Source organism: Cygnus olor, chromosome 3, assembly GCF_009769625.2.
Source record: "Cygnus olor isolate bCygOlo1 chromosome 3, bCygOlo1.pri.v2, whole genome shotgun sequence".
Lineage (NCBI taxonomy): Eukaryota > Metazoa > Chordata > Aves > Anseriformes > Anatidae > Cygnus > Cygnus olor.
Genome location: NC_049171.1, coordinates 59597288 through 59736160, shown reverse-complemented (window position 1 = coordinate 59736160; position 138873 = coordinate 59597288). Strand labels below are relative to the sequence as shown.

The 138873-nt window shown below is 39.9% G+C and overlaps 4 protein-coding genes across 8 annotated transcripts; all 4 read left to right on the top strand.

Annotated features, from left to right (window-relative positions):
- The first annotated feature begins 8545 nt into the window (after positions 1 to 8545).
- On the top strand, positions 8546 to 9583 carry TAAR2 (trace amine associated receptor 2). Its single transcript, XM_040551108.1, has one exon. It carries the CDS (start codon positions 8546 to 8548, stop codon positions 9581 to 9583), a length of 1038 nt encoding a protein of 345 aa, XP_040407042.1.
- Positions 9584 to 22253: 12670 nt separating this feature from the next.
- Positions 22254 to 23381, top strand: TAAR5 (trace amine associated receptor 5). Its single transcript, XM_040552727.1, has one exon. It carries the CDS (start codon positions 22298 to 22300, stop codon positions 23324 to 23326), a length of 1029 nt encoding a protein of 342 aa, XP_040408661.1. The 5' UTR covers positions 22254 to 22297; the 3' UTR covers positions 23327 to 23381.
- Positions 23382 to 30530: 7149 nt separating this feature from the next.
- STX7 (syntaxin 7) lies at positions 30531 to 62401 on the top strand. 4 transcript variants are annotated; one of them, XM_040551586.1, is made up of 10 exons: positions 30531 to 30683; positions 37813 to 37958; positions 50561 to 50630; positions 52459 to 52549; positions 54243 to 54380; positions 55087 to 55139; positions 55888 to 55978; positions 57290 to 57362; positions 58318 to 58400; positions 60981 to 62401. In XM_040551586.1, the coding sequence occupies exons 2-10, from the start codon at positions 37877 to 37879 to the stop codon at positions 61071 to 61073; spliced, it is 774 nt and encodes a 257-aa protein (XP_040407520.1). In that variant the 5' UTR covers positions 30531 to 30683; positions 37813 to 37876; the 3' UTR covers positions 61074 to 62401. The 4 variants fall into 4 exon arrangements, with proteins under 4 accessions (XP_040407520.1, XP_040407523.1, XP_040407521.1 ...); XM_040551589.1 differs by lacking the exon at positions 30531 to 30683 and adding an exon at positions 31481 to 31498; XM_040551587.1 differs by lacking the exon at positions 30531 to 30683 and adding an exon at positions 32065 to 36236.
- Positions 62402 to 82383: 19982 nt separating this feature from the next.
- MOXD1 (monooxygenase DBH like 1) lies at positions 82384 to 137038 on the top strand. Of its 2 annotated transcripts, XM_040551585.1 has the most exons (13): positions 82384 to 82553; positions 82638 to 82811; positions 94928 to 95074; positions 96549 to 96716; positions 96837 to 96920; positions 115805 to 115984; positions 118217 to 118319; positions 121984 to 122150; positions 124389 to 124580; positions 127360 to 127419; positions 130632 to 130774; positions 134158 to 134326; positions 136550 to 137038. In XM_040551585.1, exons 3-13 carry the CDS (start codon positions 94997 to 94999, stop codon positions 136715 to 136717), a joined length of 1512 nt encoding a protein of 503 aa, XP_040407519.1. In that variant the 5' UTR covers positions 82384 to 82553; positions 82638 to 82811; positions 94928 to 94996; the 3' UTR covers positions 136718 to 137038. The 2 variants fall into 2 exon arrangements, with proteins under 2 accessions (XP_040407519.1, XP_040407518.1); XM_040551584.1 differs by lacking the exons at positions 82384 to 82553; positions 82638 to 82811 and adding an exon at positions 83070 to 83421.
- The last annotated feature ends 1835 nt before the right edge of the window (positions 137039 to 138873 follow it).

The window sequence follows — 138873 nt, the reverse complement described above, 5'->3', positions numbered from 1 at the left end:
CCATGCAGAGGAAAGCAAAACCTAGGTTAAAAAAACCCACAGCAGCTTATTAACTGCTTTTAACCATTAAGAAGTAATTCTGATACAACAGATCATATTTTTAAAAATATATATTTCTGTTTATTTGCTGTCCTCTAACAAGATCAGAAAGGCCTTTCATTTTGAATATACAGACATCTTTGAGTAAAAACCCAAAGCTTTTAAGTTTTGTCCCTCCCCTTCAGTATGTGTGCAGAAGTCAAAACAGGCCAATGTACAGTTATGCCAGTATGCTGCACGGGGGGAAGATGGGAAAAAGAGAAGTCATGCTGCTCCTTCTCTTTCCATTTCAACTAGTGCTTGTCGTTTTTGTCATTTAAAGGCTTTCCTGATTAATGAGGTCAAAAGCATTTTTAATGAGATCAAAGATATTGTGGAAAACACAATAAAAGGAATAAAAAGCAGTAGTGAAAAGCAACACTGAATCTGACAATGCCAGAAAATTATACTTTTTTTAATTAAAATTTTGATGTAAAATATCCACACATTTGCACCCTTCAGAACTTTATATAGCTTGGATATATTGATATTTTGGCTTACAGCAGTGCTGTGACAGCCAGTGAGGAATCTATATAAAGAATTGTTATAGAAATGCTATGGCTTGCCTGATTGTAGGGTGAGTGGGGCAAGATGGACATGGAAGCACCAGGAGGAGTGTCAGAAAAAGGATTATAGGAAAGGCTTGGTGTCACGGCACCTGAGTGAGCAGGCTGTCAGATTATGTCTGTGTACAGCTTTTCTGGACACCCAGATTGGGACACAAAGGACAGTTGAGGAAGTCAAAAGCTAGCCCATGGTTACCAACTGAAGAAGGCCCACAGGCTGTCATTTTTTATCTATGAACTAGCTTTGCTAGAATTAACATATCACGAAACAGATGGAAATAATACCTCTGGCCTGGTCCTATGACTTCTGGTTGGAGTATGAAGGACCAGTTCTGGGAATGGACAGTAAAATGTTGGTACCCAAGAAGAGGCTATGGTGAAGCTGATGACTTGGTATTGAAGGAAGACCTATGTTCAGTGGTAAATGATGTCATCCATTCATGTTGCTGGGATATGTGCACACTGTACATGTATCTTGTCTTTCTTTTCTGGGTTCTGTAGAGCATAAAAGTTCAATGGTGCTACATTTCAGCAGAGCAAAATGTATTAGGATCTGAAATTTCTCCTTTACACTGTCATCTTGTAAGTTTGCACTCTAAAATTATATAAAAAATGAACAATGACTGAAATATGCAACACGTCAGCTTTTGTACTGTGGAAGATAATCCTTGGAAGTGACAATATGACCACTTTAATTCTTTATCGCAGAGCAATAAAGTAAGTTAAGATTTAAAAAAAAAAAAAAACAACTCTACCTTTCCAATAAATTTTCCAATAAATTAATGGATAGAAACCATAGAAAGATAATCCTATGTCATTGCACTTTTAAGATCTGTTATGGTTGAACATAAACTTTCTTGGGTGTAAACGATGAGCAGTCAGATTCAGCTGTATTTTGTACTCTGCTGAGAATATTTCCACTGCCTGGAATGTATCTTCAAGCTATTCCTCAAATACTTTTGCCCCTTGATCATGAAATGAATGCGCTTTAATAAGAAAATTTTGGTTATGTTGAAGGAGTTTGAACTCAAAAGCAAAGTAGTCTTTTCCAAAACGTTACAACTATTAACCTTTTCAATCTAGTATTTGCAACTCTTGCAAATGCAACCACATTTTGCACCTTTCCCCAGCTTTTCCTTTATACCATGTTATAATCTTAAATATCCTCCTCTGCCTGAGACAGCAGAAACGTTACCCCTCAGAACCTGTAACTGTCAAAAATGTGATCCCATCTGATTATCCTGCCTTTCCTTAGTAATCATTTTCTTCTTCTTTCTACATGATTGTCGCACACTCCTGAAGACTGATAGTCATCTAACCTAAATGTAGGCATCTAAGAAGCACTACATCTGCTTTAGTAATTTGTATCTCTCTTTGTACTCGTTGTAGAAAAATAGTCACCTTCAGAGATTGTTTATCTCAACAGCTTATTCATTTTAGTTGAGATGAATTGTTATTGTAGATGCTCTTGCTCTTGCTACCAAGAAGAACTTCTAATCACTAGCATAAGGTTTTACATTATTTTAGATGCAATTTTTAGGTACCTGAGATGAGAATTACTCAGCATAGATGAATCCCACAATATGGAGAAATGGTATGATCTTTGGACTCCAAAGAACTTGCATCAAATGACAGTTTTCTGGAACTAGCAGTTAGACAACTTCTAAGGACCAAATCTTGACTAACAAGAGCCCTGAAATGAGATTGTGGATCTAGGCAATGGTCCATGGAGCTGCTACTGAAGGCTTGCCTGAAAAGCTGCAGCTGGGAGAGTGCAGTGGGACAAGTAGATCGTGGAGTCCCAGAGGCACACATGCAGTTCCATGAGGTCCTGCCCTGGAGCACATCAGAAGGGAAACAGGTCAGAAACTGCGAGCAGCTATTAGGTTATCCTGTGGAGGTGACTTACCAGGGAAGCTTTGGCTTAGAGTAACCTCAGCTATGCCACTGACACTGCAGAAGCGTTAAGGTCATCCCAACATCATGGCTGCACAAGATCACCACAGTCTAGTTAGTGTAAATGAAAATATTAGAAGAATTTTTCAGTACATAGACCAATAGTTCTACTGAAGGATAATCTAGCCAAGATATAATCAATGTTTATTCACTGCAAAAGTAACAAGCAGCTTCCACACACAGGCTACTGGTGAACTTCATCCACACCTAGAAGGCAATTTTCCTTGTTCTTAACCTATAAATCAGTTTTGTGCACAGCTCAGCTCAGAAAGTTTCAGAAATTATTTTTTCCTCTGGTGTCCTGTTACCTGGAGGTGGCATTTTCCCAAAGAGCTTCCTTGCCTTCTGTTTACAGAGTGTCTTCTCTGGCAGAGCAACTTTAATGAAGTCCCAGGTTACATTCTCTCATTAGCTCTAATCATAGGCAACACAAGTTATTTCTCACTGTGAAGGGGACATACAAATGAGAGGTGTCAATGAGACCATGGGGTCTCTATTCGAACCTGAGATTTTGATAAATTAGGAGAGCAGAAGAAAAATGCCTCTTGCCATTGTCCAATCAGATCATGGGTTAGATCTAGTGATGTAGAATGTACCTAACTGCAATCTCAAAGAGTCATCACATAAATGAAGTGCAAAGGGTATTGTTAACTTCCTTATCAACACATTTAATTAGTGACCTTATTAAACACTTCCCAGATGGCTACCTTTTTCAAAACAAATGAATCTCCAGTGGGTGATTTCATATGTTTCAACTTCCCTGAAAACTTCTGCAAAGCAATTATTCCAACATTATGAAAGGATCTGTCTTGTTGGTAAAACTCTATCTATTCATTTTGTAACCAATAAATACATCAGGTTTACAACATCACCTCCTCTCATGCTTCAAACAAAACTGGCAGGTTTCTTGCGGCTAGTTTAGGACTCACAGATGGCCACCTGTCCCCTCTACCTTGGTGCCTGTATCTCGTGTTTTGGTGGTTTTGACACATTGGTGCAGCCTGTGGGTTGTAGCCTGCTATGGCCTCATACATACGGCCTCCAGCTGAGCCTCACGGCTTCCCCCTTGGTCACCAGATTCAGTAGCACAGGGCAAGAAGATGAGCACTGACTGTCTAGGCAGAACCCTTCCAGAAACCTCACAAGGCAACCGTTGCTCCAAAATGGAGTATTTTAAACAGCTAGATAAAAAAGTACATTAGTGCAGTGTTCAAACAGAAAGAATGAGCTCTCAAACTGTGTAAATATTGCAAAGTGTGTGGCTTTTCTAGATCATTAACTTCTCTAGGCTGTACAGACTGTACTCCCTCTCCTCCTGTACATTACATTAATACTCATTTCGACAAAGAAGAGAGGAGCAGAAAATGCTAGGTAGTCAAACACAAGATAATTATTATTCTATGGAAGGCTTTTATTTACATATTTTTTCTGGTCATCTTAGTTATCTACAGACTTCAGTGTAACTGCATCATCTAAAGATCTAATTCAGAAAAATACTATGCCTCTCTCTTAGCACTTTTGGACTAGTTGTTTCCATTAGACATAGCCTAAATTTGATAACCTTCTATGATGGAGTGACTAGCCTGGTAGATGAGGGAAGAGCACTAGATATTGGCTACCTTGATTTCAGTAAGGTTTTTGACACGGTCTCTCATTAGTTCCTCATAGACAAGCTGCAGAGGTATGGACTGGAGGAGCAGATTGAGTTGACTGAAAGATCAGATTGAAAACTGGGTAAATGGCTGAGCCCAAAGGGTGATGATCAGTGGTGCTAAGGCTACACCTGGGATCAATATTGGGCCCAGTCCTGTTCCACATCTTCATTAATGATCTGGGTGATGGGCTAGGGGTGTACCCTCATCAAGTTTGCAGATGACACAAAACTGTGAGGAGCTGTTGATAGAAGAAGGATCATGCTGGCATCCAGAGGGACCTTCACAGTCTGGAGAAATGGACTGACAGGAACCTCATAAAGTTCAACAAGGAAGAAGTGCAAAGTCCTGCACCTGAGGAGGAACAACCCCAGGCACCAGCACATGTTAGGAGACACCCAGCTGAAAAGGAACCTGACAGAAAAGGATCTGGGGATCTTGGTGGACACCAAGTTGAATATGAGCTAGAAGCATGCTCTTGACACAAAGAAGGCCAATGGTATGCTGGACTGCATTAGGCAAAATATTGCCAGCAGGTGGTGGGTGGTGATCCTTCCCTTGTACTGGGCACTGGTGAAGACACACCTGGGTCCAGTTCAGGAATCCTCTGTAAAAGACAGACATGGGCATACTGGAGAAAGTCCAATGAAAGGCCATGAAAATGACTAAGGGACTGGAGCATGAGGCAATAGACACAAACTGAAACACAGGAGGTTCCATCTGAACATCAGGAAACACTTTTTAACTGTGAGGGTGACTAGGCAGTGGCACAGATTTCACAGAGAGGTAGGGGAGAATATTGCAAATTCATCCTTGGAGATATTCAAAGTCCGTCTGAACATAGTCCTGATCAACAGGCTATAGGTGGCACTGCTAGAGCAGGGCAGTTGGACAAGACGACCTTCAGAGATCCCTTCCAATGCTACCATTCTGCAGTCCTGCGATTCTATTAAGTTGAATTCTTATAATATTTACTAAGTTTTGCTTAGTGTTATTTAGTCTTGCATAACTAGATTTTTCCAACAAAAATAAATTTCCTTCTTCGTAGTTATTTTTTTTTTTAAGATCTTTCACCTTAATGCTGCCATGTTAAATGCAGCATAGCATATAGGTAACTGAAAATATTTCTGTGATGTCCATGCAATAGCCTCTGTAAAACAAATTCATTTCCTAAGACACACAATCCACAGTTAAGTGGGAACTCCACAACCGACTCCTAGATGTCCAGTCTTCTTATTTCCCATAGTTATAGGGAAAGTTAGTCTCCCTAACATTACAATCACAGCATACTGACCGAAAGATATCTATCTGTTAGTTAAAAAGAGATCACTGAATACAGGGTGTTGTGTGACTTATACTCTTTGGACTTCCTCTGTTACCAACAGGAGAAAACAATTCTTTGAGAAAATTTGAACATCCTTTATGCTTCATTGCTGTGATTTCTGCTTTACTGAAGCCACTTCAGGGGAATAAAAGAGGTTCATCTTCACAATGCATTATTGGAGCCATATTTCATGTTAGTAATCAAATAGTTCTTTCCAACCAATACTTAAGAACAACATGGAAATAACAAAGCACAACACGAAGTAAACACATGGGCTATAATGAAACCAACCTATTAACAAGCAAAACACAGCTTTCTCACCACACTGCCCATACAGCAGTACCTGGTGTAACTAATTCTCAAAGACAATTTCTAAGGTCCTTTCAGCAGCCTTCCCTTAACCCAGTTATAGATCTTTTCTCGTAAAGATTTCAGTTCCTGTAAATCTGTTAGCTGTTAAACATTTCATTTCTGAAAGGTGTCAAGCTGCTCATCACTGTGTGCTGCACCATGCTGAAAAGAGGACCAATTGTGAGTTGCATGGGACGCTGCTGTCTGAAGGTAGTGCTCTTTGACATGTAGCCTCTTTCAACAGCTATTTGTTTGAAATCTAATACAATTTGGTCTGCACAGATTTCTGCACAGGTTTATATTTTAGTCACTTCTTTCAATTAAGGATCATCTGTGTGAAGCTTGCATATCTTTCACTTGGTTAGTTAAAAAAAAAAAAAAGGTTTCTAGGCATGCTTGTCACAAAAATGCTGACAGATCTCAAAGATATTTCTGTGGTACACTGTGACAGTTTTACTATTTTTTTGAGTCAATAAATTATTCTGCTGTAGATAATCCCAGAGATTTGTATTTTATTTCCAGTAGAAAGTTCCCTCATTTGCCTTTAAAATGACTACCATAAAGGTAGACTCCATTAAATGTTTTTACATTTCCCTTATTTAATTTTAAAAACAATTATTATCTTCTGCAGTGTTTTCATGGCATACTGTATTTCTCATTCAATAAGAATCCATCCTCTGCTATGCTGAATAGCAAACATTTATATTTGGACTTGTAATGCATCTCCTTATATATGCACAAGGTTCAGCATTAATATCTGAATATCCACCTCTGATCTCAGAGGACTCAATTTATTCACATCAATAGTGAGTTAATTTTGTCTTTTCTTGTAAGAAAATATATATTGCCTTTCATGTGGTTTGTTTATTTATTTATTTATTTAGAAATAATAGATTGTCCAATAACAGGTGATAGATTGCTCTAAAAATCACACTTCTTTTTATCCATCTTTATTGTTCACTAAAGTATAGGGAAAGGTTTTTTTTACATCATACAAAGCTGTGGCTACAACCAGCATGAGAGAAAGTGCTGTTGTGTCCCATTAAATTAAAAGATGGTAATCGTATGTTTATTAAATATTTCATTTCAAAATTTTATTAAAAGTTGTAATTATTCAAAACTGTGCAAGTTAGAATGCATCATCTGCTACAATAAAGAAAAAAGTTAGCATCTTCCCTTCACCTCTACCTTTAGCCTCTCTTTTCAAAGACTGTTTTTGATATGACTTATAGCTATCTTAAGTCACCAAAATAGCTAAATTATACATGAGGGTAAAGGAATTAATAGAGAAAACAAAAATAATGGTCTTGGGAATACAGATACTTTGTTTATCTCCTGTCTGTGTAAATCCCTAAATTATACTTTTTTTTTTTTTCCTTAAAAACTACTGGGAATTAAGTGTAATGTCATAAAAGAAAAATATTTTTCCACATTTCATTAATCCAAGCCAAGTTTTAAAGAGGGTATGCCTTTTAAAGATACTGCAATATTGCTGGACAATAACAAAACAGGAAAATGTCTACTTAAAAAAAATCTATTGATGATACTACTACAACAGATGCAGGTAGGATTAGCCTATAAAACTGACTGACAAGCATTATTTTTAATATTTTGATGCTCTGTTTCTGTATTTTCTTCATTTGAGGATGATACCTGTTGGAAAATTCAGTGGACTAAGATGCTTCCTAAGTTCTTTCTGAATTGATTCCTTCCGAGTCCAAAATAGGAATAGATGTGGAAGAAATGGGTCTGGTTCTCTGCAGACAAATTAAGGGAATTTTTACTCTAAAATAATCACTAGTGCATTCACTTATAGCTACTGCAGCTTGACCACAGTCTACTATAGGAGACAAGATTTAAACCCTTTCAGCTAGTGGAATGATAATTATGCAAAACGTGTTACAACTGATTTCCACCAGATATGTTCATTGCTAGTATGTTATGGTCCACAAAAGGTGAATTTAGCATCATAAATAATTTGGAAAAGGGGGTTTGGGCAGCTGATTAGTGACTCAAAAGATGAGCATTTAGGTATATAGCTCACTAACTGAAACCTCCAGGAAAGCTGAGATATGTGAGCTGGCAAAACATTTCTCTTTTAGAAAACATCAGTGTTCTAGGACTGAAGAGACAAATAATTCCTGTATGGTGTTTGCAGACTGAAGTGAACTTGTGGGGTGTCTTTGTCTGTGTATCTTTTCCTTCTAATACTCTAAAATGATGGATATTAACATCTATATATAATGCAATCACAATATTTTACAAAATACTCTAGATACAACAGAATGCATTAAATAAAATTGATGTTATCATGTAGTTTATTTAATTTAAAATGTAATTAAATTTACTTTCAACTGCCTTGTTTTAAATGTTATTTGCAATGAATTTTTAATAGATGTACTATTTCAGAAGAATAACGGGCTGCAGTTCATCTCTATTTAAGCCAAGAGAAAGTTTGTCTCTGAATTACTGCATTTTCCTCAGTAATTTAATTCATGCTCTTGACTAACTTTGTCTTGTCTTCCAGTTTAGGACTTGGAATCTTCTGGAAACTCATGAAAATTATATCTACATATATGTCTGCATATCCAACAGAAAAATCTGATCAAGGATTGATTATGCTTTCCGTGAATACCTCGACAGATTTGACTGATTGTTCTGAGTTTGGAAACAGGTCCTGTCCTGACAGCTCCAGGTCACCCGGAGCACGAGGGGTATTGTATCTCTTCATGACTGCAGCCTTCCTTCTCACCATCTCAGGGAATCTGGCCATAATTGTTTCCATCTCCTATTTCAAGCAGCTTCAGTCCCCGACCAATTTTCTCATCCTATCCATGGCAGCCACGGATTTCCTACTGGGCTTTGCCATTATGCCCTACAGCATGGTGAGATCTGTGGAGAACTGCTGGTATTTTGGGATGACGTTCTGCAAAGTTCATTACAGTTTCGACCTGATGCTCTGCTTAGTTTCCATTTTCCACCTTTGTTCTATTGCTGTGGATCGCTTTTACGCAATTTGCCACCCTCTGCATTATGCCTATCTGATGACCATGAATGCCATAAAACAAATAATAGCAGTGTGCTGGTCAGCACCAGCGGCTTTTGCTTTTGGTATTGTTTTCTCAGAAGCTTATGCTTCTGGAATTGAGGGCTATGAAAATTTGGTCAAATGCTCGAGCTTGTGCCCTGTTGTGTTCAACAAAGTGTGGGGGGCTGTTTTCTTTACAGTTGGTCTATTTGCTCCTGCTTGTATTATGATAGGAATCTATGTTAAAATTTTTGTAGTCTCCCAAAAGCACATATGTGAGTTGAGCCAAGCACACAAGCACACAAAAAGTGATATGGAAAATGAGCTTTCTAAGAGTAAAGACAGGAAAGCTGCCAAGACTTTGAGTGTAGTTATGCTGGGTTTCTTAATATGCTGGTTTCCTTGCTTTTTTGCAATCTTAATTGATCCATTTTTAAAATTCTCTACTCCTGTACCTTTGTTTGATGCTCTAACCTGGCTTGGTTATTTAAATTCTCTCTGCAATCCATTAATATACGGCTTTTTCTATCCATGGTTTCGGAAAGCATTTAAATATATTGTAACAGGTAAAATATTCAACTCACACTTCCGAACAACAAAACTTGTATCTGAGGATCAGTCACACTAGTAGATTCTACAGCTGACAGCAGATCTAAAGGTGAAGAAGAAACAGTGGATTACTGGATATTCACATTTCAGTAACCAGTCTGAAACATACAATTTGAATTTTGCAGGACAGTACTGTAAAATTATCTCAATGACTATTTCCTTAATAAAATCAGACTCTTTATATTTTGATATTTAATTACCACCTGTGCTGACTCTTACTGCCTTAGTAGTGTTTGCTAAGTTAAGTTGTTCTAGAATCTCCTCATGCATGGTTTTGTTATTTCAGGAAGTATGCAGTCCATAAACTCAATACAACACCTAATTATGTTTGAATACAGCAAATCTTTCTTGAGGTTCATCATCAATAATCTCATAAACTGAATACATTCCACGTTAGCATGGTGATAGTATTTGCCATCCTTTTGTGACTGGGGTGTTAATATATAGATAGAGTCTGCTGTTATTCCCAAGCAGATATAATTTCAGTATAATTTTGGCTTAAAGTTGCTCTTTTCCCCTGAAATCAGTAGAATCAGGTTTGCAGCCCTTATCCTCAATATGTGGATACCCAGGAATGAGAGTGCTACTCACACTTGTATGTACATGCTTGTGCTTTCTTAGTTTTGATGTCAGGCTCCAGACGCTATAAAATATTCTTTCTTATAGCTCACCCCGGATCCCCTCCAGCAAACCTGAGCACTGAACTGGAGCCTCTAGTGAGGTCTTTGCCATGCTAAGCTCCCTCTGAAGTCAGTAAGGAGTCACTGCCAGAGTTCACATCAAACACATGCTGGGAGCAAGGTAGGCTGAGTTGTCATTATTGAACACAGCTACTGCAGTCCCTTTACTGTGCACATTTCCTCCGTCTTACCTTTCACAATATGCATACAGTGCATACCGTACTTTTATTAAAGTTGGACTACCAAAAAGCCACTCCGGTATTTAATCACTTGTTGGTTTATCATAGCTGTATTGGTATGGCATAGCAGCAATGGCTGTTCATTTTCTTTGCTGAAGACATTCTGTTTTGGATCTGGAAAACCCCAGTTTCACTCCCACCACAAAACATTGGAGACAGCAAGGAGATGGAAGGTCACAGTCTTGTCTGGGGTGGTGTGTAAGGCTCTCACTTTCCCTAATAACAAACGTAGCCCCCAAGGCTTACAGAAAATACAAATGCTCTCTGTGCACTAGCTGAACAGTTAGAGCTGGGAACAGAGTAGGACTTAATGCCAGAAAGAACTGAGGCACCTAGAAGCTGGATAAGACACTGCCCCATGTCATTGCTTTACAGGTGTCCAGGTGGCAATGCAGACCTCTGGATGAAACAGTGAGGCACTGTGAGTGGTACCCAGGGAGAACAAGAATGCTGAGCCCCAGGTTGCTTATGATCAATGGCTCTGGAAAGCTAGATCTCTTTAACATAGCCCAGTGCTGACATTCAGGCTTGTCTAGACTCATCTTAATCTTATTTTGCTCCTGCAGTGATTTTCTGAGGGCCAGCTCTGGGACAGCTCTGGTGAAGCGTAGAGCAAACATTTTACAAGATAACTTACTGGCCAGGGTACCATCTAGGATGCTATCAGAAGATGCAGGAGCTTACTGCTGAGCCCCATGAAATACACAGAGTTTGGAAACAATACAGAAAGTCCTCAGCGTGCTGATGTCAGCAGGGAGAAGGAGCTCCATGCCAGGCAACGGGGGACACTACAGGGCTGGTGTCACAGCCACATGTTCCAGGTCATGCCCGCATGTGGCTCAGTGTGGCTTCTTTAGACAAACTTCTGTGCCATCAGACCAGCCTTTGTGTAAAAATAGGAGTGCATGCCTGCACATAGCGCAGGTGGAAGTCCATGAGAGGTTCATAGTGAAGGCTAGCAAATGCTGAAGGTCCCTGATGTCCTTCCAGCAGTGAAGTCATGATTCAGATACAGAATCATAAAATAGAATAGAATAGAATAGAATAGAATAGAATAGAATAGAATAGAATAGAATAGAATAGGAGTCATAAGGTTGGAAAAGACCTCCGAGGTCGTCAGGTCCAACCATCCCCCCTACCACCAATGTCACCCACTAAACCACGTCCCTAAGCACCACATCCAACCTTTCCTTAAACACCCCCAGGGACGGTGACTCCACCACCTCCCTGAATTAATATGAATGAATGTGAGTCATGCCACAAAACACGTGATGTAACACTAGACTTGAAAGCAACTACTTATCCTTTTTAAGCGTCTTCACAATGTTTGCTGCCAGCAGTGATCACCACTGAACTCAACTATTTGGCAGAGTGAGTTTGAATCCCTCCTGCTACTTCAACAGAAATGTGTTAGGTTTAAGTTAGGTGTCTAATTAAGTCTTTAGGTCCACATTAAAACATTTCTGAAAATTCTCCTACGTATTAGATGCCTAGCTGGTGACACGATGCAGTCAGAGACATTGTAAGTAATGATTAAATGACTTCATCAACATATAGTATAAATCATTCATAGTCAGCCCATTACATTACATCTCCTACAAAGACAGCATTTCTTCCAGACTGCAAATCCTCAGAGAATGACTTGCAGTTATCTGGGAGGCTTCAGTGTGTCATATCCTTGTATCATCCAGTGTGTGCCCTTGGATGTTAAAGGAGTATCTGCTTAGTCAGCCTTCCTACACAACTGTCAGGCTGCAGCTGGACCTGACCTACCGGAGTCGTTTTTTCTGGCCAAAGTGTCTTGCAGATCTGTCATAGGGTTGGGCTTAGTTCCTGGATGACTTTGCAGGATGCCATGCTGTTCCACCTCCTCCTAAACTTTACAGAAGTCCTAAACCTGGTGCTAAACAAAGCACTGTTTTGCATGAAACCTAGGGCAGCAGAGTAACAAGTGGTTTTTGCAGACCATGCCTACTGGCACACAGAATTAGTGTCTGTGGTTTTTGCTATAATATTCACCACAGTCAGTTCAATGAGGTACACATTTATATTCAGATGCAAAAACTGCAGATCTCTTCAACTTTTCTCTTTAAATATCATGGTAAGCTTTTTTTTATGAAACACATGGTCACCCATTAATTTATTTTTTCATGTTTTAGCATGAATTGTGGTCTATATCAAATCCAGGCTGTGTTCTTCCCCTCAGGGCAGCAACCACAAGCTTTAGGACTTCTTGTATCTTTTTTATTGTGAGTTATTCCAGCAAGAGTTAACACTGCCTTGGAGGATATATTTGCAGTCTGTCATTCAGGAGGGAGTTCAAGCTCCTACATCCAGGTGGGGACCCTGGTCTGAGAGCACCCCAGTGGTCCTCTCCCTCTCTGGAACATCCCAGTGAACATGCAGGGCATCTTAAGAGCATCCTGGCCAGCTAATCCAGACTCTGCCTCCCTCTTGTTCAGCATCTAACAGCAACATTCAGAGACATCTTCAAATTCGGTGATTTTTACTGAAATAATTGCTGTATTTCTATACTTAAATAGTTTGCAACTCATCAACTGGCAATTGTTAGCTTCAGTGCATGACTGTGGTCAGAATAGTTCATTTCACTGGCTTTTGTTCGTTTCTTTTGGGTTTGTTTTTTTTTTGTTGTTGTTGTTGTTGTTCGCTTGTTTGTTTGGTTTGATCTTTTGTGTCACAGCCTAAATTGTGTGAAAGGGTTTTCTACCCCCTTGTGGAGTCTACACGCAAGAGCAGCTCTAAAAAAAATGACAACATACGACATCTGTTTTGTTATTTATGCAGTGTTAAGTAATAAATAAATAAATACTTGGGTTGCAAAAACATGAGCTGAAAAATTTCTGATAAATAGATTGATTTATTTTTCAAGGTCTGCCCTTTTTTCTGTTAAAGGTTCTGTTCAGGTTTCTGTTTGTTTTGTTTTTTTTTTTTTTTTTTTGTTTGTTTTTTCCTGTTAAAGGTTTCTGTTAAGGTTTTCTGTTGTACCTTAGTACTGCAGAACACTTAGCAAGTCTTTAGCATTGGGTCGCAGATATAACTGTGGTTCTGGAGGCAGGTGTGTTCTGGAGGTGAAGAAAGTGAGCAACAACGTAAGACATACAAATGGCAATTCCCCAAAGACACTGCTGTTACATTTCCAAAGTAAAATCTTCGAGATTTAATTTAAAGGTTTTGGTTTATAGACATTAATTTTTGTATGAAAAATGAAAATATGCCAAAGAAGTCATATAGTTTCAGGTAAATTAATGCTCAATAGTCAGTGTCCAAGTTATAGTGTTTTTTACACACACACACACACACGAAAACCAACCCCTAAATGCTTTAATCAGCTTTATAAAAATGAAAAAGTAAAATAAGTAAATGAAAAAAATAAAGTAACTGGTCCATGAAACTCCTGACAAAGGGGCATGTACGGATGTGAACAGAATATATTAAAATAATTTATTTATTCTTCCTTTTGCATAACCAAATCAAATCATCTTTGATGGTTCAGCAGGACCAGGGAGGTGATTGTTCCCCTGTACTCAGCTCTGGTGAGGCTGCACCTCGAGTGCTGTGTTCAGTTTTGGGTCCCTCACTACAAGAAGGACATCGAGGCCCTGGAGCATGTCCAGAGAAGGGCTACGAAGCTGGTGAAGGGCCTGGAACACAAGTCCTGTGAGGAGCGGCTGAGGGAACTGGGGTTGTTTAGTCTGGAGAAGAGGAGGCTCAGGGGAAACCTTATCGCTCTCTACAACTGCCTGAAAGGAAGGTGTGGGGAGCTGGGGGTCGGCCTCTTCTCACAGATAACTAGTGATAGGACTACAGGGAATGGCCTCAAGTTGCACCAGGGGAGGTTTAGGTTGGAAACTAGGAGACATTTCTTCTCAGAAAGAGCAGTCAGGCATTGGAATGGGTTGCTCAGGGAGGTGGTGGTGTCACCATGCCTGGGGGTGTTCAAGGAAAGGTTGGACGTGGTGCTTAGGGACGTGGTTTAGTGGGTGCCATTGGTGGTAGGCGGATGGTTGGACCAGGTGAACTTGGAGGTCTTTTCCAACCTTAGTGATTCTATGATTCTATGATCTTCCCAGTGGATTGGTTGTGTGTCCGTCTTCATGGCTGCAAGCAGCAACAAAGCATTGATGAGGCATTAGACTGACATAACAAAAGATGTGTAAGTTCTCAAGAGACAACCATGAGTCTTTTTGGCTATATATAAATTGAGAACATTCCAGTTATTCTTGTGAGAAAGGAGTGTTTTCAGTTGTGTTTTAATTGCATGTTTCCTCCAAAATACAATAATTAGAAAAAGAGCACCAAAGAAGCATTGGATTTTAATTACAGAACAGATATTTAAACACATTTTGCTGTCTCGCTCTGAGTCAGGATATTTTTCTAACTGAAACTACACTGGCGTAAAGAAAAAAAGAAAGCTTGAAGTGCTGCGGAGAACATAAAGCATAGACAGGTTAGATGGAATACTTTGTCTCTAGTTGTATGGAAGCAACTAAAGCCCTGTAGGAAAAAAAAAAAAAAAAAAAAAAAAAAAAAAAAAAAGACAGGACTCTGAAATAATAACTACTGTAAAATTAGTTTCATTCTACAATTAAGAGCTATGTAGACCACTAAGCTGGCACTCTTTTTCCTTTGTTATTGATATCTTGGAGTGCTCTGGGGCATAGTCTGGAGAGGGAAGGTGAAGCCTGCAGGTGCAGGTGTACCTTCAGGTACACTGCAGGTACTTGATGCTGGCGGAGCTAAGAGACAGATTTTGTTCCTATGTCCACCAATTCAGATGCCGAGTGACAGAATGTGCCTGCCTGCATTTGTGTCTGTCACATTTGTCTCTACACCTGGTCCTAAAATACTTCTGAAGATACACAGATATATTTAAAATAAATCAAGAAAGGCAAGATTTGATCCAAAGACAGGATCATGTGCTCAGAAACATTTTTTCACCCCAAATTTCCCCAACAGATCATGTTCTTCAATGTTTAAGCAATTTTGTTTTATCTGTTTTTCTTCCCCAGGACTGGCTGTGTTGCACTACTTCAGCAAATTCTCCATACTCCCGGATCATGACTTCATCCATCTGGAGCTCACAGACTGGGTGACACTGCTTTGACATTGTTAAGATTTTAGGGCCTAGAAAGAGAAAATACAATTAACAATTTAGGGCCTAGAAATGCAAGGTGTGGGCTTTGCCCCTGTGCTACAGCATACATGCACGTGTGTTGATCTGTCCTGTACACATTCGGGGAAATACGTCTGTGGCTGCTTCCAGCCATCATTTCCAGCAACCCACACTCCCACTAATTTCTAAGTTTCTGGTCTGCTTTGTGGCCATACCCGCCTTTTTCTGACAGTCACATTATGCCCAGCCAGGTACAGCCAGGTCTACCAAATCATGCTGGTACTTTCACGGTCTCTTCTGCAACATCTTGTGGTGCAACTGTGTGTAGCACCTCTCCTTTCTGTCCAATTTCTCTCTCTTGACCATAATTATACCTTGCTCGACCCGTTCCATTACATCACCAGAATGACCATGCCTATCATGGAAGTAATTTTCTTAGATAGCTAGTTAGTTCTATTCTTGTTTGGCTTTAGCATGGTTTTCTGAGTTAAATACTGACATTATTGGAGAATATATGGCATCCATTGCCTGCAGTAGCTTCTGTGTTTCTCTCATACTTGACAAATTCTGCAGAATGCTGGCTTCTCCCCTTGCTTAATCTTTTCCAGGCATAATGATGATAGAAGTATAAACCCATATTTTCTGCAGCAAGAAAACATTCCAGAAAAATTACAAAAATTCTCCACGAATCATAATCATATCATAATCAAATGCAAGAAACACGTTTCCTCTGACAAACAGAACAAAGTAAGAGAAACATTACCTGTACTCACAGGATACTTGTCTTTTTTGTTAGCTGCCTTTCTTACAGTAGTCCATCTTTTTATTAACTTCTCAGCACCTAAGTATTTGCGCAATGCCGCCTCCTGGCTGCACTATTTCAGTTTTGCCTACATCATTTATGTGTGTTTTTTTTTCTCCTTTTTTTTTTTTTTCAACAAATCTTCAAAAATTGTCATGGCAGGTTAATTGTCAATATTCAGACTCATGTGTTCACAGTTTTCTCTCTGCTGCCTCATCGTAAAAACTTGGTTACCAGGTCACACCCTTTATAGATGAATTAGCAACTCCTGGGATTACTTTCAGAAAACCTTGAAAATATTTAAATGGGTTCTTTTATCTTTACAATACTTGCATATATTGTCAGATAAAATATCAAGTATCCTGCGGGTGGACTTATAGTCAGCAAGATAGTACAATATCCTAGGAAATGTGTCTGGATGCTAGGAAATGACCCAGCATACTGACAAAAAGACAGGATACATTAAGCAGATTCTCTGCTGTGTGCACAGAGACACAAGCTATGTGGCATGACACTGAGGAACCATTGTGCCCACGGACCAGTGTGAACTCTCAAGTTTAAGCTGCATGAGGTAATTATTTAGATATCACTGCCTGAAAATTAGCAACCAAGTCATGCTGATCTCTTAGTCAAACTTTCCGAATGAGCAAGGGGCACAGAGTGGAGCCAAAACACTTTTTCCAGATGAAAATAATCCACAGTCCTTATCTAGTCACAGGACTGCAGACATTGTATTACAAGCACTAGTAAAATAACCTCAGCCTTTTTTTTTTTTTTTTTTTTTTTTTTTTTATAAATGCAATTTTTCAATCTGTAACTGAAAAATATTGTAAATCGGGGTTGATTTAGGGTATGATGTTCTAGTATCTGAACAATTGCCTCTCTCCATGTGCATTCCTTCACTAATAAAAATAGCTATTCATCAAATTCTTTATCTATGAAGGTGGGTACATTTACCCAGAGGAAATACAGGTTAAACTTAAAACAAAGGAAGTACTTAAAAAAAAAGGAAGTAAATCTACTACTACTACTACTACTACTACTACTACTACTACTACTACTAATAATAATAATAATAATAATAATAATAATAATAATCTCCTTGTGATGGGGTCATATTTGTCAAAGGTTTCATAGGCAAAACTTCAATTCTGTCTTCCCACTGTGCCTGTTACCCACAGCTGGGACACCAAAGTGATGGTGAGGTGTCTGTCATGCAGCTGCTCTGTTGGGTAGGTATCAAAAGAGCATGCTCCTATTTGGGGAAGCAAGACCCCAACAATCCAGCACACCTGGCATTTCTATTGTTATTGTGGGCAGAAAAGTGTTGAGTTTTTTTTTTTTTCCTCATTGTGACAATTTATGAGGAAACAATATCTCATTCAAGTAAAACTACCAACATTGTGGCCTTACCAGGTCAGACACGAAGAAAACGTGTGTTTCTGAAGGGTATGAAAGTGATGCTTGATGCCCAGGGAGCAGTACGTGACCAGAACATCCCCATAGCCTTGCACAATGCACTAACAAGGAAGAAATCGTGTGTAATTATATTGGCCACTTCTGCTTCCTTTGGTGGAAATTGCAGGAAGCGAGCGATATCGGCCCGGTCTGGGATCAGCTGTCTGGCTGCAGGCCAGAGCTGTGCAGAGGCACTGAACCAAGGGCAGACAGGAGACGGGGAAGTTTTCTTCAACCTGCCACGTGCTCTCCTGCTCCTTGCTCGACCCAGTGCTGTAGGAGCTGCCCATGCCCACAGGAGTTTGGTCACCTCTGCTGACTTTGTGCCACTAAAAAATTGTCCAACAAAAAGGCAGCTTTGCATGGGCCACATCCACAAACTTGAAAGCCATTTGATGCTTTTCACAGGCTGGACTCTTGATGCCTTGTATCTCAGTATTAATTCTTCATTCATGTCAGTATTAATTCTTCATTTTGTTCTGCTGGTACTTTGCAGTACAGTACCTCATTTCCCTTCTCTCTTCCATTTTTGACAGCTTCAGATATCTAAAGTTTCTAGTTTTTCTTCTAAAATGTGAATTAACAGGCTCTATTAGCATATTAGAGGTTTTGGTTAGATTATTCCCAACTGAAATGTGTTTTGTTCACTGCAAACTACAGCAAAGGGAATTAGGAGCTCTGGGGAAGAGCTATAACAGTCATACCTGCGGTCCTCTTTTGCAGTCCTGGGACTACCTTTAAGACCTGTTATTAATGAATTCTTCAGAGAACTATTCAACTAGAGTATGTCACATACAACTTTTTTCAGTTGGTCAAGTGAGTATTTTGACTTTTTTTTTTTTTTCACAGAATCACAGAATCAGGATGGTTTGGACTGGAAGGGACCTTAAAGCCCGTCCAGTTCCAACCCCCCTGCCATGGGTTGGGACACCTCCCACCAGACCAGGTAGCTCAATGCCCCATCCAGCCTGGCCTTGATGTTGTTCTGTCATATCTTTTGCACTTCCTCTCTCCATTGCAAAATACAAAGTTCACTAAAATTGTGCTTTGGCATCACATTCAGCAAAAATGCTTGGGCAGAAAAAAATGATGAGAGGAAGTATTTGAAGATGATGAACTTTTTAATGGACTTTTAAAAATTTATTATGATGTTTTTTCACTTCAAATTTGGCACAAAGAGAAAAGGAGACAATAAAAGAATAACAAGATCAATAAACTGAAAGAAAACAATATATTTTGGGTTAAGACGATCCACGAATAAAACAAATATATGAGTTGTTCATTTCAAAGAAAACAGATAAAATATTAAAAGATATTCACTTTTTGTTTATTAACTTCCTCAACTAAAATAACTTTTATTATTATTATTCATTCTCTAATCCAAAATCTCTTTGGGTTTAACCCTTTTACAGACTAATTTGGACAAAGATGTTACAGATGCCAGTGACTTCTTCTCCCTCTATCTTCACTTCCACATGTAATACATTTGAAGATGTCACAGTTAAATCACAGAGGTACCATTTCTGAAACTGCTGGTGTGTTCTACATGAGCACTTGAATGGACAGAACATGGGCCAGTATAACCAAGAGCAAAACAGCATAAAAGCAAAAATAACATAAAACCGTATGCAGCAGGTGGAACAATTTCTTGTCAGGGCTGTGGACAAGAATTTTCCATTGTTACAAAACTGAAGACCAAATGCTGCTATTTGTATAAGAAAAATGAAGAAAAAGTACATGCAGTACCCAGTGGAGACCCCTGTCTGCAGGGAATGGCACCTTAGCAGGATTTTAAACTGGACTGGGTGAGTATTTACACTAAATACATTCCTACACTTACCAAAAATCTGCAGTAATGGTAAAACACTCATATATGATATGCTGACTTCTTCAGGGATGACCACTGCTCACCATGATGAAGGAGAGATGTTATAGCTAGAAGACTGGAGTTTAGGTTCACTAGGTCAATGGAGGCCATTGTAGTAAGCCCATCGCCTTCTCGTTGTATTATATTCTATTTAAGGATCACAGACTGACTCTTTCTGAAGCTGTGAGCAAAAATATTTACGGCAACGGGGAATTGATGAAGGCTATCCTAGAAAGTCTGTAAACCTTCGAAACTGCCTTGTCCTATTTTAAGGAGTGCAGACTTCGAGGTTACCTGAAGGAACTGAGATCTTACAGGTTACGCACAGCAATTTCAGTAAAAAAGATAGTTGTCTATGCATGTCTTCACTGCAGGAGATTGAATCATATCAAACAGTACTCTTTTCCTTTCATATTTTTTTGTGTTTTCCTGCTGATTACTAAGTTGCGTAGTACGTTCAATAAGAATTCAGTTTGAGGTTATATCCAGAAATTTTGTCTGAAAGAGGAAGGGGAAAGGACATCTTGAGAATGATTGCTGTTTTTCATTTTATGATAGCATTCTTTCAGAGTTGATACAGGTTAAAAAGCTCTTCCTGTTCCAAGCTGTGAAGACCTACATTTTCACCATCTGAGCCTTCTCTTAATCATGAACTCGTCTCTTTTCACATGACCACATGAAAAGAGAGGGGGAAAATGCAAAGCAATTCAAATGAAAACACAAAGCAATTCAAACAAATAATGTGTGCAGGAACGGCAAGCTGAGATTCTTTCGTTACATGCTCATCTCTTTCAGGGTGATGATCATCACTTCAGAAGCATCATGATGGTTAGCTAGCTAGAGGGAGTAAGTATTTTGACAAGGTCACAATTGTACTTCAAATTCGAATGACAAAATGTTTGAGTGAGAATTATATTCTATTACATATATAATACAGGAAGAATGAAAACTAATGAGGATGTCAGAGCACCCAGGACAAAAAAGCTATTGTTAGTATCAAAAGCTATCCAAAAGCCTCTGACGGTCTTATCATAAATGCTCATTTATTAAAACAGGCAAATAGAAAAAGGAGAAACACATCTCTTCAAAGTTAAATGGCCAGTCTCCAACTAAGCACAGTGCTATTTTGAACTATGCCCAATTTACACCTTTTTGCACTGGGATTTTTAATGTCCAGGCTAGCCAGGGAGGTTTCCATGGGGCGAAGGTGAGCGATGCCCCAGGGTATACTGGTGTTAGCCGCATCTTCTTGCAGGGACATCCTAAGAAAGAAAATTCACAGACAAACCTTGAGATAAATAGTCAGAGATTCAGCAGCAGCTGAGCATGCATTTGAACTGCTTTTTAGAAAACAGCAATTTTTGCCAAATACACAAGTCTCTCTGCCCCTGAGGTATATTAGTCATCTATAGAGACACTCTCCCCATCTGCTTTATATAAGGTGTTGACTGATCTCACGCTTTCCACTCAGACAATAGACGTGTACTTAGAGGAGGATTTGAGTACACTGCAGCACAGCACCTATACCACAAAAAGAGATTTTGTACTGTAAGTATTCCTGATTAAAAAGCTTTGTTGCTGCTAGGAAGGATGGGAAGAGTGAGGATAATATGCAGCTATTATATCAGTCATTTCAAGGAAAAAAAATACATACTGAAAAATGTAATGTATTTAACTGCAGCTGTCTTACTGTTAAAAATCATACCTTTCAGTTATCTGATTTATTAAAAGACTACCGGAATAATCCATTATAATCCACTAATGTCTTATATTTCTTACAGCTCTATTTAAAACTTACATAACTTAAACATAAAACTTAAATAGCAATGTCATAAGTAAAAAGCAATGGCAATCTTTAAGGCATATAACAATATTTCTCTTTGTCTTGCTGAATATTTTTTGTCACCTCAGTGGATATACCCATAGCTAAGACACTATAACACGAGCAACTTGCTCTGAGAGCTTTTTCCTTTGCAATCAAATATTGCTTATTTTGTAATAACCACTTCACAACTTTGACTTAATAAAAAGATTTGTAACTAAATTGGAACTTAATTTCCGGGAAAATTCACAAGAATCAGTGTGCTATTATATTAAATTTAGCTTCAAAATGCCTCATGAGCTTTGGTTTGCAATGCCTGTTATTCCGCAGTATTTTTCCTTCTAAGGCAGAACTTCTCTTTACTTGTTGATTACTCACACACCTCTGGATTTGCTGCATTGCCTGCACTACTACTATTGGATGGAAGAAAATCAAGCCAAAAATACAGAAAAATGATGCCGCCAAAATTGAACACACTGATCTGAAGCTTCAACAGAGATACAAAACAGATAAAACAAGCTATATTTTTTTTTTTATTTTTTATTTTTTCTCAAAATATGGAAATGGTCCAGTAGCTTTAATAAAAGGATTTGATTAAAAGGCATCTCTCCCTCTAACCTGCATTTTTATCTTTTTTTTTTTTTTTTTGCAGGTAGTCATTTGGCACCTCTGCTGGAAGCCAACTGCTTTTCCAGGCCTGTGGCAAAGCTGGGGAAGGCACCGGGAGTGCCATGAGCTCAGCCCAGGGCCCTGGTGCTGAGGAGGGGTTGCTCATCGCCTTGTGCTATGAGGTGAACGGCTCCTGCTACAAGACCTTGCATCCCTTTGGGGTCCAGCTGGCCATTTATCTGACCTGTGCCTTGGGCACGCTGATCACAGTGCTTGGGAACCTACTTGTCATCATCGTAGTTTCCCATTTCAAAGTCTTGCATACCCCCACCAACTTCTTGCTCCTGTCCCTCGCCCTTGCCGACCTGCTTCTGGGGCTGACAGTGCTGCCCTTCAGCACTATCCGGTCCGTAGACAGTTGCTGGTATTTTGGAGATGACTTCTGTAGGCTGCACACATTTCTAGACACGCTCTTCTGCCTCACCTCCATATTTCACCTCTGTTTCATTTCCATTGATCGGCATTGTGCAATCTGTGACCCTTTGCTCTACCCCACCAAGTTCACCGTAAGAGTGGCCTGCATGTACATTGGGGTGGGGTGGGCAGTCCCTATGGTCTACACCTCTGTCTTCCTGTACACTAAAGCCATTGCAGAAGGGCTGGGCCATTTTTTGCAAGATAAGCCCTGTGTTGGTAGCTGCCAGCTGCTGTTCAACAAGCTCTGGGGGTGGCTGAACTTCCCAGTATTCTTCTTCCCTTGCTTCGTAATGATAGTTTTGTACGTAAAAATATTTACTGTTGCTAACAAGCAAGCCAGGTTGATAAGCAACATGAAGAAAGGTTTTGAGTCTCAGCTACACATAGGAGCATCCAAGAGTGAAAGGAAAGCAGCGAAGACTCTTGGGGTAGCTGTAGGAATCTACCTGCTGTGCTGGCTGCCCTTTACTATTGACACCATGGTAGACAGTCTTCTGGATTTCATTACTCCCCCGGTTCTGTTTGACATCCTAATTTGGTTTGCTTACTTTAATTCTGCCTGCAATCCCTTGATCTACATGTTTTCCTACCGTTGGTTCAGGAAAGCCATGAAACTAGTCTTAACTCATGGGATCCTTTGTTCCAGGACATCCAAAGTAGACTTGTACCAATAATGACGAGGGTTTTTGCACACACTGTAGAAAATATTGTAGGCTATATCATAGTATTTTTCATGAATATTATTTAACATCCAGATAGCTAGTATTTTTCATATTTTCTATTTTTTTTAAAAAATATCTGGCTTGGGCAGATCCCAGATTTAAATAGACACGCTGTTCTGTGAATGACCTTCCCTTGTTAAGGTCTTGTGCTTGCTATGTGATGCTGACAAGTGCTTGAAACTTGGTTGCAATCAGCTGCAAAAAAAGACTGTCCTTTTTCCATACTGTTCCTGCCTGTTTCTGAAGATATTTTCACAGGCAATTCAGGCTTTTTTTTTTTTTTTTAGCAAAGCAGATAGTGCTGATTTAGCAAATTACATAGGGTGTATGCCAGTTTTTAAGTACAAAGACCATAAGGATGCAACTACAGGTGAGATCAAATGCCTACCTAAGGTAGTGGCCAATAACAGAAGACAAAACAAAATTAGTCTGATATTTTTTACATTATTTTCCTAGCCCACAGTGATATGCTCCCGAGCCGAAGGCTACAAATGGGACATACACCCTAAATTCTTTGGTGGTATCTATTCAATCCTATGGAAACTTCACCTGTTTCATCAGTGTGTGCAAGGTGACTGCTCCATACCTTTGAACACGCTTTTTGCCCTTCTCTGTATCATTTTCAATCCTACTGCATAAAGGGAATAGAAGAAGGGGGGAGAGGAGGACAGGAACTGCACAGGGTACTAAAACTCTAGATAATAATCATTATGACTTTATTTTTGTTGCTCTTTGAATTTATTTTCCCTGATAATCCTAAGATTCCACATGCTTTTTTGTTTGTTTGTTTGTTTCCAAAGTGAGTGGGTCTGCTTATGGACATAACATCTGCTTATGCTCTTGTGCTGAGCATAAAATGTCAGCGTAGATTCTCAGTTTTCTTCAGCTATGTTTATGTGATTCCATAAGGCCAATTTTAAAACTGTAGACATCTGATAAGTTGAGATCTTTGTTCAACACTAAGTTGCATGGTAAAATTTTGTACTATACATAATTGAGTTCTTTTCCACCTCACTGTTATGAATATTTTATCAGAAAAAAAATGTAGCAAGCAGCAGTAACTTTTCTATTAAAAAAAAAAAAAAAAGAAGAATAGGCATATAAATAGCATCTGTAAAGATTTTATCTTTTTATTCTGCTAATGGTATGCAAAACTATTATTAGTTTTTAATATTTTTCAAATTACAGTGAAACAGCCTTCTAAAAAAAGTCATTCTTATAGTCATCTTATATTCAGTTGCATATTTTCTGAGTGACAAACACTAAGAGAAGAAACAGATATTAGAATCTATTATTAGAATTAGATTAGAATTAGAATCTATGATTCTAAACACTAAAAGAAGAAACAGCTACAGAAAGGATGTAACTAATAGTAAGAGACCAGCATAGACCCAACAGCCTGCTGAAAAGCATAATTAATTTTTTACTAAATTCAGTAGGCAGTTGAATCAGGCCTACGTGTAGAAGAACAAAAGAGAGGGGTTGCACAACAGATATTCTGTAGGAAATCAGGGCAATAAAGTGATTATTTTAAAGCGATTTAAGTGATTTCAGCTGCATATTTTAACGTATGTATGTAATAAAGTAAACTAAATAGTAAAGCCCTTTTCACTCTTTTTATCATATTGCTAAGCTTTTTTCATGGCAAGAAGGATTTCCTCTATCAGTTAAAAATGAGCTATGTATGTTGTAATCTGTTCTGACATCTGATTCTTTCAAATCTTTTTATGGTTTGTCTATACCCTTAAGACCTCAGCCAGGAAAAAAAATATATATTCAAAATATTTAAAGCTCAAGCATATATCTGGAGGAACGAAAGAGAAAGAGCACTTAAGTGTTATTTTCAGGAATGTCCTGAATGGAGACCGACCATAAATTGTCTGTATTTTTAAACTGAGACATTTATGTAGCCTTATGTCTGTAGTTAGAGTGGTTTTCAATCTCACTCCATTCTCTCAGTGTCTGATATTCCCTCCATTTGCTATATTAATCTTCACTGTTTCTTAGGACAGAAACCAAAGAAAGACGCTTCTCTTTTCTACTCATGCTGTAGCAGAAGGTAAAAACCTCAACCCTATTGCATACATCTGTAGACTTTCTATGGTAAGGGTCCCAAATCCAAGCTAAAGAGAGAGAAGCAGAATCAGACTATTAGAGAAATCCAGGTGCTAAATTACCATAGAAATAAATACAAAATCTGAAGTACATCTTTAATTTACCATTGTGGAATAACATAATGAACATTGTGAGACGAGTTTTGAGATTAAGACTCTTCAATTTAATGCGCAGAGGTAGGTGTCTATAATTACAGTAAATGTCTAAACTGATTATAGTTATAGCCAGAATGGCTATTTAAGCTCTGACTGTAGTCAATGGACATCTAAGGATATGAATCAATTGCCTAGTGGCACTTAAGATGCTTTAGTGAACCTGAGATGACTACACAGGACTGGCATTCAGTATGGATAAGTAGCAACAGGGAGCTAGGTGGAATACATATGAGCATCTAAAATGGCACCAGACATCCATGTTTGGGGTATCTAGCTTAAGCAAGGCATGTTATAGAAGTTTAGACATTTAGCTATATAGAAATGCAAGCCTTAAACTGAATCATGTCATAGGGGTATCTTAAAAACATCTTTCATTGACACCTTTTTCTTTTGAACTCAATGCAGCCAAAGCAATAGAGAAAGGGAACTTCCACTGAGTTCACTGAAGGTTTTTTTTTGTTTGTTTGTTGGTTGGTTGGTCAGTTTTTGTTTGTTTGTTTGTTTTTGAGATGTTTTCTACCAGTCTTCAACAGATTACTCTCATAAATGTATTCAATTGGCGACTTCTTTTTGGAGTCCCATGGCATAATCTGTCTTTATAGTTTTCTTTTCTGTATGAAAGTGGATGAGCCTCATTCCCTTGATGGGTTACCACTGCCTATGTTGCAGTAGGAGGTTTATCACATTACGAGGAGATGATTACTAGATCTCCTTTTTGGCTAAAGAACAGGTTGGGACAATGGAGAGAGGGAGAAGTAGAACCGAGCCTATTGGTAGCTACAGTGGCAAGGCAAACAGGTGAGGCAGATCTGGAAGGAGCCATGATCGCTGTCCTCTTCTGTCACTGCATTTTGAAGCAGTGACATTTTTATAATCACACCTCTTGCTCCTTGCCTTTGATGTTTACATAGCCCGGTTTTGTCACAATCCCTCTGTGTATTTGTTTTTCTCCATGGTTTTGAAAAGCAATGAAGGCAATTATAAATTGTAAAATGACAATGATGATGAGCTGTAAAATGATGGAGATTGGTTGCTCAATAATGACCTCATTTTCAAAATGCAAACCTATCAGATTGTATCAGAGCCAGTTGCTAACCTCAAAGTCCATAGATTTTATTTTTTAGTATCTTTTCTTTTGTAGATTTGTATTGTTTTATCTAAACAAAATATTGCCATTTCATTTTATGCCTTGTATAACTCTTTATCATTTTAGAACGATCTGGCTGAAGAGAGAAAGACTATTTATTTCCAAGAACTTCTTAATTAAAGACTAGGCTTTGCAATAATAATGTCAGCTCATTTCACTAGCACAGATACAAGCATATTGTGACCTTTGAGAATTAAACAGCAAGGCAAAGAAAGATTTGAAAATAAGTTGCTAGTAAACTTTTTTTTTTTTTTTTTCTTTTAGGAAGCATTATCAATGCTGGGAACAATTTTTTTCTCTGGTTATTTAAAATATGCACTATATGTTAATTGCTGTTGCTAGAGAGTGAGTACCAGTCTAATTAACATGCAAATGGTCAATTGAGTTTTTTAAGCAAATTTATAGGCTGTTCTGCGACGTAATTAGCCCAGCCCATAAGCTTGCTCAGGCTGGAAACAGTCATCTGCCAAAATTTGGAACAGCATCTGGTGTAACAGGAACCTAATCTCATTTCAGGTTTTGAAGCTGATAGTGTAATTAAATCAGCAAATGTAGACAACAACAACAACAGGAATTCTTCGTGCTGATGGAATGCATTAACAACAACCGTCTGAGAAGGCCTGATAGACAATTTGCCATAGGTAGCAAATATGGGTAGCATGGCTCTCTATATCTAATGTCAGAGGCACACGAATGAAATGTGATAGCAGAGAATGAGATTTGCCCGTAAGGTAAATTATGCACCACATACACGCCACTCACACCTGAGAGAGAGGACACTCATTAGGAATACAAGGACAGGGTTGGGTTTCCTCCCCGTTGCGTTGTCATGCGTCACGCAGGCATGAAGAGCTGCTAAGTCCCTGTGTCACAGGCAGCTCTGACGCCTGTGCCACCCCGTGCTCCGTCACCCTCCACCCAGGGACAACACCTTGTAGGAGCAAGAGGACTCCAGGACGGAGGCAGGAAGGTGGAGCAGACCATGGACTCAGACACTGGGTGAGCAGGAAGGGGTGTCATTTCCAAATCACACTACATTGGTCTTGGTCTAATTTCAAACACTTTCAAATACCATATACCATGATGAATACGAGTAGCGTGTTTTTGAAATGACACCCCATTAGTTCAGTTTTATATAAAATAACAGGAATATAAAATGGCATATACTTTGATCTTCAGAGTCAGTGAATACCCAGAGCATCCTCCATGGTATCTGCTGAATATTCAGAATACCCTCCATGCTGCGTCTGTGCATACCATGGTCTCAACGTTTTTCCCCTTCTTTCTCCAGACCTTTCCCAATTTCATATAATCAATTGATCATGCTCCAAAAGAAGTAGGAAATGTAGTCTGTAAGTAGGTGAACATGTGGTTCTGAACTCAATACCCAGATAACACTGAGGTGGGAGCTGTGGGAAATATGCCAATGGTGTGAGTTTATAAATAAAATTGTGTAGCAGCACTCCTTTCCTGCATCACTGAATATAACACTTAGAGATGGCCTCTTCACAATTCCTGCCCATATGTTACACACCAGTGAAAACACTCATATTTGCTAGCAAAAGAAATTATGCAAAAACTGAACTAATAATGCCGTTTTAGCTAAAAGGGTAAATCAGTAAAACAGAACACATTTTCCCAGTGTTGTTTTAAGGACCCAATCAATACCAGTACTCAATCAATAAATAGGACTTTCTGGCCGGTCTCTTAACTGTATCTTATTTTATATGATTCTGTTATAGAGGCCATTTAAATATTTTCATAGTAAGGACAGTGTTGTTATGGAAAGGTTGTTTTATAATCCAACTTCCCTCCCAATCTGTAATATCTTTGCAGCAACTGGTTACATTAAAGAATAACATCACAAACATTTTTAGTTATTAAACAATAAAAGGTGGATACTAAGTGATCTAAGACCATGTGAGAACCAGCATTTTGTCCATAAAACATCCAGTGTCTCTAGGAAAGCATTTCCATAGAGAATGAACATTGATCTATGACTGTGTATTACCTCCAAACTACAGAAAGAGGTATCAAAATGGTGATCTGCAGATAAAGCATTGTTACTGATAAAGGAACACTGCTCCATTTATTATTATTATTTTATTATTATCATTGGAAGTACATATTTGAAATGAGATAGTAAAAGGTGTATTGTTTTCTGGGGAAAACTGACAGCCCAGCTGAGGCTTCACAAAGCAGGAGTGGTCTGGCTTGGTCAATAGAGTTTTTATGACTGCAACTTGGAGATAATAATCAAGGCAAGGCCTTAATTCAGAAGGGAAGTGCATTACACTCTGATTAGTGCACCATCTAGTGGGATAATCCTGGATAATCTCCAGTGTTTCAGCAAAGTGGGGGTAAATTTTCCAGTGCAGCACTAAGATCATTGCTAATCAAAATGGAATATTAAAACTAGAGTGAATTTGTATACATTCCTGCATCAAATGAGAAGACAGGCACATCAGAAAGTTTTTTGGACATTTCCAAGCATCTATTAACTTAAATATATGTAGACTTACTAGTCTTGGAATCTACGTTGTCTCTCATTTTAGTATCCTTTGAGAAACATTAAAAACCACCTACGTAAAGGGTACTTTTTCAGACTTTTTACTTCACTGCATTGTGTTTGCATTTTATTGGACTTTATTAGTGTTTCTTGGTCACAATGTTATTAAGGTTTTCACTGCTCTAGTTATTTCTGAATATTAGCAGTGACTGAGATCTATGATGTAGCAGAAGTAAACTCCCGTGCCTGTGGTGCAGCTCCAGGGGAGGAGGAGGAGGAGTGCACTTTCCAACTTCCTCAGGCCAGGCTGGGTGTTGCAGAGGAGATGGCATTGCCTGACACCAGTACTGTGTGGTTTGCTCTGCAGCATTTAATGTGTGAGAGCATCTCATAGATTAAGCAGCCGAGCCTGCGGGGCTCCGGGAAACATTCGATCCTGTAATTTTCCCTTTGAAAAACGGAGCAGGATCCAGAAGCATTCCTAGCTGCCGTGCAGGCCTAGAGGCTCATCTGTCGCTTGTTCTCAGGTAACTGGGTCAGCCCCAGGTCCCAGCTTCTGGCTCTGCCTCCCATTGCTTCAGCTTTTTTAGGCATCTTTAAACACATTTATAATTTCCCGCTCACCTTCAGTTTACTTGTAAGTGCCCACTTCCATACAGACATGGTGATCGGCACTAAAGGTCACACATGATACTAACATAACGACAGTGCGTGCTTGTTTCCCTGTGCACACTTTCTCCCTAACTCCTGACGCATCTTTTCCTGACCTTATGCTCTCACATCCCCCTTCTTTTCCACTCATGCCAGACTGTGGTTTACAGAGAAGCTGGCAAGGTGCACGAGTGCGTTTCCTCTGTGGAGCGTCCTTCACAAGCCTGAGACTGCGTGAGGTGCAAGTACCACGAGGCCTGCCTGCTGGACATCCCTTCCCACTCGGTTAGATCGAACACTCTCTACGAGCCTACAATCAGACATATATATATATATTTTATTTATTTTTGATGTTAAAAAGTGGAAACCTTGGTCTTCACAGCACACACATTGTGGGGCTGACGTTGTGTGAAGGGCAACACGCAGGCTGCCCCCACCGCCCCACGCCGAGCCCTTCACCCGGGCGTAGGCGGCCACACGGCAGCGCCCCCTGCCCGCAGCCTTCCTCTTCATCCCCTTCTTCTTCCTCCTCCTCCTTCCTCCTCTTCTTTCTCGGCCGGGCCCGGCCCTGCCCAGCCCCGCGGCCGCTCCTCCCCACGCCGCCGCCGTCATGGCGGGCCCCCGCCCAGCGCTAGGACGGGGCGGCGCAGGGCGGACCGTCCCCGTCCTCCCCGCCCGTCCTCTCGCCGTCGCCTCAGCCGTGCCCAGGGGGACCAGGCTCGCCGGGGCCGGGTAAGGGCAGCGGGAGCGGGGCCGGCTCCGTGCCCCCTTCCCCGGGGAGCGCCGGGCGGGGGCCGCGGGCGGGCCGAAAGCAGGGCTGGGTGCTCGGCGGGGCGCCCGGCGGGCGGCCGGGGCCCGGAGCTCGCCGCTTGCCGGCTGGCAGCAGGAGCCGAGCGGGGGACGGGCACCTGCCCTGGGTCGACATGCGCCTCGTGGGGCTGTCGAGGGGCTGAGGGGAGCAGAGCCGGGCAGCGGCGGGGAGGGAGGCAGGAAACGGGGAGCCACGGCCTGGCGGTCAGGCCTCCGGGCCGGCGTTGGCACCGCTGAGCCGCTGGTGCTGCGCGGGGGAGCAGGGGGGGTTTTGCTCTGCCTGGCACAGAGCGAGGGATGCTGCCTCCTGACCGAGGCTGGGTGGTGGCATCTGGGGGTGCTCGGTGCCCGCCGAGATGTCCTGCCCCTGGTGGGCAGGTGGAGTGGGCGCTGCAGCCCCTGTGCTTCGGGTTTTTGGGTTTTTGGGTGGGTGCTGGTGATGGAAGGCAAAGGGAAAGTTACGCTGTCCTGGTTGTACGTGTACCTTGTAAGGTTGCAAGAGGCATCTCTGGTAGCCTTACACAAAAGTGCTAAGTAATGCTGCTTGGTGGCTGACATTGAAGGGAAACTCGCAAAAAATTAAAACCGGGAGCTTAATTTCGTCCTCCGCATCCTGGTAGGCCATGGGGAGGCCTGCCGTGGCATCGGTGCCATCAGGTTTTGTGCAAGGACAACTGCTCCCTGGCAGTGGTTGATGTGAGCGTGTGGCCCAAAACGAATGAGCTGCCCCTGGGGAGGTGAGGGCATGCGGTGTGCTGTTCGGTGGTGCCGGTCTGTCCTCGGTTCCCCTTGAGGCATTGTGTGTCTGTCTCCAGCATGAGAAGCTTGGCGCTTTGCGACAGCTCTCTGGTCCCTTCTCATCCCTCCTGTGCCCACCGCTCCACTTACCGGTGTGATTCCAGTTCCCGGTGTTCGGCTTCCTCTTGGCTCCTAAGAAAAACGCAGTTCCCTTTGCTGTGGCATTTCCCTGAGAACTAGCGTGTTATTAGGCTTGTATGTATTTACATATGCTCTTCCTCTACTTAATTCGTTATAAATATTGATGTGGATGAGTCGGACAATGATAAGTATATTCTTTTTTTTTAGCCGTGTATGGTCCAATAGGCCCAATAGTATTTCAGGTTTCCATAATTTTATTTTGCACTGGAGAATTTTCACGCTTATGCTGTAAATGTAACTGTTATGTCTTTGTTGGAACAGAATTATTTCTAGGGAAATGACCATAGCAATGACCGCTTACACAGTCTAATAATTCTTTTTTTATCTTAAAAAAATAAAATAAAATACATTCAGTCATGGTGTAAGTTTGTTTTTGATGTGTTTGAACCTGACTGGTGAGGTAAGGCCAAGGGAGTTGGGCAGACTGGGATAGGAAGGTACCTTTTGACATCTTCTACGTGAGTGTTGCTGCATTAGAGCAAAGCAAGTTTTAATTGAACTTTGCTTGCTTTTCTGTTTCCTCTTTGGATTTAAGCTTACTTCTACCTGAAACCAGATGATAAAAGAAAATCAGGAAAGCTTATTTATTTATTTTAAGCAGGCAGGGAGGAATTAATTTTGGTGCTGTTTTATTTGCATGTTCATTATGCTCCATAGCTGGTTTTGTGTTACAGAAGCCCCCAGAGTGCCTCTGTGGACCAGGATTCCAGCACATCAGGAACTGTAGAACACAAAGTGGAAAATGTGCTCTGTTTCGTCAAGTATTTTAGTCCAAGTAATGGGGGGAGAAGATGCATCCAGACACAACGAACTTACTTCACTCATCCCCCCGGAGAAAGTAGTGACAGATTTAACTCTCTGGGGTATATTACTTGGTCAGTTACTATGAGTCAGTTATGAGGATCCCTCTGATGCTCTAGTCAGGGAGTACTTACCTTACCGTATACAGTCTGTCCCTTGTACAAGAGCATTATGGTTGTTGATTTTTTAAGTTTAATTTTACTTCATAGTTACTGCCAAGGTCAGCAAAAGATGCTCTCTAAAGAGTGTGATGTGTTTTGGGCTGCCTTAGACAGGAGCCAGAGTCGCTCTGTGGATGCATCCTGTCTCATCTCAGTATTGGGCTGGTAAAATCTGCTGAGGTGGGCTGAGCTATGCCCTAGCGCGGAAATCTTACTAACCATAACGGTTCCTGTGACACAAGTCTTCTATAGCTAACGATGTGACTGTTTGGTCCAGACTGGTGTTTTCACCCTATTTGAAAGATGTAACTTTTTTTTTTTTTTCCCTTTTTGGCAGAGAGTAGTTTACAAAGGAAGTCACATTTAGGAATTGTTTAGGAAAAGCTTTCTTTCTGTGACCTTGTTTAAAAAACAAAAGCACATCTAAGAAAACCACGTGACTTGCCTTGAGATATTTAAAGGCGCAAAATCCTAATTCATATTTAAATTTTCAAACATGTTTATTGAATGCAAAGTGTAGTTTTTGCATACTGAAGGTTAAAGATCCATGTAAACATTTCTAGGTCCTGATCCTAAAGTATTGCTTAAATAGTAAAATCACTGCTTAAATGTTCTTTATCTTGATGTTGTGTATTGGTAACGTTTGTAGGAGAAGGAAAACTGTTAGAATATCTGAAGGAGAAAATACAAAGCGAATCCGTTTTGTATAAGATGCTTATTAACTGTAGCTGACCAGAGCCTGTAGTGGAGTTGGGTGATGGCTGCTGAGCTCCAGGGCATCCTCTGCTCATCAAATCACATCATTTTGTCCTGAGGAAGCTTTCAAGGATGGCACCAGGGAGCTGCTTGGTTGTGGAGTTCCCCCTTCTTTGTCTGGTCAGCAGAAAGAAGTCTCTGCAGTCAGCACTGATCTTACTGGAAGTAGCCAAGAGAAAAATGGATTTTTTCTGGGCCCGATGAACACTTTTCTAGAAAGCAAGTTGATAGTAAGGTGCATTAGTTGGTTGGGATAGCGGGAGTGACTGTGATAAGTAGGAACTCGTTAATGTAGAAATTAGGAAAAATATTTACTGATCCTTTGAATTCTTTACATTTCATGTATGTACAGCAAGGTATTGCTTCAAGCAGTAAGTGTTCTGATTCTTTTTTTTTCCCACTTGTATCAGCAGACTCAGTTCTTTGGACTTTTTTCAGAGGTTTGACAAGCCTCATTGCCTCTAAGCATGTTCACGATCAGAAACAAAGATGGCAAGCAGAAGGTAAAAGGTACAATCAAAGGCTCGTACCAGGCTGAAACTTTTAGAGGAACTGAAGACTACCACAAGTGTAGCTGTGTTCCAGTTTGAATGCAAAGTGCACTTCCCTGATCTGCACCATGTTATTAGTTCCCATTTAAAAAGTCATGCAAGCAGTAATATCAAAATGCTTCATGATGGGGTAGTTAAGTATTGTGGAACCGAAAAGGGATAATTTCTATGGAAATGCAGTCTTGAGGAAGGCTCCTGTTGTCTGTCTAGAAGGAAGTGCTTGGTACGTGTTTGTTCTTTTCCCTGGTGGTTGAAATCCTGACCCTTGCCATTGGCAGGACTCCCCAGGCTCAGCTATCGGTGCTTTCAGAGGGGTGTGAGTAACTCTGGGCTAACAAGTGAAGGGTGCATGAGTGGAGGGGGGGGGTCGGTCAGTTCGGACGCCTGAGTTGCTGTAACTAGAATGAGGAAGAAGCTCACACTTCCCGTTTGTGGGTGTGTTTTTTTTGAGGGGGGTGGGGGCTGCTTTTTGTTTTAAATAAAAGTAAATACAAAATTTTCCATGCCTTTGGGCTGTCCTGTGGCTGGGAAGTGATGAAAGCTGATGGCTGACCACTTAACCCCTCTTTCTAGTCTGTTCCCCAGACTTGTCAGGGACCAGGAGCTTACCATACCACCAACTCGTGGTATTCCTGTGCTCTGGAATACCACTGCGTGTGGAAGAGTTGGTATGGGTTAAGACAGCTGTGAATTCACACTGCTATCCTACAACGTGTCTATAAATCTTGGTTAAAATAAGTGTTTTTCCTTGCCCGACCCAACGCCCTTCCTTTTTCGTTTTACTGTAACTTTTTCAAATGACTGAGTGGACTTCCCAAAGAAGCAACTTGAGAAACTGTAAGAATATTAGCACTTTAGATACACGGTTGCTTTGTTAGAAATATTTTCACGCTACCTGCTGTTGTTATGTCAAAAGCCGAAGCTGTTTCACGTTGTCTAGAAGCAGAAGGCTTTTTAAATACCAAGTGCCATTTAGAAAATACAAATGAATTGTGTCAACTGTTATCGTTTTGTGCGTTGTTAAAATGAGAACTATAGAAATAGCAATGGAGACTGTTCAGCTTCCAGTGACAAGTGGGTCAGAGACTCAGTACTATACAGCGTAGTCTGATTACGGCTGTAATTTTACTCCTCTCACCTACTCTAGATAGGGTTCTGTTTCTTTAGAGAAGACTACATATGCTAACCTGTATCCTGTGGACTTCACAGTATTATCATCTGAACATCCTCTCATTATGTGTTGTGTTTGGCTGCCCAGCTGTGTGGTCAGAAAGTTGGAAAGCTCCAAGCCTTGTGTGTTGTATAATCTGTACATTTGATGGAGCACCTCAGTAAAGGGCAATGCAGCTTGTTTAAAGATACCTCAAGTCAGCTGTAGAAATTTTCGGGACAAAAAAAGTCAAGCACTTTCCTTTTGTCAACGCTTGAATGGCTGAAAAAAAAATGTTACATGCAGCTGCCTGGTGAATACATATGTGAGGGGAGAAAAAACAACCCTAAAGCTCTGTTTCAGTTCTGCAATGTTTTTGCACAAAATGATTGGTCTCTTGCTGGCTCTTCTGCTCAGCAACTGCATTTTAATGTTTAACTTTTAACATTAAATATAATATTTAACTAAAAAGTATTTTTAGCCAGTACTGGCATTCCAGTTAGCATGCTGCTAACGTGTTTAGAAACAGTTGTAACTTCTGAAAGGAAAAAGCAGTGTCAACAGTTTGGAGAATTTCTCTTTTTTTTGAACTGACATCTTTTAGGTGGCTTATTTGGATTTTATGTCTGTGATTGACTAAGTAAAGAACTTCTATCATTTTAGTGGGAAATACAACGTACTAAGGTGCGGAGCCACTCGCTTGCTATAAATTTTGCAAGGGTTTGGGCTTAAAATACAGATTCAATGCAGTATTGCCTGGAGTTTCCAAAGAGATCAAGGGTTGTTACGCTAATTTTGGTCCAGACAAGTGGGATTTAGGCTGTCTGACTTCAAGCTTTAGCCTGTGACCCAAAATAACAAATCTGCATGTAGTACAGACTAAGATAGGAACTACACTGCAGAGAGGCAGAGTGACTTGTGGGTGACGGTACAGCAAGTCCGTAGAAGAATGCAAATACTCTTGCTGTCTCTTCGTCTGCAACCAGATTGTTTATTGCTAGGGGATACTTCAGGGCCTGAAGCCTCCAAACAGGAACTGGGATTCCGGTGCAGCAGCCTTTTCAAAGACATGGAGGGTTTGTCTGCACGGTAGCAGCAGCTCATTCATCTAGCACAGGTAATGTACAATGCAGTTCTGGCATGGGACATTTTGTGGGGCTGACCAGTGCAATCTCTTGGCAACTCTGCCAGAAACGGTGAACACAGGAAAGTTTGGTTTTTCTTTCACCTACAGCTGCTCTCCCGGACAGTCATATGCGAACAGGCCTGTTGTAAAACAACCGGGTATTGCTGTACTGTGTTAATACATGGCATTTCCGAAGGTGAAAAAAGTTTTATTTGGCAACAAGAATTGTTAATTAGTTTGTTGTGTTGTGCTTTTTTTTTTTTTTTTTTAAAGTTCATAAGGACTTGAGTGACTTGAGTTTGCAGACCGTACAGCCGGTATCACCCTTGACAAGTCAGTTGGCTTTCTCACTCTGTTTTAGCAGTGCCTTTTAATGAGAAGCTGGTAGCCCAGGAGAAGAGTGCTTTGCACGGGAGGCGCACGGTCTGGGTCAAACTGGAAATGCAGGGAACTGTCGAGGTTAAAACGGTGAACTAGTGAATGTGATGTGCAGGAGATTGGAAAGGGTGAAATAAACTAAGCGTGACCTGTCTGAAATTGTGGGTTTGCATTGGATGCACATATGCTTGATTAGTCTGTGTCCTCACTGCAGAGTAGATGCAGTGGAAATTGCAGTGGAAAGTTTCAATTTGCACACGTATCCTTAGCTAATTTGGATTTAGAGCATCATTGAACTTGGGCTGGAACTTGGCCTGTGATGAAGGAAAGCAGACTAGGATGTTTCCAGTTAGTTACATGCTGTATATTTGCATGTGTGCCCTTTTAGGGCAAATGTATTTGTAAGTATATTTGTGTTACTGAATTTTGGCCTTTTAAAATAAGATATGATAATTCTAGGTGCAAAAAACACCACTACAAATGAATTTGTATACGCAGGCTGTAGAAAAATGAGTTCATCTTGAGAAACACAGCAGCTGAGAAGGTATAAAATAGCAATTCACAGAATTCAGGTGAAACTGATTACAGCTAAAACTGAAATTGATAAAGTCATTGGCCTTAGGAGGACACAGGGTGCCTCATTCACTCTGATACCTTGTAAGAAAACGTCATTGTTTTTCCCAGCAGTTTAACATGCTCTGTTGTGTTGGTGGGATAAGTTATATAAGGTATGGAAATAACCATGCAATTGGTTTGGGGCATAATTCATCAGAGGATTTGGCATTCACAGAATAAAAGTTCAACTTTTTCTGTAATGGCAATAAACAAAAACACATACTTTTTCTTTGCTTACACTGGGGAAAACGTTAGAAGTTTGACAACAGAAGTAGTTTCTGTGAGGTAGCTGATGTAGAGTAATTGCAGATCTTAAGCTGTGAATATCAATAAACTTAATAGTAAGTTATCTTACTGTAGGAAATTCTAAAAGGATGTCGTGTGTCATATTCTTATTTAGCACTTATGAAAAGTTTTGTTGAATTCTGTTTTGAAGTACTCTGTTGCAGAAGAGGGTAAACATTAGTATATGGAGTTTTCTTTAATCTTTTCCTCTGTATTTTTCTTTATGCTAATGAAGACCCTTGCAAGTGAATGAGCAGAACATAACTCTCTTTTCTGGGTGCGATTTTAGGTGTCCTTAACAGGTGGAGAGCCATTCCCATCGTGGATGATCTTGACAGTAAATCTCCTCAGCCATGTCGTACAGCGCCGGCTTTGTGGATCCTAATCAGCTAGCCCAGCGCATAACTTCTAACATCCAGAAAATCACACAATGCTGTAAGTTGAATTTATGCATGTTGATATGAAACTTTAATAGTGGTGCCCCACGTTCTATATTAGTTTCTCAGATTCATTCATGGGAATTCACTCCTTGACCTCACCTGCTCATTTGACGTGTTCGTGGCACACCACAAAGCAGATGGAGTCCTTCAGATGTGTGGTTAAGTGTGATGTGTACTGGAGAAGTGTAGCATCACTCTGTATTCACAGAATGAATGTATAATTAGTAAGACAGCTGCTGGTAAAAAGCCAGTTTTGTTCTGGCCGGTTACATGGCACCTTAAGCTTGTAGGTTGGGGTGTTTGCTGCACAAGGATTGCATCAAATATTTGCTGGAGCTTGAAGTGCCTATCAGGGACCGAAGCCATGGCCTTACAGCTTGTCCTTGGAAGTACATATCTAATATGCAAGTAAGGTTATGCAAGCGTTAACATGCCTTTGCTCAGACTCATCCCACCTAATATTTTAGCCACCTAACTAAGGTGTTAAGGTTAAGAGGTAAGTTAGGGCATTTAGGGTTCTCAGTTGTTTCCCCGTTTCTCCATTTTCCATTATATCTTTCTTTGATAGGTTTATTTTATATGAAAAGTAAATATAAATTGATTTTGCAAGTCATGCAAAGAGTACTGTTTGTCATAAGGGAGCTAGCCATCACCAGCTAGGTTTTGGCATGCATGGTTGTAAAGTTTTGAAGGACTTCATGTGCACGTAGAATTAAAACTTCAGATTAAGTCTGATCAGTTAAGCGTATCAGTTTTTATTAAAACTTTGACCTTTGTTTTGCTAGACAAGTTCTAGGAGTTGGTACTTGTAGCACAGGTTGGTGACACTGGTTGGGCTGAAATAATTTCTTTAAATCTTGATTTCTGAAGTCATTAAATCTTTTAGGAAGAAAAAATGTAGTTTTGCCTTATTGAAAAGTTTCTGTACGTTAGTCTTCTGTACATTAGGGTTCTGTTTCCTCAACTAAAAATTGGCTCTGTAAGCCCTTGTGCTTTATTTCCTGAAATCTTCTCAGTCAGTTCTGTAGTCTTTCACTTGACAGCATCGTGGCTTCTAACTTCATCTTCCAGAGGCAGCTTCCAGCCTGTGGCAGACACATTCATTTATTATTTTTTTTAAACTTTCCCCTCAATTACCTACTTGTTTTCAGGTTTAGAAGTTCTCAGATTGGGCTGTCTAAGGGCTTGAATACTTTTTAGCTATTATTAATATTAGCTATATTCCTGGTTTAGGCAATACTGTGCTTCAGAGGTTTCATGATACAACACTTTTATAGGAAGCAGCATTAGCTGGAATTAAAATCTTTACAGTAGTACTTTACAACTTCTAGGTTGAATTATTTAGCCCTGCCAAAAGTAATAAATTTGATCTGGTTCTTGGTTAACTGGTTTTAATATACCATACATATAAAAGATCAAAAGCATATCTTAAATATCAAGCACTTCATAATGCATCTGCATGCTGCTGCTGCTGTGATGTTGATACTTGTGTTCCTTACCTTCTTTCTTTCCTAATTCTATAGCCCACTGTTACTGATCAACAAAGGTCTGTGCTGGTTAAGCACACCAGTAATGAAATCAATAGGAAGTATTGTTTTTGGTTTGGGTTGTTCTCTGTTAATGGAGAAGACCATTTAGATCAGGTAACAGCTGGGTTAGCTTAGCACCCTTTTAACTTTAAGGAACAGATTTTTATTGATCTGTTGATCCAGTCATGCAGTTGATTTATGTTGAAAGTGTGTTAGGAGTTGTAGACTGCTTTTGCCTTGAATAAGCTGCTGGTAAACTGGTACAGTTGATGCTGGTTGTAATAGGCTCTCTGAGCTTCTTTGGGGAAGAGTGCACTGGTTGGTGATTTTTAAGGACCCTGAAGGTATAAACTCTCTTGGAAACTTCGGCCAGGAAGGCAGCTGGATGTGTTTGGGATCCCAACTTCTAGAGGGTTCTATGAAAAGATTCATTCAGCTGTTCTTTAGAGAGCAAGGATCCTTGCTCTGTTTTACATTTCCAACGCTTCTGTAGAAACAAGTGATTATAATATCCTATAGCAACATCTGGGGAGTGCAGTCTACTTTCCTCAGCCTGAAAAGATTCAAACTCATGTTTTGCCTATCAGCACTCTCTGTAAGCTGAGAGTGAGGGAACCAGTCCGGAGTGTTTCTCCATGCTGTTTGTTAAAAGCAGCTGGAATTGCAAAAATTAAGGCTTCAAGGCTCTCTTTGGTATTCAGTGCAGAGCGGCAGGCCTTAGGCAGAAGAGGCAGAGAGGTATAGAGCTCCAACCTGTCTGGTTTGCAAGTGGTGAAACTATTATCGAGGTTTTTTAATCAGTTTATTGAAGGAGACGGAACTTTTTTTATTGAATGACAGAACTTGGTTTCATAGGTCACACTCTCACTTATGTGGCAGCATAATGACAGCTGCTATAACTTAAGGAAAATCTTTCTATCTTCCTTCAGGATGTACCACTCTCAAATACTTTGTGTTGGTCGCTTGTGTACTGCAACTGGATAGGCAAGGGAAGAGAGTAATTCACAGAAGCAAGACAAGCTAACAAAAAAATATTTCTTTATGGCGAACCAAGTCCCGCCTGCTTACAGATCTGTTTTTGCCAGGGATATAATAGGGATATGCCTATTCAGGTGAGAGCATTGAGGCTATGTTGTGATTTTATTTTATTTTTTTTCCTCAGTACAAAAGGAAATCTGGTCTTTCAGCAAGTGGAAACTTGAGAGTAAAATAAGTAAAACAAAAAGCCTAATTTAAAAGCCTTAAAATATGTTTATTTCAGGCTTCCTGCAAGTGTGAAGATGAAGGTCGACAGTTCTTTGAATCTGACAGAATAAATTTTTTGTGTGTAGCAAAAAGAGGGAAAACATTTGGTTTTAAAACAAGCTCCAAATAGGAGCAGATTGGGAGTTGCATTAATTTACAAGGGCGGTTGCACAGCTGTAAGAGTAGGAAAGATAGGATTGAAGCAGTAGGTGCCCCTTCTCCTCAGCTGGAAAGATTTGACTCGTGGATCTGTGACAGGGACTATGCAAGATAAAGTAGCTAGTGGTGGGTTTTGTGTGTTGTTTTTTTTTTCCCCACATTCTTCTCAAGCCTCTGTCCTGTGTGTGGGTCGAAGAGGAAGCAGACTCCTGTGCTTTTGCTTTGCTTCTAAGTTGTGTGTTTTTTTTTTTTTTTTTTTTTTTTTTTTCCACAGAGCTACAAAATTCTGTACAATCCCCAAAGACCAAGGATAGCACAGGTAACTACTGTGGCTCCACTGATGTCTGCAAACTAGGTTTAGGAGCTGTTGCTTTAGAAGAAGTACAGCAGTAGAAGCAGTACAGCAGTAGAAGCAGTATGCTGCATTTTGATAGAGAGCACAAAACAAAGCCTGGTGTTGATAAAACACAGCCGGTCTTTGAGTTAGGGGAATTTCCAGTATAGAAGCTAATCAAACGGTTACAGAACTCACACCAGCTCAGCTGAGGCACTCATATTCCCTCACTGCTTCTCCCTTCCCAGCTCCCCAAGTTTATAAAGGTCGTGGTAGGGTTTTGCTCAACAGTAGCTGTGAAGTCAGTAAGAATGTCATAATCTACCCTTGCTTGGTTCTGACAAGGTCAGCGATAGAGTATTTGACTTGTTCGTGTACACTGAAAATCAGCCCTGCTGGAGAAGCACGTGCTCAGCATACTAAAAATGATTTAAAAATAATAATAATAGTCATTCAGTAGCCAAAATCACATATGGCTAGGGCGAGTCTGTCTGGCTTTGAGAGATTCTTTCTCATAAAGACTGTTGCTTTCAGCTGACTACTTATTTTCTGTTTGTTGAGGCAGCACAATCATCAATTCGCATAAAACACATTCCCAAAAGGCCGACCTCAACCAGCAGAGATCGTCTTCTGTGATTCTTTTATCATGTGATACCTCTCCTGTCTAATTTCTGTTGCATCCCAAGCATTCCGTAAGCCAGTATTTTCACTGGATGTTGTTAAAATGGGAGCTGAATTAAATGCATCATATGACTTTCCATTTTGCTTTATGTAACTGTAGAAAATCATAACCATAGATTAAGCCCTGAGGAATATTAGAGTTTTGTTATATGCCTTTTACAGGCTGAAACATTCATGAGAAACTATTTCTTCCACCATGTTTGTATCACCAGCAGATTCACACGATTATTTTTCAGCTAAAGAAGGATGCAGATGGCCAAGTGAAAGGTAAATAAAATCACCGAGGTGTTGAAATCACAGCCTGTAAGAAAACAGAATTCTATTTTGTCTATGTGTACAGTGTGGTTTTGTACAGGTGTGGTTTTAAAGCAAGTAGAGCTTGCTGAGACTATAACAATGGCATTGCTACAAATTTCCAACTAGCTGCAGTTAATGAGAACTGGACTTCGTGGGAATTAGTTGAAATATACCTTTTTTATTGTTCTTGCTGTCATCAGGAAGATTTCTTGGATCTAGGGTGAAATTTCACTCTCTAACCGATTTCAGTAAAACCTGGAAAAGGCTGGTCACTTGGGGGGGGGTGTTAAGCAGCTGTTACAATACTTTGCATTTCCTTTTGTGGTCTTTTCCAAGGCTGAGGAATTGAACTTGAATCTGCTATATCCAAATCATAACCTGAATATAGAGGGTAAGACGAGGAGGAGGAGGAATTCAGATACTTCAGATCTTCCTAAATGTGTTTCTTTATATAATGAGGTGAAGTCATGAAGCCTCACAGTTCTTTTAGAAGTAAACCATCTCTGAAAACTTTAAGCATGAATTGTGTGTGCTGTTCCTAGAGGCTTTGTTCTGCGTAAAGTAGCTTATACATTTGAAGTAGTATGTCTAACAGATGTCTTTACGGATTTGGAGAGTTTTGGTGTTGTTGTTTTATCTTGTTTGTTAAAATATTATGGCTCTGTGGGGAAAATGGCATATGAAACTGTGCGTTATGTGGATGACTGCACAAGAGGGACTGGGATTTATTTATGTTGGTGGTAGAGTAGAGTGAAAAATGGACCTTCCATGTACACCCCAGGGCACTATTTGTGTCAGTATGTGCAGAAAAGGCAGAACTTGCCTTGTCCTACATTGTTTTACTGTGCCGTAATTGACTAGTTTGGGGAAGAAAGATCTCTGTAAATTAAGCCATTTTAGTTTGGAAGTGATTTAAATAGTGATTGTAAAATCACTGTGCAATTGTAAACACCACTATGATCAGTGGAGACATTTGCAATTTTGTCTGAGCAACTTGCTCCAGCAGGTCGGTGTCTTCCTTGTGCTGGGCTCCTCATGCTCCTTCCTATCTCTTGACAGCCAATTTTCAGAGCCTCTTTAAGGTAGGTAAAATACTTCATCCAGTTCAATTCTGTTGGATTTTCCTCCTTGTGGGCAAGAATAGAGGAGAATACATGGCAGTTTGGTTATTGAGAGAGCCCTCTATCAAACGTCCTATAAAGCTGGTGTGCAATATGCTGCCCATCTGTAAGGGCTCCAAATAAACCCAGGTCAGTGGTTGACTATAATTGTCCCCCTGAGTGACAGCTATTTCCTTGTGTAGGCCAGGCGGTGATGTTGCATGTCCCTGCTTCCATGTCAATGCCTGAGTAAGGTTCCCGTGTTAATGGCCTGACCTCTTAATGAACAAGCTTTCTTTGCTTAGGTGGGTTGGGGTTATGGTGTTTGTGCAGCTATTTTACGCTGCAGAATCGTGCATCACTTACAAAACATAAATTATTCTTCAGAGAAAAGTTTGGACTTTGGGGTTTCAGGGAGTTTCCAGGGAGAATTTAGGATATGAATACAAAGTGATTACAACTTGGTTTAATGACTTACCCTCAGCTGAGCTGTAATAATTGATCACATGGTCAGATATTGTTTACTTAAACAATGTGCATTTAGTGCGCTCTACACCCACATTAGAAGAACAGGCATTACTTCAATCCCACGTGTCAGTTTCTCTGTAAGACCAATGATTACAGTTGAACTGAAAGAATTGAAGGCAGATCCTGAACTCCAGACACTGCTACTTATGTTTCTGGTCACTTGAGGGCACGATTCTATTTAGAAATGTGAGGAGCTAATAAAACCTAACAGGAAAGGGTACAAGACTTAGTGTTTTCTCACTCTTTTGTACCAATGAAGTCCTCAGCACTTAGAGCTCTGAGGACAATCTTCATTCCATTCCTCATTTGATTACATAAATACCTCAGGTACTGTTCCTCTGCACTGATGTATTATATCACCCTGTTTTAAAATAATCAGTGTAATACATTCAGTTAAGACAGAATTAAATAAATAACTTGAAATCAAATTGCTGACTTCTAGCTAATTGCAATTAAGTATGCTCTTGGAGAGGGTGAGTTGGTTTTTATTAGGTTAGGGGTTTTTTGTCTTTAATTCCTCTGTTGAACTCTTACTCCAGGCTAACGTAGGGTTAGCAAGGTGTATGGCACAGGAGTGTTATGGTTTACTTAAAATCTTCAGTAAAAGTGAGCTGCACTAATAGTTCTAAAGAGGTACTTCTGCTCACGGCAGAAAACTCCAATATGCCGATTTTATTGCAACTACACCAGGTTTTGGTATATGTAACGGCGTTTATAAAAGGTCAATCCACGAATATTTTTGCAGTGTCTGTCCTTAGTCAAGTACTTTCAGTCAAAGCACAGAAGGAAAACGCATTGAATTGGATTTGAATAAATTGAGGAAGTCTGTCACCCCCAAGCAAAAGCTAAACAATTTGTAGTGGTGTCATTTTTACAATTAATTCTCCTATTCCAATAACGTGCTCTGAAGTGACTCCGGAATTGATTGGATTCCCACGCAGTCTGTAACCAGGTGTGCTGTTTGTTGACTCCCTTGTTCAACTGGAAACGAGTAGGTGATTTCTTCATAGGTACCCAGCCAACGTGTGTAAGATCTTTGACAGTGCATTTCTGAAAGGTAAGCGTGCTGCTGTTGTATACTGTGCTTATTTGCCATATGAAGCCGTAGCTGAGCCAGAGCCTCATGTGGAGCACCTTCCCTTTTGTGTGTACGAAGGAGTGCTTTGCTGATCCTGTTTATTCTCTTTGGGCTCAGGAGCTAGAATAATAACTGAAAATCAATGACTTTAAATCTCCACTGCTAGTTTTAGTCCTTCTGGATTTAGATCTATGGTCTCTTTGCAGTGACTAAAACCCAATCTGTCCCTTCTCAAGTAAAAGTGGCGGGGGGGTGACCCCTCACTATTATAGCTCACATTCAGGAGCAGCTGTAGGTGCTGGCTGAAACAGCTCTCGTTCTTCCTGTGACCGGTCCCAGGCGTTGCTGTTCTGCAGTACAGATTTCGTTGTACCTGCCCTGCCTGCTTGGCTGGTTGTTGTCCTCTTTGTAGGCTGATACCTGGTGTTTGCTGCTCGTGCTTTTTCCGTGCATGCCCAGTGGGCGCTGCACTTCCTGTGGAATCATTAGGCAGTAGCTTTATTAAATCGGGCAATGTGGTTGTTCAGGCTTGGACTGTAGCACTTAGGGAAATTGCTGCTCCATGGCTACAATGCAGTCTTGTATGATCCAAATAAGAAGTGAGTTTCAGGCTGCAAAGTGGTAATAAGCAGCACTTATTAAGTAAATTTTTTTCCCCCAATTTCACGCTTCTGTGTTGTGGCTTCATTTTAAGGATTCTGTGGGCTGTGTGTTGATTCACGTCACTCTTCAGCTGTGAGGCTGCAACAAGATGAAGATGTTCACGGCCAATTGAGGGTTTTAAAGTTTGGTTTTCTAAATGTTAAACTGAGTAACATAAAACTGAATGGGAAGGTGGCTGAAGGTAAGTTGGGAAGGCATCTCTCCTGTAGTTGGAGTTACTGGTTAGTGCTCCAAGTCAGGACCATCACCTGTTTCCCTTGTCTCATGCTAGGAGATGAGTGTAGTGCTTGAGTGTAGTGCTCAGCCCTACCAGAGAAGGTGGGTGACCTGCAGTCCTCTCATCATTTCCCTCTCAGTGGAACTTTCCAACACTAGGATTTTACTCAAGGATTTGTGTTTGTTTTTTTTTCCTTTTCTTCTGCACTGGTGTTACAGCCTGCCTAGTGATGACTAGTTCTCGGTTGGGGATAGTTGTATTTGCTCCTATGTTATTATAGGCAAGAAGTTGTCTACATTTGACCTTCGTTTTATTTATTTTTAAGTTGAAACTTCCTATGTGATCTTAAACATTTTCATGTTCAAGCAGGAGAACAATCAATTATGTGGGTTTACTTGTAGTGCTGGAAAAGATTTTGCAGAGCTCTCTGAAAAATAAGGGAAGACAAGGAGAAAGGAGGTAAGACTTTCTTCTTCCCCAGCCAGCTAAAAGCCAGCTGTTAAGCAAGTACAGTATGTGATCCAATATTTGAAATATGTTTTCATCTATGGAATAAATACAATGTATTGCAAATCTGTCAGGAGCACGTTTCTCAAATAATCCTACCTTTATTAAAAATATATATATATATTTCCACTGTAAATCTCACTACTTCTGCAACTCACGTAGGGAAAATGAGGCCTTTTATATATGAAGCATCATTGCTATTCTTTTCTGTGCCCTTTTTTATTCTTTTGACCTGGAGGAAGAGCTTCCGCTGCCTATAAATGGAACCACTGTTTGGCCTAGTAAAAGTAAACATAAGCTGGCTCTTAAGTAATTTTCTCAGTAGGAATTCAGGTTAGGTCTTAATTGTTCCTCTGGCTCATCATTAACCATGGCTGACCTGTTCCTGAGCATGTGACTGCTCAGAGAGTGGCCGAGTAGCTTTCAACAGGTAATCGTTACATATTAGGAAGTATAGATTAGGAATGCTGGAAGAGGAATGAAAAGTCTTATTACTAATACAGTATTGCTTCTTTCTAATACTCATTCTGAGGTGGAAAGAGTGAGATTGCTTCCTTTGGCAGGTGAGATGGCAGTTGCTTGGAGAAAATGCATTTGGATCGAGTGGTGTTTGCAGCCTGCTTCCTGCAGGACTTTCCAGCTGCAGTGGCTTGCTGCCAACCCCTGGCTGACAAGGTGCTGCTCCCCCTGGAGTTGCTGTGTGAGCTCCGGAAGAACCATTGGTCGTCCTTACATGCCAACACCTACCTCGACCTTCAGCGCAGGGCTGGCCACAGTCATTAGCCTGCCTCTGATGACTTCTTGAAAAAATGTCTGTGTGCACACTGTGTGTGCTTCTGCAGCTCTGGAGCAAAGTCCAGCAGCTACTTCTGCATATCCAAGGAGCACGAGCTAAGGCATCGAGCTTTGCACTGGAATGGATTCAAGTCATGCACAAGATCCATTCAGGCTCTGTCATGGGATTGGTATTGCCCAGAGGGGCAGAAAGGACCTCTGGTGGGAGGATTACTCCTGTTGTCATCCCTGGTCGTTGCCACAAGGTGTGGGAAGCTGGAACAATCAGGAAGTAGGGAAAGAAAAACCTGGAGGGCTGAGGTCACCTAGGAGCCAGTCAAAACTGTGCTCTCATCTTTGGTTTCTGATGATTATCAGTGTATTTATGTCACAGATCTATGGCCTTGTGATTTAGGCCTATGCTTTCAGCTCTCTGGGACACCTGAGCGTCAGAGCTGATGAACTGAGAGGCACCTAAGGAGCAGCCAGCGCTTTGCCACCCTGAATTCCCTGCACAGGGGCAAAAAGCTGTTTAAACAAGGAAGGCGTTATGAATGCTGTGATCAGTGGTGAAGCTGGGAGTTTAGGGGCCTCTGACTTACGAAAAGAAATGCTAGGTTTCCAGCAGTTTCGCTTTTCCTCTTCAGTGCCAAGGCCATCTCGGTACTTGCTTTTGAAACAGGACAGCAGAGTTGTTTCTAGCTTTCAGGAGGAGAGGCTGTGGCTACCATGCTTTTCTGTTGAGGAAGGAAAGGGGTGTTGACTTATACCTAAAGGTTTTGAAGCTAGTTGTTGCTTAATCAAATTCTCTTAAGATCGCTGTGTGTGTGTCTGAAGGAACAAGACGCTTCACCTCTATGATCCAGGTGGCACTGTCTGAATCTATTTCAAATTCTGTTTTTATCAAGAAATTTGTACAAGTTCATGAGTCCAGACAAATGTCTGTGGTTTAGGTAGTTTTATGGTTACATCTATAATGTATCAAATGTCTAGGTGAGAATTAGCTACAGTAAGAAATCTGTGATCACAAAATCTATAAGACAATATAAGAAATACGTTTTTAAGCCTGTATACACTGTAGCATGTTTATATTAATGTGAAGGAGTGCAAAGGATGGATTTCTTTGTCTTGTAAACCTGCAGGTACGTACTGTAAATTTTGCAACAAGGTCAGCTTCTTCGTTCTCTATATTCTGCTTTTCCTACCAACTTGTTTAATGCCTGTACAAAACGACAAACTTTTGGCTTTCTTATGAAAACAGTGTTGAGACTGCTGCTGAAGACTGTTGGCAAAAGTTTATTTCTACCACTTCACTTTTTTTCTGTTTGCTTACTTGTATAAGCAATTTTTCGTTTTTCAAAGTGCTGTATAGTTCCCATGATTGAAAAACTGAAAAAGAAATGCTCTTTTTCTTTCTAAATAATATCCTTGTTGTGAAAGGTTAAGGAGGAAAATGCTAAATTAAAGGAAGCCCAGAAAAATTGGTGTCAGTTCAGTCCTTGATATGTCCATTCTTTTATTTTATGTTTCCCAGACAGGTTACAAAGCCTGTTAGCACTTGGTTATTTTGATGTTTCTTGATGCTGCTTACAGGATTCTTGGTAAAAACGTGTTTTAATTTTGTGCTGAATTCTTGAATCACAAGACATGAACGGGGATGAACTTCCCTCTGCCTAGAACTGTGTAGTGTCCAGCTATGCTGTGCTGTGCTGGCTTTTAATTTCCCCTCAATAGTCTGCTTGTGTTCATTTTTAGAAGTAGGGTAAATATCTAATTAAGCTGATATGCAAATACGTTAAATACACGCTTTGTTTCAGAGAATTTCTCGGGTGTGAGCCCTTTTGAAACAATTTTTACTTCTTCATTTGTAGTTAAATAACTCTACCTCTAGGTGGTAGTAAAACATGCTACTCTATCTGCAAGAAGAGATGTTATGACAGGGCTTGCAGGTTGTTTTTTCTCCCTGTAAAAAGACATCAAGACTAACCGAGCACCTTGGCTCTTGAATCAGAGGGGAGAATGTCTTTGATCAAATACTACTGAAAGTAAATTACTCTGAAGACTTATAGATGCTAAAGCTTATCACTGAATTCAAAAGGTAACAGGACAGTCACTTTTTTTGTTAATTTTAAAACAATGCATTATACTTAACATAAAAAGAAAGCATAATTAGTCAAAATAGCTATTTACCAGTGCATGTGGCCACTGGTGCCTGTTTGGGCTCAAGCTGCTGTGCAGAAGCATTGAGGTCCAGGAGGCTGCACAGAGCTTCCTTGCCCCAGCAGGTACCAGGGAGAAACTGATGCTTGGCGGTAGGTTTTGATTGTAGAAAGCATTCAAGAATTTTCACTTACGTTTTGGTGCTTTTCAGCTCAACAGCAGTGAAAACTGTGTGAAACCCATCTTACAGTGCTGTTTTTCTAATTAAATTTTTAGTTGTTTGTGTCCTCTCAATTTCCCCCAAAGACTTCTGTCTTTAAATACTTGATTTTAAACTCATATAGAACTTGACTACTATCTTCCCCATTTTGTTTGTATCTTTATTACCTGTATGTGCACAGCGGTGTACCAGTCTGCCTGGAAAGCACCACAGAAATACAAGGAAGACCAGTCTGATCTAAACTGTGGATGAGCAAAAATAAGTTATTTTGTATATGTATTCTCTCTTTTTGGAGTATACGAGGGTGTTAAGCTAACATAGAGCACACTGAGAATTTTAATTTTGTAGTGTGATTAAAAACTCAGTGTCCTGAAGTGACTGCCCATTTTCCCCTTTGCTTTTTCACGTGAGAGTAAATTTAGTAACCTGAAAAAAAGGCTTAGATGTAGTGCTCTTTCTGTAGTTCAAAACTGATTCATTGTATGAAATACATCTAGAAATCACAAGTGGTTTGTATCCCACATCTAAAAATGTATGTACATATCGAGAACAAAGATCTCAAAATTAAAATTTCAACCTGGATACCTGATTTACTTTATTTTTTTTTTTTAAGTGTGGTAAGCCTGTGAATGCTTTGTTGCTGCCTCTTCATTGATGCACTGGTTCTGAAATACTTGTTTGTACAGTGGCGTCTTAGCAGTCTTTAATTTGGCTTTCCAAAATGACATGCATAAAATATGATTGAACTAGAAAAGAATTGTGCTACTTATTTACAAAATTATAACTAAAATACCTGATTTATACATACTGCATTAAAACTGCTAACCTTTAAATTGCCTATTTCTACCTAGACAGTTGAATATATTCCCTTCCTTTGAAACTCTTCCCTTCACTAAGAAACTCTAGGCTTTGTTTTTGAGTTGGCACAAACATTTACTAGCTGTTCTGGGACTTCTTAGTGGATCTTTTTAGTAGGTTTAAAAAAAAGTCTTGAATATCAGTTTCTGTCAACTCTTATCGTTTTAGAACCGTCAAGCAAAAATGCATAAAATTAAGTTGGAAATTTATGTGGACCATTAAAATTTCTCTTCCTCTTCACAAACAGCTGCTGAAATACAGAGAATACTACATCAGCTCGGAACACCACAAGACACACATGAGTTGAGGCAACAGCTGTGAGTACTTCACATGAAAACATTTAATTTCGTTGCATTGTTTACAATCTTCTGGAAGGTGATCAGGTGTTTTTTTTTGTTAGGCAGAGTGCTTGGTCTCACTGAGAAGGCGAGTATAGAGAAATATTTGAAATTTAAATGTTGGGATGCCTTTTCTTTTTTCTTTAAATTAATTTTGCCTAGCCTTCGTACACCAGTCAGGTGGCTTACCCATGTACACTGCCTGCAGTATCAAAACATGTATAAAACTTATGCTGTATGTCAGCAAAGGAAAAGCAGCAGGACCAGAAAGCAATATCACTGTTGAAAAAGCAAATGCTCTCCCAACCCTCCACCCCACTCCCCAGCCAGCTCTTCAAATCTGTCTGTATCAGTTTCACAAGGTGATGTATTTGTTGTTTTTTTTTTTGAGATACAGTACTGTAGGAGAAAGGGGAATGTCTTTTTAATGAGGAAAGTTACGCTAAGAAATAATACTGTAGAATAAAATAAATCAAAAAAAAAACACGAAATACAACTGAAGTACAGATGCTGTGCTTTATACTTCAGTCACCTAAAAGTGGGCTTTCATGAATATGCCAGTCAGCTGCTCTCTACTTCTCAGCTCAGTCTAATGAACTAGTAGGATTTTTTTTTTTAATCGACCTCCTTTACCACATTAATCTCAGCAACATAAATGCAAGTAAACGATGTGTTGTGCAAACCCTGTGGGTGAGAAAGTTGGCAGTCTTCAGTGTGGCTAATGCTGCACTGTGGCCATTGAATAGTAGGAGGAAGTGTGCATTGGACTGAAGGCGTTGCATTCATTTTGTGTGAACAGCCAAATTGCTTCATGGTAGCCTGAGTTCAGGGTTCATAACATTAGCCAGGTACAACCTACAGTGGATGCCCTACTGGGGACTGAATCAACATACACAGTTTATGCAGTAACTAGGCAGGATCTAGACACAATTTCACAACTAAAAAGGCTAGAAAATGTTTGAAGGACTCTTTCCAGTCCATTCGTGAAGGTAACATACGTGCTAAGTTTCCTTGAGTTTTCATATGTCACTTCTTCACTTTTCTGAACATATGGCCCTTCCTTTCGTGTTTGCAGGTGCCTGGAAGAGTTATTTAATTACTTTAAATATTGATGTTGATTGTTTGCTAATAGCTTTCCAGATTTTTTTTTAAAGACTTTCAATATACACTGGGGAACAGTCGCAAAGCAGGTAAAGAATCTGAGTAACTCTAGGGGGAAAAAAGTGATACTTGTAAAGAAGTGTGTGATAACAGCAAGTTTCTCTGAAGAGAAACAGAAAACAAGTAGTGATGCTGCTGAGGACAAGGCTTTTTAAAGCACTATTATAACTATTGGTAAGCAATTAATAAATTCTTCAGCTAAATTCACAGCTGTTGTATCATGAAAGAATATAGATTTCGTCACAAAAACTTCCCAGTAACTATCAGGAATTGGTCTTTCACGTGCCTTCAAATTATTGACAGCCTCAAATAGACAATGGGCGAGCATATTTCATGTTTAGATGCTCACAATAACTGGGACCTTGTTGCTGCATGTTAGAGTAACAATCAAAAAAAAATAAAAAAAAAAAACCAACAAAACAGTGAAGAAAGTGAGCAATTGTACTGTCAAACCAAGAAACATTCCTTCAGCAATTGTCTCATCTGGAATCTGTGGTGATCTGTTGTCACACTTTTGCAGTGAAGAACAGAATAGAGATGGCTTCATGTACTTCAGCGAACAGTTAATTCGATTGTTTCTGAGAACTGGTGAAATTCAGACAGAATTAACCAACAGCATCTAATGAAACTTTGTGTTTGGTTTTAGGCAACAAAAGCAGCAGTACACAAACCAGCTTGCCAAAGAAACTGACAAATACATCAAAGAGTTTGGATCTTTGCCTGCAACAAGTGAACAGGTATAAAAACAAAAAGCATGGCTTGTTTGACTATCATGTTGGCTTATGTAGAGTATTTGAGTGACTTCAGGCTTTCAAAGCAGTGTTTAGCTGGTCATGACATTTGCATAACAGAGACAATTACAACACAAGTATTTTTGTTGCAGCCCAGACTTGTTCAAAAGTTGTTTTTAAGTATCAGGAATGAGGTAGTTTGACTGAAAGGGTAGGAGTCAAGACAGTACATCGTGCCTGTGATTTCTGGTAGCTGGCCATTTAGTAATCTGTAGCAGTGGTGCCAGGTCTGACTCACTGGGTGCTCTGAATGCTTCCAGTGGCAAGGAGTTGTTGCTTGCCATAACTGTGAGGCAGGTGGCTGGACACATTTGTGCACCGTCCAAATAATTTGTGCACAAATAATTTCTGCCCTTTCTATCTCAGATCAGCATATATGCTATGCCTCGTCCTTGGGCTTTGCCTTTCTTAGGGGGAATGGCCAGAAGATGTTACTAAACCAATTTCTGCAGTCTTTAAGCTGCTTCTTTCCCAGGTCTGTGTGAAATCCGGGCAGGAGGTTATTTCTGAAGTGGCAGTTGTTGTTAGCACACTCCTGACTACCATCCTTTGTTTCTTACCATAAAGAAATCCATGGCTTAAATAAGGGAAGAGCAACAGGATCCCAGAAGACATAGATGCAGATTATTGTCACTAAAACGACTTGCTTAGTGTGTGTCTTGTTATCAAGGAGCCTTTAGGAAAATGAATTGTCCCAAAGCTGTTTTCAAATGGCAGACCATGTTCCGTGCGTGTTCTGCCTGTCAAGTTGTAAACTTCTAATGGTGTTTTCACTTGGTTTTAGTATTAACCTCTAGTTCAGGCGTAGAGGTTTTATGCTTTATGGCATTTTCAGGCTTTATGCTCTGTCTTGAAACTGAAAAGTTGGCAGTGGGATGTTTTACTGTTTGATTTTACTCCTTTTATCATGAGCGCTTTCATTGAAGATAACTCTCAATGAAATACATAAATGTTGGGTTGATGAATGGAAAGTTATGGCCGCTTACAAATTTGGAAGGAAGGCTTGGTGTAATGTATGTGTTTAGGGAAATTGAGGCTCTCTGGAATGCCCTGTGTTCCTATTCCCTCCCTGACATCTTCCTCAAAAAAACAAAACTAGAAGTTAGAACATGTATCTTTGGAACAGTTTTTAAGGACTTATAAGGCAGTGTGAACCCACTTCAGTATGCCATTCAATACACGTTTCCAGTGTTTATGTAAAATACATGTGTAGTGTTCTGTCCACGCCCTTTTTCTTTTCTGCACCCTTGCCTCCATTCAGTCTGTTCTGCATATTTTAGAATTCACAGTATGAAAATATTTCACACTTAACGACTGAGTTAATTTAATAATTGAGAAATATAAGGTAGAAGGTTTCCCTGTATCAGCATATGGAGTACTGTATGACCTGTCCCTGCCCATTTCCAGCTGTTAAATGAAACTACAACATTGGTTTCCTCTTTAAATGGCTTAAATTGTGGCAGAGTTGCATGTTTCCAGAGGGAAGGAAGGTTTGTCCATGCAAATGGTTTTGTAGACAGCATTCCCTAATACCCGTTTAGGAAAAAAGAGTCTGTGGCTTAGCATTGAGCAGCCTGCAAATGGCAGAGTTCTGAAAAGCCTGAGCTCATTTGACTTTGTAAAACTTCTTCTCCTCTAGCGTCAAAGAAAAATACAGAAAGATCGTCTTGTGGGGGAATTCACCACAGCACTAACAAATTTCCAAAGGCTGCAAAGGCAAGCTGCTGAGAAAGAAAAAGACTTTGTAGCCAGAGTAAGAGCCAGCTCGAGGGTATCTGTAAGTATTGGGAAATACGCTATTATACTCTGTTTACAGTGGTGGTGATGTTCAGTGTCAAACTTGCCTCTGTGATGCTTTTTACAAGGGCTCGTATTTGACTGCAAATACTGCAGAACGTGTGCAATATAAGCGTAGTGGCTTTCTTTGCTTACTTCCATGCATAGCTGAATTACATAGTTCATTTTATTGTAGAGGCTGAATTGCATTGAAATGATAACTTCTGAAATCTGTTACTTTTTCCTGGTCTTTATCACATAAAAGCATGGACTGCCCCTGTGTTTGTGCACTAGTCTTGCAAAAGCAATTTTCAGTAGATCTTGAAATACTTCTGCTGGACATTTAGATGTCAGGACTTTTCCTACCAGGAAGAACCGCCTGTCAGATCTCTATGTAGTATTGATGTGGAGAAGTGTTGAGAAGCTGAGCTATTGTTAGCATATCAGTTTTGCCCTTTTACTCTGTACCAAATACATGTTGCTGTACTTGTAAATTTTAACAGGCATTTAGTGAGCTGAATGCTTTCGCTTGTATTTCAGCTTTATGCATGCATAAAGCAAAATTGGGCAATGAACATGTTAAATCGTGTTTCAGTTTGTAGTTGACTTATAAGTCTTGTAATATTTTCTCATTGTAGAAATGCTGACAGTGCTCCTTTCAGGTCCATAATGTTTTTACCTATTTTTTTTTCATACACCGAATGTAGGGCGGTGCTCCTGAAGACACCTACAAAGAAGGAACACTTGTCTCTTGGGACATGTAAGCTCAATTTAAGTCTTAACCTAGTTCAAATTAATAAATGGCCTGCAGGGAAGAGTTGCTGACTTCCTGATCAGTTACCTTTTTCAGGAGGGAGTAGGAATAGGTTGGTTTTTAGTCAGGGGCTTTCTTCCACAGGGCAAGTGTGGAGAAGTCTTCTTGTTGGGACAGGTGGGAAGAAAAACAAGCAGTTCCCATTATCTTCCCTCCCCCCCCCACCTTTTTTTCTTCTCCAAACTTCAGTTTTAAACATCTCCTTAAGCTGCCCCAAGTCCACGCCTGGGCTTTGGGACACCCAAACTTAGGTAAGCACAGTCTGTGAATAGAGTAAAACTGTTAAGTTCTGGTTGGTCAAGTGGGATCTCCTGTTGCTTTCATACTCTGCAAGAACAACGTGACAGTTTCAGATTCTGTTGGTATTGGTCAGCTTATTTTTGCCTGAAATGGATTTAAACTCTGCACTTCGTAATTCAGATGAAACTTTGTCCTTGCATTCATACTTGAAATTTGCAATGAGCTAGCTCTGTGCTATGTGCAAATTTGCTACAGCAGCAGCTTCCTCTATCAAAGATGTGATTGTTAGACCTTCCCTGTTGGCTAGACATGCAAGGCTAAAAAAGTGTGTTTTGTTAACTGATAAAGTTGGTGCCGTATGTATTTGACTGTCATCTTATTCTTCTTATTCTGAGTTATTTCTCATGGTGACTATTTAATTCTGGGTTTGTTTGGTCGGTTTTTGTTTTGACAGTCAACCTCAAGCACAAGTGCAAGATGAAGAAATCACAGAAGATGATCTCCGTCTTATTGAGGAGAGGGAATCTTCCATTAGGCAGCTTGAGGTAAGTGTAAGTGGTTTTACAGCAGATTTCAGAATATGCTTTAAAACAAAAGAAAAACACTGTTTTATACTGGTATAAGCATTAATTGCAGGCGTAAATAAATCCTAGGGGGATTGGGGTTGGGGATTGTTTGTGGGTATTTTTTTTTTCAAATCTACAAATACTGTCTTTATATGGTATGTGAAATGTGCATTAGAAATCTACTGTAGGAAAGCCAGGTTTTGGTACTGTGCCTAACCTCAGTGGTTCAGCTGAGAATTAAGAAAGTGCTCGTGTGATTACGAGGAAAAGGATTATTGCTGTTGTGTGTTGTTGTTGTTTTTTAAACTATAAGTGAAGCAAAGCTGTGCCTTTCTATCCAGTTATTCCTAAGGTATTGTTCAGCATCTTCATTTTCTAAGTTTTGTTCATTTGTATTTTGAACGCTTCTTCTGGAAACAGAGTTGTGCTGCTTCATTCAAAGTGTTGTAATTAAGGGCTCATCCAAAAATTAAAAAAAATAAAAAAATTTAGCGTCAAGTTGTAAAGTACACCAAAAGTCATGCGTGATGAAATACTGACATCGTGACTTCTGTAAAGACAAAAGGAACTTTTCCAGCTGACCTGGAATGTGCATCGCTACCGTTAACAACAAAGATGCTGTAACTGGGATTTATCAAGACATCCAAACCTCCATTCTGTTCTAGAAATAAACTTTATGATAATCTCTCCCTTGCCACTCATACGTTAATATACAATGAACTAAATATATATCAGTCATTAGTTGAGAAGAGATCATATGCACAGTGGCAATGAGACATTTATGAATTCATTGTGACCAGATGGCAATAGGATAATGCTTACAATGTCCTGATTTCATGGCAGAGAGACAATTTCTGTAAACTGTGTCGCTTATGACATTTGTGTGTATTTAACGGGTGTACTAAAACTAATGCAAAAAAAAAGAAATGATGCATATGCTTTATACCAGTTTAATCAAAATGAATCTATTAAGCCAAGTTGACATGTACCTGTTCCTTCAGTTAACCTGAGACAAGTTTTTGTGTAGACGAGCCCACAGCAGAGAGATCCTCTTCGTGAAGTGATGTGAAGTTTGCTTTGTGCACAGTCAGCTTCAGTTAGTTTGATTATTATAAGCGTTGACTCGTAATACAAAAAGTCTTCCAAATAAATACTAAGGTTTTTTTTTCATTTAGGGTAAAGAATCATGGGCGCATATTCAGGAGGGAAAGGAGCAGTATTTTTATCTAAATGTAAAGAGATCCTGTTTTATGCTATGACAATTAATGTGATGATCATTTTTCCTTTCAGGCTGATATTATGGACATCAATGAAATTTTCAAAGACTTAGGAATGATGATTCATGAGCAAGGTGATGTGATAGGTAAGTCCAACTCAAATATTCTCTGAAGAGTTGTTTGTCTCTGGGGAGCAGCAGTGTAGTATATTCTTTTGCTGGAAAAATTCCTGTAATGTGAAGGTTAATGCTAAAGTAAATCAGGTGCAACCTAATCATGGGTAGAGTGGCTGAAGTGATGGGGGATCCACTTTAAAAAGTGTCTTTAAAACATAGTTTAAATGCATGTTTAATTATGTCTTTTTATAGGTGTATAAAAAGTGTTCAGTTTTTGTAATTGCATGTTCATGAGATTAGAGTTTGTGGAGGGAATTTTAGTGTGGTGACTAGTGATATAAGTATGCGGATTCAGCAAAAATTTCTGCTTTACCCTCCAGGCAGACATGCTTATTCTTTTAAATAGATGTGATTGTAAAATTTGTTTTCTGAGTTTGCTGCTAAGTCGTGCTGTTTTCTAAACCCAGAATACATTTGCTGGGCTTTTTCTGTCACCTTACTCCATATTATGTTCAAGATCCCCTCAGATTTTTCCATGCAGAAAAAAAAATGCATCAGTGTGATAGGATATCATATTCTATTCATGCCTCTTGGGGAGTTGTGTGTGTTTTTCCTCTGACTTCATAGGTCTTTTTTTTTAATTTGAGCAGAGGGTAGAAGTCAGTAGCAAGTTGGATGACAGAAAAGTACTGAGAGAAAGTTTCTCTTCTGGTAGGTTTCCAAGTCTCAGCCCAGCTTCTAGAACAGGGGACTCTTACTGAGATGAATTCAACCTGGGCGTTTCAGAAATGAACTCAGGCATAAGTATAAGAAAGGCCAACTTCCATAATGCCTGGTATAAAACTTTGGATATTGAAGAAATCGACATTTGGGGGGGGGGGGTGGAGGCAGCTGTCACATGTGCTCTCATGTTTATTTCAGCATTCCAAACCTTTGACTGGGATATGACTAACAAAAATTTGAAATCTTTTCTTTTAAAATACAGACAGCATAGAAGCCAATGTGGAAAATGCAGATGTACATGTGCAACAAGCAAACCAGCAGCTGTCAAGAGCAGCAAACTACCAGGTAATGTCAATACCAACTGCTAGTTCTGTGTGACTGTCCTTTCTCAATAGTCAAGACTTAAACTTAATTTTGCAGTTCAGAATTTGATTTTCATTTTCCTCAAAGCTCTCCTGAAGGTGTGTGCTAGACTATGATGGCATCATAGTCAGATGATTCTTCATTTCAGAAGTCAGTGACCTCTGAAAGTTCTGGGTTTCCTGTGAAATTAACTAGGTTGTTTCAGAGCACCTGGAATTTTACTGTTATTTAAAAAAAAAAAAAAAAAAGCAAACAAAATCCTTTAACAACTCAAGAAGGAAAAAGTTACTTTGTGTAGGGAATGAGTCTCTAAAGCTCAATGGAGGAGTAGGGACATCCTCTGAAGAGGCTGCCAGCTAGCCTTAATTTTTGCTGTATAAAATCTTCTTGAAGCTATGTGTGTCCTGATTCTGTTAATTGCTATGGTGATGCTACAAAAAGCATTTCAAACTCTCAAACTTTTTTTGAAAAGCCCCTTTGAAAAGACCTTTTAATGTGACTTCTTTCTAACATTTTTGGCACTTGTTACTAATAAGATTGTTACTAATAAGATTATTTCTAATAAATCTTCCCTCTTTAGTCAAAGTTAGTCCTTAGATGATTTTATTATTATTAATAATCCTCTTGTGTGTTAGCAGTAGCTAGGACAGTACATTGATGACAAAATGTCTGAAGGATTGCTTGCAGATCTCAGTGGGAGAAAGAAGGGATGGACACATCCTTGAACTGTATTCCAGGTGGCAGTAATTGGCACAATGCATCACTGTGTGTGACTGGTGGCTATTCTGATAATGACAAAATTCAAAAAGAAAAAAAAATCGTAGCAGTCAAAATTTTCCATGGAAGGTGTTAGCTTTGGGATTGAAATTGAAAATGAAAAACTTTGTGCTAATTTTTCTTGAAGAGGAAAGGATGAACTCCTTTTGACCTGAAAGGAAGGTTATCAAGGCTTTTGACAAGCTTCTGTCACATGTGCCTTGCAGCAGAGACCAAACACTCAGGAGAATTGGCTTGTGTTTGAAAGGATTGTGTAGTATGCTTGGGATTTGAACGTTTCTTTGCTTGAAAGCTCAGCCTTGTTCCAAGACTCTGAAAAACCACTTGCAGCTATCTCTATGCTCTGACCCCCTCAAGGAACTGGAAGAGGCTTAGGCGTGCTGGTGGGGAATAGGCTGCACGTGGTTAGTACCCTCACAACTCACGTTTGTGCTTGGGTGAGGTCTGCAGCACCCATCTGCCATGTGAGGTGTGTGCACAGAGCAGTGCTGGTGGGACAAAACTGGGCTTGTCTCCTCTCTTTCTTTCCCTCTTTATTGCTTCTGCTTTAGTACTTGTAGAAATGATCATTAAGTGTACAAGGAAATAAGATCTCCATGTCTTTATTTCACTACCTTGACTAAGTAGTGTTACAGGGAAAAATGCTTTACTTCAGTGCAGTGTTGGTAAGAGGTGGTCTCTAGGATAAAAAGAAACTAGGAGTGTAAGAGTTGTAGGGAGAGACACTGGCAGCAGATGAGAAAAGAAGGGGACCCTAGCAAAGGGCTGAGTTCTAACAAGTTAGATCATTAAACAACTGAGGGGAAGAAATCTTAGGCTGGCAATGGGGGAAGTGGTAGCAACACAGCAAGACTTGCAGAAGAGAACAGATAGCTAAGACAAGAAACTTAGTAGTCTGCGTAGTGCTGGGCAGAGAACTGGCTACTCCAGTGAAAAACTGACATAGGTGTAGTTCTGCAGGAAAAACAACAAAAAAGCAGACCTGAAGCTCTGCTAAAAAGAAAGAGCAGAGCCTGGCTCTGCTACTGGAGCTGTGACCTAGAATCCTAAGATCTGTTATCATCCCTTGGCTACTAGCAAAAGCCTGCAAAACCCACTAGTAAAGTATACTAATTTATTTCTTGCTGCTTCAGATAAAGAATGATAACCTACTCCTGGTCCTGGTTGCTCTGGAATCTCAAGTTACAGGCCTGTGTGGGAAATGAAAGTTTTGACAGAAAGTTTTGGATGTGCCTAAAACTTACTCTATATTGTAATGACATCTCTATAGCTGAGTGTCTTACTCATGTCTTTTTTTTGAGCAATTTGAACCTAAGAAACTTTACAAAAACAACTTGTAAATAACTGTGAATAGATGCAAAGTCAATCTTGTGGAAGTCTAAAACTGCAGTCCTTTGTCCCCTTCTGTATATACATTTATACTCTTTAAATATTTTTTTATAGAAGGCCATTTCTGCCTCCTACTGTGCAGATGGATTGTCCATTTTCCTCTGTACAAGGCCACCTGTTTTCACACACTTTCTTTCCCAAGTGTTAGACAATGAACATTTATAATTATAAGTTACTGCATTCTCTTTCCTTAGTTTGTTACTTATGCCAGAAAACACTATTGAAATCATTTTGTTGAATAATACAGCTATAAAAGTGCGTGGATAAATTAACTCTCTGTTTTTCTTGAACGACTTTATATGATTTGTTTGTAGCAGCAGGACCATAAAAACATTTGAGTTGTTTTCTAATACTGTAGTGCAGTTTTCAATCAACTTTCTTTTTCTCTATTTACAGCAAAGGTCTCGAAAGAAGATGTGCATCCTCATTAGTGTACTTGCTATTGGAGCATTGATTCTTGGAATCATCCTATGGCTTTCTCTAAAATAAGTCTCTGGAGAAAGTGTTGTAATTGATATTTAAGTTATGAAAGGAAATTTCTACAGTCATGGTTTGCTGATTGTGAAGCTAAGTAAAATAATGGTTCTTCTGTACTTCATCACACTTATTTTTTTATAAGACTTTGTTTTAACCCGAGAAGTAATGTTCTCAGTCCTACTGTCGGTATAACTACCTGCCCTCTGGATGTGAGTGCTGTCTTACCAGTAAAACCAGTCAGCGCCATAAACTGTTCCGTTAACTTAAAAACCTCGTAAGGTTTAAGAGGTTAATCAAAATCCTGGTAACTTGTATTGAAGGAAGGTAGGGGAGGAGTGGATTATCTCTGAGATATTGCTAAATGTTGCTGCCAAAACGAACTCCTGAACTGTTGCTTGAGGCAACAAATTCACAACTCAGAATTTAGTTTTAAGCTAGTAATGTCTTTGTCTTTTTTTTCTGTTCCATCTCACCTACCTGCCCATTTGATATGGGTGGTTCAAAAACAAAATGTGGGTTGCTGAAGTTGGTGTGATCTCCCTTTTCAACTGAAGCCTTCAAATTAAGCCTTCAGTTTGCCTCTAACCTTTCAGATGCTTCATATATCTCTGTATTCAGCGTTAAGTATGGTTATGCCTGGAAGCCTCCTGCAAAGGTAGGTAGGGTGGATGATGTAATTCTTTGGATTTCTTGTTTCAGTTTTCACATTAAAAATAAAGTTTTATGTGCATACGCCTGATATCTTTGCATCTGAAGTGTGTATCAATGAGCTTGGCTAGACGAAAATAAGTTCTAGTCTGTGAATTCTTTAATTTACTGGGAAGAATAGAAATTCCCAGCTTCCTAACTGCACTTGAATGTTACTGTTCCGAAACTGTCAGGATTCAGTTTCCATGAACAGATCTGAAGTTGTGTGAGGTCTTCCATACAGATGAAGAAAAGATTACAAATTAAATTCCAAGTTCAATGGTCATATTTAAATATAATTTCTTAATCAGTTGAACTTACTCAAACTGCTTAAGAAGTCTGATGCTTATAGCCTTTAAAATGACCTTTTTCCTTTTGTGCCATTTTGTACTAATGTATTAAAAATGTAACTGAACACTTTTCTGCCAATTAATCTATTTGCATTTTTAATTGACATTGATGAACTAATCTGAAAAGTGTACAGATGAAAAAATCAATTTGTATTTTATAAAGTTCTTGTACACTCGACCGATAGAGAATGCACTGTTTACATAGTGAACTATGAAATGTTGTTTGGGAACAATCTAATTGTAAGCATAAATGGACTTCGGAATTGTAACTGTGCAACCAAAATAAAGGTCTTTTAAAGAGTACGTTTTTCTAGTAGCTCCTCTTTTCAGAATCTGTCTTTACAAGCACAGCTATTGTCTTCAATGTTATCTCTTGACAACTTGAGAGAATTCCAGCTCTTCTGCTGTTCCTGTGATACTCTTCACATAGAAATAGAAATGGATCTTGCCTCCCCACCTCTGTGACCCCAGCTTTAGAAGGAAAGGATGCTTGCTCTGTGTGGCTGCTGACATAGGTGTTAAGTTATCCTTTGGCACAGCATGAAGCTTTTGAGGGACAGGAATCCATAGTATGGGAAGAAGACTTGTGCTGCTGTACTTGGATCCCAAAAGCAAGGGAGGAAAAATAAGTCTTGTGGACCTGCGTGGTTATGGTCCACATTAATGTGGAAAACACCTCTGAGACTGAAAGAGGAATTGAATTTTCATGTAAGCTGCAGTATGGACACGTGTGTTGTGGTCCTAGCTGCTGTGTTCGTGTGGCTGCCTTTGTGTTGAGAGTGAGACGAGGACTCTACCTACCTTTGTTGAATAACCATCAAATACAGTTTGGGGCACTGGCAGCCATGGCAATGCTAGCACTAGTAGTGCTAATGCCTTTCTTTGGTTCCAGGCTCCACTAGTCTGAACTAGAAGAGCAGTCAGCACTTTGAATAGCTTCGTACTAGTGAACTAAAACTGACTTTGGAAGTTTCTTGGCCTTAATGTTTAACAGCCTTTATGCTATTACAAACAGCCGCAGAGAAGAATAGCCTGATCCTACTTGCCCAGGAGATCCTTTCCTCTATTGCAAAATGTGATGCTTCTGTCAGTGACTGTTTGAACCCACTGACATACTTGGGGAGGAAATGCAGCACTTCAGCAGCAGTTCTTCAGCTCTGACTCCTGGCAGATCTGGTCACATCTTGCAAATTGTGTTTATCCAGCAGTGAGTGACTGGGAAGCAGAATAGACAGTGCTTAAGGTTTCACCCAGTAGGAGCCAGTCAGAGTAAGACTGGGACAGCAGCTTTGAGTAACAGAGATTCTGTGAGTTGCACAGCATTGCATTTCTCATATCCAGGCTGTGTTCTTGCTCTTCTGTTTGATTTGTCTGAATGTCTTTATTGTCATGTGCAGTTGGTGCTTTCTTTTCAGACAATCGTGCCTGATCTGTTCAGCTGCTCTCCTGTCTTTGCAGTTTAGGCACTGTCAGAGAGAAGAGAGTGCTGCTGCAAACTGCGGTGCGTGTCTTGCTTACTTCATTCAACACCTCCTACTCATAAAGACTGCTTATCGGGTTGGGGTCCCTCCCCCACATACTCCTCAAGACAAAAGCCTGCCTTTCCTGAGTTCCAGTGGAGGGGGAACGCTGGAGGCCCTTACCTCTGGAAGAGATGCAGGGCAGGCTGGACTGCTGCTGCCTCTGCTGCTGCTGTGCTGAGCCAGGCAGGAGGTAGGGGGGAAGTCAGCACCGCAGTGTTCACACACAGGCTCCTGTATCTGTTGGAAAGAGGAGCCCACAAAGCCTTAATTGCTCGTTAAGAAGTTTGGTGCTCTTAATTTTCAATCTTCTTTAGGCAGAAAGTGTTATGGTGGCGTGTTGTTTTCTTTGTTGTTGTTGTTGTTGTTTTGTTTTGCTTAGCATGCCCATTTTGGGGGGCATAAATATTCATTTTTAAGCTGCTCTTAACAGAGCTCCTCTCTGTCTTTTCCCTCTTGTGCATACTTGCTCTCTTAACTATACAAAATGCAATTTCCAAGTATTTAAAAAAAGTTTTGATACCTGTTAAGAACCCAGTAAAACATCTGGATACAACATGTATGAGTCAATGTTTTTAGAACAAAGATTTTGGCTGTTCCAAATTATCCATCAATATCTGTCAGATTAGCAAGGCCAAAGAAATGCAATCAAAGCACTCTCCATTTTGCTGAAGGAACCTGGTAAGAATAGTTCCTTTGTAGTTATCTAAACCACACACCAGGGGTGCCTTTCTGTTCTTTCCTGCTTTTTTAAAGAAGTGAAAATCACAGGGGCAGACAGCTTTGTAAAGGCTTTGTGGGGGGTTTTTGGTTGTTTTGTGGTTTTCTTGTTTGTTTGTTTTCCTGCACCTTCCCCCTTGGAAATCGTTCTTGATAATCAGCAGGGTACACGATATTGCCAAACTAGTTTCATATCCAAGAGCCTTCTTAAGTCACCCTCACACCCACTGTGCATATAGTCAGCAAATGTTTGATGTCAGAGATAGGGGTGGATTTTGGGCATCCAAAATAGTTTGAAACCACGAAACAATATTTAATCTTGGGAAGAAAAGGGTCAAGAGATAGGGCAAAGGGATAAAAGTGCATTATCTGTCAGCAGATGTTTGAAACATCAAATGGTCTTGTAGCTGATCACTGTTTGGGGCTGTTTCAAGGATTGGTTGTGCTGCTCAGAGTCGTGTTTGGAAAAGACTTGCTTTGCTTTTTTTAGTCCTGGTTGAACCTATTGGATGCTTTCAGGAGCAGGAGGTTAGTGAGAGAGGAAAGAGCAGAGGCCTCTTGTTTTGCTGTGCATCAACTTTTGATGACTTTGTTTCTTACGATACCTGCAGTGGTAAGTGATGCTTAAGAGAATAGCATGCAGCTTTCCTTTCAGTTTGTAATTAAGTCCAAGCATCTCACGCAAAGCTGTTTTGGGGTGAGGAGTAATTATTCTCTGATGAGGTGCCCACCTGCAGAGCTGTTCTTGATGCTATTGCAATGTAAAATTGCAAGAATAAATACCTGAAACTGATCAGCTTTCAGGCATCTTTGTCCTTGTAGGTGTCTCCCTCTGATGTTGCTCCTGAAGCTGCAGCAACTTCTAGAACTGAAGAATGCAGATAATAAGGCTTTCGCTTAGTTCTTTGCGTGCCCTGAACACATTCAGTGATCAAGGAAGCCAAGTGTTTGCATAACAGTAAGGAACTCTACAAACCCAGAAATAACCAGAAAAAAAGTCACAGAATGTTCATTTTTGAAAGATGTGTTGTATTCCCTCAAGTAGAACATCGTGAGAGCGCTAAATGATGCCATAGCTTGCTATTTATACAATTGCTAGTGTATTTTTCCCACTGGCGATTTTGGATGTCTAGGCTTGAACACAGCTGCAGTGATTTTGCTCCTGTTCCAAATATTGGAAGGTAGTAAGGGCAAGGAAAAGTATCACACTTACTGATATTTCTTAGAATACTCTGAACAGCAAATACTCAAAGTGTTTGCTCTTTAATAAGCATGTCTCTGTCCACAAATACAGTGCTTTTCTGCTACTGCTGATATTTTTCTGATTTAAGAAAAAAAATAGATTAAAAGGCTTGTTAGCGCAAGACAATGAATCAGATTGCAGCTTTGTTTTTATTAACATAACATTTTCAAACATGCCTTGCAAAAAGAGGGGGAGAGCGGGATAAGTTGCTAGCAGCATTATTCAGTTTTCCTTCCCCCCACCCCCCTCCAATGTTTTTCAAGATTCATCCTGGACTGGTTTCTGAAGAAGTTTTCCTTTATTTAATGTTTAAGCAGAAGATATTTGCTCTTTGGCAATGCAGACTGAAGCCTGAAGAATATTCCTGTAGTAACAAGGGTGGGAAGGAGCAGGCAAACTGAATAATCCAAGAAGTCTGAATGATAATACACCTTCCTGCATTCACTCAAAAACCTGCTGAAGCTGCTATTACTGCAATTGCCAAGCTCATGAGAGGATTCGGCTATACTCGAGACCCATGGTGAGTGCTTCAGCTACAACTGCAGCTGCTCCTGAGTCCTGCCCACCAGCTGGACCTTTGTCTGAGAGGTGAGTGGGGACAAGCACAGCATCTCCTCTGTTCTAGGGGAGAACATTAGCCTTGTGGAGAGGGTAGTTAAATATATTTCCTACCATCTGCATCGTGCGTGCTCCCACCTACTCTCACATAAGCCCGAATGTTCTCTCTGCAGAGAAAGAACTGAAAACCCCAAATTAGGTTCCTGGAAGCCAGCAAAATGAAAGAATTAGACCTCACTTTTCTTTCTCTTCAAGAACTGTCCTGCTAAGTGTCACCGAAATAGCAAGAAATATCATTGTCTGGTATGCTGCTGTTCCTTGACAGATCTTCTTCAACCAGATAAAGAATAAATATAATCTTGGAGAATAGCCACTGTGTTGTCAGTGAGAATTAGGCTGAAGAAGCTTGGAAGATTAGAAATGCTTATTAAAAAGTAGGTTTAAACTGCCTTTGTAAGGTGCTAAAAACAAGTTAAATCTTTTCTATTTGTTGTCATCCTCAGTTTTGATGTCTTCAGCAAATCATTCTTTATTTAAAATAATAAAAAGAGAATTTTAGATGGAGAAGACTAGAGCATTTGTCCCTGATCTGCATGATTTCTATTAGTGTATAAATCTGTCTGTAACTCTCCAAGTGGAGAATTGTGAATCTTCAAGCTTTACAGGGGTTGTCTCTGCAGCTATTCTTTCACACCAACTATCCTTTCACACAGTTTTTTTGTGTTTTTTTTTTTTTTTTTTTTTTTTTACTGCTGCAGACCCACAATGGTATCCCTAGAAAAGGGCAGGCTGGCACCACAGTGGCCAGACAGAAATACAGGGTGTAATTAATTTTCAAGTTTCAAAGCAAAAGTGGATTTTTTCTTTAAAGGATGAAATTTTATTAAATACTAGTCACTTCAAGAGGAATGGATGTGTGCCTCTCTCTATGCCTGAATGAGCTGGAACTCAGGGAAGTGTCTCTTTTGCAGCCTGGTCAGCCATCACGTGCTGGGGCAAGATATGATAGTTATTTAGGTTCTACTGATTGCAAATGGGAATATGGTTGAGTGTTCGAGCGTCTGAACAATCTGAAATTACAGTGAGAAAATATACATAAAAGTCTCTTGCCAATAATCACTCTTAATAGTTGCTTTGCAGATGGGTGTTGGAATAGCTCTTTTGAGAATCTGTGGTGCCTTGAGATGAATGAAGAATAATTTGTTTTGTATTTCTTTTGTAGAAGTTTCTTTTGTGGTTTTGGTATCTGGGTGTTTCAATAAAAGGTGGAAATCACCATCTCCTAATTAAAAACATATTTGTAATATAAAATGTATTTTGAAATATACAAATTTACTTTCAGTTTCATATAAATTGAGGGTAGTAGATTATATGTTTAGATGTATCCAGAAAAAACAACCAAACAAAAAATATGACTTGCATAAGAAGCATAAGATTTCTTTCATTGCTTGTTGCAATAACTTTAGACAAGCAACATTTGGAAAGACGTGCTGTTTCAATATGATTTTTATAACTCTTGGTTTGTGACAGATTGTGACAGAGGGGGCAGACAATGACTGAGACCCAACTTTTCACTGTTCCCGCTTTCATCTGGAAGCCCATGAAGGTCCTGCCCATCCTGTTCTTTTTGAAAATAAGGTCAATTATGTTGACTACTCTGCAAATCCAGTAGATCAATAGTAGGAGAAAACATTTCATTCACTCAGTTTCAAAATCATTCAGTGATGGATCATTTTGACATGATCAATTCAGTAACTTCCATGAACTTCTCAACCAGTCATAGCCTTGACCTCACTGTAGATCTTCTCAGTGAAAAAGATAATTCATTCAGTTTCTTCTGGCAGACACAGGAGTGAGGCTGTTGGTGGGATTTGTTGTTGTTGTTTGTTTTTATCCCTACAGCTCTAATTTTATGGTGGATTTGCACCTGAAACCAACAAGTGCCCAGTAAACCAAGAAATGCCTTGCAATTCCACCCTCCAGGCCTGTGTCTGTCGTTGTCCTTGCCCATTTTCTTCTGAACAATGCCAGGACAGCAGAATTTTGACCTAAAGTTTCTCTTTTCCCCCAGATGTAAGAAATCCATAAAACCTCTAGCCGGCTGTAGATCTCTGGATTTTCAGTAGAACTACCAAACCTCGTGGGTTTGGTTGTGGGTTTTTTGTTTTTTTTTTTTTCTTTTTTTTTGAAAAGTGATTCATCCGTTTACACACACAGCTCTGGATGAAAGGCTAAAGGAATATTTGTTAAACCATTCACATATGCTCATAGACTAGAAGAGCTCTGAAATAAATACTGCATAAAGACCACAAGACTAAAAGAAAGTAAGAAAAATATTTGAGGGTAGGATGAAGTAGAGGAGACAAAAAGGGATCATTCTATAGCTTGTACTATTGAGAAGAACAGAAATAAATACGACAACTGCAGGTCTGAGAAACTGCATGCAACTGCAGAGGACTGTACTGAAAACACTGTGCAACATTGTTCTGTGCAATAGATGGTGGCTGACTCTCACCCAATACAGATGACTCAAATTTTGAAAATTGCTCTACTATGAATAGCTTTCTAAAGCTATCCTTTTCGACAGCCAGAAAATCTATCTTTGCTCTTCTTGTTTTACCGCTCTGGGAGGAAGAAAGCAGGAGCTGCTCTGCATGTTGTGCTTCATTTGTATCCTAAGGCTTCAATAATCTGGTGAAATCATTTTAGTTATGAGTTTAGGGACATGTTCCGATCATTGAACTTTTTTTGGCTTCCCAATTATGTTGTTTTCTTGGGTGGTTGTGTTCTCAGTGAAAACATGAGGAGCAGTGGAACAGGGGCAAAATATGTTTGCAAGGCTTCTAAGAAGTTAAGGGGACCAAAATAACTGCATTGTAGTGATGTCAAGAAATCTGAGATACAGAGGCATAATTCAGTCTGGCTATGCATGAGTTACCGTGAAAAAAGTATATATACCATCCTCAAAATTTAGACATTTAGCAAGTCAGATGCTTTATTAAATCAGATTCAGAATTTCAAGTGGCATAAATATATTTCATTTGAGAGCGTCCCGTGACTCAGATTCAACTTGCTATCAACCAGAACCCCCCAGATCCCTTTCTGCAGGGCTGCTTTCCAGGCTGTTATCACCCAGCTTGTACCTACAGCTAGGGTTGCCCCTTCCCAGATTCAGAATGTGACTCTTGCTCTTGTTATGGCTGGTAATTGCCTACATCTCTAATTTGCCAAGATTTTTTAAATATAATATCTGCAATACTCCTATGCTGTTCTGTTGGGATGTTTCTAGCAAAAGCCCTGCCCCAAACTGTGTCCTCTACTTGAAACATTGGCAAGACTGATTTTTGAAACATATGTTCAAAATGCTACTGCAGGTACTGAAGATGTACCACGCTTACCAGATGTGCTGCTCTTGCAAGTATTTAAGGCCTCCTTGGCATCAGTCTAGTGGCTAGGCCTTCCGAAACCTCAAATTTGGGCTGGTTGTCGATAGTTTCTCTTGAGGAAAAAGGGAGGAAGCTCCTCAGCTTGTGACCTTTCCAAAAATGTAGCAGTAATGGTTTCTACGTATGATGAAGGAAGAAGAAATGGTGACAACTTGTCCCATGTAATACCACAGTGATATGAAGATATGAAATCCTATTCTCAATGGGTTTCAAAGCACCCAGCCAGCATGTGGAGCTATGGACTGGCTGAAGAAATTACTGGAAGCAGTAAGGAGACAGGCTGCCTGTCCATGGCTATCTGGATGCCCTTCTGAAGGGAGACTGCTCTCGGGACTCCTTGCTGGGGCTCTTTCACCCCAAATAAATCATGGGACTAGAAGAGCAGATAGCAGCATGAGTCTGTAGCCCTGAGGTTAGGGCCCACACCTAGGAGGAGAAAGAATCCTAGGTTTCAGTTTTTCCTGGTTAGGCTTTGCAGTATAGATATGTAGAAGACCTTTTGATGAGTTTTTAACAAATTTAGCCCAGAAATTTTTAACAAAGGCAAAAAGTACAATATTATCCTGCACTTTAGTCACAACAACCCCATGCAACACTATAGGCTTGGGGCAGAGTGGCTGGAAAGCTGTCCAGAGGAAAAGGATCTGAGGATGTTGGTCAATGCTCACCTGAACATGAGCCAGCCGTGTGTGCAGGTGGCCAGGAAGGCCAACGGCATCCTGGCTGGTATCAGGAGTAGTGTAGCCAGCAGGACCAGGAGGTGATAGTCGCCCTGTACTCTGCTCTGGTGAGGCCACACCTCGAGTACTATGTTCAATTTTGGGTCCCTCACTACAAGAAGGACATCAAGGCCCTGGAGCATGTCCAGAGAAGGGCTACGAAGCTGGTGAAGGGCCTGGAACACAAGTCCTGTGAGGAGCGGCTGAGGGAACTGGGGTTGTTCAGTCTGGAGAAGAGGAGGCTCAGGGGAAACCTTATTGCTCTCTACAACTGCCTGAAAGGAAGGTGTGGGGAGCTGGGGGTCGGCCTCTTCTCACAGATAACTAGTGATAGGACTACAGGGAATGGCCTCAAGTTGCACCAGGGGAGGTTTAGGTTGGAAACTAGGAGACATTTCTTCTCAGAAAGAGCAGTCAGGCATTGGAATGGGTTGCTCAGGGAGGTGGTGGCGTCACCATGCCTGGGGGTGTTCAAGGAAAGGTTGGACGTGGTGCTTAGGGACGTGGTTTAGTGGGTGACGTTGGTGGTAGGGTGAAAGTTGGTCCAGATGATCTTGGAGGTCTTTTCCAACCTTAATGATTCTATAAAACCATTTGTTTGATCAAGAATTTCTAAACTCTACAGAAAAAAAAGAAAATGTATGGGACATTTAAATTAATGTGGGACAGGAGAATGCAAATTTAACAATGTTTAACACAGCCTCTAGCACAAGTTGTTTTTAAGAGCATTTTGTTTTATGACTTTTTTTCCTACTTATCCAGGATTGTAATATTTTCTGTGGATATGCATTACAGAATACTTCCCACTGTGCTGAGTAGTACTTAATGACTAGTAGTCATCAGAGCGCCAGTAGTACTGATTTGCTTTTAATGGGTGCCAAAGTACCTTGAGTGTTTACTTGAAGATGCTGTGAGCAATGGGATGAAATAGATTTAGCAGGATGGCACAAGGCTGGGACTAGTCTGGGCTCATGCAAAGGTGTTGTGTCAGATGAGAATACAGAGGTGACAACTGCACCTCAGAACTGTGCTGCTTCCACAGTTGTGATGGGGAAAATATTTATTAAAAATAAATAAATAAATAAACCCTGCTTGAAACTCAGGCAGCAGAATAGTGATAGAGCCTGAAAAGCTGTGGGCATTCCTATCTTGGTTGTCTTTTCCCTCAAAACTCAGTGCAACCTGGACAATCTACAAAGCCATCAGGCTTTGATGACATTTTTTCCCCAAGCTGTAAGAGACCAGACTGGTGATAGAAAGGCTGGGGAGAAAGGCCCAAGATCTTCAGCCCAAGATGTCTAAACAATTGCTAGAAAATCTTCATGGTTTTTGTTTGTTTTGGTGGTTTTTGTTTGTTTTTACATCATCAGTCCTAATGAAAATTTGCTAGAAGAACAAGCAAGTAATTGTGGATTATTATTTTTTTTTTTTTTTTTTTCAAATAGTGGTGATGTACTTCACAGAGAAATCTCTGAGAAGAGGCTGTGAGCATGTAAACAGGCAATTTTCAGGGAAGTTTGGGTTGGGAATGTAACCTCCCATCCTACCAGGGCCTTGGAGTACACGTAACAAGGATATGGTGTTAAAATAATTGAGAAGCTCCTGAAGAATGTTGAGGAGTTAAACTCTGATCTGTGCTTAGCACTACAAAATTACAGTTCTGTGCTGATGAACCAAAGTTCATTACTCACAGATCATCTGTTCAATGTAAAGCTGAGAGCCTGGCTGTTGTGATGTCAGGCTTATAGGAATAGGGAGAGATGAATGAAGCTAAACAAAAAGCCATTGTGATTTAAAGTCTATGAAATGCCACTACTTACTGAAAATTACACATTGTGCAATGAGTCTGGAAAGAAGGGTTTGACAGCAGCACTGATATCACATGAGACTTCTGAGGTTGTGGCCACAGATGGATGTGTACGGTGACCGCCTCTTTCAGCTCCCACAAAGGCTCTGAGGAGGAGCAGTGAAGTCATGGCTTCCTTGAGGAGCTCTGCTTCCAAAGCAGAGCTGCTGTGGGTCCAGGTGTGGGAGCTCCAGAGCATTGCACTGCCAGAACAACTCATGGTCTGCTGGCAGTAGTGGTATTGGTGTTTTAAAGAAGGCTTGTAAAACACTGAGAGGGCAAAGGGCAACAAAAGCCTTGCTTTGATCAAGAATAGTGTATCACTGTCTTCAAAATGCTGTACCATAAAGAAATCTTGGACAGTGGAAGAATTCTGCTTGCAAGGCATTCCACAGGCAATAGCAACACCAAAGTCAGCTGCTTGAAATCTTTGCACCTAAGTGGAGCAGGCACACAGTTAGTTAATAAAGCAGCCCTTTGCAAAAATGCAGTTTGGGGATGCCTTTTACCTTCCCTCCATTAGGAGGGAGATTTGAGAAGACTGACTTGTGCACATGTATTCCCACATCCAGACTGCACAAAAGGCACTGCTCTGATATCTGCACAGTTATTAGTTTGCGTGTGCAATCAGAATAAATGTCTCCCTCACCCAGCACCCAACGTGCCCCCCGCAGCTGCTGGCTCTGCTAAAGTAACACTCCTGCATATTTACAGCTTGCAGCCTGGCCAGCTCTAAGACCAAAGCCTGCAGGAATGGGGATTAGAGCTGTTTTTCTATCTGTATGCCTTTCTGCCAGACTCTTTGGGACTGGGTGAAGGGCAGGCCCTGCTTTGGCACTTCTGTGGGGCCTTTCCCTGCTTTCTTCCACCCCTAACCATGAAGCGACCACACAACCTGACCTGAAGTAAATTTAGCAATCAAGTCGTGTTGATCTTCATAATTAAAAGTAAATGTTTTCATAAAATATTTTTTTCCTGGAAGTTTAAAGCAAGCTTAGTTATGGGAAGGGGTAGTTTCTTTTTCCCGCAACCCAGCAATGTTTTGGCATAATGGGATAATCTATGATATTTTGTTAATGTCATGGACTTATGACTAATACAAAAGGAATTAGAGCCTCAGTTAAAATAAAAGCCAGCAAACAGGCAGCTGCTTCTGCTGATCTTTGTGATGACTTTCACACTCGCTCAGTTTACCACACCTAGAGTCATCTGAGAGGATATAAAGCAGACAAGGACCCATATTCATACCACCAGCAGAAAGTGTTCAATACAGCTCCACCCAGGAGTCCCTGCAAATGGTCTGTGGATGTCGTGTCCAGCTGGTACAGCCGCATGTAGAAAGATTGCTTATATAAGTATGTGTTTCGTGCTTTGGTCTCATGGGTGTATTTGCAAACCTGTCATCAATGAAAATTGAAATAATATGCATGTGTGCTTTGGATTGGTATGGTGTGCTACAAGCAATGATTTGTTCTGTTTTGTTTGGAAGAGTAACTGTGCTGAAGTGAGCACTAACTTGAAAATGTTTCTGCCTATGGACATCAGACGGCTGAAAATCTTTACAGTTAGTATTCGTATGGGGGCATTTGACAGCTATTTTTTTCCTGATATTTAAAAGAACCATCTGAGATCCACTGTGGTATAGACAGAAACTTTCTCAAAAAGTCTAGAAATCTTTTAATGATACTTATTCTTTCTTCTGCAACATTTTCAGAAATGTTGCATAACATCTCTGAAAAAACAGCAAAGATTCAAAAATAATACGTACTGATGACACTGTATCCTTAACATAGCTATAGTATAAAAGAATAACAATGTAAATTTATAAATAATTCTGTTTAAAGTAAGACATAAATGACCAAGCCTATTTTACTAGACAGGACATTGCCTTATAGTCCTAAACCACCTGGTGCAGACCTCTGTCTAAACAGCTTTACACTTTACTCTGAAGTAAGTGGTCACACTGCAAGGAGATTACAGGACTTCCTCACACAAATATGGGGCAGAGCTATATAACAGACAGGTGGGGTCAAAACAATAATGAGGTAGGCTAGCTTAAAGGATTTTAAATGCAATATTTTTTTTTTTCAGGGGCTAGTGGGTAGTTAGGGAAATAAAATGAGGACCACAAGCAGCATAGAAATGGAAGGGAGAGTTGGGATAACAGTGGTAACTCCTGACTAGGAAAGTGATGGTGAGTAGCTGGGACTTGACTGGTGCAGTAACCTTTTTACCCAGCTTAGATTCAGTAAGAACAGGACATGCAGCAGCCCAAAACCCAAGACCTTCAATAAGTATTACAGTAATCATTTGTATATTTTCAATTTCTTAAATATCTTTTCAGTACATGGACCCTGGAACAGGGGACATAGCATTGCAATGCTTGCCTCCTTCACTGGTGGCACAGCCAGTTCTTCTCTCTGTTGTTTCATGCTGGGAGTTCATGCTCTGTAGGTTGTTTAGCAAGACGCCACAGACTCTTTCAGCATCACTGCTTTCAGGGTACTTTTTCTATCATATGTCTCTGACTTTCTTTCTACGCTTGATGTTATGGTCTTGCATTCTTGTGTTCCTTGTTCAGGTATGCTGTGTGTCCCCTCAAGTTCGTGTTCCATTGCTAATGTCCAGAGGTGATGTCATTTGTTTATTTTAAGGATTTTAATTATGTTGCTTTCTGTCATATTCCTTTCACTTTTCTAGTAACTGTGATTGTCTTTCTAGTTGTGAAACTTGACAAAAGTACCAGTGATAAGCAACTCAAAAAAGTCTAAGTGGAAAATCCTGATGTTTTAAAGATCACCATGTTTAAATGCCATCTTTTGGAAGTCTAACAATAAATATACCTTCAAATCAGCAAGCAAGCAACTCATTCCCCAGTTTGTGTATACCTCATACACTTTATTTATAAATTCTGTTTAATCACAACTTCATTCATTACTTAAACACAAGCCATCTTGTGCATGTGTAAATGTTTGGGAAGCAGGGGGAAAGGGGAGCTGTTATTTCTAAAAGCGAAATGTATTGCATCTGTTCTGAGTTAAAATAAATAAATAAATAAGAAAAGAAACAGCTCAGCAGTGTGCTTGAAATTTTTAGAAATGGGTATTTTTCATCTAGGAATGTTTTCCTTCTAAAAAGCAAGGTTAGTTCTGTTTGTGTTTGGAGATTTACCAGTGACTTCAATGGAAAGAAGATAGTGTTCAATGCTTTGCTGTGTTGAAGAATTCTGGAAACTTTTATGTGATGGAGCAATTGCGTGACAATCTTCAGAATTCATTGGGAGGACAGATGCTACCATTGTTGTCCAAAGGATGCAGTACATTTGGCATCCTCTTTCTGCTACATTTTTCTTTCTTGTGGGTATTTATAGCTTCAACAAGCTATTCAGCCCATTTGCACAGAGGGTTGCGAATAGTTGCCCATTTGCACATGGGGTTGTGCTCCACTTCTGCAGAACAAAGTATTTCCTCAAAGGCAAGGAGTCCCACCTCCCATTCTCCTTCTGTTTTGTTTTTGTGCTGCTAATTTTTACATTAAAAATAAGAGAGAGAAATTAAAGTTATGCCTTCTGTATTTATCTGTCCAATTAGGAAATAGTGGAGATTGTCCATTTAGCTTTAGAAAAATGGGTGTCTATCGAGCTTTGTCAAAGCTACGCAACAGGTAGGGACTTCAACTTCTTATAAAAGTCATACAGGTTGAAAAAAGATATCCACCCATTGTTTCATGAACTATACTAACAGGGAGAGCAAGGCAGCGAAGGCTAGGGACCAAGAAGGGCCTTTCTCCCCTCCAGGAGCGGCTGTGTTGGCTTCCAGTCAGTCAAATAAATGTATGAGGTTCAGAACAGCAGTTATGGCCTTAAATTGCCTCCATGAAGATTAGCCTCCTAGCAGAGCTGTCTAATGGGATGCGTGGTGATGGGTCACAGTCACAGTGAAGTGAGAAGGAAAGAGGAGAACGGAAATAAATCTGCACTGAAGGACATCCTGAAGGGTAGGCTGGACAGACACCTCTCAGGTCTGGCACAGGTAAAAGCTGCTCTTGCCCTGCACTAAGAGCTTGGCTGAGATGGTCTCTCAAAGTTAATTCCAACCTAGTGAGTGTGCTACTCTAACAAACATTTCGATTTTGATTTTGGTTAGCCTGCCTTCAGGGAAAAAAAAAAATCCACAGGACACCTTCAGACTGATAATTATTTGACAACCCACTTTTTTTTTTTTTTTAGTAAAAAAAGCTGTTATTAAAGTTATTAACCAATTAACATATACTCTGTCTCTCAAAAACATAGTATTATGTGGAGATAGCAACAATTTAATTAGCCAATAAAATATGTGAAAAATGTCTCTACAGTCTTGTTATAACCAATAAAAAAAAATAATTTAATAACTTTGGTTTTCCAGATTTTTTCTCATGTTTGAACTGACTAAGACACAGCAGAGAGAAGCAGTCGGACTCTTTTTTCACTGGTGTCATTGTGGTAAGAGTCCTCTTGGCACGGGCTGTTCTTTCTGGGGTTGGCTGGCTTCCTGCACCCTGTGTCTAGTCCAAATACATGGATTTGTCTTGCCATGTGAGAGGAAGGGTATGGGAGTTAATTTTTAGATGTAGAAATATAAGAAAAGAGTAACTATTCTATTGTGTCAAATCCATTCAGATGTTTTGCATAATCACCAAAATTTTTGAATCATTACTCCAAAATATGGGTTGATTTTTTAATGGGACTATGAGAAGTTGATTTAGAAGTGTCGGAATTTCAGACGTTTTGGAGTACCATAAGCCACCCACAACCAGAAGCCTCGGACCACTAGCTTGTTTTGAAAAAAGCAATGTATGAAATTCCAGCTTTTTTATATATATATATTATTATTGTTGTTATTATTATTTTTGCATTTTCAGCTGTGGTTTGTGTGCATTTAAAGCTACAGCGACTTCTCTCCAAACGATATGCTATTTTCATATTCTTTACAGGCAATGAATTTCTCATAAATTCAGGCCTACATCCTGTAACCTGTAGGACCTGTATGTAAAGTGCATGTGGCAGGTTTTAGTGTTGTAGGGAATTATCAAGGTTTAGCAGATGCTAGCGAGTTCAGGGAGATAGGCAACTCTGCTCCTGGTGCTACCCTACCGAGGGTGCCCCTAGGTGTTGATAGGAGCTGGGGAGAGACGGCAAAGCGATGATGTCTCTGTTGTTCCTTAATGAGTCACTTAATTACGATGCTTTAGCCTGATTACAGGTAGTGGCCTAACACCTAATTGACCCAGGGAGCAGCCCAGCCCAGCTCTATGCTCTGTCCGTTCGCAGACAACAGGACATCCCATAGACATATAGAAGTTTAATTTCCACCAGTTTGTTCTGTATCCAGCGCTCGGTGGTGTGCTTTGGGTTAGCTGTGTGCTGGCTGTTCTCTTATGCACTTTAGCTTACAGCAAGGAAATCCGTGCATATGGGATATTGGCTACACATTACTAGTAAACACAAAGTCTTTTATAAATGTTTAGCAAATTACCTAGCCACTGCAACACCATCTTGCTAATAGAAGGCAACAAGAATTTTGTTCTCACCTGTGGAAAATGAAATGAAAAACCTTTTACCTAGTTTTTGAATTCCTTTTCTGTCCCCCATCAGAATGAACGACATAAATCCAGATTTTGTTGTCAGGGGGGTGCGAGAGGGTTAGAGAGTTAGGTTGCTGATCCAGCTGGGAGCTTGTTATATTGGGATGATACCGACACGGAGTAACCTCCCCAGGGTATGTAATTCAGCTCGTGTCCCATGCAGATGGGGTGCCAAGAGCAGGAAGGGTTGTGGGATGAACCATGATTTGGTTGGCTATCAGGTTGGAAATTAGGAGACATTTCTTCTCAGAAAGAGCAGTCAGGCATTGGAACGGGTTGCCCAGGGAGGTGGTGGAGTCACCATCCCTGGGGGTGTTCAAGGAAAGGTTGGACGTAGTGCATAGGGACATGGTTTAGTGGGTGCCATTGGTGGTAGGGGGACGGTTGGACCAGATGATCTTGGAGGTCTTTTCCAACCTTAATGGTTCTACGATTCGGTGATATTGCCTCCGAAATGCTAAGGCACAGGACAGGCTGCTGGGCAACACAATCTGTAAAGCTCCTTTGTCTTGATGCAAGGCCAAAGTTGCTCCAAGAAGAGCAAGGTGGAAATGTTCCACCTATGCCTCCACCGGTGCCGTTTTCTCAGGCACATACAATGATTCAGCTGCTGTTAAACATTTGTTTAAAACACTTGACTTGGAGGGAAACAAAACAAAAACCAAAACCCTTGAGGTAGGGAACAACTGTTTTGTCCTAACCTACTCGATTAAGCTTGGAGACAAGAGCATGATGCTTATTTTGTTGGTGTTTTTTTTGAAGCTGCACCCAGGAGAATAATGACATGGCCGTGTAAATACACCTGAAGTTGGGCATTTACTGTTCCTATGCACTCCTGTGTTTTTCTGAATAGATATCAAAGGCATGAACTAGCTCTGAGAGGAGAAATATATGGCTCTATTGCATCTTCTGAAAATAGAAGCCCACTGAAAGCAAGATATTAGTAAAAGTGGGGATACAAGTTCTCCACCACTCAGCACTTCAGTAAATATTTTGTCTGGAATTTGATTTATTACCTTATCTTCTTTTATCTTCTGGTCCTTTGAGATATTTTTTTTCACTTGTCTTTTTTCCACCCCATTTCCTAAATACTCAAAAACTATTTTTACATTGTACAATGGAATCTACCTGCAATTTAACTGATCACTGTAAACAAAGTAACCGCATGAAGGCTTTTATAAATCTTTCTAATTCTCTTACTGTGCATTTTATCTATTTGTCTTGCATTTTTCTTTTGCTGGGGGGAGTGGAGAAGAAGGTATCTCTGCTTTTGCTTTCTGGTCGGCATACCAAGGAGTTACAAATTCTTCTTATGAAGTAAAATACATTAATCACTGGAAGAAATATTTGGCACCACTGGGAACGTAGGTAGAACAAACCTACCTAGCTGTTCTTGAAGCAGCTTAACCCTGGCTCAAGTTAGGGTAGTTTTGGAGCTCTCCTGTGCTGCCTTAAACCTAAGTATCAAATGTTTTGTTAATCTCAGACTAATATAAATAAGGACCAGGACACTTTTGGCAGTTCTTATGCTGAGTTTTGGCTCATGTAGGCTTATGCTTGAAATTACTTGCCTGAGGACAGAAAAACAAAATCAATTTTAGGAAAAAAAAAAAAAAAAAAGAAAAGTTTTCCCAATCCTGTGCTGGGAGCATTAGCAGAATTATTTAGCTTTCTTTTCCACACTGGCAGGCTGGTATCTGCAGACATTGCCAAATTTCCAAATACTTTGAGTTAAGTTCATAGAGACTTCTCACTTCTCCTGGGAGAGAAAATTGGAGGGCAAGGTTTTTATTAGACCAGTTGGAAAAGCATACAAGCTTTACAGCAAAGAGTCTCTCATTTCTCTTGGTTGTGGTTGTTGTCCTTTCACTTCTTTTAAGAGTGCCTCCGTGAAAGGAAGCACTTAGTTGCAGTCATTCATGCAGTGCAATACTGGGAGCTGATTCACGGGCAGTGCCGCAACGAGCTACATCAGCAATGGCATTTCTGTGCAGCCGTAGCTCCTCAGGTGTGTGGGAGAATTCCTTCCCTTTCACCCCAATTTGTCCCAATCCTTATTTGGGGATTTTCACAGAATGTATCACTTGCTCCCTAGATGGAACTGCTTTTAAAATATGTACCTTTATGTATAAGTACCTTTTAAAAATGGTCAACTACGCTTCATATTTACTAATCTAAGACACATATAATTATATTTCTATTTGTCGGTCCATCTAAATGTCACACAACGCATACCCGGAGTTTAAATGCTTTTTACATAGGCATAACAGCAATTTTTATTTTGTTTTGTTTTATTTTATTTATTTTCAGTAATTGCTATATACTATTCTTCACAGCATTATTCACAGGTGCATGGTGCCACACGTGCATGTAATGTATCTGCATGCATTTCTTGCAGGACATGGATAGGTCCTTATCCACTTGGCTTCAAATGTTTCTATACTAATTAAACATGGGGTGCCTGGTGCAGGAGCCTTTTTTGGGCAAGTGTTTTGTTTGAGGGAGATGATGTTGCTCTGAATGAAACCCAGCATCACTGTTAGCTCCGAGTGATTTTTTTATTTTTATTTTTTTACATTTCTTTCTTACAGAGCTTCAATAGTTCATCGAGCAAGGTGCAGCTTTCCCCTGAATAGGCAGAGGCTGTTGCTTCATCTGTGACATGGTTTTTCTCTGCTTACAGTTCTGGGAATTCATGGGTGGAGTGTCTTCTGCAACAACAGGCACTGGTTTATATCAAAAGATGTCTACATTTGTAATAAGTTTTTAATGCTTTATAGATCTTGTGCTTTTTTCTCAAATGTTTGTGACATGAACAAGAATGACATTTTTACACAGTGTTTTAGTATATGGGCAATGCTGTGTAACTGTGTGAGGCAAGATCATCTTCTATAATGTCAGTAAGAGATCTAAAGAGGGAAAGCACTCACTGAATCACTCTGTGCTTGGTGAGGTGGCTGCCTTCTTCCGAAAGAGAAGAGGTGGGATTGGGTTCAGCCAGGAGAAGGTGGTGACCAGATGTTGCCTCCCACTCCTGCCCACAGCATTGCTTCTAGGACAAGGATCAGATTTAGAATGTGCTTTTGTACGAGTTTGGTCTCATTCTGATGAGAAAAAAAAAAAAAAAAAAAAAAGTGTTTTGTCACTGAAGTGTCCTAATGTGAGATTTGGGGTTGCACTACTCTACCCATAAAGTGCCTCTTCTAACTCCACTAGGAAAATTTTATTACATTGGTATTGTTCTTAGGATTATAAATAGCAGCAAGTATGAAAAGGTTGGTTTTGTCACTGTGTTTGTAGATCAAGCACGCCAGCTGTGCAAAACTGTTTGGATGGTTTGTTTTAATGGAAAAATATCTGCTGGAGGTTGGAAAGCAGCAGGCCTGCTATTCCCGCACTCCTCGTGTTCCAAATTCAGGCACTGCAATGGGATGAGCAGTGCCACTGAGCCCAGTTCAGTCACTGGAGGACAGGTTAGCATCCTCAGATGTTGGTGAAGGGTCACCAAGGCTTGTGAATAAAGCTTTCAGCAGCAGCTCTCCAGAGCTGTGAAGGCGCAGGCTGACCCTTGAGCGGCGTGGAGAGAAGTTCGTTTGGTCCCACAGGGCACTGCAGGAACTCTAGTATTGTTTCTGTCCCAGCCCTCAGCCTCCAGAATGCCATTTTCCCCACAAAAGAAAATAAAGCCCAGCAGCAGTCTGGGGCTAGCTCCAGAGCCGTGGTGGAGCAGGGAAGCCCTGGACATGGGCTCTGCAGGCACAGGATGCTGACCTGCATGCCAGGCTGCTGGGGGGCTGTCCCACTCTGAGGCAGGGCTCCCTGCAGCTCACCTGAAACACCAGACTTCCCTGTAGCATCTCCACTTTCATCAAACTCCTTGGAACAAACCTCTGGTCATCTTCTCTGCAGCATGCCCAAGTTACGAGGTGGTGCTGCTGTCTCGACTTTTGGCTGAATTTACTGGAATGAGCTCAGCTGACCCAAAGCCTGGGTTCATGGGAGCCTGCTCTTTAGTTTCTTGCCTGCTCCTGTGTGGAACAGCCTGTGGGCAGCTTCCTCAGTGCTCACCCCACTCCACTTCCACTTCCCCCGGCCCTAGCGTCCCTGCTGGCTGGGAACCCTGCTTCTGCTCCCTGTGCCCATACTGGGCTGCATGGGGTGCTCTCTACACAAGAATACCCTGTGTCATGTACAGGTTTCTGAGATGTCAGTATCATTTCTACTAAACATCACAGGGTATATTTAAATAAGTATTTTCCATTTTTTTTCTGCACAAGTGGTGGCCACTGTCACGGTTGCATGACGACAGCTCTCCTTGCAGATGTGTACCTCGCTCCGTCAGTCCGGGAGTGAGGTTGGTGCCTGAGCTCGTGGTGTCCACAGGACTGAAACTTTACCTCGGGGTTTCTGTTGTGTAAGAACAGAATAAACAGCCTAAAAGAAAATGAAGCCGCGTTTTGGGAAATATCCTCCATTCAGAAAACATAAGCATATTTCGTGTAGCCGTGTAAGACGTGGTTTTACAAAGGGCATGTCCCCCATTCGAGTGCTGAGGCCACACCTGTGGCCTGCAGAAGTATCGTGCACTTGCAGCTTCAGCTTAGATTCACCCCCATCTCCTTGTAGCTGTTAGCTGGCTTTGAGACGAGAACCTAACAAACCAACATCTCATCGTTTTCTATTTTGTGAGTTGCCCGAGTTTGCAGCGGTGAAGTTACCTCTATAACGGGAAGAAAGGCCACGCCGATCTTTTCCCTTTGAAAATGATTTCCATTTCACTGGTACCTATTTTTTTTTCCCTAATTTCTTATGATGCTTTAGGTGAAAGTAATTATTGGCGCTTATTTATTTATTTATTTTTCTAGGGGCGTTTAGTTCGATGTATGGCTCACATGGCGGCGTGTGCTGCTGTTTGCCCCGGTGCTGTTGGTGCCAGCAGCCCGTAAGGGCCGCAGCCCTCAGCCCCCTCCCGTGCGACTCCGGCCGGCTGCCAGGGAGCACGCGTTTCGCTCCCGCTGAGCGCTGCCGGGCTCTTCCCGGTAAGTTTCACCTCGCACAAAGCACCTCCGGCAATCCAGCGCCTTCTTCTCCAAGCGGACCCCGGGCCGCCTGCGCACCGCGGGGCTTCCCCCGTCGCGGGGTGGGGGGGGGGGGGGGGGGCGATGCCCAGGTACTGCCGGCGGGGCTCAGCCCCGACGGGACCCCCACGGGGGGCGAGCAGAGCGGCGGCGGCGGCCCCGGTGCGCGCACCCCCGACGGGGCCGGCCGGCCGGCGCGGTGCCGCCCGCAGCGGGGGCGGGGTGAGCGGGGCTCCCGGCCCCCCCGGGCCGCCGGGGCAGCGCACACGCCTCGCACACTCACACGCGTGGCGAGAGGATGCGGCGGCTGCGCCCCTGGGCGCTGGTGCCGGTGCTGGGCGCCCTGCTCGCCGCCGGGTCCGGGTCCCCGTCGCGGAGCTACCCGCACAGCGCCCTGCTCGACGGGGCGGCCGCCTACCGCCTGCGCTGGGGCCGCCGCGGCAGCGCCCTCGCCTTCCGCCTGGAGGTGCGCACCCGCGGCTACGTGGGCTTCGGGCTCTCGGCCAGCGGCGGCATGGCCTCGGCAGACATCGTGGTGGGGGGCGTGGAGGGGGGACAGCCCTACCTGCAGGTAAGGACCGGCTCCTTCCCCGAGACGGCACCCCCCGCTCCGCTCCCCTGCCCTGCCCCGCCCCGAGCCCCCTTTCCCCGCCAGCCTCCTTTCCCCGACCCCCGGTTCTCCCGCAGCCCCCCGCTGCCGGCCTCCCGCTGCCTCCCGCACGGCTCCCCCGCTCCTCTCGCCCTGCTCGGCGCCGGCCGGGCTTGCTCCCTGCAGCCCCGCGGGGGCGAGGGAGGCTATAACGCCCCGGGCTGCCGATGGCCGTGGCTCCGGGAACAGCCCCCGCCGGCCCCGGGCTTTGTCTTCCTCCTCTCCTCACGCGGAGATGCTCCGACCTTGCCACCGAAAAGGATTTAGGAGCGGCCGCCGGGACTCGCCACTTGTCCCTCGCCTGGCAAAGCGACCCCCGAGGAGCCCGGCCGTGTAAATCCCTAGATATTTTCCCCTAGCTGTCTAGGTGTTGCTGAGGCCGTGGCTGGGGACGTGGGCTCAGCCGGGGCTTGCAGCGAAACTCTGCTCCGAGAGGCACCGGGGGGGTGGGATCCGGGGGAAGGAACCCTCTCCGCCGGTCCCCCCCTGAGCACCAGCCTGGGGGGTTGCTGTGGGGCCAGGGAGCACGTCCCGTGGGACAGAGGGGGGAGCCAGGCTCGGCATGGCGACCTGTCACCCTCCTTGCCTGGATGACAACTTTTAGAGAGACAAACTAGGGGCAGAGTAATGCCCGGTACGGTCGAGGAGCTGTCTTTCTTCATTTTGTTAGAGCTAGCTGGTCTTTGAAGCTGCTGCTTAAATTTTGAGAGTTTTCTTTTGTAAGAGTATGGATTTTTGCTAACTTTTTGCCATAAGAAAACCAAACAGTTAAGAATCTCTCCCTACTGTTTGTCAGGACTACAAAAGCAAACCTTTTCTGGAAAAAGAGTGCTTTTAGCATAAATGTATTTTTCCCCTATTAGTTTACTATATCAAGTTTAGGCAAATATTTGTCTTATTTAAGTTCCAACCAGTGATTTCCAGAATATTTTTTTCTCCTATTTCAAAGTGAAGATCATTTTTTCAGAAAACCTCAGTCTAAATAAACCCCTAATAATAAGAAAACCCATTCTAGTCATCGCGCAGCATAGCTCTTAGAGGCGCAGAATGTGAGGCTTGCTGGAGCCCTACAGTTCAGAAGATACACCTACTAAGCATTGAAAGAAACCAAACTTTCCGTTTGGCTAAAATTTGGCTGTCCTCTTTGTGCAAAGCAAGCATTTCAGAAAGGCATCCAAACCTAGCGTAAAGGCGTCCAGTAACGGAGAATCCATCACTTCCCTTGGTAGTCTATGGCAGTGGCAAGCCTTTGCCCTTCCTCATTTCCAGTATTTGTCTGGCCAGGTTGAGATTCCAGATATGCATTTTCTCTACCAGATTTAAAAGTCTACTTCCTCCACCCTGCCCCCATAAAATTATTTATATGCTGTAATCAAGTCACTCCTCAATTTTCTTTTGCATAAAATAAATAGATCGAGCTCTGTAAGTATCCCACTGCAGGTCATTTTCCCCAGCACCCAGTGCACTTTCGTGGCTCTTTTCAGCATCCCTCACAGGTTTTCAGCACCCTTAAAAATGCCGTGTATACAGAACTCCATTCTTCTTCCAAAGGCATCACATGGCAAATACAACATGGAGAGAAAGGGGAAAGACTGTAGCAAGTGCCTCCTGTCAGGGAACAGCTGATACTTTTCCTGAAACACTAATTTAACACATAAACATCTGCTATGTAAAGTGCTATGAGTTATTGTGTTACACTCTGGAGTAGATAAGGCACAGAAGAAATAACTTCTATCCGTTAAGCTTGCTGGCATCTTGGTGTTTTCACTATCCCCATTTCTTCTTCAGTTAGGCAGCAAAGCAAGTTTTATTTTTAAACTGGGAGGAGGTCTTTTGAAAAAGGTGGTCTGTTAAAGGATTTCTGTGCCTGCACTGAAAGAAGGAAAGGTGAGAAACAAAGAGGATGGGCTAAACGCTTTGAAGAAACAAAATTTGTCCGAAGGTTTTTTTCTGGACAGGCAACACAGACTGATATAAAACGAATACCTAGTTCCAGAATCCTGTTTTAATAGTGTCTAATTCTTTACTTAGACACACAGTTAAGATTTTAAAAACACTTCATTTATTAATTGTATATAATCGTTTACAGTTAGTTTTAGTTACTACTAAAAAGATTTTTTCATAGATAGCGGCCTTGGAAGTATGTGGTTTTATGCCTAGCTGCACACTATAAGATTTGTACACCATATAATGAAAGAACTTACTTTTCGGTTTTAGAAATATGTTTTTATTCCCTGATCATCACTCGGAAAATGTGCATCGTGGTCTAAACTCTTAGAAGGGTCATTTTTTGGTTTCTTTGACAGTTTTGAGACGCTAGTTAGTGGCCTGATTTTTCGAAGTTGTTCTGAAACACCTTTATAACCTTTCAAGTGGGCATTAAAATTGCTAGTCTCTTAGGAGAATTTAGCTTTTTCCCCACCTTAAATCCTCTCTCCTCCTCTAAAAATAGAAAGTGTTCTCGGAGGGAAGAGTCCTCTTCTGGGAGCAGACGTGTAAATGCAGTTAGACTACCACCCTCTGTAAAGGAACTAACAGCAGATACTCCCTGGTTTGTGAGAGAGCAATGTACCGAGGTGGAGGAAAAGTTCCAGTTCATTTTCAGAGAGGAGAGAGAACATTTCCTCTGGCATTTATTCTTCATCCTCTCACAACAAATGGATGTGATTCCCGCCATTAGCAGGCAGTGCCTTTCCTTTAAAAAATCTGATGACTCAAAGTTCTGGATGTCTGAAATTGTATTTTACTTTATTGGTTTTTAGATGTTTTGTGATCTTTGGTGTAGTGGGTTAGTTGTTTTGCTTTGCTTTTCCATGTCTGAATTGTATTTAAGGAAAAGGAGGTCCGGCATAATGAGTAAAGACTGGAAAGATTCAAAAGACAGAATTTTAGTTTTCTCTAAGTATATTAAGATAAAAAGTGTTACGATGCCATGTGAGAGAAGTACTGGAGTAGCTTTTTGAAGAGGTTTTGAATGATCCTCAAATTACGCATTGATTATCGTAACATTTTGGGAAGTCAGTATTTGGAACAAGAACCTAGACGTCTTTGGGGAGGGCGTAGAAGACATAGCGTGCATGCATGTGTGCATACATGCACAACAGTGTTGTATTTTGAGGGAGCCACCTCCACCAAAAAGAGGTAGATCAGTGAGCACATAACTCTAGCACGTCCCTGAGAGCCCCGTGGTGCACAGCTGCAGACTATGTGGGGTTTGGGTGAGCATGTTTGAGAAAAAGTAGAAGATATCGATGGGGTCTGGTGTTGGAGAGCTGAGAGCTGCCTTTATCTCCATAGGGAGGGGGTGGGCTTGGAAGAATAGCTTGTACTCAGCAAAATATTCCCTGCAATATTGCTGTGGTCACTTGCAGCATGTGTTGCTCTTCATAAAAGTTTTTGGGACAGCTTCAGCTTTTGCATTTGGCATTCCTTCCTTCCTTCTTTGTGTGTGCGTGTGTGTGTGTGTGTATGCTTATGAATTGACACAGCATGCATTTTCATGCTAGACCCATGCCTTTTCCTTGGTCTCCACCCCTGTCTGGAATTGTGCATCCCCACCCGCAGCACGTAGCTGCTGAGAGCCCCATTTTGGGGAGAGTAATCCTCCTTGATGAATGGCTATTTTGTGCAAGTTATACAAGAGAGTTGCATTGTTAGAGCCTTCTGTTGAACTTGCACAAAAATAGTCCCTACTCAGGGTGAATAGGGACTGTGTGTCACTAAAAAGTACTTTATTATTCATTACAGCCTTGCTTGTTAACTGTCACCCAAACTAAAGAATATCTGTTATCAAATGTATCCCATGGAGTTAGCTTAATTGCTCACAGGGAAGTACTTGGAAGAGATTTTAAAGGACAGAAAACAGTGAGCATTCTCTGTACTTAACGATATGCTGCTTTTAAGTGCACTCATGCCAACAGCAACAAAAGAAGTGTTTAGAAAACAACTTGAAAGGCACCAAAAGAGAGATGCAAAGTGAGTGCCACACTGACATATTTCAGTCGGTGCTTTGTTGGAGGTATTTCATGCCTTCGGGCATTGTGGCAAAATCTCCAGATGACTAATGAGCCCTCTTGGCTTCAATGTGGGGCATAAAGAGACGCTACAGCGTACATCTCCACCGGCTGGGTGCTTTGTATTTCCCTTTCAGAGGTACAATAGTTAGGACAAGGAAGCAACAGTTGGTGAACAGAAGATGAGAATAATTCTGGAGCTCTTCTGTTTTGCAGGCCTCAGGGGTCTGGTTTGCAAGCTGTTTTTTGTTTGTTTGTTTGTTTCCAAAATACCTGGTGTGTTGCTTGCAGATTGGATTTTGGCAACACCAAGGAAATTAAATTTTCTTACAGCTCCAAAAAAATAAGTACCTCTTACAGTCAGAGCTTCACACCTGGAGCAATATGGAAAAGTAGCTACCATGAGTGATGCAAAGGCTTAATATTATGGGGTAATGGTTTCATTTTCCATATAAGCAAGTATCTTAGAAATAGGAGAGGGATGAGGGGAGATTTTTGAAGGCACATATAGAAATGTTGGGAACGAGTCTCATTAATATTTGTGCTTCAAAATCCCTGCAGTGCTTTGAAAACTTCCTCATAATTGAAGTAATTAAAGTTATTAAAACAAGAAAACTTGTGCTGTTTAAATGGGCTCCTGTATAAGGAAAGTTTCTTGTGATAAAGTACAGTTGTGAGATTGGATCGTGCAGTATCTCCTAGTTACGGTTTTCTTTCCCCTAAAACACATTGTGACATGTTTTGTCTAGTCTGTTTGTGTTAGGACAGCCTTTAATCTAGCTTCATAGCTTCTGATATAGCTGGAGTATAACTTCTAAAATCAACATTTATTCTTGATATAAAGGCTCCTTGGGACTCTGCTGCAGTCGAATGCTCCACGCTGATAAGCGATGCTATATTTCAACTTAAAACTGCTGATGCTTCATACACCTGTGTGTGGCAGCTAGAGAGCCCATCATGATTCAGTGCTTTTCATTTGTGTGTGTGGAAAGTGAAGTTTTTGTATCTTCCATGAGTGCCACAGAAACCAAGGGATGTCAGGGTGTTGGCTACTGGAAGGCAGCCCGGGGCAGCATCAATTGAGATACGAGAAATACACTGAAGTGTATTCAAATGACTTCTGGCTTAAATGAGCAAAGACACGTCTCTCAGTAAATAATTATTTCATGTGTAAAAAATGTCTTTTTTTTTTTCAAAGACAATATCTGTACATGTACACACAAGTGCATGCATTATCTGTGTACGTAAATGCACAAGTGGAAAATGTGTCTGTGTGTGTGTGCATTTAAAAAACAGACACCCCCCCCATTATTATTTGTTACAGATAAAAATGTTCTGTCCTTGTTACAGTTAGTAGTATACCTGAAGTAAACAAGCCACATCGACTCCAGTGTATCTCAGGCAGTGTAACTGGAACCGTACCAGGAGGAGATGCAGCTTGTCAGAGCTGTCCGTGTGACTAAGATCTGGGCTTCTCAGGAAGGAATGAATCATCTCATGCTAATCTGATGTGTAGGTAAAAAAAAAAAAAAAAAAAAAAAACACCCAACAAAGCAGTCCATTAGCTCTGAGCAGTCTGCTTACAGGGCAGCAGCTGAACTTACTGATCCCACTGACTTCAGGAACTTCCTGCAGCTGTTTGATCGCTGCCGCTGTACCTTTTTCTGTGGATATTTTTCCATTTGCAGGCCAATCCCAAGATTGGATCAGTCTACTGGAATGCTCTCAAGGTGTTCCTACATGAAGCAGTGATGCTTTCATACTCCTACTACTTCATGTTAGTTTTCTGTGGGTGGGCTTTGCTTTTCACTGACATAGGAGTATAGTAAGATCTTTGCCTTAAACTCAAGCTGAAATTATTTGGGGTTGAAAAAAGTTAGTTTGCTTATTTGTAAACTCATGCTCTGTTTACTTCTTGCCAAATACAAACAGCTTTTTTTTTTTTTTTTTTGGTGGTAATATCCAGTGTGTGCTGGAACCATGAGCAGCAGGATTCCATCTGAATTAAATGCAACAATAAAAAAGAGAAATGTTAACCACAGTTATTTTTTTGGAAACCCAGAAAGACATAGCTTGGTGCTGATTTCAGACAGAAGTTTTGGTCGCTTCTTTTGCATACTGTGGCAATTTATCCATCCTATTTATACTAGGATAGATCTTCTCTTGTGCCAACTTTCATGTTGGTTGCAGCTTCCCAATTTCTTTGCCAGGCTTGTCTTCAGCCCCGGTCTCAGACATCAGATGGGTAGTCTGGGGATATTCAAAACTGCACAAGCTGCCAGCAGACCACAGGTGAGGACTAGTTGTGACAAAGCTTGATTTTTCCCTCATTTCCCATTCCTAGCTTGTCCCTTGACTTGCTTGCAACTCTTCCACTGCTGCTGGAATGGCAGGGAGCTCCTGTCTGGAGGAGGGCAGCACACATAAATCAGAGCTGCTCCTGAGCCAAGCCTGCAAGGCGATTGCTGGATGGGGCCACAGTTTGGGAGCTGTTTGCTGCTCCTTTAGGTTGAAAGGTGCTGTATATAATTTAGCATGGGAAATGGATACCATAAACAAAACAAGCTTGTACATTGTAAAGATCTGGGGAGGGAGTCCTATAAACACCTGTTCAAGTATGCGATGACAGCTGGTAGTGCTTTTCGGGTCAGGCTTCTTGGTGCAGCTGTGCTTACATTCTCTGAGGATAAAAAAGCCCATTTGCATCTTTTTTTTTTTTTTTTAGCAACCTTAAGAAATTATTCTCCCCATCTTTGTAGCACAACAATCAGAAACTGTTTATGCCACACAACATTTTTTTTGAGAAAGAGGGAGGTTAATAGGATCTGAAAAACTGTGCAACATGATGGGCCTCACTTCTGGAAAAGAACATACAAGAACTTGTACAATCAAGAAGATTTTTCATTTTCCATATGTTGTTCCAACTTCTCGGTAGCGTAAGGAACAAGATACCTAACTATTTGATCGCACAGCATAGCCCCCAGTTTAAAATGCCAGCTTGTGCAATATAATCAATGGGAGTGCAGAAACTTTCAATGTTTCAAAAGTAAACAGTTTATCTAAGTATATTTTAAAATAAGAGTAACATCTTTGTTATTTCATGGCATGACAAATAATGCTTCCAAATCTTTGTTTAAAACATTTATTGTTTAAATAATCAAAATAAGATGTTCATACCAGGAAAATAGTAATTACAGCTTTACCTTCTTTCTGTAACTCCTATGCTTCTGTAAACTTGATGTAAAACTTAGAAGCTTTATCTTTATTTAACATATATATTCTGTGTGTGCATAAGAAACCAAAGAATCTGGATTCAAGGGCTGAATCAGTAAATAAAGCCGTATTTACAGGTTTTTGCTGAGTGTTTCAGAAATTCGGTATTAAGGACCTGATAATTTTTACTGATCTGTGCTGGAACTCCATTAAATTCAGAATTATTTGTATCAGTATAATCTTGCCCACAAAACACACAGGTTTTCTGACTGTATGGCATGTCAAAACCAAATCTTTGTAAAAGATGTAGCCATATTAGAGCCTTTTCCTATTTGGTAGGAAGAATAAGCTGTTCTGAAATGAGGCAGGTTTCAGACCATCTGTGATAGATATTGAAGCACTGCGATTCTGTTGATGAACATGTCCCACTCCTTTCTCAACAGAATTAAATGTGTGAAACTTGGAAATTTAGGTGAGTTCTGTGTTATGGCAGGCTATCTCTGAGAGCATTTGGGACCACATTTAGATACTTTCTGTTCAGCTGAAGCCCAGATGCCTGATGTCTGGCTTCTGGTGCGTTCATCCTCTGTACTGTCCTTTGGCCTTGTAAGTCCCATTTACAGGCCTTCAGAGGAACCAAGCTTTCTCCCCGAGCAGACACAAGGATTTAAGTGGAGTATAGGCTGTCCAAATGTGGTAACATGGTGTTACACCATAGTCCACAGGACTTTTATTTGTTATCATTTTTCCTTTCTGAAATGAAGCATCTCCAGATGCATGTCTTTATGCCTTTAATGTTTGTGATGCCACTTACCCAAATTGCAAAGGGCTTACCTGTGTTGCAAGAAAGTTACCCACATTATGTATGTTCTGTGCTAATGCATGAGTGTATTTGTTTAAAAAATAATAGCCTTTACACAAGCTTTGCTTAGCAAATATGAGGATAGATGACTGAAACTTCCAGACACTTTTTCTTACTTTTCCAACATACTGTTGAAAAGGACGTGGCATCGCAACTTGTCAGTGTGTTTTCTTTTTTGATAACCTCCTTTTGTTCATTAAGGCTGGTATGCAAACATGCGTGTATGTGTGTCTTAAAGTCTTTTAAGCTCTGATGAATAAATTGAGCAAAACATGCATAGTTTGACTTAATCTGTTCTGTGAACAGAAAGAGATCAGAATGTTTTGGCAACGTGGCCTTATTTTGGTTTCAAAGTGGCAGACAAACTGTTTTCATGTCAGGGATTGAGCAATCAAATTCTGAGCTGTTCTGAAATTTTCTTGTTACATTATTTGATTTTAGTTTTGTGATGAACATCTGGATGATTTTCAACAAAAGAAATAAAAATAGTAATAGAGGCAGTTTATAACTCATAAATAGCTCCTGGCAAATGTATTCATGCCTGATTTTCCTAGTGCTGCCCAATTGCACTCAGTGGAGTTATAGGACTTGAGCGATACAGGAACATCCCTGTCTTTCTGTGAGCTGCATGGATTTGCTTCCCAGGTATTCTCAGGAGCCTGGTATTCAAGGGTTGTTTCAAGGTGGTGTGTATCAGGCAGAGGAAGTAAGTAGAGCCAGCGAATTCATTAATTCACAGAAATTTTCATGTGGGAAAGATTAACGTTAGTCGGTCAGATTAAAATCTACCCGCAGAGTACTTTCCGGGGAGCGACAGAGCGAGGTGCTGCGCAGAGGCGATGCGGGGTCAGCAGCGAGCACCCGTGTGGGCAGTGGGATCACCTTCCCCAGAGCACTCACCTGCAGGCACAAAGGGAGCCCCTTGCAGCGAGCTGGAGCTGGGACCCATCTTTGACTGTCATCCAGGAGAATGAAATCATTCCACTGACAATTGCGTTATCAAGGCACATCTGAGCCAATATCTTAATTACACCACTTCTTCCAGTTATTCTTGCACTCTCCCTGCAGGCTTATAGAAGTCAGGGCTATATAACATGTTTTTTTTTTTTTGTTTGTTTGTGTTTTTTTTTTTTGGGGGGGGGTTACAGAGATGTCCTTTAGAGTTTTTAAGAAATGGTGAAGATCACCAGAAAAATATTTGAGTGTACACACCTAACTTGGCTTTATATTTCTGAACTTTCCTTCCCAGATGTTTCAGGCAAAAACTTTCAACCTAATCCCATGTGGAAAAGCTATTCTCGGATTTCTGTTCCTCAGTAATTTGATCTCTGGGTGCTTATTCTAATACAAGGATGCCTTCTTCCAGTTTAATCTAACATTTTAGAAAAGATATCACACTTAGGTAAAAGCCAATGTTCACAAGGACACACTTCTAGCCCAGATAAGCCCTTACTATTTCTAGGATAAAAGCAGAGGTTCTATAGAAATGTGTTTTCAGAACAGGGATGGTATTCTGTGTAGATATACACTGTTTCTGTCCAAGCTCTGATGCAGGGGTGAAATGGAGCTTTTTGTTCCTATACAATACCCACCTTCAAGTACCATCCTAGCACAGGCCCATTATTTCCATCTGGAAAAGCAAATTGGTCGTTCTTTCTCTAAACAAATATAACACATCACTTCCCTTTGTTTCTTCAGCTCCCAGACCTCTCTTTTGCTCTTTCTGATGATAGTTTTTCAAAGTGTGTATTCTTTCATATAAGTATTCATTCACTTCTAGTCACAAAAAGTGCTGACAGGAAAAGGATGACTCTTTTCAGTACCTTTCAATTTTATTATTATTATTTTTTTTAATTTAGATTTGTTTTGGGGTGAAAAAATCCAAAATGTTTCAATAGTTACAGGAAGACAGAACTAAATCTGAAAGTTTTCATACTGGTAAAAATGGTCTGCTTTTTACCCTTTTCTTCCTTGAAACCGCATCATGAGATAATTTTATTAAATTTTTCATCTAAATTAAAATATCTTAATGAAATGTTTGGGCATGCAGCTATTTGTACATCAATAACAGGCAGACCAGCTTGTGAGCTGTGACTGGTGTGCACGTGGTCTTTTGTACACACAAAGATTTCTCGGGTGCGGTTAAGCTGAAGAGTGTGGCTCCCAACTGATCCTTTAGTGAATTAAAACCGGCAGCCACTTTTACCAGTACTTGGACATAATGTTCTACATTTTTTCAGCTTTGCTCCCTTCTCTTTAGCAAAGGGATGTAAAAGCTAGAAATCCCTCTAAAAGTAGATGGAGGTCCAAATAGCTTTAGAGTTAAATGCCTTCAAGAAGCAGCAGGTGTGGTGTTATTTTGCTAAGGATGCTGCACGGTTAATGGCATCTGCCAGTAACATGTTAAAAAAAAAAAAAAAAACTGACAAAATTGCCTGCCATCAGGTGGTGTATTATGGAAAAAAAAGAGGTGTTTTGCTAACCAAGGCTAGAGGCTCTCCTCTAGGACTGGGTGCCCGGAGCAGTTCCCGCAAACCACCCAGCCCTGCCCCAGCCTGAGCAGAAACAGCCTAAAACTCACGGGCAGGCAAGCAGAGGATGAACCTTGGAGGCAGTGGCAGGAGGAGGCTGGAGGAGAGGGAGGAGGAGGCCAGAGGGGCACTGCACGGCCGCCTCAGCTGCCTGGGGCAGCAGGAATTTGGGGTGAGGAGGTTAATGACCCAACATTGCTGCTCGGCTCCTCCATTGCACCGTGCTTCTGCTGAGCCAGGGATCATCTTTCTTAACCTTTCCTCTAAGAAAAACCACCCAACCCCAAACCAACAAATAAACTCCAAAACCCTCCAGGCACCTTTTGTGTGCACTAAGCACTGTTCATCCTGGTTAAACTGCAGGATTCCTGGTTCCAATTGGTTTTAATCCGAGAGGTTTGCTTTTTGTGGGGAAGGAAAAACAAAGACAAAGTCGTGAAAAGAGGGAACAGTGATTTTGTTGATTGGAGTATTAAGTGAATTTGTTTCCCTCTGTAATTTCCCCAAAGTTCACAACACCCCAGTTATGATAATTTACGCTTATTGGTTGAGTACAGCCTTTATTTCCATAGTCATGTACAGGCAGTGTATTGTTAAAGTTGTTCAAGACATTTTTTAAGCTGCTTACCAAGGAAACTTGCTTTCTTGAAGATTTTTAATCCAAAAAAATCTTTGGCGTCGCTCAAACTGTCATCCCTCAATATTTTACATAAAAACAATGTTTAAGTGGATTCAGCATTTGACCAGAAAGTTATGTTTTTTTACTTAATATTACCTTTTAACAATGATCTACCTTTTATTTTCAACAGGATTATTTTACAGATGAAAACAGAGTACTGAAAAAAGACCCACAACAGGATTACCATCTGGAATATGCCATGGAAAACAGTACACACACAATATTGGCTTTTAGCAGAGAACTGCACACTTGTGATACAAATGATAAGAGCATAACGGTAAGATGCTCTGCCTATAGAAATAGAGATGAAATAAATAACTCAGGCCAAAAGTATATGGTATTATGAAACTGGTTATTAAAATCTCATTTTAGTAAAAGAAAAGAATTAGAGAAGGTCACTTAGCAAATGAATTCAGCTCCCAAAGCACTTTCCAAAACATTTATTCAGTCAAATTAACCAGGTAAAATACTTGTGCTAGTTTTATTAAACTCTTATATTTTAATTTCAGCTTTCTTTGTTCCTTCACTTCAATGCATAATATTCTCTAATTTGTAACACACCATGTGAACATAGGATTCAAAGAGGTATCTCTGTGCTCCCAGCTCCTGTGTCCCACAGTTGTAATCATTCAAGAAATGTCAACTTGAGAAACACTTTTAGATCTTACACTAACTTGTAATTCATCTTAAATCTAGACTTTTGAGCATATGTAGCTAAAATATTTATTTTTTGGTTTAATTCTATATCAAAAATAAAGAAATTGAAGAATTTTATGATGCAGCTTTTTCCATGGTAAATACTTCTCATGGGAAATTCTTTTGTTGCCCTAGCGACCGCTGTACTTCCTAAGCATCATTTTAAATTATACAAAGTTGATGATTTTCATATTGGAAATGACAGATAGGTTAAAGAGATCTAGAGGACTTTCTATGCTTTGGTTTGTTTAGTACTACTCATTTTGGAAGCATCACAGTAGCAGTTTAACACTATTGTCATTATCTATGTTTTCGCAGTATATGCAATAATAACAATATGAGGAGCTGAAAGATACACGAAGGAAATCCACAGCTGTATAAACTGCCAGATTTCCAGGCAGTTGATGGATCTGTGGTTTTTGCACCTGCTCCAAATTGTCTCAGTATAATTTAACATTCTGGGACACCTCAGCATTTATTACAGTATTTTGTCTCAGGGGTGATTATTGCAATTTGAGGATGGTGTATTGAGAACTGGTCTGCACTGTAGCAGTAGCCTGATTTCTAAGATGTAAATCCATTCTGTAATTGAATGGCTATCTTCTCTAGAATATAGGGACAGCAGCTCACAAAAGGCGTTCAGATCTTTGCATAGTTGAACCTGGAAGCTGCTTTGGGAGGGTACGTTCTGAGTGCTGGTCAAATGAGTGCCATCTCTAGGAAAAAATGTTCTATGTACTTAGTTGGTTATGTCTTTATGAGTCTGTTCTGCCATTTGCAGTTATGACTTAAATTTGCTGCATTAGTGAAGGAAGCTATCAGAGAAAGATACAACTTCTGTAGATCCACATGAAGCCTGCAAATAGAAAACATGATTCATTTTAAAGAAAACTCTGCGTCAGTAGATGATTTTGCCTCTGGTATGCATTATCATTGTTCAAGTACAGCAATGTCTACATCACACCTATATTAGGAATTAAATGAACTATGTGAAGAAGATATTGTTCCTGTTCCTTATGGGTTTTGTTTGTTTTTGTTTTGTTTTGTTTTTCCAGGAGAGCACAGTGCGGGTAATATGGGCCTACCACCACAAAGACATGGGAGAAGCAGGTCAAAATTACCATGGGTCTAATCGTGGTACAAAGAGTCTACGTTTACTGAACCCAGAGAAAGCAGATGTCTCATCTGCCTCTTTGCCATACTTCGACTTGACAAACAAAGACGTAAGTTACTCTGGCCTTTGGATTTATGTGCAGTCAGGGTTAAGGTTAAGCCCAATATTTATGCTTACACAACAGGGTAGTACGACTTTTATAATATCGTTGCCCTTTTCATTAAGACAGGTGCCTATACCAGACAAGGATACAACATATTGGTGCCAAATGTTTAAGATTCCTGTACAACATGAAAAGCACCATGTGACAAAGGTGAGTGATTCAGACTGTGTGAAGTTCAGGTTATGTTTTCTGTTTTTGTGTTTAGAGTTCAGGTGAGGATGATGACTCTTCAAACCAATTACTGCACTTTCAAAATTTGTTTAGCTCCGTGGTAGAGTAAAACCAAGACCTCTTGTACATTTTCACAAACACAGGTAAAAAGTACGTATTTGTGTGCTCAGCACCTGGCCCTGGTATTTCCCTAACAATTAGCATGCAGAGTGATAGAGATCCTTTCTTTCTCTTCTCCCATGTCCTCCCTCCCCTAAGAAAATAAGGTTGAAAGTTACTGCTGTTCATAAATATTTTTGGCAAAGATTAAGTAAAAATGTCTAAAAGCATGTTCCGTCAAGCTTCAACTTTTATATAAGAATGTCAGGGATTTCTTTTAAAGGAGAGTAATTTTAGATTAAAAATAATTAATTGGGAGAATTTTGTTAAAATGACTGGCATCATGTGAGAACAGAATTCGTTGCCTTTGGCTGTATAAAAGTCAAATATTACAAAAAAAATAGATGGATATTGTAGTTTATTCAAAAATTAATGAAAATGTGTAAACACCTACAAGAAGATCAGTGTGATCCAAAGTGATTTCAAAACCTACATGCATAAACATGATTTTGTATCATACATTTTCTAGCTTTTCTTTCAGTTTGGAACTGAAAGCTTCAGAGTACCGAGAGAAAGATGGTTCTCACATTCCTCCCCAGGAGCAATATACTGAAGACCTCATAAAGGAACAACCTCTTATTATTGTTCAAGACTACTTAAGATAGCATAGTGATATAGCTAATTAAAATAAACATACAAGCCTTAAGGTGCTTTTTCTATTCATTCGTCATTAACTGAATGCTGCATAGACAGTAACCTTAAGGTTGTTTCATATAAATCAAAAAACATCAAAAGAACAGAGCAAAGGGTTATTTTAGACTTGCATGGGAAAAATGAAGAAGATAAGATACAGCCATCTCAGAGGTGGATAATACAACTAGTACTTCTTGACCTGAGTGGAACTAATTGTATGAATGTGGCTGCTGAATCATGGCCCTCATTTTTACGTTTCTTTGAACCCGTTTCTGCATGTAAGTATTGAATTTTATTTTGTTGTTGTTGTTTGGTTGTTTTTTTGGTTATTGTCAGTCATGCTACTCTAATGAATTCAGTAAGACTGAAATTCTATTTTAACTCAGAGAACCTGACATGATCTCCAATGTATGCCTGAGAAGTATGTATATTCTGAAATATCGTGGGTTTCTTCATTTTATCAAAATGAAGGATTGGAAGGTCAAAATTTCTGCCCTCAGGTACTTGATCATTAAACACATTTGAAATCTGTGACAGGTGGTTTCAGAGATCGATATGGAAAACAGAATTTGCTCGTAATATGGTATATAAGTCAGGACTTCTAGTTTTCTGTTTTCAAGTGAGAGACCTTTGAAATGGCAGTATCAGGGTCATGCTTTTCATATTTAATTTGGTGGAAATTGTACATGTATGCCGTTCTGCTAAAAACTGCAGAATTATCTCTGGAATTATTTATTATTTATATTTACTGAATTTATTTTTTAAATGTTTTGGCTGACCACACACACAGGTACGCTTTTCTAAAAAGCTGCAATTGGTTGAAGCTAAAACATCGTTTTAGTTCAGACATACATTGATTATTTTTTCAGAAGAGTTTTATATTATTTATTTTTACTACGATGTGTAATGCATATTATAATTTTAGGAATTACATTTTGAAATCAGCAATTTATTTGCCTGTTATAAACTTTAAAAAAGTAGATAAGAATCCCCAGGGATTTTCCAGCTTCAGAAAAGCAAACAGATTTCATACTGCTGCTTAAAAATGGTTAGAGAGAGAAAAATGATTACAGAAAAGAGAAGAATGAATGTAGAAAGACTTCCTTAGCATATCTTTTCATGGGTATAATTTATATTTTCATTTGTGTGACTTTTGTAGATGACACTTAAAGGGTTGTTATGGAATTGTGTCTATACATTCTTACATACTGTTTAAACATTTCCTAAAGCCTTCTGACACACAAAAGATTGGGCTTATGGGTACTCAGAAGGATGGATATTAACTATGCAAACAAAGGCTGAATTTCACAAAGGGAAGGACAGATGAATTATATGACCTGATCAAAGTGTTAGTTAAATACCTGTGTAGATGTTGATTCTTTATTCCCTGTGTAGCATCACTTTCATACAAATCTACACATCTTATTTTTATAGACAGAAAAAAGAAAAGTTTAAATAGTGAAAATTGATCTCTGGTGTAATTCAGTCTATATAAGTCATATACAAATGAGCCAATTTTATCCATTTCTGTGCTACTTTGTGGTTTTATGGAACATTTCAGTGCAGTCGGACAGCATGTGCCAGCAGCAGCATTGAACTGTGCTCTCAGCTGCTGTTCTGGAGTGTCAAATAGTTGCAACAACCACAAAAGGATTTTTTTTTTCATATTGTTTAGCTGTTCTCCATCACTCCTTTTGTCTTGCAAATTGCTCTGTTTATTTCATAATAATGTATTTTTTAAAAAGTCACTTTCCTCAGGAAAGCACAATATTTAAGTGAAGGAAAATGTCTGAGAAAAATTTAGACCTAGTAGTAGAGGTAGAGCCTATGACTTCCAGCTAAGAGGCCTTTTTTTTTTTTTTTAACTTCCATTGACCACACTCTTTTTAAAAAGAGTAGCTATATGCTACAGAATGTCTTCAAAGCATTTATAAATATATTCTGTAACTACACATTAGTGGTACAACAGCTGGGCAGAGTGATGACGCTTGGTCTTAGGGTATATCCAAACTAAACCATTACCATAACAGCATTAGAGTAGTGTTTAGATGAAGAGCATGCTTTTGAAGTGAATCTTCAAGTTATTCTTCCTCACTTTGGCAATGATACCTTCATGATGCAGTTAAAGAGCTCATGAACTGAATCCCTTTGTGTGAAACTCAACAAGAAGATGTGTGCCAGAAGCACAATGAAAGTACCCCAGGCAGAAACAGATGTACCTGTACAAGTAGAAAACTTCTAAAGCTGGATAGTGTGGATGTCAGGATCACAACATTTTCCTCTACTGTCCTTTTCTTCCTTTGTGCTTTTGGAGTAGATGTTCTTCTTTTGGAAATAAAATTGAGAAAGGGAAAGGGAAAGAGAAATAAAAATAAAAAGAAAAGAAAAAAAGGAAAAGGAAAAGGAAAAGGAAAGGAAGGGAAGGGAAGGGAAGGGAAGGGAAAGGAAAGGAAAGGAAAGGAAAGGAAAGGAAAGGAAAGGAAAGGAAAGGAAAGGAAAGGAAGGAAAGGAAAGGAAAGGAAAGGAAAGGAAAGGAAAGGAAAGGAAAGGAAAGGAAAGGAAAGGAAAGGAAAGGAAAGGAAAGGAAAGGAAAGGAAAGGAAAGGAAGGAAAGGAAAGGAAAGGAAAGGAAAGGAAAGGAAAGGAAAGGAAAGGAAAGGAAAGGAAAGGAAAGGAAAGGAAAGGAAAGGAAAGGAAAGGAAAGGAAAGGAAAGGAAAGGAAAGGAAAGTCACAGTCACTGAGTGACTCTCTGGGAAATGAGAAGCTATTTTGCACATGTGCCAATATACAGCCTTTGCCCTCTGGGGAGCCAAGGCAAAGGCCTCCACCTGGAGGAGCAAGCTGCTGATTTCAAGTGAATCAGAGGGCTTGTTTGGGTAATGACTGGAAGCACTGTGTTTTTCTGTTAGCACAAGATAAAGAAATGACTAGCATAAGATTTCAAAATCAGTGGAAAGTAAATCATGTAAGATCTTATGTCTTTTCTTTCTCTTTACATAATCTTCATGCGACTTTCCAAGAACCTCAGGTAATGAGAAACAGCATACTTTCATTGACTGTTCTTGATCAAGCTGCACTACATGACATGTAAATTGTGCAAGAGATAAGATTATAATCTTAGTTCATCTCATAGGTAGAATGAGGACATGGATAAGTAACTTCTCCTTGTGTTGCATGGAGAACAATGTGCTGCAATGGAGAACAGAGCTCCAGTGCGATAACAGGGCACTCAGCCAGGGTTAGGACTTCTCTTTTTAATCTTCCTTCATTTCATATCTCTGCAACTTCTTCCCTAGGGAAAAGAGTGTGTCTTCCTACATGTCTCTACAATACCTTCTGTTACAAGATCTTCTCTGATGCCTCCAGGAACTCCTGGAGAAATAACTCACAAAGCTAGTTCTAATAACCTCATGCCTGCTAAGAAATAAAGCAAAATAAGATGGTTTCTCAATAGCTGGACGTAATAGTGATAAGGGTTATTCAGACTGCAAACAATGCCAGGCACCAGGCTGTTTTTGTGGCTCTGGTGGAGTCATTACTCCTTAACTTCAAGCAGCTTACCTGGAGGAGGCGTGGCTACTTGAAAAATTCTTAAACTTCCAAAGGTTTTCCCTCTCCTGTGTTTTTGCTTGCTTCCTTACTTTTGTTAGCAGAACCAGTTATCAGGGTAATAGATCAACTTTGAAAATAACATCTCACAGAAGAGGTGAAAGGGAATGCTTGGAGGTAGTGGCCAGCAACTGTCTTCCTTCGCAGCAGCTGCTTGCAGGATGGCTCCAAAGTGGTCCTGGAGCGCTGACCCTGGCAGCTCTTCACATGGCAGAGCGCACATCGCTGCCTGTTTGCAAAATCCCCCTGCAGCTACATGTGCACTGGCCTGTTTTGCTGCTTTGAGCTCCAGGCTGTGGTATGCGCTTCAGGCTTACTACCCTACAGGGATTTTGTTTTTCTCACAGATGGAAGCGAGCTGTGAGCTTTCTCAGAAGTAGCTTTCTTAGAAAAAAAAAAGGCATTCTGTTTATTAGCCCAGACTTTTTGGAGATGGGCTAAAGGTTAGTTCTTGCTAGGATTTCTGCCATGCTCTGTAAACAACATTATTTTGCCTGGTCCTGAATGTGTCTCTTAATCTCATCGCTAAAGCCAGTTTTCTGGTTTCAATGACTGCACCTGGAGAAGGACCTCTGCTTCAGGAGGACTCATCTGAGGGAGGGAGGGATCCTTGGGTGAAACAGACAGACAGACAGGCATGCCCATGCACCAGCCTCTCCATGAAAAGGTTTCTGTCTCCATGCTCAAGCCGCACAGAGGGCAGCTCCTGTGGGTGCGGATAGCCCTTACAGACAGGCAGTCACTGCCATGCCAGGGCTGGGGAGGGAGAGGCACTTACTGAGAGGAGCACGCAGTGAAAAGGGCACTCTGTGCAGCACCCTCCGTCCTGTAAGCCACCCATTTTAAAAGTCCCTTTATTATTTCCCTTCTAGTTTAAAAAAAAAGAAAAAAAAAGTTATTTAGTGGCAGCACACTTGGGCTTCTGAAATCCTTTAATTTTTGTATGGTCGAGATGTATGATTTTCAGTGTACATGCATATGTATGCATTGACACGTCTATGATTGTTTTTTTTTCCTGCCAAAATGAATTATTTTTTGCTTACCATGAGCTGGCATCATGTAGATATTTACCACCGTCATGAAAGTGAAAATTTGTTTCACATTCATGAGAAATATTTCTCAGTATTAAAGTAAATACAGCTCTTGCTGTATTTTTGAAGCTTGTTTTTACTGTTCTTCCTACTTGTGGTTCCAAAGAGACATCTTTGTTGTTACTGTCTTTAGCTTAGGTTTCAATATTCCATGTCTTCCATTTGTTTAATTTAATCTTAATGCTTAGTAATAAAACTGCATCTGCTAAAGATTCATTAATTTTCATATTTAGTAATATTCATTACTAACCTCATGTCTCCCATGTGCACTGCTGTTTTTTTCCAGTGCAACTGAAGCAAGCTTAAAACACAGTAACTCCTCTACTGTGCCTAGATTTTCTACAAATCCTCTATATCCATGGTTTCCCACTACACCTGACATATTGTTTAATGTGGTGTGTTAACATCTGAAAATGTACAGTACCTACTGGTGAAGGAAAGGTGTGTATATACTATGTGCCAGATGCTCCATCATTGATTTGCGTGAAACTTTTCAGCTTCAGTGTGTAGCATGCCCATGCTAGTTTCAGCACTGTCCATTTTCCCACTTTATTTTCTTAACTTCTTTGAAATATACTGCGTTTTCCTCTGGGAAAGTAGTTCTCTAAGCTTGAGTAGTTATAATCACATAGACAAAAATATGCCTGACATTGAATTTCAGTTTATGTAAAATAACAAATACAATAGAGCAGTTGGGTCATTTAGCTGTATGTACATGCCTTTTCTCTAAGAATTGCTCATTTTCATATGATTTTTAACTTTACAAATTTTTGAAACTGGCAGTATAGCTGGATGAATACCAGCAGAAGGCTGCAATGCAGCTGTGCTCAGGAGTGCAAAGTACTTCAGATTCTGTAGGAGAACTTTTTAAATGGGAATCCCAATTTTAGAGGGTATTCAGAGCTGGAAAGAAGGAAAGTAGGTTCAATTTTGTAAGGCTTTAAACTTTTGGATGCCTGTGTAAAGCACCCCTTTCATGTGTGTTATTTGAATCTGCTTACAAGAATGGAATGAAGAGTTTAAGTATTGCTGAAACAGGGAGCAAGCACCATGTTGGGGATTAGGTGCTGTGGCCAAAATTAAGTATCTCTTCAGTATACCTCATGCATACTGAATTAAGTTCAGGCAACATGTTAAAGACAGGAGATTTCCAAAAAATGAAAGTGGGCTTTCTCTCATCTAACTTGACCAATCTACAGATCTGAGCTAGCTGCTTGAATGACCTTAGCAGTCAGTGGCAAAAATAGCCATTTATGTCATCCCAGAGTAAGTGTCTGAAATAGACGAGCTCAAACATCGCCTGTATGGCTCAGTCTCTCTCCTTTGACTGGAGGGAGAGAACCAGCCTGATAACCACCCTGTATTAGACATGTAGCTCTCTGGTGGCTGAATTGGGGAAGGTGTGTCCCATCAAAATGGTCAGGGAACAGAAGAGGCTGTAATAAGAACAAAAGTTGCAAAATAAAACTTTTTTTTTCTTTTTTTAATTTGCCTGTAGGAAAAGAAATTATTTTTCTCAACCACAATTACTTATGTGTAATTTTTTGGCACTGAACTGAGGATGTGAATAGTGAAAACAGGCCAAGCATATCACCAGAAAAAAAAAAAAAGAATTATTTAGGCGTTAGCTGAGAATTGTTACATTGGGCATATTTTTATATAAGCACCAAACTTTGCCATGCTTATCTCCTTAGAAAAGAGAGCTTCTTTCAGTTAAATAAAGGCCTGTATTAGAGCACACCAGCAGCTGCTAGTTAATCTTCATGTTCAGTTTCAGAGCAATCTCTGATAAGGAAGTAGAAACTCCAAAAAAACTTGTTGCCAAGGGTAACTCTGCTTTTTGACAGTGGAATGCTTTAGTAATACCAAAGACCCCAGTGTGAAAATACAAAGGGACTCCAGTTTAAGAGACTGATTGATTGAAAGCCAGAAGGGCAGCGTGTAGCCTTCAGTACCTAAATGAGGGCACTGATTTTTAACTTGAGTGATACCAGACAGTAACTGCTTGTTGTTCTCTGGCTTGAACTTTTACGTTTTGCTAAATGTGATAACTTGAACAAATTGCATCATGCAGCCTGAAACAAGCGAATGTTCTCTATTTTCCTGTATGTCCCCCTGCAAAGCAATTTCAGCCTTGGTAAATTAGGTTGGCAACCAAATTATCATCTTGCACTGCAGAGCTTGCAAGCTCTCTGCCCTTTGATCTGGAGGGCTGTCTTCATTGCAAGCCTGAATTGGCCCATTAGGTTTTGCAGTGTTAAGGACTCATATATAACTGAACTGACTGGAAAATCAAATTTTCCCAAGCAGCTCTCTGAGGAAATAACAGAAATACTGTCTTTTTTTTTTTTTCTTTTTCATAACCTGCTGAATTATTTCACATGTGAAATTATTTCATGCATTATTTCATTCTGTGATCAAAGATGAAACTACTATGACCACAGATTTTCCTGTCACACCGAACTTAATTTTTCTTAGTGGAATGTATTCTTATTTTGCGGTAATCTTCTTTCATTTCACTTGTATATCTTTACAATAAGAATACTTAAGCTATGCTCCTATTGCTCTATTAATTATTCTATGTTTGGTATGAAAAAATAATCTACTTCAGTTCTGTCATCAACAAACTTGAACATCTAGTTAATTTAATCCTGTTTCTTTGATTTTATTTATTTATTTGTTTAAGACAACATCCATCCATTACGGAATTGTATTCACTAGGCCAACACATAGTTGGAAAATACATATTTTATGTGAATTTCTGGTTAAATAAAAGTCAGAAGTTATGTAAGTTCTAATTGCATATATGCGCTTAACTTAAAATATGACTAAAGGTGAGCATGGGGAAGGGGAGGGTGCAGCTTTGCTGAAGCTCTTGGAGATTCAACTCCTATTTCTGAGATCTTCAGTAGAGGATTGCAATTGATTTACCCCATTATGTCATGTAAAATGTCTTTTTTCCTTCCTCATTCTTATCTTCAGTTTTAGAATAATATGATTAGCTAGTGCACTAAGAAGATAAAATCTTGTCTAGAAATCATCCGTAGTCAACCTAGATAGTTTTATTATACAATTCTTATCATAGCAGGTAATATAGTTCAAAGAAGAATTGGGCCTCTGATGAGCAATTGTAAACCATCTTCTGAGCAAATAGCAGAACAGCAGGTTCATAGTTAGCAAAATCTGACTTGGTGGGGCTTACACAATATGAAGTAAGCATCTAGATGGATCACAGAGCATATTTACCTCAGTCCTGCTAACTGCTTGGCATTGGTTCTTTCAATCAACTTTCTAATTCAGATGCGTCACATAGTAACAGCATCTTAAGCTGTTACTTAAGCTTAAATTTGCTTAAATTTTCAGTAGGGCCACACTTAATTGCTCCAATCTAATTTTTAGGGAGAAGAAATGTCATCCCCGATCTAACTATAAGAAGTATTTTTCTTCAGTTCCCATCTCTCCCTCTCCAACCCCAGCATCAGCTACTGGTTCAGTCTTCAGAGAGTAATGTTATGATACCTTCCCATTTCTGCCTCCTTTTGCAGTGGACGGTAGTTGCAGATATGTCCAGAGCATAGATTCATTGACTCCCTTAGGGGGTAAAATAGAAAGAAAGAGCACTAATAACACTGGAAGAATAATTTAGTCAGAAATACCACTCCACCATGTCCACACATAGCATATATGACATCAAATTCACACAGTTGATGACTGAACCACAGCTAGATGATGAACAGTTTCTCTTTGTGCCACAATTTAAGTGAAGTTTTACCTGTTATGAAAATAACTTACATCATGACTCTAATTAAAATTAAAAAAAAACAACAATCAAACAAACACACAACCCTAACCTGAGAAAACATAAGTATCTAAATTATTAAACATTGAAAGCCAGTCTTCTTTCTCTTTCCCATCATTTCAGTGACCTTGCCTTTGCTATCTCATAAGTTGCTTGGACTGGAACTGTGTCTTTCTGTTTTGTGAAGTTCGAATTGAGTATTGGTTTCTAGACAATTATAATATGTATAGAGAATTAAGAATAGAGAAATAAGAAAATTATCATAAGAAATATAATTTTACTACAGTATTCTTAAGTGACTTCCAAAGAGCCATGTCATCTGAAAATGGCACTTGTTGTGTGGCTTTCTGGGAGCTGTTGATGGGTGTTGGAGCAAGCATACCAGGATCTGGCTCAGGGTGAGAAAATGTGGAAATCATGGTATTAACCTAGGCATAACCTAACGTACACTACTCAGCGACATGTATTTTGTAAACCATCTCATGTATGCTAAACCTGTAAATAATTTTTTTTAGAGGGAAGTTGTGCCAAGTCAACATCGCTAGCCTTGAGCATATTTTATCCCATGCTTTCACTTCAGTAGATGTCAGGTGCCAGAGAGTCTGGGCTGGTGACTGCTGTAGACACTCAGTATCTGTAGACTTAAAGTCTTTCTCGTGCATGTTCCCCTTTGGTTCTCCTTTGCAAAAGTTAGCATTTCCTTCTCAGAAAACATGTTTGCTAACAGAATGCCCATGTATTTGTAAAACACAAAGCAGACATGTTGGATATTCTCACGCATTCTGTCTTTGGTAAAGCTTCTTGTTCCCTCCCAAGCAGGAAGACAACAAGTATGAAGTTATTAAGCTATCATCAAAGGGAACATTTTGCAGTTGTACAATACTGTTAAAACCTCTTCCCTTGCCATCTCAAAGAAGCAGCTAGACATCTCTGTGTATTAACGGAGATTTCATGAACAAAAAGGGAGTACCTTCATTGACTGTATAAGTAACTTGATAAGTACCTTCATTACTTATACTGTTCAAATCATATGTTCATCTGGAAATAATATACACTCTTTATAGACTACCCATCTTGGCTTCAGATCTGAAAAGTATTTGGTTACATATTACTGTATTATTACATTGTTTTCCCAAGAAAGTAATGATATTACTGATTAATTGCCAATTAATTCTGTTTGGTGCGTATGGCGTGTTGAGAGACTCTGGTCGTACTCAATACCGCAACCATTCTGCCCATCTTTCTGTTGCCTAGGAGTGCAGTAAATGTATTGCCAGAAAGCGTAACTGAGTGAAACATGTTTTTTCTTGACCCAAGCTTTTTATCAGATTGGTCCTCAGGGTTATACTTTTTAACTGTTGCTAAATGTGTTATCTTAAATCTTCAGACATACCTCAGGCAGAAACCATTTTTTAAATGAATATTTCTTTGAGGTATATTTCTTTTGGATTTAGTCTAAATTACTGCATGCCTTTCAAATCTGAAACTCTTTGTCAGTGGCAGAGTTCCAGGCAATTAATTAGGAATAAGAATTTAGGAATGGACTCGAAGGCAGAGAGAACAAGAAGCCCTAAACTATCTCTAGTTCTCATTTTAAATGCTTTGTTTTTCATGATTATTATGTTGTTTGATTCCTCTCTCCTAATTAAAATATTTAAGTTATTCTGCACACTGATCTATAGAAATTCTGGATTGAACCGTACGTTCAATCATTAACATTAATTTAATTATGATAATATATGGGGACCGAAGGATTTGTGTGAATTTAGAGGCACAGCCTCCTCTCCAAATAACAACACAGCAACAGTAACTTTTATCATGAAGGCCTTATTCTTTTCCTATGAAAATTCTGCAGCTTAAAACTGCAGTATGGTAATTAGTTCTTAATGTGGTATACTAATAAAACTTTAATAAGAGCCTTCATTGAACAACACAGTCACTAAGTAAACAAATCCTTTCTTCTTTACACCAAGAACAGGAAATATCTGCTATGAATAAGTTTTTCCATTCATGTGGTAAGTACTTTTTTCTCCACAGTGATGTTAGAATTTTTGTTACATGTTTTGAAGTATACCCAAAACCAGATAAAAACAAATGCCAGCATTATAACTTAAATAAATAAATAAACAAGTCAGCACTGTTATTTCAACCTGGGATTATGTCCTGTATTTGAATCTTGCTTTGGGGAAAAAAAAAAAAAAAAAAAAACACAACTCCACACCATGGACAAACCATGCAAATTTAAATGCCTTAAGTTGTATGGAACCTCTGTTTTTGGGCTGGAAAATTTCCATCCTCCAAGGAAACCTTACCTAATCACATTATTAGGTTGGGGGTGGGGGTGGTTGCTGTTGCCTGCGCCTTTGCTACATCTGCATCTCTTTCATATTAAAATATAAGAAGCCAGATATGTCAGTAACTACACAGGTTTTATTTTTCTCCAGCTTGAATTTGTAAGTAATGTGTATGAAAATAATTTGGGTGAACATTTTTACATTTGGAGAACAATTCAAGATAAGCAATAATGCTTGTACATAGATAACCACCAGTGAAATAGATACAGTGGCATTGCTATGCTTCCTACAATTTGCTCACCAAACCATACACCTTTTTAAGTAAACAGCAGAATATAAATTCAGAAGCACTCGGGATCAAGAGCAATTTAAAGTATTTTGTTAGTAATGGCTGAATTTAAGGTCTGGATTATTCAGTGAGAAAAAAAAAAATGGACCTGTAGTTGTGTGCAAGCAAATGATAGGGCCAATCTCAGTAAAGGTTACAGCAGCTAGTCCATGCTAGACTGCAGCCTGTTGAGCGTTTGATGTATCTCTTTCAGTCCTAACTTCTCTGTGGTATTAATTTAATGCTTTCTGTCAGATTGGTCAGGTGGGTGGAGGGCTGGAAGCATGGTCCCTGCCTGACCCCAGGATTCTAGAACCTGAGGCTGAAAGTCTGCAGCAAATTTGCGTCCCAGACACAATGCTGGCCTAGACAGGCTATCCTCCAGACATGAGATAGATGTTGGGTTGTTGGGGTTAAAAACCTGGTCTACACTTGGGGTCATGTACTTAAACATCTATCCCAGCTCAGGGGCATATTTCTAGCTATTGGGTTTTTGCTCAGCACACCTTTGAGTTGTAGGAAGAACCAATGCTAAGCAGAAAGACACTAGCATTTTTTTTTTCTTTCTGAAAATTTATATGAAAATAAAACCATATTATTGAGATTTTTTTTTTTTTTATGGTGGTGTGTACACGGAGTTTTTGCTGAAAAAGATCCAACTTTATTAAGCCAAGTATTTCCAAGTATTTGCTTTTTGGAAGAAAAAATCTTAAACCTTTAATCAGATGTTTTAGATAAATATTTGTTTATTCTGTGACTACATTTTTGAAAAAAAAAAAAAGATAAAAAGAAAATAAAAGAAAAATCAGAATAATCTTGATGACATTGTATCTACCTTTGAGGAGCTTTTCTAAATTGAACAGTTATTTAAATGTATGTACATGCTGTACATTTTGGAACGAAGTATGAAGTCCAGAGTAGTCAATAGGACGGTGATTGTTCTTCCCAAGGATGAGTATAGAAAGCAGAGAGCAAAAACCTCCATCTTCTGTTACAAAAATTCTCTTCAGTGATCTCAGCCAGCACTCAGTTTCACAACCATCACTTTTTGGTCTGAGTTAATCATGACAGACATGGCAAATTCATATAAATAAAATAGCCAGCTGTGGGCTAGAATGTTAGATACAGCAGTGCCAGGACAAAACCTTGTGACAAATTTTTATTTTCAGCTTTGAGATTATAAAAAAATGTTTTTTCTTTGTGTCACCGGGGGTACATACACACAGTGTTGTGTAAGGCTAAGGCCTTGTTTGGAGTCATTTACAGTGGTAAATGCCATACCATGCTGTAGTGTCTTCTGGTTAGTAGAGGTCATGGCAGGATGCTTGGTGCTTTTTAGTGTTCTCCAGAGGGAACTGGAAATCTTAGTAGCTTAACACTTGTGCAGCTGAAGTCAGTTTGAAGAAGACTCTGGGCTGAGGTATGTCTGTCCTTTTTTCAAACCATTCCCTTTCATTTTTACTATCACGGCCTTGCTTGAGGACTGCATTCCTTTTACTTCATTGCAGATTGCCTGGCGTGGTTTTGACCACTGCTGAACAACTAATGCCCAGACATGGTTCAGGCAGCTGTACGACCAATTATTAGACAGGTTAGCTGTATGAATATGTGAACAAGGCATCCCATGGAGATTCAAGGCTGGAGACGTCTGTGGTCTGTATTTATTAGTGTACATTTGGCTAAAGGAGGCTAGATGTCACTGTATGTAATAGATTATTGGCAGCACATTTTATCTGGGCACTTTGAAATGTAAAATTAAGTTGAAGCTAGCTTTTGAACCTGAAAAAATAAAATTGTATTTTTCATTGACATTTCTGTATTAAAAAATCATTGCAACAAGACCAAAAACCTGTTGCTATTTTTGTATATAAAAATAAATTCAGCATTTTGTTTACTTAAGATCTGTGAACTTTATTTTGTAACAGGGACACTATGGGGAGACTATGGAGATAGTTTACTGACTTTTATCATTCACACAAACAGGCATGAAGAACAAACCACAGCTGTAACATCAAAGAAAGCAAAGCAAATAAAAAGGGAGGAAAAAGAATAAGCAAGAAAGACTTCCAGCTTTCTGGAGATAATTTTTCCTTGTAGGGAATCTAACTTCTTGGACCATTTCATCTGTTTGCATTTTCATCCCACTTAATGTGTCTTACATTAGTATCTTGACCCTGCTTATCAGCAGCTTGAGATGCAAGCCTCTATTATGTTACAATGTTGGCTTTTTTTTTTTTTTAAATGAAACAAATGCATGTGGTATGTTCAGTTTGTGCAGTAGGTAAAGAGATAATAGGTAACAGAGAAGAGAGGAAGAAAAATTGAAGCTGAGTAATCCAGAACTAGTGAGTGTAGGCATTATCTTTGTTTGGGTTTCTGTTATTATCTTTTTAGGGTTTCTGTTAAAGTAACAGGTGGGAAGCAAGTGTCTTTTCTATTTTAACTTAAATTGAAAATTTGTTATTTTTATATATTTTGAAAGTCAATATTTTGAGAAGTGCTAAGAGAGACAGTAATGATGAAAAGAACTCTTTGACACCTCTCAACCTGCCCCATCAGTACAGATAATGCTAATCAAACACCATAACCATAACCCATACTTCTGGTTGCAAAAGGCATTGTCTTTATTTTGCATGATGTTTATTTTAAATACCTCCTTCTTTGGAACTATGATTTGATGCGGTGGGGGATTATAGCACATCTATTGTTTTTTACCTCTTTTAATGAAAGTCAGATACGTTCATGTATGTCAGTGTGCTCATTTAGCAAGATGTTTCACCCAACCTTTCAGGAAAGGTAGAGACGATGCAAAAAGTAAGCCTTCATGAATAATAAAACAGCAGCTTCTGTTTGCAGGTTTTGCGAAAAGCAGAGGAGGGCAATTCTTGTGCATCCACTTATTTTTTTTCCAGTTCCAAATGCTTTCGGCAATTTGATGCAGAGTGGACATAGGGCTTTTGTTCTCCAAGCCCCTGGCAGTTATGAAATGTCAAGCAGAAAATGCACTTTGCCTGCAGGCGAGGAAGTCACTGAGGTGCCCCAGTAGTGCAGTATCTCTTTTGGCTTATTCCCGACATGGCAAACAGATGAACCCTGACAGCTGGTTCTTCTTTGCGTTGCAGCAACAGTGAAGACACCTCAAAGAATGAGGTAAAATGGAGAATTGGATGTTTTATGTAATTATATGTATATTCCCTCTGAATCTCTTTTCAGCCTCTTTCTTTACTCCTTTGGCTAAAAGGAGGTGAGTAGGAATTAGCAAGGAAAGAGAAAGGAACAACTTTTCGAAGTCACAATTTTCCTCATAATTACTGAAAGTGAAAGGCTGACTCCCATTTTCACTACAACCCATTCTAAATTTCTCAGATATTGGTGGCTGAAAGTGACGTTTGAGCATCCCCTTACTTTACAAGTACAAACTAAGCAAGCCTATGTATAAGAATCCCAACAAAAATTAATGAAGTCTGCAGTGTTTATTATCTATTATATAGTATGCCTACTTTTATCGCCTTTTCTATATTTTTCTTCATGCCCTAATTTAGCATAGTAAATTACTATCTTTTCATAAGTATTCTAAAAGTTGAATTATTTCCCAAGACAAATGCACAAGACAGCCGTGGTGACTTTTCAGTGTTGGCCCACCATTATTGTGACTGGAGACCTGCAAACTTAGACCTTAGCTAAGCTTTCAGTTCTGTGGTTTGTGGATTAAAGACTACCAACCCCCTCCCCCCCCCCCCCAAAAAAAAAAGCTTAAAAATTCAAATAATTGGAAACTCTGAATGTGTGCACTAAACAGTTCACATTTTATGAATGAATGCCTATAATTAGGGATCGAGACTGATATAGAGCTGTTCATAGAGGAATAACCTTGTAGGAGATGATCCCAGAAATTGTTATCATTCATTGGGACTGCAAGTGCTCTGGAAACCAGGCCACCCTGGTATTAGGTATTTAATTGTAGATACCTGCTCTAGCAACTGATTTTACACTTGGGACTACTTATGTGCACATTTAAATGTATTAGTGGTTTGCTAGATTTGGCCTCATTTTTGAGGAACTTGGTCATTGTTCATCATTGTTTGTAAGACTGGCCAGAAAACAAGAATTCTGTTTATTGAAAAAAAAAAAAAAAGAGGTTTTGTAATTTCTTTTCTGCTTGAAGCAAATTAAGCTGCACAGATGCTCTTTGCGGAAAGTGAGAGGGGAAGAGGGAGGCAGTTTAAACACCCTCCTCACTCTATAAGCTACAATGATGAACGGTTGAGTAACTAGGACAGCACTCTCCTGGGATGTAGAATTGGCATGTTTAAATCCCTGCTTCAGTTAATCACTAGAATAAAGGGTCAAATAAAAGTTTTTGATTTTATTTTCTGCTGAAGTTATTCCACTAAGTATAGTTAGCTACTCACTGAATCAGAGAAAGGGAACCGAGTGTGTCAAGGGAGGCTGCTCCTCTTTCTTTCTCATTTCAGTCAGAAATGATACTGTGAGCCTTAGGGAGCTGGCCAGTAAAATATTTCCCTACATTACTGGGTAATGAACAATTTGTGATCATGAGTGATTTTCCTAAAATTTTGTTAAAAGATTTTTGACCCACACCTAGTAGTTTTTTTTTTTCCTTTTTTCTTTTTCTTTTATTTTCTGTATTTTGTTTAAAAGGAAGGAGAGAAGGGTGGTAGTTCTGTAACCCAGTTGTAATTAAAATGTGTGAAAGGTCTTAAGTTCACTGCTGCTTTTCATTATTTCTTGGTGCATGTGAAGAATATGAGAAGTCCTACAAGATACGCTGGAAAGATGCTCAAGGTTTTTTTTTTTTTTTTTTTTTTTTCTTCACTAAAGAAAGCTGAACAAAACTACTTTCTGAAATTCTGTTTTTGTTTAGGTATCTGACACTAAGAAACTGATGACAGGATGTGAGTTTCTAATTTTGGTGCTGTCCCATTGTTCTGAGGGGAAGCTGGTTTTGCAGTAGTGATTGTAAGCACAGCAGGTACTGGGATCCTGTAGCAGCAGGCAGAACTGTCATGTCTTTGGACAAAAATATTCTTTTTTTCTTGGTAGATACAGAGATAATATTTCCATAACCATCATCCAACTAACTCATACACTATGTGGAATTTCTAAATTCCCAATACATATACTGCTGTTTCATCAATAAGCTACCATGATACGATTCTGCAGCATTTGGATAGGTGTGCATGTATATGAAGGAGCAGAGGAGGAAGCAACATCAAGCTGAAATAGATCTCTGAATCATTGTCAGTCAGCCTGATATATTTGGATATGAATTCTTTTCTGACTGGTGAACTGACTCTTTGCACCTTTTCAAAAATACCTTTATTTTCGTAGTAGAGTAATTCATGATGATGGTAATGCTAACCAAAATAGGGATTACTGAAAACAGTACAGAATATCCCTTGTGAAGCATTTCAGTGTAGCCATCAGAACAAAACTTTGGTATGTCTGTGCAAATTGGTACCCTTCCATTGATTTCTAAGCACAGTGAAGTGGGTGGGTTTGGGTTGCGCACTTCTTGGACAGACTTGCAGATCCTCAGCAGCAGCTGGACTCCCCAAGAGCCCGACTTCAATGGTATTTTGCAGATTTATATCACTGAGGGTGGTCTTGTTATGAACAGGCTCTAGTCACTTCTTCCTGCCCTTCCCCTTTTGTAATTGGTTTAGTGGTTTGAATAAAGCGCAGAGATGAATTTCTGGTGACAATATTGTGCTGAAAATATTTTAATAAGATAATAAACTATTCTTTCTTACCCTGCTCTTGTCCTCTGGTACCCGGGGTTCACGTGCTTGCAAAACAAATAGATGCAATGTTAGGATGTATATGCATTTTTTCCCTCTTTAAAACACCTTCTCTTTCCTAACAATAGTAAAATGCAATACTGCATGGCTCTCCACATCTTAAGTGCTGTATTGCTAAAACTTCACCTTTCTTGTGAAAACATTTACAGAGAATGTGTATGTTATTCAAATTAAAGGTAGATAGGATAGACATGGATTTGCATTCAATCTTTGAATGCAAAACAAGGAAGAAACTCTTTTCATTTTAATATTGTTTTCTATATGCTGATATTTTGTGGAATATGATCTTTCTGAAAAGCAAAATAATTTTTTTTAGAAGTATTCATGTTTGCCCAGATGTCATCTCTGATGGAGGTAATTTAACGTCATCCATCCGAAGAGAGAGTTAACACTGTTATATTGGAATGAAATTTTGGGCTACCCTGAAGTTCAGTGGTCACATTACACTGTGGGCACTCCTGCACCCCTGAGAACCTTCCACCTCCTCATTGCCACAAGCAGACCAGAGCACCCGACCTCTGTGGAATGACTTAATGAGGTCTTTACAACTGAACAGACTGTAAATTAGGTCTAATTTTTCACAGACGTCTAAAAAATTTGGAAGTCCATCTTGACCTGCTGAGGAATGTGGGATTATACCTCCAGGCTCCCCCTAGATTTACAGAATTTATGGGCAGCTCTAGTTCAAAGTAGTACAAAAGAGGCAGAGACAGGGATGAAATGTCCTGAGTAGTTCAGATACCAAGCTGGTTTAGCTGAGCAGACATACAGCTGGTTTATATCCCCTTCATGCTGGAATGCAGCTAACCAGGATTGGGCAGGGAGAAAGACAAGTGACAGTTCAAGACTGGGGTGGGAGAAGGGAGAACAAGGCAGATGGCAACATAGGTTTAATCAAGACACAGGTTTTTCTTCCTGTTCCCTACTGATGCACCTAAAAATGTTTTTAATGCTTGGAGTTGCAGAGCGCTGAAGTAGCATCTCAACCTAGTTACAATTGAATATCAAGGCTTCTCTTTCAGTAAAAGTGCACCATATAATTTGCTGTTCTGTCTGTGTACCCACATTGAAATAGTCATATTTGAGATGTGTTTTCTTTCCTTTTCTTTTTCCTTTTAACATTGACAGGTTGAGCCGTTGATCCAGAAGGGCCATGAGAACCTAGTGCATCATATCCTGCTGTATCAGTGCAGCAGCAACTTGAATGACAGTGTGCTGGACTACGGACATGAGTGTTACCATCCCAACATGCCAGACTCTTTCTTCACATGTGAGACAGTCATTTTTGCTTGGGCCATTGGAGGAGAGGTAGGATGAATGGCTGTCTAACATGGTTCATCAATGGGGCATCAGGAGGGTGTATATCATAATAAAGCTTCCTTCCAGCATATTAGTGAATTCTTAATCTGTCTTTTTTATTTTTATTTTTATGGGTAAACAAGCACAATCCCTAAATGGATTCATCACTGTCTTCAACTTCTCATTGGCCTCCTAAGTGATAAATGAAATGAACGTCTTGAGTGACAAGCTAAAAATAATGAAAATAGTACAGAGAGTTGATGCTTTAGGCAGAAAAAGATTACTTGGGAACATGGAAATCTGTCACCATATCAGCTTGCCCCATCTGATAAGAAAATGCACTGCTTCCAGCAAGGACTAATGTCTGTTATCTGTGGAGGATGACAGAATGAAAAGCACTCTGTAGGTGACTGCATCCAAGACTTTCCAACTGAAGTCAGACATATGTCTAACTCTTTTTGTGCCTAAGAAAGACCTTCCCCCATTCAGGCAAATCATTCTGAAATTTCCTTCCCAGCCCTAAAAAACATAATTTCAGTGTAGGAGTGATTGTGTTTTGGTGCAGAGCCGGCACAAGGACGACTTCGCTTGTGGCAATGGGGCATATTTACTGAAAACACAGTCTCTAATGCCATGTTAACCCCAGGCTGTTTTCAGTTTATTTCATATGCTAATTTAAGCTGCAGTTAATGCTTTCAGCTGACATAAGGCAGAACTACTGCCAAAAGAAGCATCCCAACCCTTCTTTACCCCCTTGCTTCACTGCATGCCCACTCAAACCTGGTGCAGGCAAAGAGAGGGACTTGGCGGATCACAGTTTTTGGATGCTTCACTGGCCAACCAGCAGTCCAAAAACTGTCTTTGAGTGCTGCAGTGTGAGGAAGCTGGATCTGCTACCCATGTAGCTACCCATCAAAAGAAGCTTAATCCACTATGAGCATTATCCCTGATGTATGCTTTGTGCATTTTCGCCATCAGCTATGCTCTGACCTAGTATTTGTATTTTCAACTTTCTTAAACTAAGTGAAGTAATAAAAAAAAAACCTCATATAAATAAGTTATCATCTCACAAACTCTGTGAAGGCTTTTGTAAGGATGGTCCTGTTAAAGATCTACAGAGAGGGTTACATTCATGTTTACTGGAGTGTTCACAGTGCTTCAGTTTACCTTTATGTAGCATGGAGGTGATAATACTTACTACTATATTCTGAGATTAATTCATTAATGTCCATCAAGCATCGGAAAGTTGGGATCTCAAACATAGTATCTGTGTAGTAAAGATTCATTCCTCCAAAAGTGGATATGTTATATGAGTTCATTTATAAAATGAGTTCATTTATAAGATACTGGTATTTTACGTTGAATCAGGAGTGAGCTTCTGAAGCAAATCTCCCAGTTATCCCCACTTCACTAAGCCTGCTTTTTTTTTTTTTTTTTTTCCTTAACTTCAAGTTAAATTGAATGTTGGGGGTTGAACCCAGCACCTCCCAGCAACAAATGGGATTCAGTGCATAGGGTCTGAGTAGAGCTTGTCCAAGGAAAATAGTCTGAGGACAGAGGGTCCAGCACAAGCTGTTATGCTGTACAGATCAATTTCTTTTTCATCACATGGCTTCCTAATGTAAATGTAGCCATTAAGATCATTTTTATTGTTGAAATATTTTTTTCTTAGAATGCAGTGATTTATGCAGGAAAAACAATCTAGTTGCAAACAACTTCAGTATTCCTTGAAAATTACTGCTTTTGTAAACTAGAAACATTTAAAATGTAGATTCACTTTTTCATTAGGATTTTATTGTCAGACTAACTGCTTGATGGTGCAGTGTTTATACATCTAAAATGGCATTTTCATTTTCTACTCAAGCAATAAATAAAGGATAAAAAATCATAAGATCATTGGATAATGCGGGTTGAAAGAGACCTCATGAAGTTTTTAGTCCTGCCTCCTACTTCAAGGAGGGTAAGCCATGAGGACAGACTGGGTTGCTCAGGGCTTTACCTTTTGGAAAGCACAAGACCTAATAATTTATACTGGCATAGTTATTTAGTGCATACAGTATTAATAAATATAGTAGGCCAAAATGCCATGTTCAGAAAGTTACATTTGTAAATTTAATTATTATGATGATTGTATCAGTAATTTTATTTATTAAAAAAACAACACACACACACACACAAAAAAAAACCACTTTTAATTATGGGAAAAGTTCCTTAGATTAATGTGCAAGTGTTGATTTCCAGGGCTTCACCTACCCTCCCCACGTTGGCTTATCCATCGGCACAGCAGCTGACCCTCAGTTTGTTCTTATGGAGGTGCACTACGACAATCCATCATACACGGAAGGTTTGTACCCTCACACTCTTTAAAACATGCAAGTTTGAAAAATGTACTAGACACAGGAGTTTCTCATTGCATCACACTGCAAACAGAAGAGATGCAAAGCTGAGGCTATTTTTCCCTGCTCAATAGTTCCTGGTTCCCAGTGTTTTTCTCATTGCACTGAAGTGAGAAAAACTTCACACTGTCTTAGCCTGAAGACAGTGGGAGATTCAGAGATACAAGGAGTTGTGGACCAGGTGAATACACCTTTTATCACAACATTCTTCATGTTATCTCTCTCTCTGTGCTTTGCTTTTGCTCTGAAATCCATATCAGAGATCCAGAAGTCTCATTATTCAGATTGAGAAGTAGCAGTACATCACTCAACGTGCTAGATAGCATCACAGGGAATGTGCCTTTTATTCATTTTTAAAGTACTTTTTTAAAGATATCTACCTACACTGTGGGTAATTTCTGAAAGTGAAATGAAAACTCAGGATTCTAGACTATTCATTAAGTAAAACCAGTTTATCTTAATTGATAAGCTTCTCTTTTATAATGTTATTTTTTAATCTTCATTCTAAAATTTATTTATACCTAGAAGAAAGAAAATTAAGTTTTTGTGTGAAACTGGGGAGCCTCCAAAAATCTAGGATACTTCAAAGCTGACTTTTGAAAAGATCAGTAATTTTTTTTTTTTGTTCTTTAACAAAAATTTGTTGAGCTACTATGTCTGAGGATATTCTGATGACTAGTACAGATGAACTGAGTAAAATCCATTGCAGCACAGTGTACTGGTCCTTCTTTACATCCCTATGTATTTAAGTAAATTCCTTTGTTTTGGCTGGGGCATTCCATCTTACTGTTATTCCCTCTCTTTGTGATGTCAGAAATGAACTTTCTTAAAATTGTTTTATTTAATGACAGCCACTCACCCTTCAGCATACACATTCTTTGAGGCCGCACCTCGAGTACTGTGTTCAGTTTTGGGCCCCTGGCTACAAGAAGGACATGGAGGTGCTCGAGAGAGTCCAGAGAAGGGCAACGAAGCTGGTGAGGGGTCTGGAGAACAAGTCTTACAAGGAGTGGCTGAGGGAGCTGGGGTTGTTCAGCCTGGAGAAGAGGAGGCTCAGGGGAGACCTCATCGCTCTCTATAGGTACCTTAAAGGAGGCTGTAGAGAGGTGGGGGTTGGTCTATTCTCCCACATGCCTGGTGACAGGACAAGGGGGAATGGGCTAAAGTTGCGCCAGGGGAGGTTTAGGTTGGATCTTAGGAAGAACTTCTTTACTGAAAGGGTTGTTAGGCATTGGAATAGGCTGCCCAGGGAAGTGGTTGAGTCACCATCCCTGGAGGTCTTTAAAAGACGTTTAGATGTAGTCCTTAGTGATATGGTTTAGTGGAGGTCTTGTTAGTGTTAGGACAGAGGTTGGACTAGATGAACTTGAGGTCTCTTCCAACCTAGACAATTATGTGATTCTGTGATTCTGTGATTCTTATGTGATACAGCAATCTTTGTTTGCATCCTTGATGCTACACACTTTTCCACCAAATACTACCTGAAAGCCTGATGTGTCACATGCAGAAAGCTTGTATCCAAATGAGGCTGTGTCCCTAAATTCACTATTTTCTTTTAATTGACTGTGCTGTATGATTTTGGTTTAGTTTAAGTAACACACACAAAATCTGGGAATCAGTAATATTTTGTTTCCTTCATAAGCAACGGGGACAGCTTTGCTTTTTGTTGGGACAGCCCCAGGTGAACACAGAGTCTCACCAAAGACCTGGGAAAGTTCAGAGAGCGTAGGCAGAGCAGGGTGTCTGTGATCTGCGTGGTGTTTCTCTCCTCCTTGACAAAATACATGGTATGAGATTGTGATAAGAGAGGGGAAGAGAGGACCCAGGTGCTCCCGCTGCTTTGGTGCAGGTGGGGTGTGCGAGTCCTCCCACCCATCCTGCCACCAGATCACCTTTCTTTTCCCATTTTGGGGTCTGTGTTTTCCCAGCTTGGGTCTTGCAATTAAGCCATCAGGTTCCCCTATGCATCTGGGGCAATGTTTGCCTAAGTGACTCAGCTTCATAGTCAGTGCTGGCTCCTGGTTAGACTCAAGAATTGCTTCTTGTCTGTTTTTGAATGTTTCCTTTTCTGAAGTCATTTACATCCCCTTTAATATGAAAGATGACCTCTTTTGATTTTGTTTAACAAAAACTCTTAGATATCGTAACAATTTCTGGCATTTAGATATTAGCAGCCTGCTTGAAGGGGGAATACCACAAAAATCCAAGTTGATGAGATTACAGATAGCTTCAGAAAGGGAATGAGTGCAGATTCCAAAATGAATTTAAAATTGAGATGTTGTGGTACAGTGTATATCAGCTGAAATATGATTTGTATACTGCAGATTGTCTTGTAGCTCCCTACCACTTGTAATTGGTTGTGCTTAGCTCATATCGTTTGTTCTGTAATACTTACATGCTACTCTGTCTTAGGTACTGCAGGGAAGGAGTAACTTAGTGCCTCCTCTGTCCCTCTGTCATTTGCCTATCTTAAAATAACCTGCTGATTTCATACTGATGGAAAATTTGGTTTAAGCCACTGCTATGTCTGTTTTGTTTTTTAGAAGACTAATAGAGGAAGCCTCTTACCTCTCTGAGATACTTGGCAATGTTTTTGCATTTTTGATTTTCAAAGCTGAAATTTGAAAAGGAGCAGCAAACAGGAAGTTACCAGATGAGCTAACACAGAATTTAAGGCTTGTGCAATACAAATTAATCTTTGTTTTTGCTTATATCTTGCCTCATAAAAATGGCTAATGCAAGATAAATATTTATAATCGGTGAGTGAGTGGAGGCACAAGTTCTGAGTAGATATACAAACAAATGCATATGGCATTTAGATGAATGAAGTAGATTCATATAATTTTCACTTTTAAAAGCTCAACCTTCTTACAGTAGGCTTTGGTTCTTCAAACTACTTTTGAAATCAAGAGAAGTCCTTGAGGGCAGGATTAAAAGCCAGTGTAGTTCTCTTGCCTTCTTTCCTCAAAGTGCTGTTATTATCTTCAAGTTTGTGATTTAGGAAGTTATTTCTCATATGTTTAGTTGATACTCTTAATTGGGGAGATTGTGAAAGGGATGCATTTAGTCATCTGAGGTATGCTATAATGTGACAGGCAATCTAAAAGAAAAAATATAATTAATATTAGGGCTTAAGGTAAAGGAATTTATAAATTCACAAGCACAATATAACACACGGCTCCAAAAGTTCAAAGAAGAAAAAAAACAAATACAACTTTAAGTTGTGCTTTAAATATTTTATTTTAAAATCATACATGGCACCCTTTGAGGTCTTATTTCCTTGTTTTGTTTGGTATGCCTGTGGTCTCCTTTCTTTTCTCTGACATCCATGTTAGGTAACTTAACAGAAGGGACTATGAGCAGCACACATTTTTCATTTGTGTCTGAACAGCGCAGGTATCAACATACCATCTTTAACAGCCCTCCTGTGGGCTGCCCCTATTTATTGCTTCCTGCATATGGTTTGACTAATTTCCAGGTTATTGAGGTTGATTTCTCGATTTTCATGTAAGAAACTTAGGACAAGCCTTTAAAAATGCAAAATGATTGGGTTTTTATATTTTTTTTAATACTGATTTACAGCCATGGCTGACTGTGTTTTTTTTGTTGCAGGCTTAATAGATAACTCTGGTCTGAGGCTATTTTATACTCCGGTTTTAAGGAAATATGATGCTGGGGTTATTGAAGCTGGTCTTTGGGTCAGCCTATTCCACAATATCCCACCGGGCATGCCTGAATTTGTGTCAGAGGGTCACTGCACATTGGAGTGTCTGGAAGAGGTATGTCTCCAGCCTGACACCAGTGGTTTTCATGCTTAGAAATAGTTTAGGACAGCCTCTTTATCGTCTTGGGAAGATTGATAGTTGCTGGTTAAAGACATGAGCAAAGGCATCTGCTACATGCTGCTCTAAGGAATTTTGAATCTTTTTGGATCTGGGTATTTCGGATGCTCGGTATTGAGGTTGCTTTTCTGATACAAGTAATATGGAATGATACTGTGTTTGTGATGATTTAATTCTGTGTTCAATATATAAACATACATTGTTTTCCAAGGCAAAGCTATTGATAGCCTGGAATCACTAACCTAAAAGAAATGTTGAGAGAGACTAATTAAGATCTATGCACATGCAAAAGGCTCCTAATAGTAAAGTGAAAGCCTGAAAAGTGTTCTTAGATGAACCGCAGAAACTAAAGACCTGAGCTGGTTTTGTTGTATGGCCCAAAGTAAAAATTATGCATTCATTAAACACAAGGTTTCATGAAGATAGCTTAAATTTCTCTGCAGATAATGGAAATATTGTTTGAAACCTGAGATTCTCAGATACTCTGTCATTTTTAGAGAAAGGCTGGATCAATGTCTTCTTTGCATGATGTGGATTGAAGGGGCAAATTACATATGGAATTTAGTTTTGTTCTTAGTGGTGTTAAATGTTACATATTATTGTAGCATATTTCAGCTTAAAAACACTGGAGTAATCTATTATCGTGAGGTTTCTGACCTTAAGGCTACACTTGAAAGCTACTGCAATAACAGACTATTTCTATTTCGGGCTTTGAAGAAGAAGTGTTTAGTATATCGAAAGTTTGGATCTGTAGATCTCACTTGGAATGGAAGTGATGTCAAATTTACTGATTTTAAAATGTTTTTGACCAGGAAAAAAGGTTTCAGATATAAACCTACAATATTTCACTGTCTGTTGACTTGAGGATGGGAAGTAGGACATACTGTAATTACAGCTTCTTAATTTAAAGTGGCACAATATTGATGTCATTCATAGCTGCATAGATCTATCTAAATATTTATTTATTTATTTATAAATAAACATCCACATTCATCAGTATTGGTCAGTAACACTAAAGTAATGTTGAGATTTCAATGTAATACATATAAAATTATGGTATATACCCCTCCAAAGGGACCTGGACAAGCTTGAGAAGTGGATCCATGTGAAGCTAATGAGGTTCAGCAAGTCCAAGTGCAAAGTGCTGCACCTGGGTCAGGGCAATGCCGGACACAAGTACAGAGTGGGTGGAGAACTCATTGAGAGCATCCTTGCAGAGAAGAACTTGAGGGTTCTGGTGGACAAAAAGCTTGATGTGAGCCAGCAGTGTGTGCTTGCAGCCCCGAAGGCCAACTGCATCCTGGGCTGCATTAAAAAAGGAGTGTCCAGCAGGCTGAGGGAGGTGATTGTCCCCCTCTACTCTGCCCTGATGAGGCCCCACTTGGAGTGCTGCATCCAGGTCTGGAGCCCCCAGCACAAGAATGATGTGGATCTGTTAGAATGGGTCCAGAGGAGGGCCACAAAGATGATCAAGGGGCTGGAGCACTTCTATGAAGAAAGGCTGAGAGAGCTGGGGCTGTTCAGCCTACAGAAGAGAAGGCTTCAGGGTGACCTCAGTGCAGCTTTTCAGCACTTAAAGGGGACTTATAAAAAGAGACTCTTTGCTTAATCAGATAATGACAGTAAAAGGGGGGATGGTTTTAAACTAAAAGAGGGGAGATTTAGATTAGAGGTTAGGAGGAAATTCTTCACTCAGAGGGTGATGAGGCACTGGAAGAAGTTACCCAGGGAGGTTGTAGGTGCCCCATTCAAGACCAGGTTAGATTAGGCCCTGGGCAACCTGATCTAGCTCGTGGCATTCCTGCCCATGGCAGGGGGGTTGGAACTAGGTGATCTTTAAGGTCTCTTCCAACCCAAGCCATTCTGTGATCCTATGATGATGATTCTATGAAAAGTCTTAATGTATTGATAACTATTGGCAGTCCAGTTGATTTTCATAAAAACTATGTGGATTAGGAATTAAGACATGGTTTTATTAAAAAGAAGCAAAAAATAAAAATCCCAGCAACTTTTTAATATATAAAACCTTAATTTCACATTCTGATTTGCTTTTGCTCCAGACTGTACTTTGTTGTAAACTGACAGAACATGAACTGCATTTATTAATATATCTTCACTCTGCATTACATTACATTGCACCTAAGCACACTGATGGTGTTGGTTTCCCCTGGCCAGGCTCTAGGTGCTGAGAGACCTAGCGGGATTCACGTGTTTGCAGTACTTCTTCATGCTCATCTTGCTGGCAGAGCTATCCGGATGCGCCACTTCCGCAATGGCGAGGAGCAGAAGCTGCTTGCATATGATGATGAGTTTGACTTCAACTTCCAGGAGTTTCAGTATCTGGAAGAAGAAAGAACCATCTTGCCAGTATGACACTTAATGTTTTCCCTGAAGTTGTTTAAGAGATCATATACCTAACATTTACTCACACTTAGGATTAATTTCTTTAATGTTTTGGTCATTTTCCCATGAGTGATTAATGCATTAAAGCTGCTGTGTCTTGTAAGTATCCACACAATTCATTACAGAACTGGCTTGGACCATCAGTTCATCTACTGGGTGTTTTTTGGTGTCTACAATTACTGACTTGAACTTTACCATCATAAATTCTTGAACAAAGTGGATAACAAAATCACAGGTGTGCCTGGTTGTGCCATCTTCGTGAGTCCGGCCAGCCGAAGAATGGAAACATCCCCTTGTGGCTTTACTGAGCTGTTGTAACCAAATAGCACATCCTGAGAATTTGCACATGGCAAGTATTCAGCCTTGCAAATGTGTCTGCAAATCAGCAAGTCTTCTATTTGCTTCATATTTTTATTTGTTGTTGGGAATAAAATTCTACACTCCTGTTCTACATGAGGTTTCACTAAGTAAACAAAACCCTTTGGAAGAAGGAATCACGCAATTCTATCTGCTGTTCTTATGATAACGTAATATACTTAAAAAACAAACAAACAAACTATTTTTATATTATAAAGCGTTAAATTAAACCAGTAGCTATTCATGGGTATTTCATGAAAGAAGTCTCTCTCTATATATTTTTGGATGAGTCACTCATTTAAAAATTATTCACCCATCTCTTGTTAGTTCCAGCTGGCATCTGTTTTTGAAGTTTTGGCCTGATGACAGAAAGCTAAGTAGTGCAAAGAGCTGGTTGCTCCAGAACTGACCAGCAGTGCAGATGGCGATGTGCTTGTCCTGGTGCATGTGAACAAGCCCATTACCTCATGGAATTGGTCAGATGCAAAATATCAAACAACTGCATTCTGTTTATGATTTGAACTGAAAACGCCATTGGAATGGTTGAACTTCATGTATAGTCAGGAGCCCTGTGGTTTGATCTTCTAGGCTTCTCTTCAAGTCCCTTCCTCTCTTATGTCTCTTCTCCCACACTGAGATACTTTGACATTTGTCCTTGAAAGGCAAAAAAAAAAAAAAAAAAAAATGTTAACTTTAGTTCCTACAGCAAAATCTGGATGTTCAGGTGCAGAATTTAGTCTTTGAAGTCCAACTGCTAGTACTCCACGGAGACTTCAAAGACAAACTGGTGTTACCTCCTCCAGGAAAGAAATGTTGAAGGGTTTAGGAAGAGGGCTGGCAGAAGATGACAGGTTTACAGAGAAAGCCTGTAATACTTTTAGGAATATCCATGCAGATTATAGAGAAGGGCCTCTTAAAATTCAAGAACAAAAGGGAGTAGACAGCAAAAAGACAAAAAGAGATATTTGATAGTATCAGCAACTTAAAAAAGACAGATAGAGTAGAAGCTGGATTTTTTTTCTTTCTCTGAAATGAGTCTTTTTTGTACCCTTTAATTGCTTTCATCTTATGCAAAATTACTAGCACAACTCTTCATGCATCATTCTGGTATAATTCTGACCACAGTTTAATCAATTAACTAATAATACTAATAATAATATTAAAAAATTTCATCAAAGTTCTTGTTACACTCTCCTGATAGCTCTTCCACATAGCGTATCCTTCTTTCATCTGCGCAGTCCATCTTGTTTTCTTTGTGTACTCGTATCCTCTTCTGAATTTGGACACAAAAGATCTAATCTTGCAAAGGAAAAACTTTTAGTGAATATTCTGCAGCTCCTTATACCAGGAGAGACAAGAGTCCTCCCTAGTGCCAACAAGCATTTTCCTGCAGGGGGTGATGAAGTTGTGCCTGTTCATGCTCCTTCAAAAAGCTCAGTCTTCATTTAGCTGGCACAAGGCTGATACACCTTCTTGTGGTAGCCCAGACTACAGTTAGTGCTATCACTGATCTGGCAGTGGAAAAGCCCAAAGGGAAGTAGAAGTTCTCAGCCTTTGAAGGGTAATCTGATTTCTCCAAGGAAGATTAATACAATGGGAAAGAAGGTGGCGATACACAAAAACAAACCAGAGCAAATAAGCCTATGACATCCTTGTGACACATGTAGTTGCCCCAAAATGTCAGATTTTTGAAGTCTGTGTTCTTCAATATTTTTGTTTCCATTTGATTATCATAGTCATTTTGAGATACGTATTTGATTAGGTACAGGGAGCAAAGATATTACCTTTTTATTTAAAAACATTGTAGATATGTTTGTCAAGACAGCAAAAAGTTAATTGCATGTACTTGAGAAGGTAAGTGTTCAGCCTTTCCCATGCATATCTGTCGGTGTAGCTAAGTCTTTGCCTGCCACTCCTCTTCTCCTAGGCTTGGCAGATAAATAGTTGTTATTGTGATGTGGAAAACCTTATTTTCCTGATTTGGCAAGTAATTCTATAGAAGTTGGCAGGATAAATTAGCCTGGGGAGAGATACCCAAATTAGCACTGGAAGGGTTTTGGAACAGGACTCACTTATATACATTGTCCACATATATAATTTTCCTGAAAATAGGCTTCTAACTGAGCACTTCCACTGCGGTTTGAAAAAAATAGATCATACTCTTAATAAGGCTCTGTTTAAATCCATGGGGGATCCCTGAGGATATGGGATAATATAAATGCTAATAGCCAAAGTTTTAGCATAGACCAATTACCTAATCCTTTGCTCTTTCAAAAACTCATATCAACTGCTCTGATCCTTTTAAGTTTTTGCTGTCATCCATAGATACCCTAAGTTAGTGCTCATAAACTTCAGAAATGTGAACTTCTTAAATCTTGTATTTCAGGGGGATAATTTAATCACAGAATGTCACTACAGTACTGTGGACCGAATTCGCATGACATGGGTAAGAAAATTTTTATTGGATCAAAACAAGCACACAGAATTTGAGGTGACCATTTTGGGGGACCAAAATCTTTTTCATAAGATGCTATTAAAATGTGTGAGCTTATTTGCTAATTTGCGTGCAGTTAATTATGTATTGTCTTTCATGTCTTAGGTTTTAAGTCATAAGGAATACTATGATCGTAGTCTGATCTCTTGCATATTGCATTCATATGTCTAGTTTATAAAAATAAGCAGGCCAGAACATAAAAGATCTTGAAAAATGAGACTTCAGTAGCAAAAGGAGCAATTTCTTCATAACATATATTAACATGTAAATTGTGCATATTATAATGAATTATTTTTATGAACTTGTTATCCATCTTTCCCTGAAGTTGTAATTATGAGTTCTTACATATTGATTTTCACTTATGCTATGACTAAGATCAGACCACTTGCACCTAAAGTAGGACTGAGGCATGACTAAGATGAGGCAGCTGGGAGCCATGAGCCTTGGTGTGGTACGTTTATCATGTTTTCCAGCAGCTAACTGCTCAAATAAGTACTTTGCATACGTTGGCCAGGAGTTGCAAAGACCCTCCTTGGCAGCTGCTATCCCCAGAGCAGGGCAGAAGTGGGTGCTCTGCCTGCGCGCGCTTGTAGCTACTGCAGCAGCTGGACTGTGCCAGCTGACTGCGAAACCAGGGAGTGAGGCCAAACCTGTTACATGTAGGGACAGGCATAGCTGCAGGCACCTGCCTTTTGCCAGGGGCTGATCCCTCGTCCTCAGGAGGGGTTGGATCCAGATCTCCAGGAGGTGAGATCTGTTTAATAGGGAAGACCTGGTTGGTCGTGACATCCAGAGCATAGGGATAGCTCTTGCTGAATCATCAGTTGCATGTAGGCATATGTAGCAGGTGTATGAATAAACGCAAAATAGAATCATAGAAGCACAGAATATCCTGAGTTGGAAGGGACCCACAAGGATCGTGTGTCGAACTCCTGGCTCCACACAAGACCACCCAAATATCAGACCATGTGTCTGACAGCATTGTCCAAATACTTCTTGAACTCTAGCAGGCTCAGCACTGTGCCCACTCCCCCTGGGGAGCCTGTCCCAGTTCCTGACCACCCTCTGGATGCAGAACCTTTCCCTAACATCCCAGCCTGACCCTCCCCTGTCCCAGCTCCATGCCGTTCCCTCGGGTCCTGTCGCTGTCCCCAGAGAGCAGAGCTCAGCGCCTGCCCCTCCGCTCCCCTCGTGAGGGAGCTGCAGGCCACCATGAGGCCTCCCCTCAGCCTGCTCTGCTCTGGGCGGAGCAAACCAAGTGACTTCAGCCATTCCTCATACATCTTCCCTTCTAGACTCTTCACCATCTTCGTAGCCTTCCTTTGGACACATTCTAATAATATTATGTCCTTCTTATATTGTGGTGCCCAAAACTGCACAGAGTACTCTAGGTTAGGGTGTACCAGAGCAGGACAATCACTCCCTTCATCCGGCTAGCAATGCTGTGCCTGATGCACCCAGGACATTGTTGGCCCTTTTGGCTGCCAGGACACACCGGTGACTCAGATTCAACTTGCCATTGACCAAAACCCCCAGATCCCTTTCTGTGAGGCTGCTCTCCAGCCTCTCATTCCTCAGTCTGTACGTATAGCCAGGGTTGCCCCTTCCCAGGTGCAGAATCTGGCACTTGTTCTTGTTAAAATTCATATTGCTGGTGATTGCCTAGTTCTCTAATTTGTCAACATCTCTCTGCAGTGCCTTTCTACACTCAGTAGAGTCAACAGCTCCTCCCAATTTAGTGTCATCTGCAAACTTACTCAGTATACCTTCAAGTCCTGCATCCAAGTCATTTATGAAAACAATAAAGAAATCTGACCCCAAAATGGAGCCTTGGGGAAGCCCACTAGTTTTGTGACCACCAGCCTGATGTAACCCCATTTACTATAACCCTTTGAGCCCGACCGGTCAGCCAATTGTTCACCCATTGTATTATGTTTTTGTTTATCTGTATACTAGACATTTTGTCCAAATATAGAGAATCAAGTCCTTTCAGTTTTTGTTGTGCCAGCTATATCTTAATTGAGTGAAATATGCATAGAAACAATGAAACATATTTAAAAAAGGTGTATGTTGAAACACACTAGTGTGCTTCCCTAGTAAAGCACTCTTCAAAAAGAAGGTGTCCTGTAGTAAATCTATGGTCTGTGGTCTTAGCTTACTTTTGGGTGGTAAGTTAACTGAATATTGTAATTTTAATTGGTATGACACTTCACAAACTGGTGCATAACAGCATGTAGCAAGGCAGTGAAATAAATATTTCTGAAGGTGCACAGGTTGGAATGTTGATAGGAAAAGAGAATTTCATAAAGCCTTGCATGGAGTTTTAAGAATTTCAGTTAAACAGAATACCTCAAAATGTATGCAAAGAGTTTGCTGATCCTTGTATCCTTGTGCAGAATTAAATCAGCTGCTTTCTGTTTGTTACTGATGTTTACTAGTGAAAAGCAAGCAGTTGAAGTTTAATTATTCAATCCTGTCATACTTCAGGGTCAAGTCCAGGTAGTCCTATTTTCCTGTGTGGTGATTACACTAGCTTTTGTGCCCTGCTTCATGAATTTATGAGATCTGTGGGAACAGTCCCACAAATCTGTTTTACTAGATAAAATATAATGATATAAATATAAAAACCATAACTATATAATATAAATATAACTATATAACTATATAATACATAACTCTTTTTCTTTCTTACTCTATCAAAATATGTAGTCTATATAGAAACATATTACATCCCTTCCTCCGTTTTACTAGGCAAAGCTCATTTGATTTTCTGTTAAAAAGACTAATTATCTTACTAGATTTTTCCTAAATTGGCTCCATTTTGAAGACATCTTTCTGAAACGTGGTACATATAAGAACTGTGGAAACAACCAAAAGTAAATCTGAACTTCTCAGATCATACTCTTCAACGTAACTGGAGGCTTATTTTATTGATAGGTGTTCCTTCTGACATTTTTTAAGCTCAGGAGCTGTTGTTTGAGCTTGCAGTGTATTTTGAAATTAATTACGTAAAAACTTCTTTTTATTTGATAACCTAATGTGAAAGGTAAACCTGTTGTATCGGGCTTCCTGATACACATTTCATTAACATATAAATGCTAATCAGTGTTTCTACCTGTGGAATTCTAATGCTATCTTGATTAAAAGAAAAATCCCATTTTCAGGGTGGTCTGAGCACCAGGAATGAAATGTGCCTGTCATATCTGCTCTATTACCCACGAATCAACCTCACGCGGTGTGCAAGTATTCCAGACATCATGGAGCAACTCCAGTTCATTGGTGTTAAGGAAATCTATAGACCAGTCAGGCAAGTAAAATGTTTATGAATATGTACAGCACCTCTATCTCTGTCTGTTGCTTTAATCTGTAGTCTTACAGGGTCATTTTTATACAACCCTTATTTCTTTCTGATAGTGCAATGTGTTGCAAGATCACTCATGCCACCTCATTTTGGTGAACAACCTGTGCAACTACTTATTTCTCCTGCCAAATTGTTTTATTGTTTTGTGTCTTTTTTTCTTAATTGAAAAGCAATTTCTTGTGTTAAACATTTTTTCTTACAGCAGTTACCCCACCAACAACCATCAAAAAACAAACAAAAATCTTTCTATCAATGTCATATCAGTGTTTCAAAAGTATCAGTTTAGCAAAACATATCAGTGTTTCAATGACAGAAATAAAGGATATATAGATACTTTTGAAAAAGTAGGACTTTGGGAGCATGAGAGTTGAATTAGCCTGTGTAGATCTGTTGTCATTAATTCTGCTGCAGCTGATCAATGCAACCAAGAGGAGAATTGATACTAGAACTGTTTCTCACATCTGGAGCTCAGTGCTGTTTCAGTGACGCTGACAAGAATGCACAAAATGGGAAGAAGTTGTAAATTAGAAAAAAATGGAGGGGAGAGAATATTAAATCATTCATAGTAAAAGATAAAATTGTAGATAAGCACCATGATGGGGAGATGGAGCTTTGGAAGAATAAGTCAGAAAATGATATACAAAGTGAGTAGAGAAAAATGAAGAATAAGTCGTAGGAATCTAGCCAAGAGGAAGAAAAGAGTATTTTGGTTAGCTGTTGACTGCAGAAGCTTGCACTTCTGTGCAAAGACACTGTCTGCTGAGACTTTGATTCCTGCTTTTCAGGGAAACAGGTCACTGCACATTTTTGAGAGGTAAACAGGACTGTGTCAGAAAGAAACTCCCCTACCATCAATTTTTCTTCCTTACAGAAATAACCTACAAAATGCTGAACATTGGCATGCTGCTCAGCTTGAAAGGGGTAATATTCCGTTGTAGGTTCTGACTACTTCAGTGGGCCACAAATATTCAATATCCCCTCCGTAAATGGTGCGGGTGGGAGGGTACCGTTACTATTTAGGCAACTCTGGATCTGTAATGAACATCATGAAGGTCCATGCAATTCATCTGGCATCTGGCTGCTGACCTGTGAGTTTGCAGGGGGTGTAGCACAGGGAGGAAGGTTAAACCAGGTGTTGCAATTCATTCATTAAGTCAGCAGAACTCTTGCTGGCCTTCATCATGAAGGCCTAGGCAAAAACACGTCTCGCACTGAGTTGTTAGATCTAACTTTTCTGCCCTTCTTATTTCACTAGGTTGACCTGCACAATGATATTGCTCACTGTGAGCAATTGTGATCTCCAGAATCTAACAAAAAATTTAGACTTTTGTAGGAGATGGGAAGAAGCCTACTATGAACAGGATATATGTGTGTGAAGATATAAAAATCAATGAATAGCATATTTTTTCAGATATTAAATGTTCCTTACAATGCCCAAAATGAAAGCATCTCAGTAGAGGATCAGCAGTGCAAGTGATTGCAAACATAGTGTGGGAATAGTCTGAAAGGGACAGTTCCCAAATGAATGAAATACAGAAAAATAAATATAAAACTCTTACTGCAAAGTAATTTGATGTACAGGCTTACTGGTCTTAGTTCTGAAGTTTACACCCAAGACTGAAGAGTCTGAAAAAGTCAGAATTCAGTCAATGTCTACTTCAGTTTTAATGATATTTCTACTTACAATCCTTTTTAATACAGGGAGAACACAGTTTCTAAATCAGTCCTAGCTAAAAGAGTCTTTCTGAGGTTATAAAGAAAATATTCTAACAATTGTATGCTCTCTTGAGTGCTCATTCATGATAACTGTACTTCAGAAAAAAATGCACATTTGGCCTGGGGAAATAAAGATGTTTTGAATAGAGTAAGTATGCAGACTGTCTGCTGCAAATGGAAGAGTAATTAGAAGAAGAGATTATTAATGCCTCTAGTATTTATGACCTAATCCACAATTCTTGTTTCATTAAACTTTGTCAGCCTAAGGATATGTGACCTGATACTCATCTCTCTTGTGTCAGTTTTACACTGGAATTGCTTCACTGACTGCTTTAAAGTCTCTCTTGACTTACACATGAAGGCAGCTGGAGGCAGGATCAAGGCACTGGTGGCTCACTTTAAAACTCCTTTTCTTCCTCAGCCTGGTGGCCCAGACAGTGGTATAAATCATGAGGAGTTGAGATTAAAGTGATTGGGCTACAATAGTGTAAAATAGGTGTCTGATTAAAATTATGTCCTCCGTGCCTATATATTGAGTGGAGCTGAACTTTGGCATAGGCAGCCCGTTAACCAAAGCAAATGGGAGACAGCATACTGCAAGATAACACAGGTCCATCAGTTTTAAAAAGATAACATGCTTCAGCGTGTTTTTAAACTAATAATTAGGTTAGTTAAAGTTTTAGCCACTTTATTTTTTTGCACAAAGCTTACATAACTTTCTGTTTTTAAAAACTTGTCACACTCACCATGCTGTTTTCCATTTGTTCCAGCAGAGTCAAGAAAAAGCAAGAAAAATGGAACAGGTTTTATTTACTTAAAAAAAAAAATCTTCATTATTATATTTGAGTTTTCTCTACTAAATGAAAGACAAAGACATTCCTTCCCTTCCCACATCTCAGGATGGTGGTAGGGAAATGGACTGACCCGACTTGTTCAGGGAGAGTTTTGCCAAATGTTGGTGAATTTTCAGCCCTCTTAGAGCAATGCAGCAGCTCTCTATCCCAACCTTTGCCAAAAGTTCTCTTGCAGCCAGGGCACTGGGACATGCCAAAAGACAACGTCCAGAACACTGGTTATTGTCATTTGATCTTTTGGCACTGTTGCCAACCTAGCACCCTCGTGCTCGGATGAAGTTTGACTTGTTATCTGAGTTACAACCAGAGCTTGGCAGAGCAATCTGGAAGCAGCTTCCTAATGGCAAACATTTCTTTAAAACAGTCTGTCAAGCTTAGTAGAGAGTGTGACTTTTTTTTTTTCTTTTTTTTTTTTTTTTCCCCGGTGGTGGGATTACAATAGAAGATCTGTTTTGGATAGCCTGTGTATTCAGTTTGTAGATGAGAACAGCAATGTAATTCTTAACTTAAAATCCTTCATTTTTAAAAGCATATGGTGGCAAGTTCTAAACTGACGACAAACTTTCATAGGTCTGTTAGTGACACTGTGTCAAGTTTCACTAGGAGAGAATTTAGGTGAGAATGTGAATTATGTATACATATATATATTAATAGTGCTTTGTTTTTCTGAGTAAATTCTCCCAAAGCTTTCCCTTATCAGTTCCAACTTGATGACATTTATCTATTTTTTTTTAATTCTTTGTATTTATTTTTCTTCAGGACTTGGCCTTTTATTATCAAGAGTCCTAAGCAATACAAAAATCTGTCATTTATGGACGCAATGAACAAGTTCAAGTGGTCCAGATCAGAGGGTCTCTCCTACAATGAGCTTGTGCTTAAACTACCAGTGAATGTGAGATGTTCAAAAACAGATAATGCAGAATGGTCGGTAAGTCTATTCCTATCAAGTTTTCTAAGTCTTAAAAAGGAGGCTACAATGCCATGAAACAAATGAGATTTACCATGCTTGATTGAGTATGAATAAGTACCTGGTTTCAGACTCTTTACATGGCCATTGAAGACCTGCAATAACAAATGATGAGAATGCTTTATCAATGCTTTCATGTAACTCAAGTTCTAGAAGTGTTTAAAAAGAATAGAAAAGCTGGAGCTTTGGTCAAGATTTGGGTTCAGTGATAGGAATATGGACTTCTCCACTGTCCCTAGGACTCAGATGAAAGAGTAACCATATGTATCCAGGTTAGGCGACCAAGTTAGAAAGCTAGTTTTCATTGGCTCCCTCTATTGTCAGGGTCTTATGTTAGGGCATTGCAATTGAGGATTTGAAATTCCTGAATCAGATTTCTTCTCTGAATCACTTTGTAGGGGAAGGCATATTGGCTGCATAAGGAAGCCTCAAGAATCCAACTTCTTAACTCTTAAACCACCTAGAGCTATATGAACAGTCTTCCAATATCTCTTACTTTTATGTTGATCTTGTGTCTTAGAGATGTCTATAGTAGTGGACCAGTGCATTAGCACTCTCTCTTTTTTGTGCACCTTTGGAAGATTTTAACTTCTTGATGAGAAAATGTAAGATAAAAATAATTACTCAGTAGGTTATTATTTAATCTAAATATCAGTAGACACTACAGACCTTCTGTGAAAAGTACTCATTGACTACATGTGATTGACTACATGTGATGATAATACATATGACTATTCACTGTTTTTGGTTAAGCTTCTTGACCTTTGCAACTGCTAGCTAGTAGCAATCGCTTAGCTACTCTTTCACTGATTATTTGTCAAAGGACAAGTTAAGAAGATGGAAAACACATGGAAATTTTATCAGAAGGGGGCAGGTGTCTATTTTTTAAGCAGTTTGCTTTCTGGAAAATGCTGTTCCCCTTTATCTTACAGGATGAAGGAACAATACTTACGACTTAAAGAACATATTCAAAGAGCGAGTTAACTGGAACTGAGAGTGTTTAGTTCTTCCTTTTTAATATTAGTTTCCTTTTTCAAATGACTTGGGCATATTCTTCAAAGATACGATTAGGACTCTTTCCTTTTCCTTCTCTTATTAGTAATATTATGTGTAATTGGCCATCCTCAACAAAATCAAGAACAGATTTAACCTGAATGTCCAAACAATCAGTGAGTTGTTACAAGAAGGAAAAACTTGAAGTGGAGGAATTAATTTGATAAGATCTTCATCCTGCTGAAGGGATGGCTTCCTGATCAGTTTTAGCTTTGTGTTGTATTTGCTAAGAATAAATCCATATTTAGATTATTTTTTTTTTCTGCAGTGAAGAATAATTGCAACATGGAAAAACAAGCACATACTGTACAGGTGGCCATTCAAACTTTCAAAAATGCTTGTGCCCAGGGGCTCTCTTTTCACAGAACTTCTTTTCTTCAACATAAACCTGTCAGTGTTTCCTTTAATTCAAGAGTTAAACCATGTAAGTAGGGAGTACATTTAGAAATGCATTACTAAGTGGTGTACCCAAATCTCCCTCATTTCATGTCAAAGCCAGGAGAGGCAAGTAGGTATGCAACCTCCATAAAAATTGCACTGAATTCTAAGGGAAGCATAAAAATGCTAAATATATAGAAATATGACACTACTCTAGGTGGCCCTGGTTCAGCAGGGGGGTTGGACCACATGACCTCCACAGCTCCCTTCCAGCCTCAACCATTCTGTGGAACATGTGTGCACAATTAACTGGCTTCTACATGCAAGTATAAGCCTTGTATGTACCAATGAATGCTTTCAATTGTCATCCAATATACCAAAAGCACTGTAATGCTGTAATCTTCCATTTTCACCTTCCAGAAAGATGAAAACAAAGACAAAACCAACCAAACAGTCCCACAAACCAAAACAAGGTCATACGAATCAACAAACAAAAGCCTGGCCTTGCTTTATAGGAGAGGATGCCACTGTGTGCAATTGTTCCCAAGCTGAGAACAATGGATCTGCACACTGGATGATCATTTGACGTGCAATATATTAATATTTTTACTGAGTTTGATGTCTCCACAGTAAGAGTCACAACCGCAATACAAAGCTAACAATAGAGTCTCATGCAATTTGCTAACTAGTTAGAGAGCAAAATAGATTTCTAATCTTATATGATGAAACTGTTTTATTTTATTTTAATTGCAGTTCCAGGGCATGACGGCTTTACCCCCTGAAATAGAGAGGCCATACAAGACAGAACAAGTAATATGCAGCTCATCTTCCTGTTTAAGTTGCAGTTTATTCGTCGCCCTGTTGTTTGTTGTACATATCACAGCCAGTACAATAGGAAACATCGGACCCTTTGTACAATAATTTTTATTCATTTGTGTTCTGTATGCCATGCAAGTTCTGATGTGTTTGCACTGTTGCTATTGTAGATTTATTTTTTTACATATTAATAAACTAAATTCGCTAGTTCAAAATAAATTGTGTACTTCCTCTGAGAACTGTGGTTTATCTGGTTTTCAATGTAAAGTATGTATAAAACACAGTAGGTACACCATCACGTCGCGTATTGAAATCTTTTCACATACCATTTTGTTACACTTTGTCCTGGTTCTTCACATGGTGTTTTCAAAACCAACAATGTATATGGGTAAAATTAATAAACTAAAAGCAACTTAGTTAACCACATTCAGCCTGGAGTGTGCTATATTATTTTGTCTTGGTTCTTGACATCTGCAGGTTATGAAGTCATTGCTGCAAGGACAAGTCTTGCAAACATGTATTTGGGCATGTCTGACACCTGCAGTGAAGCCACAGGAAGGGTTCATTCACGGAGGACATTTCTAGAAGCAACACATTGCTAATCGGTCTCTCCTCCCAAGAGAAAGGCGCACTACAGGTGTGAAGGGGCAGAACCCCAAACCTCCCCATGATGATTCCTGTACAAGGAATCCTTGACTTGGTAGGGATTTCTCTCCCCATTTCTTCTCTCTTCATGTCTTCCTTAGTCCCTGACAATTCAACATGTTTCTTTTGTCTTAAGGTATGGGTAGGCCAAATAAAGCTTTGGTGAGGGCTAGGCACACCTTTGCTGTATTCCACACAGACAGCAGCAGTGATGAAGATCAATTTCACAGCCAAGCTCTGGCATGCACAGGGAACCTGTGTACAAGCCTGCCAGCACCTATTGGTAGCACACGCTGAGAATTACAATATGCCAAACTGTTGATTAAGAGGTTATTTTTGTGTCCCGTGTGTATGACTTTTTATTTAGTTAGTTAGTTATGTGTAAATCCATATCTTCTTTACTCAGATGGTGTTTGGCAGGGAAGATTCCCTAAAGATTCCTAATTTGTTGCTCCCCAATGAAATTACGGAACACAGTGGAAAAGGACTTGGACCATTCAAAAAAACTTATTTCTATAGCCACTCTGTAGCTACAGTTCACTATAATTTTCTGCAGTGCTGCATAAACTTTACTGGAGTGTGGCTGTAAAAATCAATTGTTTTGGATGTTGACTGCTGTAACACCTGCACTAAAACTAACCTGTGTAAATGGGCATTTTATGTTACTGAGTACTCTTGTGCAGTGTGGTGAATCCAGAGTAGATCAAGAACCTGATTTGGCCGAGTTGAACCAGTTCTCTGGGTCACTGGTTGTTAAACACAAGTACTTGCATTTGTTTGTGAAGTTACACCTCTTAACGAGAGCAGGCTGTTCTGATGCAAAGAGTTGTCACATCAGAAGGAAACTAAGGAGAGGATTTGGAAACTGTCTTCTTTGCATTTGAGATCTGAGAAAGAAAGCATCATAGAGCTGACAAGGCTACTTTGTGGATAGCCAAAATGACAATTTGTGTGATAATCTACACAGAGAAAAGGCGTTGAAGACACTAATGCCTCAAGGAGAAATGTGGGAATTAATCAATGCTAGATTAAATTTCTAGGAGCTATAACAATCTCATTATGAAATGTATGCATAAAGGAAGTTTAAAATCAGCTGTGAACACATAGGTTCACAGGGCCCACTAAATCCTCCTGATGCCACAGCCTGCACTTGGAGTAAGAGAGTAACTCCCACCAAATCCTGGGGAATTTCTTTGCCACTGTTGGGCAGATGCTTCCTCTAGATGTATCTGGACAATGTTATTTTCTGCTATCCCTCCTATTGGTGCAGGATAAGGGAAGGAAAAAGTGTATACAGATATTTTTTTTCATATCAAAACCTGAAATTTCAATAAAGAATTGTAACTGCTTAATTGTAACTGCTTAAATGTCTCCTTTCTGCCAGCAGAAGAATTGTGCTTTTCTGTTTAGTGTTCCTGAATATAAATGGTTGAAAAACAAAAACCAAACAATGGTGATGGTGAATTATAGGCACAAAAATCTTCTGATTATTGGTACAGCTCTTTTCTGAACATAAAAACCTAGGTCATCCTCCAGCTAAGTTATCACGGAGTCCAGTGAGCACCACTGACATTTGAACAACTTCTTGCCAGGGACTGAAATGGAAGATAACAGAG

Bases quoted from the DNA above. Each gene is read 5' to 3' on its own strand.
- TAAR2 (XM_040551108.1), top strand. From the start codon at position 8,546: ATGCTTTCCGTGAATACCTCGACAGATTTGACTGATTGTTCTGAGTTT.
- TAAR5 (XM_040552727.1), top strand. From the start codon at position 22,298: ATGAGCTCAGCCCAGGGCCCTGGTGCTGAGGAGGGGTTGCTCATCGCC.
- STX7 (XM_040551586.1), top strand. From the start codon at position 37,877: ATGTCGTACAGCGCCGGCTTTGTGGATCCTAATCAGCTAGCCCAGCGC. The intron at 54,381-55,086 runs GTAAGTATTGGG...CACCGAATGTAG, and splicing joins GAGCCAGCTCGAGGGTATCT to GGCGGTGCTCCTGAAGACAC. The intron at 57,363-58,317 runs GTAAGTCCAACT...TTTAAAATACAG, and splicing joins TGAGCAAGGTGATGTGATAG to ACAGCATAGAAGCCAATGTG.
- MOXD1 (XM_040551584.1), top strand. From the start codon at position 83,149: ATGCGGCGGCTGCGCCCCTGGGCGCTGGTGCCGGTGCTGGGCGCCCTG. The intron at 95,075-96,548 runs GTAAGATGCTCT...TTGTTTTTCCAG, and splicing joins CAAATGATAAGAGCATAACG to GAGAGCACAGTGCGGGTAAT. The intron at 130,775-134,157 runs GCAAGTAAAATG...ATTTTTCTTCAG, and splicing joins GAAATCTATAGACCAGTCAG to GACTTGGCCTTTTATTATCA.